This window comes from Cibotium barometz, chromosome 28, assembly GCF_041138505.1.
Source record: "Cibotium barometz isolate CiBa-2024 chromosome 28, ASM4113850v1, whole genome shotgun sequence".
Classification (NCBI taxonomy): domain Eukaryota; kingdom Viridiplantae; phylum Streptophyta; class Polypodiopsida; order Cyatheales; family Cibotiaceae; genus Cibotium; species Cibotium barometz.
Genome location: NC_141073.1, coordinates 54,932,565 through 55,076,743, shown reverse-complemented (window position 1 = coordinate 55,076,743; position 144,179 = coordinate 54,932,565). Strand labels below are relative to the sequence as shown.

Sequence of the window (144,179 nt, the reverse complement as noted above, 5' to 3'; positions counted from 1 at the left end):
TTGCCTCCTTGTAGATTTCCGTGCTTCCTTGCTTCCTCATTCCAGTTGGACAGTTGCACTGCCCTCGCTTGTTTGGCAGCCTGGATCAGACTCCTCATGTGTTTAAGGGTTGCCTCCTTGTAGATTTCCGTGCTTCCTTGCTTCCTCTCTTCCTAGAGCCTTTGCTGTATTTCCTCCTTTTCTGCCTTCTCTCTTTTTCCCACTCCTGGAATTCTTCAATCATTTTTTCTTTGTTCCGCACTTTCGTGGTGTGAGCTTTTTTCATAGCATCCAGCTATTCCTATCTCTTTTTTAGATCGGCATGAGCTATCGCGTCAGAGTGATGTTGAGCTCATTAACCATCACTTTTCCCCCTTTCGCCCTTGTGATCCTGTTTCTACTTGTTCTTGCCTCCTTATTTAGGGCTTTCATTGTCTCCCCATCTTGTCTTTGTTACTCCTTGTATTCTTCCACTAATCCTTTGTACTCTTGAATTTGGACCCCTAGGGCTGCCTCATCGTTGGCCCTTTCTTCGAGCCTTTTGGTTGTTGCCCAAGCATGCTCTCTCGTAGCTCATCAATGATAATGTCCATTAATTTACCTTTGTAGATCATGAGCTCCTCCCCTTTCCCCTTAGAGTGCTCAGCTAGTTTCATATCACTCTCTTTCAAAAGCATGAATCGCTTTTTCCAGCCCTCCTCTACCCTTGTTTCCAGCTGCTTAATCCTTGCTTGCAGCTCTTTTTCTATAGTGGTCTCTCCCGTGTTGTGTCCTATCTCCATGCCCTTCTGGCTTTCTCCAGTAGTCCCCATAGCTCTTGTCAGACGTGTTCTCGATGGTTCTGTAATAGTATCCTAATTTTCAGCTCCCCCATCCAGATTCTTGTCTTAAGTCTAGAGGGGAGCTATTTGCTTGCAAGTATTTGTGGGAGCCTGCATGGCCATTGTCAATTTCCTCAAATATTACTCCCACACCTCCTTTATATCCTCTATCACGTGGTTCTCCCATTTCTCCATTTTATGCACTTCCAACTCATAAATCTCAGGAAAATTTTCAGCGTCCAGCATAGGCTATCGGGTTTTCGCCTTGACCAGCTCCACTTTATCTTTGTCTTCCCTGGCCTGGACTTCTCTTATAATCCTTAAATGTTATTCTCTGATCCTGCTCTAGCTTTGGCTTATAGTATCCCTGTCTACTTCCTCTTGTAGACGCCTATTTGTTTGTTCTTTCCCAAACCAAGGCCCCCTCAGTACAGCCACCTCTTGTTTTGTTTCTTTATCTGCCTTCTAGAGCTTTACTAATTTTATTTTAATTTCCTCCATCTAGGCCGCTTCTGCTCTTCTTCTTCTTAGCTCCTTGTGGAGTAGTGTCTGTTGGCTTCTTAACTCTTGAATGGTGGCCTCCTTTTGCCTTGCTTCAGCTTGTAGCATGGTTATTTCCTTGGCCCCATTTGTCATACACCTCTGTAGATAGTTGAGGCTTCCCTGTACCCAGCCTCCATCAATACTTTTCGTAAAAATGACAGGACAAGGCTCTGTCTGTGCTTGCTTGTTTGAATGCCCTCTTCCTTCCAGACAGCGTTTGACCTGAGCTCCTGTCTTTCCGAGGCTTTGCAGCAGTTTCCTCATCATGCTCCAAGCTCTTTTTGTGGCTTGATCCTTCCTTATTCACCTTTTCCTCCTCTTGCCCCAGCTCATGTCTATGTTTTGAACAATGCAGTTATATAAGGCCCAATATTTGTCTTTGTGTTTGGGTAGCTGACTTTGCCAATCTGATCCTTGATGTTGTTATATAGAACCTCTGCCACGCCACTTTAGTTCTTGCTTTTGCAGCCTTCAGTAGTCCATACGCTTTTGTTGATATGCAGTATGGCTTGCGGCGGCGGGTGAGATTGATCATCTCTACCATCCGACTCTTGACTGGATTCTGACTCTGAGGTATCTTCTCTGGAATCAGATTCCTCTTATCCTTCTTTTTCTTCTTGGAGTCTTTGTTTGATTGCTTCGGGACTCCTTAAGCTCTGGCAGCTCCTGCTACCACTTGTTTGAAGGTTAGGGCTTCCAGGGCTACTGTTGTCTAGAGCTTCTCCCTCATTCCTCTCATAAACCACTGGCTCAGTATGGCTTAAGCAAGACGGTTGGGCTGGTCCAGGCGCATTGGCATTGCTCTGAATTCGGCCGCGTAGTCTTCTGTTGGCCTCTTTTTCTAGGTCATCCTCTTTAGCTTTTATATTACTTCCGTTATGGTCTTGTATTTCCTGAATCTCTTCAGGAAAGCTTTCTTCAGCTCCTCAAATGTCTGGAAGTACTCCAGTCCATACTGGGCGTACCAGTTGGTGGCTTTGCTACCCAATGTTATGCTAAAATACTACATCTTTTGCCCCAACAGAGTTCTATTTGCCTGGAATGTGGTTTTAAAAGCAAAGATATGGGCATCTGGGTCCTCCTCACTCTTGCCTTTGAATTTTAGGTATTTGAGAGACATCCTGCCCCCAACTGCTCGACCAGTTCTTTCCCTCCCTGAGCTTCTCCGCCTATCTGGACGATCTTCTTCCTGATTCCTTTAGTGGTTTCGAAATCAGTATTTCTTACTGTTGTGGCTTCTTATCTGATTCCTGATGATCTTCTTCCCGATTTCTTTATTTTTCTAGACTCATTCTTTCCATGTGTTGTGGAATTCCGTTTGCCAATCTTCTTGGTCGTGGCTCAGAGGATGGTGTAGTGGTGCTCCTTGTTCTATGGCTTCAGCTTGTCTATGGCAGTACCACAATTCCCTGTTTGATATTCCTTCATTATCCATTCCTACTCCATTGTGCTCTTATGCCTCTCTGGTTAGCATTCCTGATCCTAGTTAGTGTGTGCTTTATTTCTAGGCTTCTTTTGGCTAATTTACCCTACATACCATGTAGGAATTAACCTATACTAGCCTCTATCTTTCTACTCCCTACCTACATACCATGTATGTAAGATTCCTCCCTAGCCTCTCAGGATGTCCAGTATCTTCCCCTGTAGTCAAATCCCTCTTCAGAAATATAAAAGATCTTGTTTCTACCAGTTTTGGCCTAGAGAGAGAAAATCTTCTAGAGAGTGGTAATTCAGTTTTTAAATATTTTTGGATAGAAAAATATCTCTTATTATTAAAATAAGTTCCTCTGAAACAGAAGTCCAAAAGATTTTCAGAAGGTGCATTAGAAATTAGGTATAATCTGTTCAAGAGGCATTATCTATCTCTTATTATTAAAATAAGTTCCTCTGAAACAGAAGTCCAAAAGATTTTCAGAAGGTGCATTAGAAATTAGGTATAATCTGTTCAAGAGGCATTATCTGGGGGTCAAGATTTTTTTGAAATTTTAAATTAAGGTTCCTATGGACCAATAAGATTCATCCAAATGCAGGGAGGAGATAAATAGAAGAATAAAAGAAAAATCTCCCAAAAATGAGTAAATACTCACATAAGATGAAGAGTTGACTAAGGACAAGGTTAATAGTTAAAAAAGAGAGATATTTAGATGAAATGATGCATTTTTGACACCTCAGTATGGGGGAATTCCCCTCATGAAGGAGGCACCTATTTCACATGCTTGAATGAGTTTTAAACTCCCAAATAATGAGATATTTTTATCTCTCCTCTCTCCTGTTTCAACTAGATCCACAAGTGAGCAAAACTGACCTAAAAATGGTCAAAAATTGACCAAACTGATCTGGAAAATTCTAGAATCAGTTGGCTTGGTTAGAAGCTCACTTTTTCCTATAAATAGAAGCCTTCCCCTTTTTGAAACTTAATAGTGTTTTGCACTGTTACCCTGCCTCTCCCAAGTGCCAAAAACGGTGAATTTTACTCATAATTCATTAGTTTTTGACCTTCCCTCTTCCAAAAGATTGGTGGCCACTCTTGTTTCCAAACAAGAGTAGAACCCTCAAACCATCAAGCCAAAGCAAAGCTCTCAAATTCCTTAGTAAGTTGGAGATTCTTCTCTTTTCCATTCATTTTATGGTTTTTTATGGTTTTTTTTATGATTTTTGTCTTCTCTAAATTGCAAATGATGTTATGCCTCATTTGAAAAAGGCATTCCCCTCTCTTCTTTATTAAATCCAACCATTCTTATCCTAGATGAATGATTAATGAATAAAATCAAGTTTCTCATAATGTTTCTCTTTGATTGTTTACATTAGAATGATTTAAATACTCTTGGTAAACTTCTAATTAATTTTAGTAAGTTAAAAATTAAAAAATGGTCAGCCATACAAAGGAGGTTATGGTTGAAAAATTATGAAATAAATTTCATCTTTTATTAATAAAAAAGAGTAATCCCCATCGTTAGAGTATTCTAAAAGTGTCATTTGCATTCATGCATAAAAAGATGCATATTGATTAATTTTTTATTTTCAATAGAATTAAATTCTATGAAAGATAGTTATTGATAATTTTTTTATTAGGAAAGTGTTACTTTCTTCATTATGGATTTTTATGCTTAAAATAATGCATAAAAGTATATTTTTTTATTACAAAAGAGTTACTTTCATCATATTGATTTTTATGCATAAAAGAATATTTTTTTAATTATGAAAGTGTTACTTTTATCATTATTGATTTCTATGCATAAAAGTATACGTAAAAGAATATTTTTTAAATTATAAAAGTGTTACTTTTATCATTATTGATTTCTATGCATAAAAGTATGCATAAAAGAATATTTTCTTATTATAAAAGTGTTAATTTTATCATTATTGATTTCTATGCATAAAAGTATACGTAAAAGAATATTTTTTAAAGATAAAAGTGTTACTTTCATCATAAATGATTTGTATGCATAAACATATGCATAAAAGATTTTTTATATATTAAAAGTGTGATTTTCATCATAAATGATTTTATGCATAAAAGAAATTCTTTTATATTAAAAGAGTGGTTTTTATCATAAATGATTTGTATGCATAAACATATGCATAAAAGATATTTTTTTATATTAAAAGTGTGATTTTCATCATAAATGATTTTATGCATAAAAGAAATTCTTTTATATTAAAAGAGTGATTTTCATCATAAATGATTTGTATGCATAAACATATGCATAAAAGATATTTTTAATATTAAAAGTGTGATTTTTATCATAAATGATTTTATGCATAAATTAGATGCATAAAAGAAATTCTTTTATATTGAAAGTGTTATTTTCATCATAAATGATTTTTATGTATAAACATATGCATAAAAGATATTTTTTTATATTAAAAGTGTGATTTTCATCATAAATGATTTGTATGCATAAACATATGCATAAAAGATATTTTTTAATATTAAAAGTGTGATTTTCATCATAAATGATTTTATACATAAATTTGATGCATAAAAGAAATTATTTTATATTGATTTTCATCATAAATGATTTGTATGCATAAACATATGCATAAAAGATTTTTTTTATATGAAAAGTGAGATTTTCATCATAAATGGATTTTATGCATAAATTAGATGCATATGAGAAATTCTTTTATTCTAAAAGTGTAATTCCTACTAAATTGGATTCATGCATGGAAAGATGCATAAAGAATTTATTTTAACCCAAAAGTGTTATTCTCATCAATTTTAATTTTATGCATAGAAATATGCATAAAGAAATCTATTTTTAGTTCAAAAGAGTTATTTTCATCAAATTTGATTTTATGTATGAGAAGATGCATAAAAGATTGAATTTTAATTCAAAAGTGTTATTCTCATTTAAAATGAATTTATGCATAGGAAGATGCATAAAAGATTGATTTTTATTTCAAAAGTGTTATTCTCTTTAAGTGAGATGTGATGGCATGTGAATTGGGATGTAGATAAATGATATGTGATGTGAATGAATCTGATGTGATGAGATGGAAAGTGATGTGATTGGATAAGAATGAGTACACATATGAATGGAATGTGGATTAAGTAATGTGGATTGATGAGGGATAATGTGGAAAGACGAGAGTTCATTATAGAAATTGTATTTGTAAACTATTTGTAAATGACTGTTTTATGTCAAGAATGCTGGGGAAGCATTTTGACCGTCTTGTGATTAAGGTCGTGGAGACCTAGCTGATAAAGTTGCAACTGCTGAGACGGAGAGTCAATGGAGGACGTCTCGCGTAACAAGGTCGGCCGAGGTCTTGACCAGCCTCGGTTCGATTTAAATGGTGAGCTTCCCCAGTACAGTGGATGAGGGACCAAGGAAGCAGCCTATAAGTGAAGCGCTAGGTGACCTCCTACTGCGAAGGATCCTAGAGGGTGCTGACCATACGGTGCTTGGGATCTGGGTCACCGAAGATACCCACACGTGCGTCGTGGAAGATATTGGAACAAGGAGTAAAAGTTGTTTTCTGAAACCGAGTATGGATCTGGTTGATTGACCTTGCTGGTCCTCAACTGATAAGACCATAGCTCTCTTATATGGATATGTTGATTGATCTTGCTGATCTTCAACGAGGATTCCATCTTCACTTTTATAAGTGAATATTTGCCGGGTACTATGAGCTAGGAACTATCGAAAAGGCCCCTGAGTGAGCAGGTGGTGAGTGTTTTGGTTGCCAATGATGCCATAGATACTCCGATAAAGAAATGATTGGAAATTAAGATTCAACTGGATACTTGGAAGTTTATGATCAGTAACACTATGATTTCATTAAATGACTGATTTAAATACATTTGAATCTGGGAAAAAGGCAATTTTATATTGGGTGTGTAAGTGGTGTGACTAGTTTTATGTTTGCATGAACATCCGGCTAGGGGGCTTGGGAACTCTTTTCCCTGGTACCCGGGATAAAACCTAACCAAATTCCTAATTGGATCCTATCACTACAGTGGTTGGGTGGTTGGCTAACCCATGGGACTGGATGGGGTTAGGCTAGACTGATGGATCCATAAAATGAGACGCAATTTCTATTGTGGTACGCTACATGAAGTAAATCCCGGATAGTAATTGTTCTATGGAAAAAGGAATCAACAGCTGTGCCTCTCGATGGGGAAAAAAGCGTTGACCTCTATGATCCAAGTGCAAGTTTCTTCCTTGATCTGACCAAGTGACTTTAGGTTCGGTTGGATCAGTTTGGTCAGAGAGTAAAGTTTTATCCTAGAGGAATCGCCTGTGCTTTCTGGGCAAGGGAAGTTTTTCTAAGTTCAGTTTTGGAAGAACCGAGGAATTAGTCACATGTCCGGATATCCGTTGGTGGGCGAGGCCCTGAGTGTAGGACCCTACCCCGCACAAGATGTGCTACTTCCACTGCTAGCACCCAGAATCCATTGCGCGGTGGAGACGGGGATCTTACAGTTGGTATCAGAGCTAATTGGTTGATGAGGATCAACCGAGAAGCCAAATATGTCAAAAACTTATCAAGAAGCACAAAAAGGTTGTAATTGTGTGATAAAATTCATACAATTTGATATTCAAACTGAAATTCGTAAATTAGTAATTGGGTCTTCAGATGGAAGTACCGCAATTGTATGGAATCCCTGACTTGCTTGAGGCCTAGACATGATGGTATTTACCTTCTTATAGCCAAGAACCATGACTACCCGTATATACCGAGGGTATAACTGTAGCTCTTTACTGGCAGTATATATGAGTAAATCTAGGACTTGGAATTATAAGCATTAATGCTATCCAGATGATGAATTTGAATGTGGTTGATATGATTTTTAAATTCTGGTTGAGAACTGATGAGTTGATTTGGATTCTGATTGAAAAAAATGATGATTCTTGAAATTTGGTTGAAATGTAATAAGCTGAGTGAAACCACAATGAGGATGAATGGGACGAGTCCCTGTGATGATGTTCTTAACATGAATGAGTTCTTGGAACTAAAGCAGGAAAGCCGGACAATTGAAGAGTACCATCAGGCTTTTGCCCTTCTCCTTAAATATTCCCCTCAATTGGATGAAGTGCAGCTGATGAATGAGTTCTTGAAACTAAGATGAATGAGTTCTTGGAACTAAAGCAGGAAAGCCAGACAATTGAAGAGTACCATCAGGCTTTTGTCCTTCTCCTTAAATATTCCCCTCAATTGAATGAAGAGCAGTTGATGGCCATGTTCATTCGGGGAATGAACGAGCCATTGGATACTTTAGTCTCAAGAATGCCAAACCTATTTTCATGGCCGAAGCAGTTCGGATGGCGAAGGATTTCGCCAAAGCCTTTGATGTCAAAGTCCCGCCAAAGCCAGCACCATCACCTTTTAAAAGGTTTTTATTCCCAGAAGATTATTCCAACCTTCCTCCGCCTAAGAGATATCAGGGTCAAACCCAGGATATGGGAAGTTCCAGAATGGAAGAAATGTCCTTTTCCCAAAACTCAATCCCCTGGATTTAAAACTTTAGAAGTTCCACCCTTGAACAAGAGAGTGAAATGATATAACTGTCAAGGATTTGGACATCGCAGTATGGATTTTCCAACTCCTTTTGGATCGAGGTTTTCAGGGCAGGAAAATCAAGGATCAAGATTCCAGACTCCCGCCCCTTCCGTCCAGAGTAATCAGGGTTTTATCTGCCAAAATCAGGGAAATCCCAGAGGTAGACCCTCTATCCAACCTGCAATTTCAATCCAAAGTAATGCAAGACCTCCACCTCAGAATAGGGGAAGTCAAAGAGAGTTGTTCCCAAATCGGTCGTCCACTTCCAAGGCAGTAACGCTGGAGGTGATTGAAGAAGAAGAAGAAGATGAAAGAGATCATACTCCACCTGCGAGATGAGGACATCTCACATTTTTTAAGTGGGGTAGAATGTAAGATTCCTCCCTAGCCTCTCAGGATGTCCAGTATCTTCCCCTGTAGTCAAATCCCTCTTCAGAAATATAAAAGATCTTGTTTCTACCAGTTTTGGCCTAGAGAGAGAAAATCTTCTAGAGAGTGGTAATTCAGTTTTTAAATATTTTTGGATGGAAAAATATCTCTTATTATTAAAATAAGTTCCTCTGAAACAGAAGTCCAAAAAGATTTTCAGAAGGTGCATTAGAAATTAAGTATAATTTGTTCAAGAGGCATTTTCAAGAGGCATTATCTTGGGGGTCAAGATTTTTTCAAAATTTTAAATTAAGGTTCCTATGGACCAATAAGATTCGTCCAAATGTAGGGAGGAGATAAATAGAAGAATAAAAGAAAAATCTCCCAAAAATGAGTAAATACTTACATAAGATGAAGAGTTGACTAAGGACAAGGTTAATAGTTAAAAAAGAGAGATATTTAGATGAAATGATGCATTTTTGACACCTCAGTATGGGGGAATTTCCCTCATGAAGGAGGCGCCTATTTCACATGCTTGAATGAGTTTTAAACTCCCAAATAATGAGATATTTTTATCTCTCCTCTCTCCTGTTTCAACTACATCCAAAAAGTGAGCAAAACTGACCTAAAAATGGTCAAAAATTGACCAAACTGATCTGGAAAATTCTAGAATCAGTTGGCTTGGTTAGAAGCTCACTTTTTCCTATAAATAGAAGCCTTCCCCTTTTTGAAACTTAATAGTGTTTTGGACTGTTACCCTGCCTCTCCCAAGTGCCAAAAACGGTGAATTTTACTCATAATTCATTAGTTTTTGACCTTCCCTCTTCCAAAAGATTGGTGGCCACTCTTGTTTCCAAACAAGAGTAGAACCCTCAAACTATCAAGCCAAAGGAAAGCTCTCAAATTCCTTAGTAAGTTGGAAATTCTTCTCTTTTCCATTCATTTTATGGTTTTTTATGATTTTTGTCTTCTCTAAATTGCAAATGATGTTATGCCTTATTGAAAAAAGGCATTCCCCTCTCTTCTTTATTAAATCCAACCATTCTTATCCTAGATGAATGATTAATGAATAAAATCAAGTTTCTCATAATGTTTCTCTTTGATTATTTACATTAGAATGATTTAAATACTCTTGGTAAACTTCTAATTAATTTTAGTAAGTTAAAAATTGAAAAATGGTCAGCCATACAACGGAGGTTATGGTGAAATTTTTTGAAACATTGTGAAATAAATTTCATCTTTTATTAATAAAAAAGAGTAATCTCCATCGTTAGAGTATTCTAAAAGTGTCATTTTCATTCATGCATAAAAAGATGCATATTTATTAATTTTTTATTTTCAATAAAATTAAACTCTATGAAAGATAGTTATTGATAATTTTCTTATTAGGAAAGTGTTACTTTCTTCATTATGGATTTTTATGCTTAAAATAATGCATAAAAGTATATTTTTTTAAATTACAAAAGAGTTACTTTCATCATATTGATTTTTATGCATAAAAGTATGCATAAAAGAATATTTTTTTAATGATAAAAAGGTTACTTTTATCATTATTGATTTCTATGCATAAAAAAATATTTTTTAAATCATAAAAGTGTTACTTTTATCATTATTGATTTTTATGCATAAAAGTATATATTTTTTAATTATAAAAGTGTTACTTTTATCATTATTGATTTCTATGCATAAAAGTATGCATAAAAGAATATTTTTTTATTATAAAAGTGTTACTTTTATCATTATTGATTTCTGTGCATAAAAGTATACATAAAAGAATATTTTTTTATTATAAAAGTGTTACTTTTATCATAAATGATTTTTTTGCATAAACATATGCATTTTATATTAAAAGTGTGATTTTTATCATAAATAATTTTATGCATAAAAGAAATTCTTTTATATTAAAAGAGTGATTTTCATCATAAATCATTTGTATGCATAAACATATGCATAAAAGATATTTTTTTATATTAAAAGTGTGATTTTTATCATAAATGATTTTATGCATAAATTAGATGCATAAAAGAAATTCTTTTATATTAAAAGTGTGATTTTCATCATAAATAATTTTTATGTATAAACATATGCATAAAAGATATTTTTATATATTAAAAGTGTGATTTTCATCATAAATGATTTGTATGCATAAACATATGCATAAAAGATATTTTTTAATATTAAAAGTGTGATTTTTATCATAAATGATTTTATGCATAAATTAGATGCATAAAAGAAATTTTTTTATATTAAAAGAGTGATTTTCATCATAAATGATTTGTATGCATAAAAGATTTTTTATATTAAAAGTGAGATTTTCATCATAAATAGATTTTATACATAAATTAGATGCATAAGAGAAATTCTTTTATTCTAAAAGTGTAATTCCTACTAAATTGGATTCATGCATGGAAAGATGCATAAAGAATTTATTTTAACCCAAAAGTGTTATTCTCATCAATTTTGATTTTATGCATAGAAAGATGCATAAAGAAATCTATTTTTAGTTCAAAAGAGTTATTTTCATCAAATTTGATTTTATACATGAGAAGATGCATAAAAGATTGAATTTTAATTCAAAAGTGTCATTCTCATTTAAACTGAATTTATGCATAGGAAGATGCATAAAAGATTGATTTTTATTTCGAAAGTGTTATTCTCTTTAAAATGGAATGTATGCATAAATAGATGCGTAAAGAAATCTTATATCAAAAATAAGAATTCTCTTATATTCTATAAATAGATATGAGGATGTGAAATGAATCAGATAGATGAAAATGAACGAAGAATGGATGGAGATGTATGTATGTGAAAGAATGGATGTAGATGTATGTATGTGAAGGATGTATGGGAAAGGAAAGATGTATGTGTATGTGATAAGTATGGATGTGGATGTATGAATGTGGATGTATGGATGTGGATGTGGATGTGGAATGTATGAATGTGAATGTGGAAATGGATGTATGGATGTGGATGTGGATGTGGATGTATGAATGTGGAAGTGGATGTATGGATGTGGATATGGATATGTATGTATGAATGCGGATGTGGATGTGGATGTGGATGTATGAATGTGGAAGTGGATGTATGGATGTGGAAGTACGAATGTGGATGTGTATGTGGAATAATGAATGCGAATGTGTATGTGAAATGATGTGACGTCGATATGAGTGAATGGATGAGATGTGATGGCATGTGAATTGGGATGTGAATAAATGATATGTGATGTGAATAAATGATATGGGATGTGAATAAATGATATGTGATGTGAATGAATCTGATGTGATGAGATGGAAAATGATGTGATTGGATAAGAATGAGTACACATATGAATGGAATGTGGAATAAGTAATGTGGATTGATTAATGTGGAAAGACGAGAGTTCATTATAGAAACTGTATTTGTAAATGACTGTTTTATGTCAAGAATGTTGGGGAAGCATTTTGACCGTCTTGTGATTAAGGTCGTGGAGACCTAGCTGATAAAGTTGCAATTGCTGAGACGGAGAGTCAATAGAGGACGTCTTGCGTAGTAAGGTCAGCTGAGGTCTTGACCAATCTCGGTTCGATTTAAATGGTAAGCTTCTGGTACGGTGGATGAGGGACCAAGGAAGCGGCCTATGAGTGAAGTGCTAGGTGACCTGCGAAGGATCCTAGAGGGTGCTGACCATACGGTGCTCGGGCTCTGGGTTGCCGAAGATACCCACACGTGCATCGTGGAAGATATTGGAACAAGAAGTAAGAGTTGTTTTCTGAAACCGAGTATGGATCTAGTTGATTGACCTTGCTGGTCCTCAACTGATAAGACCATAGCTCTCTTATATGGATATGTTGATTGATCTTGCTGATCTTCAACGAGGATTCCATCTTCACTTTTATAAGTGAATATTTGCCGGGTACTATGAGCTAGGAACTATCGAAAAGGCCCCTGAGTGAGCAGGTGGTGAGCGTTCTGGTTGCCAATGATGCCATAGATACTCTGATAAAGAAATGATTGGAAATTAAGATTCAACTAGATACTTGGAAGTTTATGATCAGTAACACTATGATTTCATTAAATGACTGATACATTTGAATCTGGGAAAAAGACAATGGGTGCGTAAGTGGTGTGACTAGTTTTATGTTTGCATGAACATCCGGCTAGGGGGCTTGGGAACTCTTTTCCCTGGTACGCGGGACAAAACCTAACCAAATTCCTAATTGGATCCTATCACTACAGTGGTTGGGTGGTTGGCTAACCCATGGGACTGGATGGGGTTAGGCTGGACTGATGGATCCGTAAAATGAGACTCAATTTCTATTGTGGTACGCTAGATGAAGTAAATTTTGGATAGTAATTGTTCTATGGAAAAAGGAATCAACGGCTGTGCCTCTCGATGGGAAAAAAAGCGTTGATCTCTATGATCCAAGTGCAAGTTTCTTCCTTGATCTGACCAAGTGACTTTAGGTTCGGTTGGATCAGTTTGGTCAGTAATGACCCTGACTACGTTAGAGTAAAATTTTATCCTGGAGGAATCGCCTGTGCTTTCCGAGCAAGGGAAGTTTTTCTAAGTTTGGTTTTGGAAGAATCGAGGAATTAGTCACCTGTCTGGATATCCGTGGGTGGTGGGCGAGGCCCTGAGTGTAGGACCCTGCCCTACGCAAGATGTGCTACTTCCGCTACTAGCACCTAGAATCCGTTGCGCGGTGGAGACGGGGATCTTCCCCCAGCGCAGAATCGCCAAAAGTGTCAGTGTCCGGTCAAGACTTGGCACTTGCGTGGTTTCGGACCACCTAGTCGGCTTCGGAGGAGACCATTAGGAATTTTTTGGACCCAAAGAGGGCCTCTTGGATTAACTTTTGATTAGGAATGGACCAATAGGAAGAGGGCTGGGTGCACATTTTTGACTTCTTTGACCCTAGGGGACCTAGGCTTTGGTTTGCTAATGGGACCTAATTACTACTCTTGTCCCCCTACCTCTTGGGCCCAAACTTAGAGGTCCCCCCACCACCTAGAATCGCGCATATTAAAAACCCTAAAAATTGAAAATTTTTAATTTTTTCCCAAAAGTGTGTTTTCCCTCTCAAACTTCCCCCCAACATACTCTAGGTTCGGAAAGCTCATTTTGAATCTCTTTCTTCCTCTTCTAAGCTCTCCATTGTTGTAGAAACTCCATACCTCTCAAGCTCTCCCTCCTTGTCAAGCTCCCTTAGTCTCAAGCTCCCTCTCCCTCTTTCTTCCTTTTCTAAGCTCTCCATTGCTGCAGAAACTCCATCCCTCTCAAGCTCTCCCTCCTTGTCAAGCTCCCTTAGTCTCAAGCTCCCTCTCCCTCTTTCTTCCTTTTCTAAGCTCTCCATTGCTGTGCAAAAACTCCATCCCTCTCAAGCTCTCCCTCCTTCTCAAGCTCCCTCCCTCTCAATCTCTCTCTCTCTCTCTCTCTCTCTCTCTCTCTCTCTCTCTCTCTCTCTCTCTCTCTCTCTCTCTCTCTCTCTCTCTCTCTCAAGCTCCCTCCCTCTCCATATTGCTACAGAAACTCTATCCCTCTTTAGTCTACTCTAGGTTTAGGAAGCCTATTGTCAAACTCTAACCCTCTTTTAAGCTTTTCATTGCTGTACTAAAAACCCTGAACTTTCTCTCCTCTCCACTCTTCTGTTGTAAAACAAGATTTTCTTTTCCCTTCTTCTCTTTTCTTACCACCATGGCCTCTTCCAGTAATGTGAGAAGACCTAGGGAGAAGGTGGAAGAGCTTGTGCTTGCATAACACAAGAGATGAGAATGAAGTTTGGGCTCCAACAAGATTCAGGGTTGGGGCTAGGACTGGTTGCCATAGTGCAACATGTGTATACCCTTGGAGACCTGTACATTCAAGGCCAACGACCAAGGTTTTCTTCAAATTGTCAGTGTAACATAAACACAGCTTTAACATGCTAATATTGGATTTTTTGTTTCAAATTTTTTAATGATTCTCCATTTTCTTATCTCTCTGCATATATTTTTCCCTCTAATTATGTTGAGGAGGAACAACCACTCCAAAGCCTCACTGGAGTTTTCTATGCTATGCATGCATCCATTGGAGAGGCAATATTTGTATCTCATATTTTGTAGATAAAAAACCAGGTTTATTTGGCAAGCTAGAAGAGATCCCCAACCCCCCTCTTAACAATCCCGAATGGCCCAAACCTGATGCTTGGACCATCTTATGCTTAAAAGATGGTAAGTGATATCAAGACATCACTCAAGTTTTCAAAGGCATCAAGGTTAATAGGGCTAAATTGGTTGTCCTTTACATATTTTTGTGCACATGTTCAATTCCACGCCAATGCACCAAACAAAAACAATGTATATTTGTAAGGAGGTACGGTTTGACCTCATTCAAGGATTACTAGGAGAGGGTTGGGAGGTTAATAAGGGGTCACATCAAGGTGATGTGTACAAGTGCAATGTAGTAGATTCTACAGTATCTTTCAGGTTCTTGAAGGCACGCTCTATTTTGTACATGCGTCTGCACTACCAAAGATGGATGCAAAAGCACGGGACATGGATCCCACTTCAAGCCTCATAAGAAGAATTATGCCTATTGAGGTAGTTGTGATGATGCAAAATGGATGGATTGAGCAAGTGGCAGTAAGCAAGCATTGGAGCCTAGCAGACCTACGTCAACACTTTAGCATCATGGACTTTGACAATGTGGAAGAGTCAAGTTTCAAGTTGATGAGAAGAAAGGTATATCTGATTCCACATGTCTAGAGTTAAACCTTACACTTTCTGGTTATTGTGCCACTTTTTATATTTTTACAGATTGGGAAGCGTAAGGAGGGGACAACCATGGTCTCAAAATCATGGCAAATGGGGGACCTTGAATTTTCAGCAGCAAGGTGCATAGCCCTACCAACACGTAGTAGGCATGTGGAAGAGCTTGAATTTTCAGCAAAGGTGCATAGCCCTACCAACACATAGTAGGCATGTGGAAGAGCTTGAATTTCCAGCAAAGGTGCATAGCCCTATCAACACATAGTAGGCATGTGGAAGAGCTTGAAGATGAACTAAGTATATGGGAAAATAGCCTCTATTTTGATGTACGTGAGGGGCAAGAGTTTCGGATTTGAGGTGAAGGTAATGACAAGCTTTCAAGTCAACAAGGAGATGGAGATCAACATGAAGTAAATGTCACAAGAGGGGCAAAAAAGAAGACATTATAACAATTTTAGATTAGATGACATGCTTGTAATTTTGTAGCAGGCTCTTTTTTAACCAATTTTTATTTAATTGAAATCTTAATATTTTTGCAAACTATAATTTTTTTGTCTAGCGGTCTAGTGTGAAAAGGCCAAACTTTAAACTTTAACTATAAACAGCCAAAGGTGCCTTCTTTCTCATTCGCACTATTCTGGCATAGCTTCCCCAGCTCTCTAGGAGCAATTCTGATGCATTGGATGACAAATAATGTATTTTTATACATGATTACATGTATTTTTATTTTATAAATTACTGTTTTTATAATTAATGTACTCAACTTCATTATAGATGCATCAGAAATGATCCTGAGTGGCTGGGGGAGCAGTGCCAGAACAGTGCAAATTTTGAGCCTGCACCGCCGCTACATAGCCTAAATTCGCACTGTTCTGGCATAGCTTCCCCAGTCCTTCAGGAGCAATTCTGATGCATTGGATGACAAACAATGTAATTTTACACATGATTAAAGCTATTTTTATCTTATAAACTATTGTTTCTCACAATTAGTGTACTCAACTTTATTATAAATGCATCAAAAATGATCCTGAGTGGCTGGGGGAGCAGTGCCAGAATAGTGCGAATTTTGAGCCTGCACCGCCACTGTAGAGCCTAAATTCGCACTGTTCTGGCATAGCTTCCCCAGTCCTCCAAGAGTAATTCTGATGCATTGGATGATAAACATTCTGATGCATTGCATGACAAACAATGTAATTTTATACATGATTAAAGCTGTTTTTATGTTATAAACTATTATTTCTCACAATTAGTCTACTCAACTTCATTATAAATGCATTAGAAATGATCCTGAGTGGCTGGGGGAGCAGTGCCAGAATAGTGTGAATTTTGAGCCTACACCGCCGTTGTAGAGCCTAAATTCGCACTGTTCTGGTGTAGCTTTCCTAGTCCTCTAGGAGTAATTCTGATGCATTGGATGATAAACACTATATTTTTACACATGATTAAAGGTGTTTTTATCTTATAAACTACTATTTCTCACAATTAGTGTGCTCAACTTCATACATCAGAAATGATCCTGAGTGGCTAGGGGGAGCAGTGCCAGAACAGTGCAAATTTTGAGCCTGCACCACCGCTGTGCAGAGCCTAAATTCGCACTGTTCTAGCATAGCTTCCCCAGTCCTCCAAGAGCAATTCTGATGCATTGGATGATAAACACTATATTTTTACACATGATTAAAGGTGTTTTTATCTTATAAACTACTGTTTTTCACAATTAGTGTGCTCAACTTCATTATAAATGCATCAGAAATGATCCTGAGTGGCTAGGGGAGAAGTGCTCAACTTCATTATAAATGCATCAGAAATGATCCTGAGTGGCTAGGGGAGAAGTGCCAGAACAGTGCGAATTTTGAGCCTACATTGCCGTTTGCAGAGGCCAAATTCGCACTATTCTGGCACAGCTTCCTCAGTCCTCCAGGAGCATTTTTGATGCCTTGGGTGACAAACTGGCACATGATAGACACTCCATGTTAAACAAACATGATGACACCGAGACATTGTAAGAGAAACTTGAAATTTTAATTATCAGAAGGTTACAAATGAAAGCCAGATTTGCTTGTTACAAAGGGGGGTTTGAAACAAAAGAGTTGCTTCAAAAAAAAGGTTAACATTTAAGATCTCTAGATCGTGTCTCGCTCACCTCGAATGCGCCGAGCTAGTTGCATGTCCTTGGCAGATATGGTAATCCTCTTTGCATGTATTGCAAGGAGGTTGGTGTCTTCAATCCCAACAAGGTAAGCCTCGGAGGCTTCTTGCAATGATTCAAGGGCAATCCCCTGCACACGGAACTCTGTTCCATATCGGGCTCTTCTTATCAGCAACTCAGTGTTCCTCTGATAAAACTTGATTTCTTATAGTATAGCCCTATACCCTCGGTGCATCCTTCTCCTTGGAGCTATCTGTGTTGTGTTAGTGTGTTGGCGAGGTTGGGACTTCCTTGAAGAGCTTGAGCTTTCTAGGCTTGCGCGCACTTGCAAGAACCTCCTCTCGGTCTCTCTCATAGTTTGAATCCTCCTCCTCTTGTTGCTGTGGTACCTGTGTATCAAGCTCCTCCCGAGTAGGTAGGGGACCCTGTCCTGGTAGTAGGGTCTTGCCACCTATGGTGCTGCGCAATGTAGGAATGTTTTCACCAACCCAGTCGAACTGCTCATCATCGGCCTCTTTGTCTTGATCTCTGGAGTGGCTGCATTGTGGGGTCTTCTTCACACGCTTGCTCCCACTAGAAGGGCCTGCATGCATGTGCGCTGGTGTTGATGTGGGAGGAGGGTTAGTGGACTCTAGTGATCTCATTGGGTGTGTCCTAGAATCCAAGGGGTCACTCTCTTCCATGGTGTCACCAGTATGTGGTCGTTGGGTGCCTTGCACTGTGTTTTGTGAAGGCATGGTAACACGTGCGGTGTTCTTGGTGCATGCCATATCCATGTACGACTATGCTAATGTGGTGATGTGCTAGTGTCCTTACTATTAAATACTAAGGTCATGTAAAAGGATAGGAGAAGGGTGTGTGTGTGAAGGGACTTAAGGTCCACTAGCTCACCTATTTAAAGGTGAAGCTAGGAGGCATTTTGTATTGAGCAAGGCCTAGTTGTATTCATAAACAACTTAATAAACAAGATATCTTTCTTGTATTTTGTGAGTCCTCCTCTCCACACACTTGATCTAGCATACTTGATCTAGCATGAGCACCACGTTTGCTTAACATGGTATCTTAGAGCTTTGGTTGAGTAGGTCACATTTGTGGTGTAGAATAGGTCAAAATCCTCATCTTCTCTTGTGTGGAGCTCAACCCCCTACTGGTGGAGGACCTCTAGCCATTCGTAGAGGCCATAAATTGAGGTGCTTTCAACTAGGGGGTTGTGGAGGACATCTAGGCATTCGATTTCGTACCATCAATTTGTGGATTCCTCTTCTCTCCGCTGCGGCATTCTGTCTGGTTTAGCCCGGCGCCGTTTTTTCTGCAGCACAGCTGGCCGTACATGTTTTCGCCACCTCTACAAGCCATTAGAGGCAACATTGCCTTAGGGATTTTTGAAGCCCACCCTGTCCCCTATCTACAGCTTGATTTTCAGCTGCAATGGAGGCGTGAATCGGCCGTGGGAAGGAAAAAACCAGGCGGCTACAGTTTTTTCCATGGAAGCTTGCTCAAGCTTTTGTCAAAAGTGTTTATAAACACCAACAAGTGCTGATTAACACTAATCATGCTATTAATCTAGAAAAGGAGAGCCTCTTAAGAGTGTTTTTAAACACTAAGTGTGTTCGTGAATGCTAATGGTGAATCTAATCACCAACACAAGTATCATTAGATACTAATCATGTGCTTTTAAGCACTAATAGTGTTGCTAAACACTAATGGTGATTTTAATCACCAAAGAAAGTGTTCCTTAACACTAATTAAGCTCTCTAAATCAGTATTCATGGTTGGGCACAAACCCTAAATGCTAAACCATATATTTACCATCGGAATCTCCTATTTATGCAACATCCTTGGCTTGATTAAGGGTTGTTGCACTCTCATAAGCCTTTCTCTTTCTAATTAAGCCTAAATATCATAAATTTTTGGTTTTTTCTTCTTCATAAATCAGCCCATTACTCTCTAATAACCTCCTTCAATACTCAATGTCAAAGGAAAACACCCAAATCAAGAAGTTCTCGGGAGAGGGCTTCCACACTTGGCAAGTCCTTGTTGTCAAGTACAAGATGATGTCCAAAGGTTTTTGGCCATTCATCTTCGGCACTAAGGTTATTGATCGAACTAAGGCTGAAGATATTGAAGATGATGAGAGGGCCCAAGCCATCATCATGCTTCATCTTGATGAGGCTCTCATTCACCATGTGGACCAGCTTCCGACTGCAAAGGAGAAATGGGATGAGCTTGATAAGCTCTATGGAGCTCATGGTAAGAATTCCAAGATCTCATTTAAAATTGAATTTTTCAGCTTAGAACTCAAAGAGGGAGACGGCATTGGAGCCTTCATCTCTCACTTGAAGGGCCTTATGGCTCAACTTGCATTAGTGAATGCGAGAATGGATGAAGATGATGCAGTGGCTATTTTGCTAAAAGCAGTCAAGGTGTACCCCACCTTAGTCACCACCCTGAAGAACATACCTAATCCCACCCTCGAAGAAGTCATTCAATCTTGTCTTGATGAAGAAAAGAGGCCAAAGGGAGGAGCTGAATCTTCAAATGCAACCACTTCATCGAATATCGAACAAGCTTTGTCACATCAAGTGGTCAAAGTAAAATGTGCCCATTGCAAAAAGGTGGGTCATTTGGCAAATAATTGTTGGATCAAATATCCCAACAAAATGAAATGTAACAAGTGTAAACAAATGGGACATATCACTTCTAAATGTCCTAACAAAGAGATAAAGGCTAACTTTGTATCAACCTCTAACTCCTCTGAGAACCTGTTTTAAATCTCAATGTAACAACACCTTTATTTCTAAACCTTGTATGCCTAATGTTATAAAGGCAACCTATGTCCAATACCACCTATTCCAATTCTTTCATAGTTGGTATTGATGGAGGGTATTAAAAGACTAAGGTCATGTAAAAGGGTAGGAGAAGGGTGTGTGTGTGAAGGGACTTAAAGTCCACTAGCTCACCTATTTAAAGGTGAAGCTAGGAGGCATTTTGTATTGAGCAAGGCCTAGTTGTATTCATAAACAACTTAATAAATAAGATATCTTTCTTGTATTTTGTGAGTCTCTACTCTCCACACACTTGCTCTAGCATGAGCACCATGTTTTCTTAACACTTACATGGGTGTCTACGTAGATCTTGAGCTCAAGCTCTCTAAAAAAGTGAAATGAAAATGAAGTGAGAGAAGGAACTATTAATAGTTTTTTTAAAGGGAAAAAAAACCTAACTAAACTTATTTTCTTAGCCTTATTACATCTAGATTTATGCTGGTGCGTGCACAACCCAACGCCTCCCTTGTTTAAATCACTCAGTGCAAGTTTATGTTACTTTTTTTGTTGTACGAATCCTTTTCTTCCGTGCTCCACCTTTAAACGCAAGAGATTCTATACCAGCCAATGTCTTTTTGTGTTCACTCACGAGCACCATTTGACGTTGCTTTGAGTCGTTTGATAAGTTCCTCTAGCCTTAGATTCATGCTGGTGCGTGCACAACCCAATGCCTCCCTTGTTTAAATCATTGAGTGCATAATGAAACTAAACTTATTTTCTTAGCCTTATTACATCTAGATTTATGTTGGTGCGTGCACAACCGAACGCCTCCCTTGTTTAAATCACTGAGTGCATAATGAAAGTTTATGTTACTTACTTTGTTGTACGAATCCTTTTCTTTCGTGCTCCACCTTTAAACGCAAGAGATTCTATACCAGCCAATGTCTTTTTGCGTTCCTCACGAGCACCATTTGGCGTTGCACGAGCACCATTTGGCATTGCATGAGCACCATTTGGCGTTGCTTTGAGTCGTTTGATAAGTTCCTCTAGCCTTTGAATCTTTGCATCCTTCTTCACATTCTCTGCGGGATCTCTTTCATTTTATCGATGATGTTTTAAGTCCTTCTTGACATTGTAAAAGGCTGAATTGTGATGCTTGTAATTGAGATTGGAGAATATGGGTTTGCCAAGCTTCACTTGTAGTCAATCTTCTATAGTATCCTAACAAGCCAAGCTCTCCTTCACCAACAAATTTCATAAAAGATGATAAGCTACGAAAAGGAGGGTTTACTCTTAATGGAGGGTCAACTGGATAGAGATGCCCATCAATCCAAAGATCTACATTTTCCTCCTTAGCTATCCTATGAGCTTGGACAGATTGTGCATCAGTAGGATGGGTTTTTTTTAGAGCTGCCATACTCTTCAAGAATACGAATGTGTAAATCAACCTTCCGTTTTCTAGCTTCACAAGGGGCTACACACACAGCTTGCAAAGGCTCCATAGCTAAGCAGAGGAAGAAGCTAAATCAGAGAGATCCTCATAGGAGGAGAGAGAGAGAGAGAGAGAGAGAGAGAGAGAGAGAGGGAGTGAGTGAGAGAGACTGTTAAAACTTTGCTGTTTTGCAGGTTTAACACAAATCCGTTTTTCTAAGTAGAAAATGATATTTTTGATATACAAATATACTAACATGGAGTTTTTCATCAAATTATATTTATGAGAAAAATTAAAAAATAATAATTTTTGGGGTCCCCACAATTTCGGGATCTGACACTTAGTTATGTTTATGGGGTTGTGGGGACCTGACAGTTAGTTATGGATGTACTAGCTCCTGACAAGCTTCTGATGTGACCCTCGAATTACAAGCTTTTTGGAGGAAAAAATTTATTTTCATCATACATATTGGTTGGGTGTATTGGTTGGGTGGCGTTTTTTTCACCTCAAAATGTAAAAAAATAAAAAATAAAAAATTTTCACTTTTTGGGGCCCACCTAAAATACGAGAATGTTTCACTGATGTGGAAGGGAGATATGGTGGGAGTTAATGAGAAAGGAGATTTCAAACTGACAAGGGAGATTCAATTTATAGAGAGTGAAGATAAAAATTTCAAAAAGTAAGAGAGAGGAGATTTCAAACTGACAAGAAAGATTCAATTTATAGAGAGTGAAGATAAAAACTTCAAAAAGTAAGAGAGAAAGTATGAGAAAAGTCAAAAAGTAAGAGAGAGAGAGTATGAGAATATTCCCTTTAAAAAGTGAAACTAGGGGGGTATGGTTGATGTGGCAAGGCAAAAAATAGGGGTCATCATAGCCTTTGTCTCCCTTAAGCCCAGCCTTTTAAGCTCTAATCCCTTAAAATTAGGAATCTTTAAGAGGCCCTTTTGGGTCCAAAAAATTCCTAATGCACAACTAATGCAACTATGCCCAACAAGAAAAGCCAATGCTAGTGTGTTGTGCCACCAATTTGCCTAGGCTAAGGGAGTTAGTTACAATAAGGCTGCAGTTAGTTTCTACATCTAGAGAGATCCTTAGCATGGCTCCTAATCTTGTGTCTGGAAAGGAGTCACTTTTGGACAAGATTGACTGTAGACACAGCCACAAGTAAAAAGACATGTTCAACCCAGAAAGCATTGGCACAACTTAAGAGTAAATTGGAATTGCACAACATAGAGCATGAAGAACTACACCGATAATCACTATATTCCTCAATAAAGCCTAGCCCAAATAATTCCATAGTCCCCTTCACTCTCCACACTCCTTTTCTTTACATTCACTCGGGTACTACCTGTTGGCAAGAAGAGTTACAAGAAGAAAAAGATCCAGAGCTGTTGACCAACGAACATGCTCAGTAGCAGTCCCCCACTGGATGGTCACCAATAGGTATCTTCCTCGGATCCATCCTGAATTATGACCATGGTATCACCCCTGCCCACCTTTTTCACTCTTCTTCTTCTCCTAGTCTTAGAGGTTGTACTACCTTGAGGGTTCTTCCCTTTGTCCACTTGTTTCGCTTATGCATGTGTTAGGACATTCAGTGGCATGATATTTCCAGGCTACACACTTATAGTCCTGATGGTGGCATGGTTAGAAGTAGAAGTAGAGCCATTGGTGTGATATGGGTAGTCCTTGATGAGATGATCAACACCACACTTGATCAGTTGGCATGGTGTTGGTCGGTATTGCTAATCGGTTGAGTTTGGCCAGCATTAGTCACATTTTTTAGAGGACACTCCACTACTCGATGAGGTCCATTACAATGAAAACATTGTATGGGTCCCCTTCACAATCGAGTTTATGTCTTTTCCCTTCCACTGTAACGTGGTTTGAAACATTGGTACTGGCATGTTGTTTTGTAAGACATAGTACTTCAGTGTGATCTCTCTATTGGTTCCTCGTAGTAGTCATTATTAACTTCTACTTCACGCATGACTTCTCCCTCTTCCAAGGGTTCGCCAATCAACACCTAGTTGACCTTGGCCTGTGGTGGTAAAATAGGCAACGAAAATGGCAACATGTCCTGAATTTTGAACATCCCTCTTGGTAAGTAGGACATATTCAGCTACCCTGCAGCCACATTGGTTTGCATCACTAGTGCTGGTAAGGGTAGAGGCACTCTGGGTTGTTCTGGTAATTGTGCTAAGGGCTGGTAAGGGTAGCGGCACTCTGGGTTGTTCTGGTAATTGTGCTAAGGGCTGGATCCTTGAATATCTGCACATGGCAATGTCATGGTTCCCTAGTCTCTGATAGTGAGCACAATAAAGTAACCTCCTTAGCCATAGGTGAGGGTATTCGGTGTTTGTATGATTTTGTCTACAGATTGAGCACCAAATCAATTATCTTCGGGGGTAGATATGGGCATTTCCTGATGCTTCCCTCCCATCCTTAACTTTCAACTTTTCCAAAATTGTAAGATTCATCCCTCCAGAATTGTAAGATTCATCCCTCCAGAATTTGTGATGTAAAGGTGTGAGAACCTCCCCTTCAATTTTCGTTAATCATCCCCTAATTCAGAATACAAGAAAACATTGTTTTCCCTTGTTTTTGGCCTAGAGAGAGAAAAATGTTCTAGAGAGAGATAATACAAATTTGAGATATTTTTGGATACAAAGTTTCTCCTAATATCTAAAATTAATTCCCTTGAAACCGAAGTTCAAAAAGAATTTTCCAATGTGCATTAGAAATTAATTGAATATGTGTATTGGAGACCTTAGCCTAAGGGTCTACATTTTCAAAAAAAATTGATTAAGGTCCAAATAAGGTTCTAAAGGGCCAATAGGATTAATCCAAGTGTTGGGATGAGAAAAATATAAAGAATAAAAGAAAATACCCCAAAAAATGAGTAAATGTTCACATAAGATGAAGAGTTGACCAAGTACTGGGTTTATTAGTAAAAACATGAGCTTTATTAGTAAAAAAATGAAATTTTGACACCTCAGTAAGGAGGGAGGGGGCTCATGAAGGAGGCACCTACATCAAATGATAACTTCACATTTTTAATTCAAAAAAATGAGATATTTTCATCTCTCCTCTCTCCTCCTGCAAACTGGATCAAAAAGTGAGCCAAATTGGTCCAAATCTTGTCCAAATTGGGTCAAACTGGAAGCCTCTAGAACCCCGTTGGACTTGGTTAGTGGCCTCCCTCACCTATAAATAGACCCTCATTCCTTTGTATTTTCATCTTTGTGTTACATGCCAGTATTAACTTCATTTTAGTAATTTTATTATCCCTCTATTTTACCTCTACTTTGGGAAGCTTTGAAGCTTCAAAAATCTCCATCCTCTCTTGGAGATTACCCTCTCCATCTTGGTGGCCAAGTTCTCCCTTGTGGGGTTTACTTCTCTCCAAAGAATCAAGCCATCAAGGGTAAGCCTTAATCCATGGTGTTTTTTCTATCTTTCTTAATGGTTATCTTCTTCCCAACCTCTCTAATGCTTGGAAAGCTTTTTTAATCAATGGTTTTCTCTTGAAATCAAGATTTATAGTGATTCATAATGTTTAATTGGATTAGTGCTAATCTTTATGCTTAATTATAATATTTTTGATTAGTAAATCCCTCTGTTTAAAAGATTAATCATCTTTATGGTTGGATCCTTGTTAGAAGGATGGATCTTAATGCTAATTTCATTATCTTAATAAAAACTCTAGGCTTGACAAGCTAGAGAAAAAGATTAAGTATTTTTATGATTTTAATCTAGTTAAAAATTATGATTAATTCTTTTAAGCTTGTTTATGATTAAGAAAAATCATATTAATTCATTTTAAGTTGAAAGAGAGTTATGCTAACATTTTTGTAAGTATTTTCATATAGAAATGATAAATGGATATTTTTAAGATTAATCAAGAGGTTTAATTATAATTATGCTTATAATTATGCTATGTATGCATAATAAAGTTTTAGTTTAAAAGAGGAATCCCATCACATTTCATAATTATGAGTATTTATTTAAAAGTAGAATTTTGAATATTCTCAAAAATTACAACGAAGCTATGGTAAAAATTTTTTCATTAAAAAAATAAATTTAATTTTATGCATACAAAAAGAGGAATTCCCATCGTATTCGAGGCATAAACATTTTTATGCTAAAAGAATGATTTTTGTTACATTTATGAAAAATACTTTTATAGTATTTATGCATAATTATTTAAATAAAGAAAAGAGAAATTTTTGTTATATTTATCTTTATATATATACATGCATAAATAAATTTTATGCTAAAAGTGGAGTTTTGAGCATTATCAATAGTCAAAAAAATAAAGAAGGTTATGCACAAATTTTATAGAATAATTCAATTTATGAGAATTATAGAAATGATTCATTTAGATAAATGGATTAGTGTTTATACAAAAAAAAGTAAATATGGGTATAATTGATTTTGTAAATTCCATGAATCTTTTATTCAAAAAGAAGAATATTGAGCATATTTTATTTTAAGAAATTTGAGAAAGAATGTGAAAATATTCATATGAATGCATCGAGAAAACATGGATAATTCTTAATCAGAAAAAAGAATTTTGAACACATTTAACTTTTGGAATTTTGAACACATTTAACTTTTGGAATTTTGAAGTATACGTCTACATTCTTGGAAAATAGAATCTTGGACTATATTCTGAAGAACGGGAAAAGGATATCCCCGAAAAAGACCAGAAACACGCTTAGTTGGATAAGTGTGAATACTTATGGCTGACTTATCCCTAGATCCCTGGGAAAGGAATCTGGAAAGTCCTTAAGAGGATCAAGGATCCAAAAAGTGAACGAAAATTTAGATTTAATGGAATCGAGAAAAAGTTGCCTTTAACTAAGCCAAGTAATTAGCAGAGACTTAGAAAGTTCTGTCAGTATGGAAAGTAGAGTGACTGTACTTTTAAACTTGGTTGGATGTGAATGGATGTAGGAATGATGTGAATGGATGTGAATAGATGTAGGAATGATGTGAATGGATGCAGGAATGACGTGAATGATGTGAATGGATGTGAATGGAGGTAGGAATGACGTGAATGGATGCAAGAATGAGTGAGTAGGTGGTGAGCGTTCTGGTTGCTGATGATGCCATAGGTATGCTAAGGAAGGAATGATTAAAATTGGATTTTATGGTTGGAAAGTGGAAAAGTTGGAAATTGGATCTGGAAATGGAATACTGAGGATTAGGATGGAAACACTGTGGTTTTATGTTGCAAATCTGTTTTGAAAATAGTTGAATCAGAGAAAAGAAAATTTCATATTGGGTGTGTAAGTGGTCTAACTATTTAATTTTTGCATGAGAGCCAGCTAGGGGGCTTGGGAACTCTTTTACCTGGTACCCGGGACAAAACATAACCAAATTTTTATAATGGATCCTATCAATACAATGGTTGGGCGGTTGGCTAACCCATGGAAGAATCAACGGATGTGTCTCTTTGACGAGGAAAAAAGCATTGGTCTCTATGATCCAAGTGCAAGTTCCTCCCTTGATCCGGCCATGTAATCTGCGGGTTCGGTTGGAATGCAAAAGGGAAGTTAAGGCTCTTGACTATGTTATAATATTTTTGTGGAGGAATTGCTCGTGCTTCCTTGGTAAGGAAAGTTTTTTCAAGTCTCGGTTTAAGAGGAACCACCGGACTAGTCCCTTGCCCGGACATTCGTGGGTGGGCGAGGCCCCGAGTGGGAAGCTTTGCCCTATGCAAGAGGTTGCTACTTCCGCTGCCAGCACCCTAGAATTCGATGTGCAGAGGGGGCATGGATCTTACAAAAATGGTAGTACTGAGTTCCTCAATTGTCATGTTACCAACTTGCTTGTTCTTGGATCCTTTGTCTTGATGACTTGAGACTTGTGATGCTACTACCACCGAAGCTACCTTGGCTTCATCCAATTGCGGCAACTCAAGCATGTTATCCTCATATTCAATCACCAACTTACAACACGTATCTAGAGTAGTTGCGTTGGGGCTAACAGCAAATAATCATGCATCTTATGATCTTGGAATCCTCTCTGAAAGCAGGGCAATAGCTGATTATCAGTAAGCTTTTCCCTCAATTTGTATCTTGAGTTCAAGTGTTTGAGCCGAGAAACATAATCTCACATGGACTCATTCTCTTTTTGCATGATGTTGTGGATCTATGCACATGATTCCGCCTATCACCACTTCAAGAAAAGCTCGGTATGAACACATTCTTAAGCCAAGTGAAATTGATTTTATCCTCAAGCTTTAGGGTTTAATACCATCGGTGTGCCTTCCCTTCTTCCAGGGTTAGAGAAAAAGCATGTATCATGGTTATATCGCTTACCGGCCCACATGTTTCGTAGGTTGACTCAAAAATCTCTATGTGCTAGATTGGGTCCCCATCTCCTGAGAACTTTTGCACAAGCTTCAAAATGATGTGTGGCTTCATTTGAGATGGTCTAGATTCAAGGGTAATGCCTAGTTCCCTAACCATGTCTCTGCCCATTTCTTCAGCCATATTCAACAGATCCGCCCTTTATGACTGCATTTAGATTTGAATTGGGATCCACCATTGGCCTTCGAGGAGCTACCCCCTACCTAGACCTCGTCCTTTTCTTGCATAGGTTCTTCTATTCAATTCGGGTCTATGGCTAGGTCCTAGCACCTCCTCATCCACTACCTGGCTCATCATTAACGGCCTTAGCCTTCCTTTGTTGAATAGAAATTTCCATGCTCTATAGGAATGTGGGATCATTGATCATTTCATGTATATCCTCTCTCATGTAGAGCCGATCCTCACCTCTTGCAAATGCCCTAGGTAGATTATCCACTTCTTCTTGTGTTTCAAGGACTTTCTTAGCCTTAAGGTCCTCGTTTATGGGTTCTAAGGCTGGTATTCCTCCTTCTATCATTCCCATCCACATGTTATCAGTGGTATTTCTAGATGTTTTTGGTTCTTTGCCACGTGATCAAAACAGATTCAAATTATCAATTTTCCTATGTTCCGCCATCGCTCTTTGCATATCAAGCTCTTGTCTTTTTAAGCCCATCAGTCCTCATAATTGGTGCTCAGCTTCAACCAGTTTCATGTCAATGTCCACATCCTCCGATGTGGGAAAGAACATTTGGCCCGTCTGGGTAGCATTTTCCTTGTCCCTCCTAACCCTAGGAGTCATTCCACTAATCCTCACTGTGTTAGCATTCTAGGGGCCAAAAGTTTGGGTTGGTAAATCTGGTCTTAGACGGTATCTTGCACTTATTGAGACGGGTCCGTACTTGAAAATTGAGCTTCATCTTCTGTGCCATGTTGGAGACCAAAAAACCCCCTGGCCTTATCAAAGATTTTGCTAGACTTGGAGAAGTTAGTTTTTCTTCTCGAAAGCCACAAAATCTTAGCCCTTCTTCCATGGATTCTTCACACTACTAGTTTCTGAAAAGATACAGGGGAGAAGAGAGCGTGAGCTCTTGCAAGCACACACACACTCCCACAAACCCTAGAAGAGAACACACAAGGTGAGAGGCTGAAAATTCGTCTTCTTCTTCACACAACAAAAGAGGTCTACGAAGAAGATAAAGTGACTAACACACATAATAGAGTATATACAAGCAGTCCATAATGTGAACACGCTAATCCAATTGTTTTTGGCTTAATCCTCTCCAAAGTAATTGGTGGCTACTTTTGCTTCAAACAAGAGTAGAACCCTCAATCCCTCAAGTAATTTCAAATCTATGGTTTTGATGAAAAGGCCATCCCCTTCTTTTCCTTACAATTCAGCCTTTCTTTATCCTAGAATGATTAACAAATAAATTGATTAAACTTTTCTTATTGTTTACTCTCTTGAAATTGAAAATTGTGTAGATTAGAGTCCTTTATATCTTATTGGGGTTAATTTAAATAGAAAATAGAATGTTAAAAATTGCGAAATGGTCAGCCATACAAAGGAGGTTATGGTAAAATTTTCTTGAATTCTGTGGAAAAGAAAGTATATTTTTATATTATTCCAAAAGAGTAATTTTCCACCGTTTGTGCATTCTAAAAGAAATATTCTAATTTACTCCATGTATATATTCACCTATGAATATGCATGGATATTACTAATATTAATTATAAAAATTATTTTCTATGCATAGAAAGATGCCTAATGGAAATTTTTATTATAAAAGCATTGTTTTGCACTTTTAGAATAAAAGAATTTCTCTTCTGCATCTAATGTATGCATAAAATCATTTATGATGAAAATCACACTTTTAATATAAAAAAAATCTTTTATGCATGTGTTTATGCATACAAATCATTTATGATGAAAATCACTCTTTTGATATAAAAGAATTTCTTTTATGCATCTAATTTATGCATAAAATCATTTATGATGAAAATCACACTTTTAATATAGAAATTTATCTTTTATGCATATGTTTAGGCATACTAATAATTTATGATGAAAATCACTCTTTTAATATAAAAGAATTTCTTTTATGCATCTAATTTATGCATAAAATCGTTTATGATGAAAATCACACTTTTAATATAAAAAATTATCTTTTATGCATATGTTTATGCATACAATTCATTTATGGATGAAATTCACTCTTTTAATATAAAAGAATTTCTTTTATGCATCTAATTTATGCATAAAATCATTTATGATGAAAATCACTCTTTTGAATTAAAAATAAAATTCTTTATGCATCTTTCTATGCATAAAATAAGAATTGATGAAAATAACACTTTTTGGATTATTTTAAATTCTTTATGCATCTATCCATGCATAAATCCAATTTAGTAGGAATTACACTTTTAGAATAAAAAAGTAAAACTTATTTTTACACAATTTTAGAAAATTTTTCCATAACCTCCTTTGTATGGCTGACCAATTTTCAATTTTTAACTTTCTAAAATTAACTTTCTAAAATTAACTAGAATTTCAGCAAGAGTATTTAATTCATTCTAATGTAAGCAATTTCTACTTATTTAAGAGAAACATTATGAAAAACTTGATTTTATCCATTAATCATTCATCTAGGATAAAGAATGGTTGGATTTACTAAAGAAGAGAGGGGAATGCCTTTTTTTTCAATGAGGCATAACATCATTTTCATTTTAGAGAAGACAAAAATCATAAAAACCATTAAAATTAAGCAGAGGGGTTGAGAAGAGAGAAACATTGAGAAATTATGGAAAAAGATCAAAATTCACACTTTACCTTACAAATTGCTTGATTCTTTGATCACGGTAGAGGCCCCCAACCAATCAATTGGTTTGGTGTGTTAATGGAGCTACCAATGGAGATTGAAGAAGGAGGGAAGCTCCAATTTCTTCAATTTGGAGAGAATTTTAGAGAATAGTAAAAATTATCATTATTTCAGCATAATTCTGGCATAGTATAATTCTCCTATTTTTTTTTACAAAGGACTCAGGTTCTATTTATAGGAGGAGAGGGAGGCTCTAACCAAGACCAACTAATTTCTAGAATTTTCCAGATTCAGTTTGGTTGAATTTGGACTAGATTTGGACCTAGTTTGGTTCCTTTTTTATTCGGTTTTGATTCGGTTTGATCCAAGAGAGAGGAGAGATTAAAATATCACATTATTTTTTAGTTTAAAACTCATTCAAGCATGTGAAGTAGGCGCCTCCTTGAAGGGACTCCCCTTTCTTACATATGTGTCAAAATGGAATAATTATACCCAAAATATCTCATTTTTTAATATTACTAATAATAAACCTTGTACATAGTCAACTCTTCATCTTATGTGAGCATTTACTCATTTTTGGGTATTTTCTTTTACAAATTGGATTTATCTCCTCCCCACACATGGATTGATCTTATTGGCCCATAGGAACCTTAATTTAAAATTTCAAAAAAATCTTGATCCTCAAGATAATGCCTCTTGAACAGATTATACTTGATTTCTAATGCACCTTCTGGAAATCTTTTTGAACTTCTGTTTCAGGGGAACTTATATTAATAAGATGAGAAATTTTTCTATCCAAAAATATTCAAAATTTGAATAACCTCTCTCTAGAATATTTTCTCTCTCTAGGCTAAAAGACAGAAACAAGATCTTTTATATTTCTGAAGAGGGGATTGATTACAGGGGAAGATACTAGACATCCTGAGAGGCTGGGGAGGAATCTTACACTCATTCTTCAATTGAATCTTTCGTGCCTTGGTGTTAGTTTCATACAGCTTCACCAAGGTGTCCCATGCCTCCTTAGGTGACTTGGCATCCTGTATATGTCCAATCATGGCGTCCTGTATACTAATAGAAAGCCAATACATGAAGTCATACAGCTTCACCAAGGTGTCCCATGCCTCCTTAGGTGACTTGGCATCCTGTATATGTCCAATCATGGTGTCCTGCATACTAATAGAAAGCCAATACATGAAAGCTTTCTATTAGTATACATGACACCATGATTGGACATATACAGGATGCCAAGTCACCTAAGGAGGCATGGTGAATCTGTATGACTTCATGTATTGGCTTTCTATTAGTATACAGGACACTATGATTGGACATATATAGGATGCCAAGTCACCTAAGGAGGCATGGGACACCTTGGTGAAGCTGTATGATGAAACTAACACCAAGGCACGAAAGATCCAATTAAAGAATGAGCTTCATACTGTGGAGAAAAAGAATGTCTGCGAATGATTATGCCCCTTGAAGATCAAGGGAATTGTGGGATCCCTTGAACCAATTGGTGTTTCTGCTCTGTTGATGATGATGATAAGGTGGAAGTGTGTTTACATGGTTTGAGGCCACAATATAAGGCATTTAAGACGTCTATTCAGACTCAGGAGAATATTTCCAACTTCACAGATTTGGTGTCAATGCTGATCATTGAAGAGAAGAACTTGGGTGAAGATCAACAGTCTTCACAAAACAAAAATAGTTGAGTGCAGTAGGCCTTCTACACGAGTGCAAGTAGAGGATGAGGTAGAGGTCGTGGACGTAGCCAAGGTGGTGGTCAAATAGGTAATCAAAATTATGGTTAGCAGTAGCAACATTCCCAAGATTCGCAACAACAACACACAGGTGAAAGAGGCCAATTTAGAGGCGGGGGGAGCCAACAAGGTCGTGGTAATTGGCAAAGACAACATAATGATACATGAGGTTGTTTTTATTGTGGGGGTAAGCCTGGGCATGTGCATGCAGATTGCTATAAGAAGCAGAGTGACATGCGAAATGGAAAAGTGCAGCAAAACAACTATGCATCCTCTAGCAGAAATAATGAGGATAATGAGAGGTTGTTTGTTATGTAACATGTGGTTAATGCTGTGTCTAGAAATGATGTAGTAGAATGTAAAGATGATGTATGGTATGTTGATTCAGGTGCTTCGAACCACATGACAAGTCACAATGAGTGGTTCAAGGAAATGAAGAGTCTTGAAAGACCAGGTTTTGTTGAAACAGGGGATGACATTGCTCATCCCCGATTGCCAATGTTGGAGATGTGCCATTGTCTATGCAGGATGGTAAAGTGAAGTACCTTACAGATGTACTTCATGTTTCAAAAATTACAAAGAATCTGGTTTCTGTTGGCCAGATGATTGAGCAGGGTTTGCAGGTTCGGTTTAGAAGACTTCAAAGATAAGTGCAGGTTGGTTGTAAAAGGCAACAGAGTGGGCTGAATGTTTACATTCGGAATGTGAATATGCCTTAAATGTTTGCAAATGGAGTTGTTGCATGAAAGATCCATGCCCCCTCCGTGCAACGAATTTGGGGATGCTAGCAGCAGCGGAAGTAGAACTTCTTTCGTGCATAGGGCAGAGCCTCTCACTCGTGGCCTCGCCCCAGGGATATCCGGACAAGAGAATAATCCCTTAGTTTATTCCAAAACCGAACCCGGAAAAACTTCCCTTGCCTAGAAAGCACGGGCGATTCCTCGAGGATATTTTTATTCTAACGTAATCCAAGAGCCTTAACTAACCAAACTGATCCGACCGAGCCAGTAAGGCACATGGTTAGATCAAGGAAGAGACTTGCACTTGGATCATGGAGACCAACACTTTTTTCCTCGTCACTCTCAAGAGGCACAGCCGTTGATTCTTTTCCATAGAACAACGACTATCCGGGATTTACTTCATCTATCCTAACATAACAAAATTGAGTCTCATTTTAGGGATCTATCAGTCCAGCCTAACCCCATCCACCAATCTCATGGGTTAGCCAACCACCCAACCACTGTAGTGATAGGATCCATTTAGGAATTTGGTTATGTTTTGCCCCAGGTACCAGGGAAAAGAGTTCCCAGGCCCCCTATCCGGTGCTTCAAGCAAAGTTCAAGATAGTCACACCACTTACACACCCAATATGAAATTGCCTTTTTCACAGATTCAGCTATCTTTAAAACAATCTTTTAATGAAACCATAGTATCATTGATCATAATCTCCCAGAATATCCGGTTGAATTCTAATTTCCAATCATTCTTTCATCGGTGTACCTATGGCATCATTGGCAACTAGAACGCTCACCACCTATTCACTCAGGGGCCTTTTCAATAGTTGCTAGCTCATAGTACCCAGAAATATATTCACTCATAAAAATCCAGATGGACTCTCTGTTGAAGATCAGCAAGATCAACCAACAGATCCATATAAAAGAGCCATGGACTCATGTGTTGAGGACCAGCAAGGTCAATCAACCAGATCCATGCCCGAGTTCAGAAAACAACTCTAGCACCTTGTTCCATTTTTTTCCTCGACGCACGCGTGGGTATCTTTGGCGACCCAGAGCCCGAGCACCATATGGTCAGCACCCTCTAGGATCCTTCGCAGGTCACCTAGCGCTTCACTCATAGGCCGCTTCCTTGGTCCCTCATCCACTGTACCAGAAGCTCACCATTTAAGTCGACGAACCGAGGCTGGTGAAGACCTTGGCCGACCTTGCTACGTGAGACATCGTCCGTTGACTCTCCGTCAACTATTGCACTTTATCAATTTGGTCTCCACGACCTCATTCACAAGATGGTCAAAATGCTTTCCCAGCATTCTTGACATAAAATAGTCATTTAAAAATAGGTCATAAATACAATTTCTAACGAACTCTCATCTTTTCACATCGTTCCACATCATTTCTCGTTATTCCACATTTTTCTAAATCAATTCACTTTGCTAATCCACATCCAATCATATGTATTCCCTGTTGAGATTCAAGCTCGATGTCAATGTGAGCCAACTATGCTATGTGCTGGCATGTTAGGTAGGAACATGTGTGAGACATAAATGACCGCGTGTCCAGCTGGTCATAGTGTGTGGACATTAGCTAGGGTTAGTAGAGTGTGGACACAACTCATAGTGTGTTGTGTGGATTATGGATTATGGCTTTGTGCATTGTGAGAAGGGAGATGGCTTCCCTCTATGGTTAGGGTTTGAAATATACATTAGGGTTTGCTCATGTGTGTGTGTCTCCTCCCCCTCTACCATTCTTTCAACATGGTATCAGAGCCTTGTGCTGTTTATTAGGGTTTATGAGTGAGTGAGTGAAGAGAGAGAAGAAGCTGTGAAGAGAAGCTGTGAAGCTTGCCATTGAAGCTGTGAAGCTTGGAGCACACCAACTACTATCAGATCTGAGAGCTTGGCCTACCGGGTAAGGTCTTCTAAACATCCTTGAGCGGATTGCAGGTGATACAGGCAAAGACAAAGCAAATTAGAGCAAATCAAAGCAAAGAAAAATTTCTGGTTTTTGAAAGCTTTCCATCGAAGCTTGGAAACACTGATGTATGGTGAAATAGAAGTGATTCTGGCAAAAGACACATGTATCTAACAATGAGAGATGTATTGGCAACTTCTATGCAAGCCCTACTGTGATTTTGTAGCAATTTGGATGCATTTCAATGTGTGAAAAATTTTGGTTTTTGAGCTCTCACAAAACAGAGAAAGGAGGTGAAGATTTGATGCATTTGGAGCGTGTTTTTGGCAAAAATCCAACCATTGACTGGTTGCACACATACCTAAGTGTGTTGGGCACTTGTTTAGCTCATCAATTAGCAACTTAATCACTCCCAAAGGCCCCTACAACAGGCGGCGCATTCTGCACAGGGAAACAGGGTAGTTTTGTGTTCATTTTGAAGCGAGGAGATCAAATTCTCATTAGTTGCTTGATATATTTCAAGTTTGCTTTAGCAATTGGTTGCTATACACATTGGAGAAGAGGGCTATGTGATTGGTTTGGTCAATTATGCCTAATTGAGCTGATTAAAAACCCTGTCCACCACTGGTTGTTGCAGAGAAACAGAGCAATTTTAATTGAGCAATTATGCCTAATTGAGCTGATAAAAAACCCTGTCCACGACTGGTTGCAGAGAAACAGAGCAATTTTAATTGAGCAATTAATCCTTGGTCTTATACAATTGGACAAATTCCTCTTACATGGAGTTAGTGGACACTATTGCTAAGCTAATGAATGCCTGGTTGCTCAATTTGGACAAATATTGAAGAAATTAGAGCCATTTTACTACTGGTTTTTCTGGTTTTTCCCAAAACAGAGAAAGGGGTTTTCAAAAATTGATATGTACACATGTCAGATGGTGTTGATACTCTACATTGAGGTTGTTTAGGTTTCAATGCAAGTTGCCCATACTTGATTGCACCACTACATTGTGATTTGGAGCCTTGGAAAGCGCATCAAAGTAGGGTATCTCGGACTGCGTGAGCCAGTTCATTTTGGATGCATACAAGTTGATTTTCTACATCAAATTTGAAGATTGTTGGCTACATTGGAGTATCTAGAACACTCATTGGAGTGTGGTTGAGCTGAGGAAGGCTTGGTTATAGATTTGGATGAGTGCGGAAGGTGCACATTAAGCAAACATGTCGGATAATCCAGTACAAATTGTTGGTGAAAAGCTGGATAGGAAGAACTTCCAAGCATGGAAGTACAGGATAAAAAGTTTCTTGAAAGGAAAAGGATTTTGGAATCTCATTACAGGTGCTGAGCCAGAGCCTGAGCTACCCCGACAACCTACACAGCAGCAGGTTATTGCTCATAAGCAATGGTCAGAAAGAGCATTCAAAGTGCTGCATTATCTTTCTATATGTATTTCTGATGCTATGCTCATACACATACAGGATGCTGAGAATCCCAAAGATGCATGGGATACTTTGGTAAAGATGTTTGATACAGACACGAGTGCTCGCAAGTCTCAGTTGCGACAGCAGCAGATACATAATGTGAAGCGGAATAAAAGGAGCATCCATGATTATGTGCAAGAAATCAAGAAGTTTGCAGATGCATTGGCAACAATAAATGCCCCCATGCCTGATGATGATTTGGTGGATATTACCTTGTGTGGTCTTGGCAAGGAATATAAATCTTTTGATACATCTATCTCAGTGAGGAGTACATGTTTACCAGACTTTGATGAGTTGGTTTCACTCTTGTTGGTTAAGGAAATCAAACTCAGTGATTCATTTCTGGATGCATCTACTAGCCATGATGATAATGGCAAAAATCAGGCTTTCTACTCGCAGAGAGGTTTTAGAGGCAGGGGGAGATTTGCATCACGTGGTCGTGGTGGTAATGGTCGTGGATGGCAGGACAGGTCACCACAACAGAATTTTCAGCCTTCATATGGTGCTCGAGGCAGGGGGAGATTTGCATCACGTGGTCGTGGTGGTAATGGTCGTGGATGGCAGGACAGGTCACCACAACAGAATTTTCAGCCTTCATATGGTGCTCGAGGTGGTCGTGGATATGCACCTCAGAGAGGCAGAGGTAACCCCCGTGGTAGAGGACGTTGGCAAGGCCAACAAAATTCTATGCAAGATGTGGAATGCCATTACTGTGGCAAATTTGGACATATGGCGAGAGATTGTTTCCGTAATAAACAGAATGATTTGAGAGGGGGTAGAGCACAACGTGGTGGTCATTATGGTGGAAATTATGCACAACATGGTGGTGGAAACTATGCATCAAGCAGTAATGATGGCACTGCAAATCATTTGTTTGCCATGAAGCATGTTGTGGGATCGATGATGACAAATGCTGAGAATGATGATACATGGTATATGGACTCAGGAGCATCAAACCATATGACCTGTCATGGTGAATGGTTTGAGCATATGAAGCCTATGGATGTGAAAGGCTATGTGGAAACAGGTGATGATACCCAGCATGTCATTACACATGTTGGAAGTGTACCATTGGTTATGCACAATGGTCAAACAAAATCTATGTCAGATGTATTGTATGTGCCTTTTATCACAAAGAGCTTGGCCTCAGTTGGTCAAATGGTGGAACAGGGATTACAGGTTTGTTTCAACGAGCATGGTTGCTTCGTTGAGGACTTCAAACATGGATGTAGAGTAATTGCTAAAGGCAAGAAAGAAGGCAGATTGTTTAAGCTGGATGCTGGAATTCCTGAGCTAAAATCAGCCATGTTCTCTAAAAGCAAGAATGTGGTACAGGACATTGATATGTGGCATAAGAGGATTGGACATGTCAATATACAAAGATTGAAGAACATGCAGACAAGAGGCATTGTCAGTGGATTGCCTAGATTCAAATATGATGGAAATATGCATGTTTGTGAAGCCTGTCAGTTTGGGAAGCAGGCAAGGTTGAGGTTTCCTAGAGAAGGAAATATGAGTAGCAGGCCACTTGAGATTGTACATAGTGATGTATGGGGTCCTGCACAAAACCCATCTATCAAAGGTAGTCTATACTATGTGACATTTATTGATGATTTCAGCAGGATGACATGGGGCTACTGCAGTGTATATACTGAACAAAACACCTATAGCAGCCATTCATGGAAGCACGCCAGAGATGCGGCTTACAGGTTATAGGCTAGACATTGGACACCTCAAAGTTTTTGGATGTTGTTGCGTGACGAGTGGAGATCAATGCAAGGATGCAACAAAAAGATGCAAGCAGGAAAACAAGTGACATTCTTATTTAGGGCTCTTGTAAAGAGTTCCAAGTTGTAGATGAGTGTGGGAGTGGGCTTGACAATAATCCCACATGGGAACTTTTGGGAGTTTTAGAGTATTTGTATAAAAAGTGGCTCATTTGAGAGCTTAGACACACATTGGGCTAAACTCATGTTTGAGCTCTCTTGAGACTAGCTCTCCCTCTTTTTCCATAGAGGTGCAAGCTCTTCTCTCTCCCCATCTACATTATTGTATGAGCAATACTCTTTTTTTTAATTCAATGCAATGAGTTGATGTTTGTCTCTCTTCTCATGTCTATTCTCTAGTGTGCATGTTTCTTTGTTGATAGCTTCAAGGTTTGTGTGCATGCTAGGGAAGTAAGTGCTTGAGAATGAAGTATGCTTTGAGCTTGTGTATGCATTAGCTTAGCTTTCTTCTTGTATTGGATGCATGAATGAGTGGGATGATGAGTGAGTGAGCAATGGCAAGATTGAGCTTGTGTGTGTGTGTTAAGTCTATGTCAATGGTAGTAGTATTCTTAGCATTCTCTCCATTTGTGGATAAGCTTTTGTGCACCGATACGGGTTGAATCCCTAGCTCCGAAAGGGATGCAAATCCCATTGGATTGAGCTACACGTGGATCATGCTACTCTTGCTACAAGTGAGAGAGTTTTCCGTCTCTCCATTGGCGCCGCTGCCGGGGAGAAGACTCAAAACCGGTTGAGAAGCTTGCATTACTACCACTATTTCTTTTTGTTTTTAGGTTTAGGGTTAGCATGAGTGTGGAATCTCGGAGCTAGTGATTAGAAGAGAAAAAAATAGATTAGTACTTACTTGTGCGGTTGAGATCTACTCCCGCTAATGTTTTCTCATTCATGTATATGCTTTCCATTGTTGTTTTCATCGTTGTGTTCATTTTTTATTCATAGATTAGAAACGAAAATCTAAATAATACATTAAACTCAATGAATTATGTGTGAGCTTATTTATTGTGCATTAAACTTGTGCTTAAGGCAATATTCCATAATGCATAATGCTCTACCCGCAGTAGTAGTGGTGTGAAGAAGGCCACGAAAGCAAAGGCCGGCTGAAGGGCCGTTGAAGGCGGAAAGTGGTGTAGCCGGCAAAGAAGCCAAGGCAACTGCTGGAAGGTGAAGGAGGGGACTGGCTGAAGGGCCGCTGAAGGGCTGCGTAGAGGGAAGCGGTGGCTGTGAAGGTGGCCGAAAGAGAAGCAAAGCGAGGGCGGCGATTGCAGTGGAGGCGAGCTTCAGTTGTTGGCCGGTGTGAAGTGGCTGCAAGAAGAGTGTTGACGGCGGCTGCACAGCAGCAGCTGGCGAAGGCTGAAAGCAGAAAAGTCAGGCGAGGAGGGCTGAGGGGCTTGGGCTTCTCAACGGCTGCGTCCGCAGCAGCAGGGGCTGCCACCTCGGCCGCACGGACGTAGAGGCGGTGACGGCAAGGAGGTAGTGGCTGGCAACAGCAGAGGCGAAAGGGAGTTGCAGCTCAGGAGAGGCGAGCGCAGCAGGGAGAGAAGGGAGGTGTGGAAGGAGCGAAGGCTGGCCGGCGTGGAGGCGACTGGCAGGTGGGACGGCATCCACCACAGCAGCAGCGGATAAGGAGGCACCAAGAAGGCGAAGCAGCCACCACCGGTGCACGATCCGGAGCTGATAACGAAGATAAGGTTAGTATCTTTTTATTTTTTTATTTTTTTTTATTTTTTTAAATTTCCTTGTTCTGTGCATTTTTCTTTGAAAAAAAGAATTAAAAAATAAAAAAAGGAAAAAATAAAATAATTTAAAATATAAAAATAATTTAAAAAATAAAAAAAAGGAGAAAAGAAAGAAAATAAAATAAAATAAAAAAATAGTTTTAAAAAAAAGAGAAAAGAAAGGAAAGAAAAGAAAAGAAAATATAAAATTAAAAAAATATTTTTTTTTGTAATTTTAGGAGTCCACATTTTTTTAGGAGTCCATATTTTTTGCATATTCTATAATTTTTTATTTTTTTAAAATTTCTATAAATTTTTGCATAATTAGTGTAACTTGCATTTTTAAAATTTTTATAATTTTGTGCATACTTAGTATTTTTGTGTAATTAGTAAAATAATAATAAAAATAAATAATAATAAAAATAATAAAAATAAAAAAAGAATAGATAGTTACACACATATTTATGTTAGTTGCATCTAGTGGTTAGGTAGGGTTTAAATAAATATATATATATATATATATATATAAACAAACAAACAAAAAAAAACCTTAAAATTTGACCTTATGCACTTGCGGTTGGGACGTTATATAGACACTGCCATAGGGCCTAGGGCACCTTCTAGAGTACCTATGTAGGAAAGTGGGACCCAATCGGTAGGAAATTTGGCAGATATTGCTGAAACCTGTTCCGAATCCCAATCTGATACCCTTTCCTCCAAAACAACTAGCTCATTATCCATGGACAATCTAGGGCCGTCAAATACTCATCCCTTAGCCCCAAATAGGACACCCACAAGATCTTTTAATCCATTTGAAGCCGATACCATGGGGTTACCACTGAATGTGAGACTTCAATATGTCTACACGAACGCTCAAGGAGCTGAGATCTTTAGGGATCCACAACAACGGTATCTTGTTAAGATCGCAGACTTTTTCTCAGAACTTGATAGAGCACCTCTAGTCAATGACCAGGGTAACATGTACATGGGTGGAGATGGTGTTCGCTACGAAGTCACCTATCATCCAGAGAATGTATACAAATTAGGGGAGCTCTCTAAAAGCGAGTTCTTAGACTTATCAAAGCTTTCCAGAGCAAGGGAGTCTAGAGATAATTGGCTCATTGAGCCGGACATGCTTGGACCATCCACAGTCCTCAAAGCCATCCATAGATGATTTACTTCTTGTAGATCTAAATTTGGAAAGGGATAAGAAAGGCAAGAGCAAAATGGATCTGGGGGCTGAGAACCAATGGGAGTTTGTACGAAAAATTCCAGTGACAAAGGTCTTACAGGATGACCCACTTCAAGAGGTCTATAAGGACTCTTTAGAAGGATATTATGCCACAACTAGATTGCCAGAGCTAGATCTTCCTCTAGCACTTGTGGTGGTAGTCGAGAAGCTTGTAGGACACATGAACCGAATCGTTGATAAATGGGCCAATGAATACCGAACCTTAGATTGGAAGGAGATTCGGGAGTTCACGTGGAAAGGACAACCATTATTCATGGAAGTTTTCTCAACAAATACAGCTAAACCAGGAGAGACAGCCTTTCATGGAGAAACTGTTGCTCCTCCCCTACGAGAGTTCACTAGAGAGGGCAACATCAAAGTGGACCACTGCAAGTAGCCCAACTCTAGCACCAAGATATTATCCTACACCAAAAGTGCGACCACAGATCACACCACAACAACGTTTCTCTCACTATGACAATCGGAGGGTAGGGGCGGAGGGTAGGGGAGCCAACTCGGCCTCCCATAAATGCACCTCCTGAAATGCGGGTAACAAGATCTTTGGAGGGGGTTGGTGAGGCAGGTAATAGGGGACACACACCAATTTGGGATGCATGTGGACCATCTTACCAAAGAGAGGAACAATTCCCACTGAGAGTGAGAGGCCGTAGGCCCTATGATGAGTATTCAAGACAAGTAAGGCCATCAACTCTTCAGAAACTGGTAAAGAAGTACGAAGGGTCGGGAGATCCATATGACCATGTAGCAGCATTTAGGCAAGCAGTTCGAGCTGAGCAAGTGACTGACAAGCATACACAAATTGAAGGATTTGGGCTCACTCTTGAGGGAAAAGCCCTTGCTTGGTTTCAGGCACTAGAGGCTTCAGACAAATCTTCTTTACGAGTTCTGGAAGAGAGATTCATTGTTGCTTTTTCCTTGATGGGGATTCAACATGACACGGTAGCAAACATCTACTCTTTCAAGCAAGGCGAGACTGAGAGTGTTAGAGACTGTGTAAATAGAATGAAGCAGTACATTAATCGTTGCCCAGAAGATGAGAAGCCCACCCAGAGTCGATTAATTTCTCTCTTCTTAAAAGGACTCAAAAATTCAACACTGCATACACATCTCTATGCAAAGAAGCATACAAATTTCAATGAATGTTGCCATGATGCTATGGATTTCACCGATAACTTCAAATTCCAAGATGGTACTGGCCCTGAGGTGAAACCTAGAGATCAGTGGGGTGATGACCAAAGTTCAGGGTCTAGTGTGCTAGTAAATCCAGACCAGGTAGCTAACCTAGTACGAAGGAGATTGGGACAAACCTATCGCCCACCCATGCAGCCACAACAACAGCAGCAAAACGAATGAGGAGTGTACTACCTACAGGTCCTCATCTTTGTGGAGCATGTGGCGGTAACCATAAAACCGAAGAATGTAATACCTTTTCTCGAGTCTAGTCACAAACCAACCCACAAAAAAGTGGTGCCAGGCCTGTGCTTGGAACTTTACCCACACCACACAGGAATGTACTCGCATTGCAAGAATGAGACAGGAGCGTGAGCAGCAAAGGGGTGGAGTGACTCCACAAATGCATCAACAGTATACTAATTTTGAACGTAAGCCACCGATGGCACAAGAGCAAGCACGACTTGTTCTTGGAGCTCAACCTCCTGCTCCTGGGACTGCTCCTGTGAGGGTTGTTGACTATGACAATTCAAATATGTGTAGAGACTTGGTAAACCCAGGCTATGTGGAGGAGGAATATGCATCATATTCATCCAAGGAAAATATCTTTGAAAGTCCCGCATATCCAAGCCAAGCACTAGAGGCTCAACCAGGGGAACAAAATTCTTTGATGTTGCTAGGCGGCTACCAACCTAGGACTCCAGGCCCCTCAGGTCAATGGCAGCAAAGGAAAGTAGAAGCCAAACTAATGGGCCCCTGTTGAGTGCGGAGAACCCCATCGGGCTCATGATTGTCCACATCGCTCAAGGCAAGCAGCTCGATCCAATACAACAGTACCACAGTTTCCACCAATTGAAAGATATTGTCTAGGGTGTTGTGTAGAACACTTCCCAAAGGATTGTTTGCTGAAACCACATAAGGAAGGCACCTCTCAACCAAAGGTCTCACTCAACCTTGTAGAGGCAGTTCCATCACCACCTTCATCAGAGAATGAGGATGTCGTGCCACTTAGAGTCATGACTAGATCACAGACACGAAATGCCGAAATGCAGACTGATGAGACGCCTCGAACTAGGGATGCAAAGGCAAATCTACTGGGCAAGACCCTACATTCCAATAGAAAAAGGACCACTAGGAGGAAAAAGAACCGCAACAAGCAAACTAAAAGTGCATCCACTAGTTCTCAAGAAGTCTCTAAACAAAACATGAGGGATCAAGCTTTTACATCCCAAGAAGTGCATGAGGAGCATCAACCTCAACCTGGGCCTAGTGCTAAACAAGATGAGGCTAGTACGACCGAGGATAGTTCTGGGGGTTCTGTTTTTGTGGATAAAGTGAACGAGACTCTAGATGCCATCATTGATGCTCATAGAAGTCACATTGCAGCTTTATCTGAGCTACCCAAGAAGCTTCAAGAATACCCAAACCCTCGTGAGGAGAAGATCAATCTAGCTGTACATCAGCAACTCATTAGGGAAGCTCAATCAATACTTGAGGGACCACCTCCACCTATCCCTCGGGGCCCAACCTCTCTTAAGCCAACATTAGAAACCATACCAGAAGTGTCATCAAGTTGGGAAATAAAAAGTGAGCTCATCTCACAATCTCATAGAGCGAGAAGTCTGCACCAGTTTTGCCACCCCATTGAAAGAAGGTATTCTGCCACCACCTAGTCTTGCCTTCCCATGCAATGATGAAGTTATTGATGCTAACGAGGACATGGCAAATGAGATGTGGGCAGCACTTCATGAGAAAGTTAATGAGAATATGTCCTCTATTATTTCACCTCCATTCTCTGAGGTGGATTTTACCAGGGGCACAGAAAACAACTCTAGATGCCTAAGCATCCAGGAGGAAGTTCAAACAATTGTTTCTCCTAGAAGTAAGCATACAATGAAAACCTTACCATCATATTTGGGAGAATATGAGAACTGTTCTCAAACCGTTAGGATATCCTCCATGCATAAAAGGTTGACAAAGGAGATGGATATGGGTATCGTGCAAGCTATTTTGTCAGCACCAGTGGCTTGTACCTTACCTTTGCTTGATTTGATAAAGCTTCGACCTGAGTTGTGGAATGATATTGCCACATGTTTGTTACAGCAGGTATTGCTACAAAAGGGTCACCATCATTGTACTATACACCCTGAGACAAAGCATGTTATGCCAGTTCCTATCAACAAAGTAGGAAAATTTTATGAGGACGATCAGGGAAATGCTACCCTCCCATTAGAAGTGCGAAAAGTAGCTTCAACTGCAATACTTGATAGTGGTGCAGGAGTGGGCATTGTGACAAGGTCCATTTGGGAAAAGTGGGGCAAACCAGCTATTAGGAGTACCAGGATGCGCTTGTAGCTAGCAGATGGAAGCTTAGAACAACCCCTTGGGCTGCTTGAGAACATATTGGTCACCACATGTGGGATTGAATATGAGCACACCTTTGCAGTAGTGGATTTTGGAAAACATCCAAACTATGAAGTGATATTGGGTAGACCATTCATGCGACAATTTCAAATGATTCAAGATTGGGGATACAATTATTTGTACCTCCGCCGACATGATTCTGTCATCACAAGGGTCAACCTAAAGAATCACTCATATCATGATGTAACAAGGTCTCCAATAGATGAGTTTGATTCTGCTTCATCTGAGGGCTCAAGAGTCACATTGTCAGATGGGCGAGAAGATCTGTGGATGTGTGGAGCCTCATGCAGGGATTTCAACACTGAGAGACTTAAGGGTAATCGAAGTGTATCAGATGAGGCATACATTCCACAACCCTTCCCTGAGCACTTAATTGATCCACTAGAATGGAGTCATGTCCTTGCAACATTATCGACATGTGCTTTACCTAAGCCAATTCAATTTTGTGACTCAGATGGATATAACATTATTCCTATACAAATGGTACAACCACGTGACCTTCTAGATGTTTTGTACTATGGGGATGCATCCACAACAGCACTGCATGTAGAGGAAGTCTCAGTGGAGGATTTAACACTCGAATCTGCTAATGATGCTGATAAGGAAGATGGATGGGACTCTGATTTTGAAAATGATGTGATAATCCCTGAGGAGGAAGAGTTAGGAAAGGCACGCCTACTCTTGAGAGGAAGGGAGGTTCAAGTAGAGATCCCTCGAAGCCGACCTAAACGTAAATGCTGTAAGAGCCATAAGAGAATCCGTAAACAAGATGAGAAGGAACGACGTGAGAGACTACAAAAAGAAAAGGAGGAGTTTAAGAATGAACACTCTCGACCACCACCTCACTTCTCAGGAAAGAATGGATATCTATATTATGTCCAAGCACAAGATAGTATCAAAGACCAAGTAAAACGATCAGATGGATTCCAACCAGGAGAAAAGCTAAAAACTGTTAGCAAAAATCACAAAAAAACGAAGAAACAAAAACCAAAACTCAAGTCTAAAACCGATTCAAAAGAGAATGTCGAAAGTGCAAAGATAACGGTTGAACAAAAAAATCTGATGCAAGATTGCAAAGGAGAGCTCAAAACCGCATGGTCTTCAATGAGTGACGACTCAAGTGGACAAGAACAAGGTCTCAATGTTCCCCCCAACGTCACACAGTACACTCTTCAAGATCGGAAGATTGTTCTTCAATAACCCATGCGACAAAAACCAAGCGTGCCAGGGGTTTCATATGATGGTCCAGAAGATGCAAAAAAAATTGATATCGCTAAGCCAGGAGAAGAGCCTCGCTATGTGTGGATTGCCCCACAGACTTGTTAAAGACCTCAAAGGAGTTGATCCAAGCATATGTCAGCATACAATTCCATTGCGAGAGGATGCAAAGCCTTCCAAGCAACGTCCTTATACTTACAATGAGAATTTTGCACGAAAGATAAAAGAAGAAATAGACAAGCTCTTAGAGGAGGCAGAATTTATCTATGAGATTGAACACACTGAATGGGTCTCCCCTATTGTAGTGGTGCCCAAGAAAAATGGAAAACTTCGAGTATGTGTAAACCTCAAGAAGGTAAATGCAGCTACTGTACGTGATCATTACCCACTTCCAATCACGGATCATGTTCTGGAACGAGTTGCAGGGAAAAAGGCATATAGTTTCTTGGATGGATTCTCCGGTTACAATCAAGTGTCAATTGATCCAAAGGATCAACACAAGACAGCCTTTGCTACTGAAGATGGCATCTTTGCCTATCGTGTTATGCCATTTGGTCTAACAAATGCACCAGCAACCTTTCAGCGGTTAATGAGTCATGTATTCAAGGAGTACCTTAGGCAATTTCTTGAGATCTTCGTGGATGATTTATGTGTTCACTCACAAGAGCGTGATGATCATATAGAACACCTCATACTTGTGTTTCAAAAGTGTCAAGTTTATCGTATATGCTTGAATCCTGACAAGTGCAAATTCATGGTAAGACAAGGAAAAATTTTGGGCCATATTGTTTCTCGCAATGGGATTTCAACAGATATGGATAAAATTGATGTCATTGTCTCATTACCTCGGCCTATCAACCCTAAAGGGGTACAAACATTCATGGGACATTGTGGCTATTATCGTCGATTCATCTACATGTACGCTCTCCTAGCCATACCATTATATGCTCTTCTTGTAAAGTTTAATTGGACTGATGAGTGTGAGGAATCCTTTGAAAAGTTGAAGCAAGAATTAGTGACTGCACCCATCTTACGGGCACCAGATTGGAACCAAATCTTTCATGTCTATATTGATGCTTCAAACTTTGCAATTGGATGTATTTTGGCTCAATCGGGAGAACATAATAAGGAGTTCCCAATCTCATATGCTAGTCGACAGTTGAACAATGCTGAGAAGAATTATACCACAACAGAAAGAGAAGGTTTGTCCATGATATATGTAGTGAAAAAGTTTCGCCATTACCTTTTGGCAAACAAATTCATATTTTTTGTGGACCATCAAGCACTGCTATATTTGGTGAATAAGCCTTGTGCAACTGGAAGGATTGTGAGGTGGTTTATCATCCTTCTTGAGTTTGATTTTGAAGTGGCAGTCCAAAAAGGAACAACTCATCTTAGGGCAGATCATTTGTCTCGAATCACCTCTGGCGAAGCTCCTGTGGGTGTGGATGATGATATGTTAGATTCAACACTTTTTCTTGTAGAGACAGCTCCTAAATGATCTGAATCCATCTTAGAAATTTTGACAAGTGAGCAGATACAACTAGCGGGTCCTAATGTGGACCTATGGCGACCATTCAAGTTAATCTCAGGGAGATTATATCATCAGGGTAATGATGGAGTGTTGCAGCTTATACATAACCCTGACCAATATGAGGAGATATTGGAATGGGCACATGCGGGTATCGATGGAATCCATGCGTCAGCTACTACTTGTGTGCGATGTATATCTCAAGATGGGCAATGGTGGCCTACCATGCATGCGGATGCTGAAAAATTTGTTCGTAACTGTGCTTCGTGTCAAATTCAACAGCCAATTCATAATGTCACATTATTCCAAATTTCAACTACACCAAGTTGGAGTAAGTATATTGTGGACTATCTTCAGCATGGTCATACTGATCAAAAAATTCCTAAATATCGAAAGCATGCTATTGAAGTTGAAGCGGTAAACTATATGCTGATAGAGGGCCAACTCTACAAGAGGGGCAAGGATGGCAACTTATGCATGTGTGTATGTGAAGCTGACTACTTGAAAATCTTTACTCATGCACATGTAGGTGTTGGGGGTGGACACTTTTCGGGCAATACCACAGCTAAGTTGATTAGGTGGTCTGGGCTTTGGTGGCCAACCTTACAAATGGATGCCGAAGAATATGTAAAACGTTGTGACGATTGTCAAAGGACCAAACCTCCCATCACAAAGGACAATATGCCATTGCGGCCTATGTTAAGCACACGTGCTTTTGCAAAATGGGGTATTGATTTTGTCGGTCCCATTAAACCTCCAGCTCGTCACACGCATGCCGAATATATTATAGTCGCAACTGACTATTTGACCAAATGGGTAGAGGCAAAGGCTATAGTTAAAAATGATGCCAGAACCACAACCAAGTTCTTGTATGAATATGTGTACACGCTATGGCTTACCTATTGAGATCGTTAGTGATCAAGGTGTGCACTTTGTGAATGAGGTCATGGAGTTTTTGCTTCAAGAATTTATGGTAATTCACAAGCGTTCTGCACCCTATCATCCCCAGACCAATGGACAAGCTGAGAGTACTAACAAGATTCTCTGCACAGCACTCACAAAAATTGTTGAGGGACATAGGACTAATTGGGAGAAAAAGTTACACTCAATTCTTTGGGCATATAGGACAGCCTATAAAACATCTGTGGGCACAACCCCATTTGAGCTTGCTTTTGGGCTAGATGCAATTCTTCCCATTGAATTTCTTGTACCTACTCTACGAGTTGCTAAACAATTGGACTGGACTGGTCATGAGCTTTCACAATGCATTGATGAATTGGAAAAGCTTGATGAGACCCGCTTATTGGCGGTAATGGGGATGTATGCCGAGAAGAGGAGACAAAAGCAATGGTATGATAGAAATGTAACAACTAGCCGATTCAAAAAAGGGGACCTTGTGCTCTTGTACACACTTAAGAAGCATAAGAGAAAGCTCAAGAAACGTGGCCTAGGACCGTTTGTGATTAATGAGCTTACTCCAAGTGGTGCAGTGCGTTTAGAGACACTAGAAGGTGAGCAAATGCCTAACTTCATTAATGGAAGTCGTCTCAAGAAATACAATGAACCATTAACTGAAGCCATGCTTCAGTTAACTGAAGCACATGACCTACTTAAACGTCAGGCTGAAGAAGAGGCTAAAGCTAGAGTTGCAAAAGCCAAGGAGCGTCGCAAGGCTTCTATGTTGGCCTTACAATTGGCTACTGATGATGAACAATATGTTGATCCTTTCAATATTCAAGTGTGTCTTCATCTTCATGAGACTACCTACTTTGTCTCTGCCTTAATTGACTCTGGTGCAGATTATAATGTTCTCTCGTTTGACACATGGATAGCCTTGGGACAACCAACACTTGTGCACATTCCTATTGACTTACGAAGCTTCTCAGGTGAAGATAACCCTATAGAGGGAAAATGTGTCATTATGATGTCCATTCAGGATCACCAGATGTCAGTTCCCTTTTATGTGGCAAGTAAGTCCAAGGCAGTGGTAGAGGCTGTTCTCGGTCGATCATGGTTAAGTGCTACCAATTGTTCATTAGATTGGAAGAATAGACAATACAAATTGCAAATTGATTCTGATTGCATCTTGGGATCTACTACTCCACGAGCTTTATCATGTCAAAAGGGTGGTGTTTCTACCTTACACAACCCACTTACAAAATCTGCTCTTGAAGCTCCAACACAAATGATGTGGATAATCGATGAGTCCTCAAGTGAGGGCCATGGCTGGCATGTTCCAACTACTTTAGTCACTGCTCAAAGAAGGCCAGGCAAGAAGGAATTATCAATTTGGCTACCCAAAGATGCGTACAAACTTGTACCATCTAGCCTAGTTGCTAAGCCTCCTAAAAAGCACATCTTTTCCAAGCCTAAACCTCAGATTGTTACTCGTTGGGTCCCAAAGCACAAGGCTATTATGAGGGTGCAACAGCAATTTGGCTTCCTAAATGCCATGGTTTACTAGAGGTAAAAGAGTGTATCAATAAGATTCCAAAAGCCACCCTTGGTTTTCCATATCAGTGGGTGCAAAAGAAATCAACACAACCTCTTCAAGATAGGATAGGTGGTTGTGATAGCACCTACAAATCTCCTTGTGTTGACCTTCCCAAAACAAGTATTGAAACACCAGTTGTCCCAAATTCTCCTTGTTACACAATTCCACCATCAACTTGTGTACCTAAGACAAATCCAACTTTACATGAGTCTCCTTTGAGCATAGATTCTAGCACTTCAATGCCTAAATCCTCTTATCTTGCTCAAATTCCTAGACAATTTCTAACCTTCCCACCTCTTAAGAAGGACATACCCAAAACCAAAGATAAGGCATTAACACTACAATTGAAGCTCTTTGGTAGATCAGTGTTTGAATAGTCTCACATTTACTAATGTGGTTCCTTATGCCTTTAGAGGATTGTGTTCTTTTTGAGATGATCTTGTCTACAATGTTTTTGATTGGGATTGTAATGATGGATATGAGTGTATAAAGTTTGAAGTTTCTAAATTTCATTGTTCTACGCCCAGATACCTCCTGATGGATACTTGGCGAGATACATGTCCACCATGCATTGACCCTGATAGTACTCAACCTGAACATCGCGGGGGTTATAGTGCTCCTCCTTTTCAAACTTATTCTAGGTACTTTTATGCTCCCTTAGGTGAAAATTGCTATGGGCATCACTTTGTCACTTCATTCTATCAACAGTATCACCCATTTCCACATTGTCAAGAGTGTGCACGACTCGTATTAGGAGAAGCTTCACACATTTGTTGGATATGCCGCTCTTACTTTAGATGATATGGCACGGGCTTAATGAAACAAATTGTGGAAATTACATCCCAACGCCATAACCTTCTTAATGTGAGAGTACCAGAGAGAGGACCAAATCAACGTAGATTACCTGAGGAGGTTCAAGCACAACAATGGAGGGATACATGCATAAATGACTTGCAACCACCTATCTTGCAAGCCCTCCTTCCCCAAGCCTCAACATGTCAATTTTGGATCACTATGAGTACCTATATTGAGCAGTTCCAAAATCGAAATTGTCTGCTTAACCTTCCCATAGAACCAATGCCATATTTTAGCGAGGAAGCACTCCTTCCTCTACCACCTTCTCCAGATGCCGATTTTTGTACAGGGTTGTCCTTGCATCCTGAAGTGATTGATACCATTTTTCCAGCAGAAGTGGACACGGATCCACCACCAGCTTATCAACTCCACAATAAGATCAACAAGCCAGGGCACTTTTATCCCACTGGGTTTTTCCCCTCGGCTATATTCGGTGATTGGCACCAATAATAAATTTTATTCCTTTCCGATTCTTTTCTTGTTTGTTTTAATAAACATTTTGTAGAGATCTCAGCTAAACAAGAGCATACAATCACGCCCCAATATTCCACCTACCGTGCACACAAATTAGAAAGGGGGGAGACATGCAATGCCTACAAAGAGCAAAGAGAAGCAATCTGCATAACATCAGGCAATGCATCAATGCAAACGCACAACATCAACGAGCACTACAACAGGTGTATTCAAATCATAATCTTTTGTTCTTTATGTGCTTTTAACTTTTGGATATATTGTTTGCATATTCACACACAGTTTGCTGGTTTAAGTTTTAAATTAGTTGTTAAAATGTGGTGAGTGATTTCTAGATTCTTAGAGGACTTAGTAGAAGGTATTTCTATTTGAAGACGGTGTAGGATATATACCAACGGAGTATGCCAATTTCTTATGCTCTCGAAGTATATTAGTTATCCCTAGTGGTAGCTACCTCTTCTCTTAGGTATGGGCTAGGTGCTAGGATTAATAAAAAAAATTTTACATGCCCTAAAAAATATATACAAGTGAATCGAGACATGACGTGTCTACAGCCATGTGGAATGCTTGGTAGGACCTTGGCTTGTCTCGCACCTGAGGGCCGATGCCTTGGTTTCCATGGGGTGAACACTGACGTCTAAAAGATTAAGAAAAAACCTTCAAGGACTCTATCGCCTTGATAGATGCTGGTAGGACTCTGGGGTACATTATGGGCCCTCGAGACCGATGCTCTCATCTTCATGGGATACTCCTTATGTCAAAAAGAAAGAAAAGGGTCTGTCACCCTTGAGATACTTAGCGGCCTTTAGATTCTCTTGGCGGAGGTCTCTTGGCCATTGCTTGGGTCTCATTGGGATGGAACCTTCCTCTTTATCATCTTACACACACGTCAAAAAAAAAAGTTATCCAATCACCATTGCTCATATTTAGGAGTAGGTTTGCCACTTAGGAATAACTTAAATACTTGTAGGATATTGAGATTGCGGTCATAACCTGTGGTGTGCAAGCACACTTGCCTTTGCATAGCACTATCTACCACTTAGTCTCACTTTGACTAGTCTTTACTCACCTCTTTTAGCACTCTTTAAAACTCTAATCAACCTTTTACTTGTATGCTCACATGTGAGATTGTCATTGGTGGTTTTTTTTCAATAAAAGGCTTTACTTGTATCCATTGTTTTTTGCATCTTTTGCTTCTACCGCGCTCGAGGACGTGCGCAAAATAGGAAGGGGGGAGTGTTGCGTGACGAGTGGAGATCAATTCAAGGATGCAACAAAAAGATGCAAGCAGGAAAACAAGTGACATTCTTATTTAGGGCTCTTGTAAAGAGTTCCAAGTTGTAGATGAGTGTGGGCGTGGGCTTGACAATAATCCCACATGGGAACTTTTGGGAGTTTTAGAGTTTTTGTATAAAAAGTGGCTCATTTGAGAGCTTAGACACACATTGGGCTAAACTCATGTTTGAGCTCTCTTGAGACTAGCTCTCCCTCTTTTTCCATAGAGGTGCAAGCTCTTCTCTCTCCCCATCTACATTATTGTATGAGCAATACTCTTTTTTTTAATTTAATGCAATGAGTTGATGTTTGTCTCTCTTCTCATGTCTATTCTCTAGTGTGCATGTTTCTTTGTTGATAGCTTCAAGGTTTGTGTGCATGCTAGGGAAGTAAGTGCTTGAGAATGAAGTATGCTTTGAGCTTGTGTATGCATTAGCTTAGCTTTCTTCTTGTATTGGATGCATGAATGAGTGGGATGATGAGTGAGTGAGCAATGGTAAGATTGAGCTTGTGTGTGTGTTAAGTCTATGTCAATGGTAGTAGTATTCTTAGCATTCTCTCCATTTGTGGATAAGCTTTTGTGCACCGGTACAGGTTGAATCCCTAGCTCCGAAAGGGATGCAAATCCCATTGGATTGAGCTACACGTGGATCATGCTACTCTTGCTACAAGTGAGAGAGTTTTCCGTCTCTCCAAATGCATAGCTTATGTACATGTGCCTGATGAAAGAAGGAGGAAGTTGGATCCTAAGGCAGAAAAATGTGTATTTGTTGGATATGCACAGGATCGAAAGGCATACAAATGTTATAATCCACAAACTAGACAAGTGGTCATCTCACGTGATGTGGTGTTTGATGAGCTTGCTAGTTGGTACAAAGCAAAAGATGAGGGTGTCATTGAGTCACTTGAAGCAGATGTGCCTGTGAACTTGCCACAAGCAAGTTCTAGTTCTACTACTATGTCTGGGCCAGCAGAGCAGAAGCTGAGAGTAGTACTGTACGTCCATGGTCAAGACGTTTGAGGCATGAGAGTGTGAGCACTGGGAGTAGTGCTATGGATAAAGGAAAAGAAGGTCGAAGGAATTGGAATCACAGGTTATGAGTCATCTAGTTCAGAGAGTGATATCCCACTCATGTATGCACATTGAAAAAGGCATTATATGGTTTGAAGCAAGCACCTCGTGCTAGGAGTGATAAGATGAGCAGATATCTTATCTCACTTGGTTTTCAGATTTCTACAGTAGATTCTTCACTCTATGTGAAGAAGACAGAGCATGGGATTGTTTTACTTGTCATCTATGTGGATGACTTGATTATCACAGGTGATCATGGTGCAGATGTGATGCATGTCAAGAAAGCTTTGAGTGGGCAATTTGACATGAAAGACCTTGGTGAGTTGAGATACTTTCTTGGAATTGAAGTGGTCAAAGATCATGCAGGTACATGGTTAGTACAGCGCCAATATGCATTGGATATGTTGGCAAAATATGGCATGACAGGGTGTAAGCCTATGAGTACACCTTTGGAGCAAAATGTGAAGTTGTGGGCTGATTATGGTGAGGAGCTTGATGATCCATCTATGTACAGAAAGATGGTTGTTAGTAGTCTCATTTACATGACTATCACACGCCCGGATTTGAGTTATGCTGTGGGGCTAGTAAGCTAGTTCATGCAGAGCCCCAGAAAACCACATTTGGATGCAGTGAGACGCATCATGCGATATGTTAAGACCACTGCACATTATGGTCTACTTTATGAGAGTGGTAAAAGCTTGGATATACATGGCTACACAGATGCTGATTGGGCAGGTAGCTCATATGACAGGAGGTCTACTAGTGGTTATGCTTTTACACTTGGAAGTGCCGTGGTGAGTTGGAGTAGCAAGAAGCAACCTACAGTTGCTTTATCTAGTACAGAGGCTGAATACAGGGGTGCAGCCATTGCTACTTGTGAAGCTATATGGTTAAAGAGTCTCTTGACAGACTTGGGAGAGCCTACTGATGGCAAAGTTGTCATTCAGTGACAACATGAGCAGTATACAGTTGGCAAAGAATCCAGTGTTTCATGCGAGGACCAAACACATAGAGGTCCATTATCATTTTGTCAGAGAAAAGGTGCTGGATGGTACAGTTGATCTTCAGTATGTGAAGACTGATGAGCAGGTGGCAGACATCTTTACAAAGCCACTTAGCAGGGAGAAGTTTGAGTACTTCCGTACTATGTTGGGAGTACATGGGATGAGCTTGAGGGGGAGTGTTGAGAGCCTTGATATCCCAAGCTCATCTACATCTTCATCGGCAGTACATCATGAGCTTGAGAGGGGCTGTTGAGATTCAAGCTCGATGTCAATGTCAGCCAGCTATGCTATGTGCTGGCATGTTAGGTAGGAACATGTGTGAGACATAAATGACCGCGTGTCCAGCTGGTCATAGTGTGTGGACATTAGCTAGGGTTAGTAGAGTGTGGACACAACTCATAGTCTGTTGTGTAGATTATGGATTATGGCTTTGTGCATTGTGAGAAGGGAGATGGCTTCCCTCTATGGTTAGGGTTTGCAATATACATTAGGGTTTGCTCCTGTGTGTGTGTCTCCTCCCCCTCTACCGTTCTTTCAACATTCCCATCATCCTTCATCCATTCTCATCCAATCACATCATATTACATCTCATCCTTCATCCATTCTCATCCAATCACATCATATTACATCTCATCACATCATATTACATCTCATCCAATCACATCATATTACATCTCATCACATCTATCCTCATCACACTCATCTACCCATATCCACATCACATCCATTCACATCTCATCTCATCCATTCACATCTACCTCGATCCACATCACATCACATCACATCCATTCACATCTCATCTCATCCATTCACATCTACCCCGATCCACATCACATCACATCACATCTCATCTCATCCATTCACATCTACCCCGATCCACATCACATCACATCACATCTCATCTTATCCATTCACATCTACTCCGATCCACATCACATCACATCCATTCACATCTCATCTCATCCATTCATGTAAGATTCCTCCCCCACCCCCTTTTTGATGTCTAGTATCTTTCCCTGTAATCAATCCCTCTTCAGAAATATAAAGACCTTGTTTCTATCTGTTTTAGCCTAGAGAGAGAAAAATATTCTAGAGAGAGAATATTCAGATTTTGAATATTTTTGGATAGAAAAATATCTCTTCTAATTCAGATGAGTTCCCCTGAAACAGAAATTCAAAAAAGAATTTTCCAATGTGCAATTGGAATTAATTGAAAATAGGTATAAAGAACCTTAGCCTAAGGGTCTAGATTTTCAGAAATCTTTAGACTATGGTCCAATTAAGGTTCCTATGGACCAATAGCATCAATCCATGTGTAGGGAGGAGATAAATCCAACTTGTAAAAAGAAAATACCCAAAAATGAGTAAATGCTCACATGAGGTGAAGAGTTGAAAATGTACAAGGTTTATTAGTAAAAAACTATGTGCAATATTAAAAATATGAGATATTTTGGGTATAATGATTTTATTATGACACATATGTAAGGAAGGGGAGTCCCTTAAATGCTCACATAAGATGAAGAGTTGAAAATGTACAAGGTTTATTAGTAAAAAACTATGAGCAATATTAAAATGATTCCATTATGACACATATGTAAGGAAGGGGAGTTCTTTAAAGGAGGTGCATATTTCACATAAGATGAAGAGTTGAAAATGTACAAGGTTTATTAGTAAAAAACTATGAGCAATATTAAAATGATTCCATTATGACACATATGTAAGGAAGGGGAGTTCTTTAAAGGAGGTGCATATTTCACATAAGATGAAGAGTTGAAAATGTACAAGGTTTATTAGTAAAAAAACTATGAGCAATATTAAAATGATTCCATTATGACACATATGTAAGGAAGGGGAGTTCTTTAAAGGAGGTGCATATTTCACATGCTTGAATGAGTTTTAAACTCATAAAAATTGAGATATTTCATCTCTCCTCTCTCCTCATTCAAGTCTAGTTCCAAAAAGTTAGCTTAACTGACCTAAAAATGGTCAATTATTGACCAAACTGATTTAGAAAATTCTAGAATCAGTTTGTTTGGTTAGGAGCTCAATTTTTCCTATAAATAGAAGCCTCCCCCTTGTTAAAAAATATATAGTGTTTATGCATCGTTACTCTACTCCACCTAAGCCAAGAACTGTGAATTCATTTAATAATTCACTAGTTTTTGGAGCTTTCCTCTTTCTTCAATCCCCATTAGTGGCTCCATCAACATACTTAACCAATTGATTGGTTGGGGGCCTCTACCGTGAACAAAGAATCAAGCAAGTTGTAAGGTAATTAGTGAATATTGATCTTTCTATAATTTCTCAATGTTTCTCTCTTCTCAACCCCTCTCAAGCTTGAGAAGTTTAATTGGTATGGTTTTTTTTAAATGCTATTGAAGTTTGAATAGTAGTGAAGAGTTACATAATGCTATTGAAGTTAATTTTCATTTATGTTTAAATTCTAATGATTTTTATGTAAATTCTCTCCCTCACTCAAGAAATGGTCATACTCATGACCCGTTCTCAATCCAAATCAAGCTTTTCATAAAGCTTTTTCTTAACCCAAGATTAAGCTATGCTTGAGGCCAAATTAATGGCTTTTTTCTATGCTTTTAGTTTATGTATATTAATGATTCAATCCATTATGGATTAATAATCCAATTAGAGATTATTTTAATTATTTCCTTAATGATAAGCATTATCCCTTAGAAAATTTGAGATTTATCAGTCATAGCAGCGGAGCTATGGCAAAATTTTTATAAAAATTATGCATAAAATAATCTCATTCAAAGCATAAAAAGAGGACTTCCTACCATATTCTAGGAATTATCATCCTAGATTAATTGAAAGAATTTCATTACAATCATGGAGAAATTGAATTTTAATATCATGCATAAAGGATAAGTTTTTATATCAAAAGTGTTATTTTTACCATTTTTATTTCATGCATAGAAGTATGCATAATGGATAAATTTTTATATCAAAAGTGTTATTTTTACCATTTTTATTTCATGCATAGAAGTATGCATAATGGATAAATTTTTATATCAAAAGTGTTATTTTTATCATTTTTAATTTTCATGCATAGAAGTATGCATAAAGGAAAATTTTTTATATCAAAAGTGTTACTTTTATCATTTTAATTTTCATGCATAGAAGTATGCATAAAGGAAAAAATTTTATATCAAAAGTGTTACTTTTATCATTTTTAATTTTCATGTATAGAAGTATGCATAAAAGAAATTTTTTTATATCAAAAGTGTTACTTTTATCATTTTTAATTTTCATGCATAGAAGTATGCATAAAAGTTGATTGTTTTATTATAAAAGTGTGACTTTTATCATAATTGAATTTCATGCATAGAGGTATGCATAAAAGTTGATTATTTTATTGTAAGAGTGTTACTTTTATCATATTGGATTTCATGCATAGTGGTATGCATAAAAGATATTCTTTTTATACTAAAAGTGTGATTTTCCTCATAAATGGATTTTATGCATAACTTAGATGCATAAGAGAAATTCTTTTATTCTAAAAGTGTAATTCCTACCAAATTGAACTTATGCATAAGAAGATGCATAAAAGATTGATTTTAATTTCGAAACTGTTAGTCTCCTTAAATGGAATTTATGCATAAATAAAAGTGTAGAGAAATCTTATACTAAATATAAGAATTCTCTTAAAAAAGATATGAAATGTGATAAGATGTGATAAGAGGTGTATGAGATGTGATAAGAATTGATAAGATGCGTATGGAAAGTGATAGGAGGTGATAAGAGGTGTATGAGATGTAAAAAGATGTGATAAGATGTGTATGAGATGTGATAGAATGTGTTAAGATGAGTTAGGATGTGTTAAGATGTATATGGGATGTGTTAGAACGAGAATGAATGTAATGTGGTTGTATGAATGTGATGTGGATGTATACATGTAGATGTATATGTATGAATGTGAATGTTGATGTGGATGTGGATGTATGTGAATGTGGATGTAGATGTGGATGTATAGATGTGAATGGGAATGTGGATGTGGATGTATATATGTATATGGATGTGGATGTGGATGTATAGATGTGAATGGGAATGTGGATGTGGATGTATATGAATGTGGATGTATAGATGTGAATGGGAATGCGGATGTGGATGTATGTGAATGTGGATGTGGATGTATGTGAATGTGGATGTAGATGTGGATGTATAGATGTGAATGGGAATGTGGATGTGGATGTTTGTATGTATGTGGATGTAGATGTGGATGTATAGATGTAAATGGGAATGTGGATGTGGATGTATATGAATGTGGATGTATAGATGTGAATGGGAATGTGGATGTGGATGTATGTGAATGTGGATGTAGATGTGGATGTATAGATGTGAATGGGAATGTGGATGTGGATGTATGTGAATGTGGATGTAGATGTGAATGGGAATGTGGATGTAGATGTGGATGTATAGATGTGAATGGGAATGTGGATGTGGATGTATGTATGTATGTGGATGTAGATGTGGATGTATAGATGTGAATGGAAATGTGGATGTGGATGTATATGAATATGGATGTAGATGTGGATGTATAGATGTGAATGGGAATGTGGATGTGGATGTATGTGAATGTGGATGTAGATATGGATATGGAATGTGAATGTGGATGTATGTATGTATGTGGATGTAGATGTGGATGTATAGATATGAATGGGAATGTGGATGTGGATGTATGTGTGTGGATGTGGATGTATGTGTGTGGATGCGCATGTATGAATGAGGACATGATAGTGGAGGTATACATGTGGATGTGGATGTATGGATGTGAAAATGGATGTGTATGTATGAATGTGGATATGAGATGTGGATGTATAAATGAGGATGTGAAAATGGAGGTAAACATGTAGATGTAGATGTATGGATGTGGATGTGGATGTGGATGTGGAGATGGATGTGGATATGGATGTGTATGTATGAATGTGGATATGGGATGTGGATGTATAAATGAGGATGTAAAAATGGATGTATGCATGTAGATGTGGATGTAAGGGTGTGAATGTGAATGTGTCTGTGAATTAATGTGTCGCCGATATGAGGAAATGGATGAGAATGAGTACACATTAAATGGAATGTGGAATAAGTAATGTGGACTAAGGAGGGATAATGTGGAAAGACGAGAGTTTGATTTAGAAACTGTATTTTGTGACTGTTTGTAAATGACTGTTTTATGTCATGAATGCTGGGGAAGCATTTTGACCGTCTTGTGGATTAAGGTCATGAAGACCTAACTGTTAAAGTTGCAACTGCTGACGGAGAGTCAATGGAGGACGTCTCGCGTAGTAAGGTCGACCGAGGTCTTGACCAGCCTCGGTTCGATTTAAATGGTGAGCTTCCGGTACAGTGGATGAGGGACCAAGGAAGCGGCCTATGAGTGAAGCGCTAGGTCACCTGCGAAGGATCCTAGAGGGTGCTGACCATACGGTGCTCGGGCTCTGGGTCGCCGAAGATACCCACACGTGCGTCGTGGAAGATATTGGAACAAGGAGTAAGAGTTGTTTTGTGAAACCGGGCATGGATCTGGTTGATTGACCTTGCTGGTCTTCAATGGATGAGTCCATGGCTCTTTATATGGATCTGTTGGTTGATCTTGCTGATCTTCAACGAGAGTCCATCTTGATTTTTATAAGTGATTATATTGCCGAGTATTATGGGCTAGGAACTATTGAAAAGGCCCCTGTGTGGACAGGTGGTGAGCGTTCTAGTTGCCAATGATGCCATAGATACTCTGATAAAGGAATGATGGGAAATTATGAATCAACCGGATAAATTGGAAGATTATGATCAGTGGTACTATGGTTTCATTAAAGGATTGTTTTAAAGTTAGTTGATGCTAAGAAAAAGGCAATTTCATATTGGGTGTGTAAGTGGTGTGGCTAGTTTTATGTTGCATGAACTTCCGGCTAGGGGGCCTTGGAACTCTTTTCCTTGGTACCCGGGACAAAACCTAACCAAATTCCAAATTGGATCCCATCACTACAGTGGTTGGGCGGTTGGCTAACCCATGGGATCGGATGGGGTTAGGCTGGACTGATGGATCCGTAAATCGAGACTCAATTTCCGTTATTACGATAGATGAAATAAGTCCCAGATAGTAATTGTTCTATGGATAGGAATCAACGGCTGTGCCTCTTGATGGGGAAAAAAGCGTTGATCCCAATGATCCAAGTGCAAGTTTCTTCCTTGATCTGACCAAGTATCTTTATAGGTGCAGTCGGATCAGTTTGATCATCATTATTAATGGTTTTGACTACGTTAGAGTAAAAGTTTTCCTGGTGGAATCACCTGTGCTTTCCGGTAAAGGAAGTTTTTCCAGGTTCGGTTTTGGAACAACCGACGGATTAGTCTCTTATCCGGATATCCGTGGGTGAGGCCCCGAATGTGGGACCCCTGTCCCGCGCGAGAAGTGCTACTTCCGCTGCTAGTACCCCGAATCCGTTGCGCGGTGGAGATCGGGATCTCACAGTTGGTATCAGAGCCAATTGGTTAATAAAGATCAACTGAGAAGCCAAATATGTCAAAAATTTATCAAGAAGCACAAAAAGGTTGTAATTGTGTGATATAATTCATACAATTTGATATTCAAACTGAAATTCGTAATTAGTAATTGGGTCTTCAGATGCAAGTACCGTAATTATATAGAATCCCTGACTTGTTTGAGGCCTAGACATGATGGTATTTACCTTATAATTCCAAGGGCCGTGACTACCCGTATATACCGAGAGTATACTGCAGCTCTTTACTGACAGTATATACGAGTAAATCTAAGACTTGAAATTTTAAGCATTAATGCTATCCAGATGATGAATTCGAATGTGGTTGATATGATTTTTAATTCTGTTTGAGAACTGATGAAATTGATTTGGATTCTGATTGAAAAATGATGATTTTCGAAATTTAGTTGAAATGTAATAAGCTGAGCGAAACCACAAGAGGATGAATGGGACGAGTCCCTGTGATGATATTCATAACTGGAATGATGATAATGATTTCAGCAAATCACTATGAGATTAGTGGATTGTGCTGTCAAAGTGCTACTGTTAACACTTGACTCGGTATATCAAGTTAAGGGATGACAAATTGAAAACTTGCTTGACTGAAATTCCCGTGGGGAGGAATGTTCAGAAAGAAAAAAAATTTCGATCTGATGGACCATTATCGTGTTAAAGATATGAATGATATGATCTAAAATGAATTGTTATTTAATGATGAGTTCTATATAAGGGATATTTATCCCCGTATTCTGTTGGATTGACCAGAATATAAGGAACCCTAGAATAAATTAGATCTTAAGAAAAAGAGTTGTCCTCTACTTGGCGAGATGAGGACATCTCGCACTTTTTTAAGTGGGGTAGAATGTAAGATTCCTCCCCAGCCTTCGAGGTATACAGGAGTAAGAATCTCCCTTTCTGATCTTATAATTATTCCCTCTCTAAAATAAAAGAAAGTTTTGTTTAACAAAGGAAGACCCTTTTTCTAGAATACTTCTCAAGAGTCCCACCTGTTTTAAGGATTCAGAACAATGAGTTCAGAAGTGAGAATCGATGTTTTGGATATCAAGGTTTTGGTCTTCATTCGAGTACGGCCCAAAAGAAGTTCTTTATCTCTTGGGGAGTATATGAAGTTATCCCCCAGATATTGTGAGCCTTATATCTGAATTCAATGAAAGTAGGTGACTTAGCCTACAAGCTTCTTTTATCTCTTCACCTCAAAATTCTTAATGCCTTCTATAGAAAAATGTGTCAAACCCAAATCATGGAAAGACAGTAAAACTTCAGTGGCAAGTTATCGTTGGCTTCTAAGTTACGCTAGCTCCTTCCTTTATATAAGTCGTAACTTTTACTTGTCGCTCACAGTAATCTTACTTCCATCGATCTCCTTTCTTTCTTAATCTCCTTCATGGCTTGGCAACAAGAACTAGTTTTATCCATAATGATTCCTCACCTTCAAGACGCAAGTGAATCTGTGAAGAAGGATTTTATAGAGCAGTATGAGCGCTCACTTTTCCCTCACTTGGGAACTTCTGTAGCGCAAACCAAATGGCGGACCTATCAAAACATATCTAGGGTAACACCCTGGGGTCAGCAGCACTTTCGTAACAATGTCCGCTTGGCCATGGTTATTGAAGCTTTGGGTTTGGGTCCCCGATATTACTGTGTCATGAGATCAAGGCATCTTGGGTTTTCTGAGCGGGTCTTCTTACTGGCATGTTTTCTTCCTCATGAGAAGATATGCCTTTATCCCGTTTTTGGCTTGCCTCTCAGAGGTCCTTTTGTTAGATCACCTCATACCTCTGAGATAGGTGCAGCAATAACCAACAGAATTATTCCCATAGATGAGTTACCTTATACTTGTCACATTAGGAAAATTCTGGACTCAAAAGAGGGCTGTTTCAACAATAATATAATAATAGACACATAGATTGAGTGACATGTAATCTACGAACGAGATTCACCGGTGGTGGGACCTCTGTACAAACCCACCCAAAACGTGGAGAAACTCTTATCTTCATGAAATATTAAAAAAAACCATCACCTTGTCTTAAAATATTTAAAACCGTTTTTTTGTCAGAAACTAACACAATAAAAGAATGTTTTCCACATTCCTGTGTTAGACGTGGAGCACTAAAAAATTCTTTCCACCACCCCTAGAACTAATGAAGCTTGAATGCTTGGAATAGATAGATACACATTCTCCCGGTTATTCCCTCAACTTGGTTCCACTTTTGAATCTTGAAACATCTTTGGCGCCCAAAAAGAACACACCGTCCCTCATTTCATCCTCCCTCCTTGATCCACAAAAGCGGTTAGCCCAGTCATCCACTTTCTGCTACTTCTTCTTTCTCATACGTCTGTTATTCTATCATGGCACCCGAAAGTGGACTGAAACGAGCAAGGAGCAGTATCTCATCTGTTGTGTTGTATAACATAAAAGACGAGAACGAAGAATGGATTCCCCAAGTATACAGGAAGTACTCTTGGGTCACTATGCAGCCAGGAAAACAAGGCCACTACCGAGTGAAGGGAAAGGCATCTGAAGACTTGGCCAAACATTGGAAAGGAAGGATCCTTGACTTTAAGATGGCACCAGGAGGGAAAACTGTCAAAGAAGTGTTGATCCAGCATGTATTCATGCAAAAAGAGATTAACGTGGGACCATTGGAAGGACTTCCAAGACACAGACCACATTGTAAGTGCTTGTGTTTTGTATTTCAACGTTGCAAATAAGGTGATTGATATACATTTTTCTGCCTTGCACAGATTTGTACCCATCCAACCTTCAGGAGTGGGAGCCTGCACAATGCTTGACGGGGTTCTTGAATGTCGTACATGGTGAGGTGGGGGAACTTCAATATGAAGGTCGTGCACCAAGTGATCTCGCAAGAAGTAGAACATATTTCTATGACTCATTTTATACCTTGCCCACTCAATCGAGTCGACATGGAAAGTTGGAACGTATTCCGTTGCCCGCACTTGATAGTCCGGAGTGGCCATTGCTTGACACAGAAGTGATAGAGTCATACAGGACCAAAATGTTTAATGATATTAAATGTGCTATGAAGCCTAGCATTGGTGCAAGAAATGTGCACTTAAGTTTGTTTGTTCCAATTGCATGCTTTGTTCATTTATTTTCTGATTGTAAACAATTGAGAAAAACTAGAACAACTTTTGTGTGCAAAGATGTAGATGAAGTCTGGCTTGATCATTTGTTTGACAAAGGTTGGAGAGTGAAATCATCAAAGGGAGATGATTTGATCGAATGTCGATTGAACACCTCCGACATTGCATTTCGGTGAGTGTTAAAACATTAAAATGTATTTTTGTGAAACAGTTACAACGCTTATTTGATTATTCTCGGAAAATTATCCTAATGATATTTTGGAATCAGATACTATATTGCCAGGCAACATCTGTGCATGTCATTTACTTATAGAAGGTGGCGATGGATCAACAACAACTGGGAAAGCATGGACCAAGATACAAGAGATGGCAGCCACTCTTGCTTGATAGATATAGTTATGATTCGACAGGGTCACCCATCTTTGACATTGGAAGTGGAAGAGAATTGGACTCTCGAATATGTTAGGAAGGAATTAGAAGTAGCTATTCAGAATCCTCCAGATCAATTTTGCTTCAAGCTCGATGGTCGGAAGCTAAGTAAAAGAAGAGAGCATCAGATCATTTGTAAAGATGTTGCAGCCCCACATGAATTGGAGGCACTAGAAGATATATGATGTGACCATGTATACGGTGACAATGTATTTTCCATATGCAATAAACTTATCTATTCAGAACATTGCTTTTGTAATGCTTTATTGTTTAAAACAATGTAATGAAGGCAAGAATTCCCCAATTGAATTTTTATGTACACAAAAAAAGGCTTAAAGTAAGAAAGCAAGTAGTGAAGGAACACAGTAGCAAATTTGATCCTCTGATTTTCAAATGATAAGTGTATTTACATTTGATGTTCTCCCTCCAATACATGTATAGCTGCATATTTACGAACGTACATTTGTTGGAAGAAGGAAAAAACTATTTATGGCTGGAACCCATAGGTATCGGCTTCAGGATGGAGCCAGGGCTCTTCTCCTAAGTATGGAGCCCATGAAAGAGGCTCAGACGGGCCTATCCCCCCTCGTGGATTGGGCGGGATGAAGTCCACTGGCCCGTCTGGAGGCATAACTTCAGCGACCTCGATCAATTTCGCAATCGTTTCCTCCCTAAACGTTTGGACGTCTAGGTCCACGTAGCGAGACATTGATGGAAACTGCCATCACAATTTATCAAGGCATAAATAAGATCAACATGACAATATATAAGAAGATAAACAAGCGCACAAATGCGTATGGGAGCTGAAAATGCTTACATCCTCTGAAGGGAGCTGAAAAATGCTTCGTAGCAGCAACATTGCATTAAGTGCAACCCTCCACCCACAGCTGTAGCCATCTTCTTGTTTGGGGACACTAACCCTACGGATGGTCGATCGATCCAGGGTGTCGATGTCCATGCTGAGGCTCTCGTAAGCTGCCATTAGTTTCCTGACTCCACTGTAAACAGAGACCAATCATTATCCTGATCAATCTGGACTTCTAACTCAAACAATAATATGTATCTTAATGATTTTTACTTACAGCAAAACATTTCCATGGACACCAGATGTCGAATTTGCAAGGTAAATGACATTTTCTTGCACGTCGACTAGTAGAAGACTCCAATGGGAACTGCACAATAGAATTCTATTAGTTTCAATCCAAAGGAAGCACTACATAACTCGTGTACGGTGATTCCTATAAACATCATGCGAGAGAGAGAGAGAGAGAGAGAGAGAGAGAGAGAGAGAGAGAGAGAGAGAGAGAGAGAGAGACAAACTCACTTTTCATGATATGCCAAAAAAAATACTCGGGCATCGTCCAGCTGGACCTCCCGAAACCAGTTCAGCACATCGAGGTACGGAACTGCCTCTACTACCAACAGTGTTGAGACCAGTGAATCAATCTGGAACACTCGTTGCTGTACATCCTCGGGCAATAGCGAAATAACAAAACTTCACAAGGAAACATATCAAGAGTGAGGCATCAACTTTAAGAGCCAAGAATGAAAAATTGTGGGAGGACAAAGAAAAGCGTATACCTTAAAACACATCTGAGCACTTTGTCGTTGACTTCAGTTTTGGGATCAAACAAAATGTTGATTTCTTCAGCATGAATCGGGAAATAACATCTATGCCCTCTAATATTAAAGGGTACATAGAACTCCGGCAACAAAAATTGCAGCGCCTCCCGATTCATGGCGTGGAGTGCTCGAACATTTTCCCTTTTTGTTTGCAATGCAAGCATTGCAGCTTGATGTTCCCTTTGAGCGCTTGTCATTAAATTTGCCCGAGTCTGATGCTCATGATCTGGACCTCCCTCGGTCACCTCTTCAATTCTCACTTTTTGTACAGGCCGGACATCCAAAATTTGTAACATTCGTTCATCAGTAAACGTAACTGGTCTAAGTGACTTATCGTATCTGAAACGAAGGGCTATTAGGCTGAAAAAATCTTTGTCCATTACTGTCACCCTGTGTGCGTGGGCAGCAAGAACGTAACTATCCAAAAAAAATTCGATCATCCAATCTTCTGTGGCCTCTTGCAAGCAAAACAAGGCCGATGCCTTCCACCTAAACAAAATTCCATTCTGCTCACAAATTCTCCTGGCAAGCCTCTGGAAAGGCAATCTGGGAATAGCAGCTGTCGGGTGCTTCATAAACTTTTTGATTTCTCGCAGGGCTGCCGAATGCTCTGCGAAACGCCTGAGTCTAGGCTGCGTTTTGGACAATCGGGAAGGACTGCTTGATTTTCTTGATCTTGAGGCTTTCAGAACGCCCATCTTCTTCCCAGTAGATGAGGGAGCTGCATTATCAATGGGTCTAGCTGTATGCCTTACACGAGCCATCTGAAAACGCAAGAAAAAGCAAAAAACTTTGCTATTCAGTAGTACACGATTAACAATTCACCATAAAGCGAGAGAGGGGGGCCAAGAAAGCAATATGCACTTCCTCGCGTTATGGTGAATCCATTCACCATAACGAGAGATGAAGGTCCACAGAAACACAATAAATTTTTCTCGCATTATGGTGAATTCATTGACAACAATAAGAGGCGGATTATCGTGCATTCTTTGAGCTTCGATCTTGCGTTAAAGTGATTTGATTCACTATAACGCGAGACTAAGAGCCAGTCAAAACAAAACAATCCTCCTCGCGTTATAGTGAATCGATCTACTACAACGGGAGGAGGGTTCTCCCGAATCTCTTACCTTTCCGTCTAGCAGTTTGGTGAGTCGATTCACCATAACACATAGAGCAGTATTGAGATTCTAATGACTCGTCGTCTGCTTTACGCTGAATCGAATCACCATGACGGAGGGCAAACAGTCGAAGAGAAAACAACGGCAGGGGCAAACAGTCGAAGGAAAAACGAAACAATCAAGTATTATACAAGAAACACAAAACAATCAAGTAATACACTTTCATCACATTCTATGAGTGGGAATGGATGGAGACTGTCGTGTAGGAGGTGATTTAATTGACACCAATAAGAGGTGGATTATCGTGAATCCTTTGCCCTTTGGTCATGCGTTATGGTGAATTCACCATAACGCGAGTCTAAGGGCCAGTCAAAGCAAAACAATCCTCCTCGCGTTATAGTGAATCGATTTTCGCGAATCTCTTACGTTTGCCTTCTCCCTTGGTGATTCGATCCACCATAAGACATGGAGCTTATTGAGATTCTAATGGCCCGTCGTGTGCTTTAAGGTGAATCGAGTCACCACGGCAGAAGGCAAACAGTCGAAGAATAAACAATGGCACAGGGCAAACAGTCGAAGAAAAAACAAAACAAACAAGCAATATACAAGAAACTTACAAAACAATCAAGTATTATACAAAAACTTACATTTCTTGCTTGTGAATGGATGGAGACTGTCGTGCAGGTGTTGGAAAGTCGGTTCAGTACTGTGGCGGTAGTCGGAAGTCAGCTGGAGGCAAGCAGGAGGACGGACAAGGCAAAATCGATAAGAGGACGAAAAGGTGGCGTGATTAACGGCTTTGATTAGTCTTTAGAGCGAACACACGTGCTGGCGGGCTGCCAGGGCGACTAGGCGGCGCTAACGTGTCGTATAGCATTAAAAAGGGCTTTGATTAAACTTTATACCTTGTACACGTGCTAGGTACACGGCGGGATGCCACGTGGCATTCATGGAATGGCGGGTGAAAACGCGGCGCTGACGTGTCGCGTAGCATTAAAAGCGGATTTTGTAGGATACTCATCTCATTTATTGCCTCTTTTGCTAGGTACACGGCGGGATGCCACGTGGCAGTCATGGAATGGCGGGTGAAAACGCGGCGCTGACGTGTTGCGTAGCATTAAAGACGGATTTTCTAGGATACTCATCTCATTTATTGCCTCTCATTTATCCCACCAACGGCCTTTATCTCCATCAACGACTGACTATCTCCTCCAACCCTCCTTCATCAATCATCCTCCTGTATCCAACGTCAAAGACAAACCTCCAACCTCCTTCATCTCCATCTCCTGCGACGATTGTATACAATTCGTTTTCCTGGTATTTTTATCTCCTTTGTGCTTTTTTCTTCTTTTGTTATTTCGTTGTTTTGGTTTCAGTCGTGGAGAACTTCTTGCTTTGTCTTTTCATCGCGTTAAGGTGAATTGAAAACCTATGACTCCTCGCGTTATGGTGAATTGACTGCGAAGTAGAGTATTTTAATTCGTTCGACACCTCCTCTCTCAGTATGGGTACTGGAGAACTATCTTTATTTTTAATTCAACATAACGTTAGAGGCGTTGCCAAAGGATGATAAAGTCGTCATATTGCGGTGAATCAATTCACCACAAAGCGAGCGAAGGTCCCATAGGAAGCACAATACTCCTCCTCGCATTATGGTGAATCGATTCACCATAACGCGAGAAGAGGTCCTTGACTTAGCTGCAATTTTATTTGCGTTAGGGAAAATAGATTCACTACAACGCGAGGAGGAATACCTGAATTCCTCTGGCATCTCCTCTCGCGTTATGTTGAATCCATTTACATTTTCTTCTTTTGTTATTTCGTTGTTTTGGTTTCAGTCGAGGAGAACTACTTGCTTTGTCTTTTCATCGCGTTAAGGTGAATTGAAAACCTATGACTCCTCGCCTTATGGTGAATTGACTGCGAAGAAGAGTATTTTAATTCGTTTGACACCTCCTCTCTCAGTATGGGTACTGGAGAACTATCTTTATTTTTAATTCACCATAACGTTAGAGGCGTTGCCAAAGGATGATAAAGTCGTCATATTGCGGTGAATCAATTCACCACAACGCGAGCGAAGGTCCCATAGGAAGCACAATACTCCTCCTCGCATTATGGTGAATCGATTCACCATAATGCGAGAAGAGGTCCTTGACTTAGCTGTAATTTTATTTGCGTTAGGGAAAATAGATTCACTACAATGCGAGGAGGAATACCTGCATTCCTCTGGCATCTCCTCTCGCGTTATGTTGAATCCATTTACACCACAGAGATTTGTTGTTTAAGATCGACTGTCTCTTGATTCATTGCCTGCACTAATATTTTCCATGTCTTTTCTACAGACTTGAATTCAGCCATGTCGCAAGTTCAAGTCGAATTTGATGTGGACGAAGAGATCAAAGAAACTCCTGCAACTCTATTATATGACTTCCTGTACAAATGTCGACATCATGATTTGCACCCTGCAATTTCGTTGATGTTCAATAGCGATTTTTCTCTGGAGGAAACATTGTCTAGCCATCATGGATACTTCGAAGAGGCAAAGAAAGAGTTTGACGAGCTCACAAATGAAGAACCAATGATGATTGATGGGAAAAGTCACATTCATTTTAATCTCAAGGTTTCGCCGGATAAGAAGCAGAGGTTAAACAGGGATTGGCACAAGGTGCCATGTGACAAGAAGAGAGCCTTGCTTTGCCCTTTTCACAAAAGAAAGTGCCGCTTGATGGAATACTCCTACGCCTTCTTATGCTTCTTGCACATGAACGTGCAATTAACAGATGAAGAAGGTACAGAGCCGCTTGCAAAAATTGAAAGTGAAGACACGATTTCTCGTCAGGCAAGTCCCACCGCTGAGGATGCTGCTGAAGAGGAGGACACTCCTCATGTCATTGAGGAGTTCAATGTTGAAGAAGAGAGGAAGCTTAGTTTGGTGGTTGATATTGAGGCAGTTAGAGAACAAAACAGTGATGTAGGTCAGCTTGTGATTGAATCAGATGACTCCTCCCCCATTCCAACGCCATTACTCCCCTCCTACCAAGTAGGAGATTCAGAGTATATATTGCTGACAGACATACAACGTGTATTTAACTTAAGGGAAGATCAGTGCATAGCTTTCATAGCCCAGAATCTGGAGGTCGATGACAATTTTGTAGATGATGATGGGATAGACAAGTACCTACTAGTGGATAGCCATGTAAAAGACACTGAGTTCCTTTCTGCTGCAGCAACACTAAATATGATCTATGCTGATGCCCTTAGATATGAAGGAAAAGATGCCACAGAGGAAGAGCTACAAGAAGCAAGGGACAGATTGAATATCACCAACATGGGAGGGTGTAGGGATGTGCCAAACAAGTCAGCGGAAAACGTTCCTAGTTCGAGCACTAATTTATGGCAAGACGCCTTGCTTGAAGCAGATGAGAACCAAGAGGTTAGTTTTTTTTTGTTCTGGATTTGGCTTTATCAACTTTGTCCTGAAATGTTTGGTGATGTTGTTTCTGGCTAATGCTCCTTTATTTTTTCAGTTGGAAATATATGAAGACACATTCCTCAAACGTGCTTCAGGCAAGCGTATGGCGGGATTGGGCCACGATTCGACACTAGGAACATATATACACCGCCTAAAATTCCCTCAAATTGTGATATTCCACGCTAGCTACTCGAAGGACAACGCCAGTTTTCCTCTGATGGCGATAAAGACTTTATCCAGGTATTTAGGTGGCTACCACGTAAGGCTGAATGCAAACAAGGCAATACTTCTGGAGCGGCAAGCAGCTGTTCGAATTTTTGGAGAGGGACCTGGAGTATATTCGTTAAGATGTAAATATTATTTAACATATGCTGCTTACGGGTTGGCATGTGGAATCACAGATCCCAATCTGTTGAGTGATTGCGGGAAGAAGCATCTTCTTAGAACAGCAAGACCAATGGTCCCTCTTGTGCCATTAATAGAGGATGAAGAAGATGATGCAGAAACGTCAACAAAAAAGGCTCGGCTGGGGGAAGTCTCTGTTCAAGATTAACAAATTTAGATTGTTCCAGTTTCTCAGAAGTTTCGTCATATTTCTCAATACTCTTCTTGTTTACCATTGCAAACTATGAAATGTATATATATTGGAAACATTTATATGGGACATAGATGAAAGCTCTTGTTCTTTTAAAATCTTTCTCAGTTACATCATTGTTTTACAATATATATTTCAATGATCAATTTTCTTCCACACTCTGCCCTGTCTTTGTCGTTGTCTTAGCCATTCAGCATGATTCTGCTTTCCCTGTGAGGAGACATATATTGAACGTCTCCGTTCAGCCTGAACCTTTCTTATTGCACATGACACAGCTGATTCAGCATGTTTGATCTTCACACGAGCCCTCACTTGAATCCGCCTATACCACCACTGACATAGTTGCTTCATGGGATTACTTTTCTTTATTCCTCCTCCATGTTGAGTGGCCCTTTGATAGGCACAACGTGCTTGCCAATGAGATCTTTCCATGCCTTGGGTAGACCAAATCCCAAGGCTTCCAAACTCTTCCGCAAAGAAGGTTCCATGTGCATGCAAAATGTGCTACAAATGCTCAACAACAACAAGACATTTAGTATCGTACAATATTTTTTGAACGACAAAAAATACTCAAAGCTGTAGGTTTTCAAGTAATAACCATGTATTGTGTCAAGTTTGTCGCACCCCATGCCTTTTCATAGCTAGTGTAGAACTCTGTCACAACTGCCTCAAATTTCTCAACATCCCCATCTTCAAACCTTGCTTTTTGCAACAAAGGTGCTAGGCGATCAAGCGCCAACCACGCTTTGGCCTTTGCCACCCTTGCTTGTCCTGAAGAGCCTCGGTCAGGTACAGCTGCATGAAGCTTCCTCCACACCTCAAAATCTGTACCCAGATGACCTCTCTGGGTATGATTAGATAAGAACTTTCTGGCTTTTGCACCTCCAAAACATGGTTTGCTAGGAACATTTCCGGTCTTCCCTGATCTTCTCAAGTCCTTCTCAATCTTCACTTGACCACAATGTAAACCTGCATCTGAAAGCACTTGCTCTATTTTTTTAATAGTTCTTTCACTCTCTACTGCTGGTTTCATATTCCATGAAAATTCGATGTACATGTAGACTAGTTTCTCAATTATTCTAACCAGCGCATGCAAAACACAAATATGAACTCTGATCAAAGGGATAGGAAGAATTGGATCCCAAGTAGGATCCACTCCTGGAGCATCACGATTTGGGGGTTCACGCCTATTACTGATTGCATTTGGGCATTTCCATTCTCTCTCTTTTCCTCCTTTGGAGACACCTCGTTCGGTCATACAATACAGGCAAGGATACTTGGCCATTGCTCCTTGGGAAATACCAAACATGCATTTCAAGGTTTTAAGATCTGCAGCCAGGTGCCATTCAACCTCATATTCACCATATCCTTCTACATAAAGCTTTTCGCCATTCGACTGCTGCTGGATAGTGGAAGGAAGCTCAGTCTGGTTGAAGTACCACTTCAGAATTTCATGGGTCTCTGTTGGAACCTGTTAACAACAACTATTAGATTGTCTACAACATCATAACAAGAGGATAGCAACATAATATTCTTTATTTAAAAATGGATAGCACGTCACCTCAAATGCAGCCAGCCACCAAATCTCATTTTCGGATTGTACACTAAAGTGCTTCTCATCAGCATTACTGATACTTGCATCCAAAGCTCTATTCATTAAAGTAATGCTAACCCTTTCCAGCTTCTGTCCTTTGATCACCTCACTCTCATCAAGTTTCAAAACAAATTTCAGCCTTCCATTGCACTCATGTACACTGATGTCATAAAATTTCACCATAGCCATTTGTAATTTACGAACATCCATGATGAAATTGTTGAACTCTGTAAGCTCTATAATTTTCTGTTCCCCGCTCTTTTTAGTCACTGTCAATGTGCTAGACACGTGACAAGGCTCTCCAACAAGTTCGACCATTCCCAAGTTGAGAATATTTCGAGCTTTGTTTACGTGAAATGGTTTTGGAATGGGAATTACTGTCTTTTTTCCAAGCTTGCAATTGAAACCCTCTTTTACTTTATTAAACAACATCCTGTAAGACTTTGTGCTTATACCAGCCATGTCACATATACCTTGTGCATCTGCAGGCGTGAATGCTTCACTCACCTCTTGCAAGGATTGCTTTGCTATGTCTGATCGAAGTCTTGCAAACTTAGGATGCTGTATTGCTGACTCCATGATGTCTCTTGTCAGAACTTTGCCAAATATATCAGAACCTTGCTCTTTTGGACCCACAACATCTGTTACCATCCTGAAGCAACAACGATAGCTATTTCAGTCCACCATTCATCTAACTATACCACCCCCACACCCAATCCCCCATCTCCAAGAAAGGAACTAAAGATGAAAATGAAAGTGAGTGCTCAAAGAAATTTAAGCTCAAAGAAATTATAGATCCCAATACCCGCAAGCTTTTACACGACGCTTCCATTGGCCACCTCCAACATTGAGTTCTTCCAATGGTTTGATCTTTCTCTTGCGTAATCGAGCACCTAATGGCGTGTCTTTCAAATATTGCAATTTTCTGTTGAACTTTTCAAGTTGTTTTCGAAGGTGTGCATTCTCACTCTCCAATGTGAAATTGTTGATTTCTCGAACTGCCAAAATTTCATTCTTCTCCTTTATAGTGTCCTGCATCTTACAAATAGTCTGCTGCAAATGATCAAACTCTTTTTGTAACCCAGCACAAACTTTTGCCTTGTCCTCGTTTGAAGCTTGCAAAGCTGTTGTGATCGATGCCAAGTAAAAATTCGCACCTTCAAGCATTTTTATCCTGGCATCTCTATCACTCAAATGTCTTTCAAAGATACTTTGACATTGGCCAAACAGTCTTTTGCAATACCCAAGCAATCCATTTTCACCCTCACACACAAACTTGAAGAAACTTGTCAACCCAAAGAATGATGGAGATTGAGAGGAGGTTGGATCTGGTGGGTAAATACTACCATCCAATCAAAGGTCCATGTTTTTCTTTCCTTCATTTCGAAGCTCAGTAATGCGGGCTTTGCATGCTGGCCTAGACCAATTTCTCTTACAGCAGGGAGCATAATCGGGTTCTACTTGGAAGTGGATGTCCACCTTTTTCCTCTTTTGCTGCACAGGTTCCATTGCATTGTTCTGTGCTTTAACAACACCAAAAAGCATAATGAACTCACACTTTAACCAAAAAAAACCTTAGATATTACACTTATCTCCCGTGAAGAAGATTGCTTCATTAAAACCAAAAGACAACATCACTAAATAATACCTCCTTGTCCATCAAACAAACTTGTTGGTATCCTGGATGAACCCAAATGTACAGAGTACTTGTAAGCACAACCCTCACTTGAAAAAGGTAAGAAATGGGATTGTTATTCATGCACAAGCAGGTATGGCGCATGAAGAACAAATACTTTTCCATCCTTTTTCAAAACTTGCCGCCTTGAGAAGAAGAGAAAATCAAAAACCTCCCGCTCAAAAAAACTCGGATTTGGAGTGGTAGTGGTTGTGCAATCGGGAAGACAATGAGGGAGACAATGCAAGATGATGGGTTGCAGGGACTAAGTTCGGTTAGCAGAGTTGGCTTCGTTACATTCAAAAGTGTAATGAAGAAAGAGAGTGGTGTCTTTTTTCAATAAAATAAGGCACCATAGTGGGAATAAAAAACTATACTCAAGATGCATTGTTTTGAATTAAAAAACACCCTACATGTCAGTTAATGGAATAAAGAACTCAAAAACGACGCACGTGCCCTCCAATATTATATGTGGATTTATTGGCTTGCTTTGTCCACATCACCATCCCAAGGGATCTCTTACAAGGCCCCTTTTTGAGTCCAAATTTTCCCTAATGGCAGCTTGTGAGGACTGCTTTTGTGATCATATGATGGACGGGCTTATGGAAGTGTAAAGAGTTCTTCTATCTTTACTGTATAAGTTCCAAGAATGAATAAAGTCTAAATCTTGTTCTTATTTTGAACCTTGCTCTCTTTAAGACGTTTCTTGGTGGTTAATCTTGATTAAAATTTTTCTTTAAGTCTCATATTCGTGCATCTTGCGAAATTATCCCAGTTTGCGAGATGAGGACATCTCGCATTTTTTAAGTGGGGTAGAATGTAAGATTCCTCCCCCACCCCCTTTTTGATGTCTAGTATCTTTCCCTGTAATCAATCCCTCTTCAGAAATATAAAGACCTTGTTTCTATCTGTTTTAGCCTAGAGAGAGAAAAATATTCTAGAGAGAGAATATTCAGATTTTGAATATTTTTGGATAGAAAAATATCTCTTCTAATTCAGATGAGTTCCCCTGAAACAGAAATTCAAAAAAGAATTTTTCAATGTGCAATTGGAATTAATTGAAAATAGGTATAAAGAACCTTAGCCTAAGGGTCTAGATTTTCAGAAATCTTTAGACTATGGTCCAATTAAGGTTCCTATGGACCAATAGCATCAATCCATGTGTAGGGAGGAGATAAATCCAACTTGTAAAAAGAAAATACCCAAAAATGAGTAAATGCTCACATGAGGTGAAGAGTTGAAAATGTACAAGGTTTATTAGTAAAAAACTATGTGCAATATTAAAAATATGAGATATTTTGGGTATAATGATTTTATTATGACACATATGTAAGGAAGGGGAGTCCCTTAAATGCTCACATAAGATGAAGAGTTGAAAATGTACAAGGTTTATTAGTAAAAAACTATGAGCAATATTAAAATGATTCCATTATGACACATATGTAAGGAAGGGGAGTTCTTTAAAGGAGGTGCATATTTCACATAAGATGAAGAGTTGAAAATGTACAAGGTTTATTAGTAAAAAACTATGAGCAATATTAAAATGATTCCATTATGACACATATGTAAGGAAGGGGAGTTCTTTAAAGGAGGTGCATATTTCACATAAGATGAAGAGTTGAAAATGTACAAGGTTTATTAGTAAAAAAACTATGAGCAATATTAAAATGATTCCATTATGACACATATGTAAGGAAGGGGAGTTCTTTAAAGGAGGTGCATATTTCACATGCTTGAATGAGTTTTAAACTCATAAAAATTGAGATATTTCATCTCTCCTCTCTCCTCATTCAAGTCTAGTTCCAAAAAGTTAGCTTAACTGACCTAAAAATGGTCAATTATTGACCAAACTGATTTAGAAAATTCTAGAATCAGTTTGTTTGGTTAGGAGCTCAATTTTTCCTATAAATAGAAGCCTCCCCCTTGTTAAAAAATATATAGTGTTTATGCATCGTTACTCTACTCCACCTAAGCCAAGAACTGTGAATTCATTTAATAATTCACTAGTTTTTGGAGCTTTCCTCTTTCTTCAATCCCCATTAGTGGCTCCATCAACATACTTAACCAATTGATTGGTTGGGGGCCTCTACCATGAACAAAGAATCAAGCAAGTTGTAAGGTAATTAGTGAATATTGATCTTTCTATAATTTCTCAATGTTTCTCTCTTCTCAACCCCTCTCAAGCTTGAGAAGTTTAATTGGTATGGTTTTTTTTAAATGCTATTGAAGTTTGAATAGTAGTGAAGAGTTACATAATGCTATTGAAGTTAATTTTCATTTATGTTTAAATTCTAATGATTTTTATGTAAATTCTCTCCCTCACTCAAGAAATGGTCATACTCATGACCCGTTCTCAATCCAAATCAAGCTTTTCATAAAGCTTTTTCTTAACCCAAGATTAAGCTATGCTTGAGGCCAAATTAATGGCTTTTTTCTATGCTTTTAGTTTATGTATATTAATGATTCAATCCATTATGGATTAATAATCCAATTAGAGATTATTTTAATTATTTTCTTAATGATAAGCATTATCCCTTAGAAAATTTGAGATTTATCAGTCATAGCAGCGGAGCTATGGCAAAATTTTTATAAAAATTATGCATAAAATAATCTCATTCAAAGCATAAAAAGAGGACTTCCTACCATATTCTAGGAATTATCATCCTAGATTAATTGAAAGAATTTCATTACAATCATGGAGAAATTGAATTTTAATATCATGCATAAAGGATAAGTTTTTATATCAAAAGTGTTATTTTTACCATTTTTATTTCATGCATAGAAGTATGCATAATGGATAAATTTTTATATCAAAAGTGTTATTTTTACCATTTTTATTTCATGCATAGAAGTATGCATAATGGATAAATTTTTATATCAAAAGTGTTATTTTTATCATTTTTAATTTTCATGCATAGAAGTATGCATAAAGGAAAATTTTTTATATCAAAAGTGTTACTTTTATCATTTTAATTTTCATGCATAGAAGTATGCATAAAGGAAAAAATTTTATATCAAAAGTGTTACTTTTATCATTTTTAATTTTCATGTATAGAAGTATGCATAAAAGAAATTTTTTTATATCAAAAGTGTTACTTTTATCATTTTTAATTTTCATGCATAGAAGTATGCATAAAAGTTGATTGTTTTATTATAAAAGTGTGACTTTTATCATAATTGAATTTCATGCATAGAGGTATGCATAAAAGTTGATTATTTTATTGTAAGAGTGTTACTTTTATCATATTGGATTTCATGCATAGTGGTATGCATAAAAGATATTCTTTTTATACTAAAAGTGTGATTTTCCTCATAAATGGATTTTATGCATAACTTAGATGCATAAGAGAAATTCTTTTATTCTAAAAGTGTAATTCCTACCAAATTGAACTTATGCATAAGAAGATGCATAAAAGATTGATTTTAATTTCGAAACTGTTAGTCTCCTTAAATGGAATTTATGCATAAATAAAAGTGTAGAGAAATCTTATACTAAATATAAGAATTCTCTTAAAAAAGATATGAAATGTGATAAGATGTGATAAGAGGTGTATGAGATGTGATAAGAATTGATAAGATGCGTATGGAAAGTGATAGGAGGTGATAAGAGGTGTATGAGATGTAAAAAGATGTGATAAGATGTGTATGAGATGTGATAGAATGTGTTAAGATGAGTTAGGATGTGTTAAGATGTATATGGGATGTGTTAGAACGAGAATGAATGTAATGTGGTTGTATGAATGTGATGTGGATGTATACATGTAGATGTATATGTATGAATGTGAATGTTGATGTGGATGTGGATGTATGTGAATGTGGATGTAGATGTGGATGTATAGATGTGAATGGGAATGTGGATGTGGATGTATATATGTATATGGATGTGGATGTGGATGTATAGATGTGAATGGGAATGTGGATGTATAGATGTGAATAGGAATGTGGATGTGGATGTATATGAATGTGGATGTATAGATGTGAATGGGAATGTGGATGTGGATGTATGTGAATGTGGATGTAGATGTGGATGTATAGATGTGAATGGGAATGTGGATGTGGATGTTTGTATGTATGTGGATGTAGATGTGGATGTATAGATGTGAATGGAAATGTGGATGTGGATGTATATGAATGTGGATGTATAGATGTGAATGGGAATGTGGATGTGGATGTATGTGAATGTGGATGTAGATGTGGATGTATAGATGTGAATGGGAATGTGGATGTGGATGTATGTGAATGTGGATGTAGATGTGAATGGGAATGTGGATGTATAGATGTGAATGGGAATGTGGATGTGGATGTATGTATGTATGTGGATGTAGATGTGGATGTATAGATGTGAATGGAAATGTGGATGTGGATGTATATGAATATGGATGTAGATGTGGATGTATAGATGTGAATGGGAATGTGGATGTGGATGTATGTGAATGTGGATGTAGTATAGATATGAATGGGAATGTGGATGTGGATGTATGTGTGTGGATGAGGATGTATGAATGAGGACGTGATAGTGGAGGTATACATGTGGATGTGGATGTATGGATGTGAAAATGGATGTGTATGTATGAATGTGGATATGAGATGTGGATGTATAAATGAGGATGTGAAAATGGAGGTAAACATGTAGATGTAGATGTATGGATGTGGATGTGGATGTGGATATGGATGTGTATGTATGAATGTGGATATGGGATGTGGATGTATAAATGAGGATGTAAAAATGGATGTATGCATGTAGATGTGGATGTAAGGGTGTGAATGTGAATGTGTCTGTGAATTAATGTGTCGCCGATATGAGGAAATGGATGAGAATGAGTACACATTAAATGGAATGTGGAATAAGTAATGTGGACTAAGGAGGGATAATGTGGAAAGACGAGAGTTTGATTTAGAAACTGTATTTTGTGACTGTTTGTAAATGACTGTTTTATGTCATGAATGCTGGGGAAGCATTTTGACCGTCTTGTGGATTAAGGTCATGAAGACCTAACTGTTAAAGTTGCAACTGCTGACGGAGAGTCAATGGAGGATGTCTCGCGTAGCAAGGTCGACCGAGGTCTTGACCAGCCTCGGTTCGATTTAAATGGTGAGCTTCCGGTACGGTGGATGAGGGACCAAGGAAGCGGCCTATGAGTGAAGCGCTAGGTCACCTGCGAAGGATCCTAGAGGGTGCTGACCATACGGTGCTCGGGCTCTGGGTCGCCGAAGATACCCACACGTGCGTCGTGGAAGATATTGGAACAAGGAGTAAGAGTTGTTTTGTGAAACCGGGCATGGATCTGGTTGATTGACCTTGCTGGTCTTCAATGGATGAGTCCATGGCTCTTTATATGGATCTGTTGGTTGATCTTGCTGATCTTCAACGAGAGTCCATCTTGATTTAAATAAATGATTATATTGCCGAGTATTATGGGCTAGGAACTATTGAAAAGGCCCCTGTGTGGACAGGTGGTGAGCGTTCTAGTTGCCAATGATGCCATAGATACTCTGATAAAGGAATGATGGGAAATTATGAATCAACCGGATAAATTGGAAGATTATGATCAGTGGTACTATGGTTTCATTAAAGGATTGTTTTAAAGTTAGTTGATGCTAAGAAAAAGGCAATTTCATATTGGGTGTGTAAGTGGTGTGGCTAGTTTTATGTTGCATGAACTTCCGGCTAGGGGGCCTTGGAACTCTTTTCCTTGGTACCCGGGACAAAACCTAACCAAATTCCAAATTGGATCCCATCACTACAGTGGTTGGGCGGTTGGCTAACCCATGGGATCGGATGGGGTTAGGCTGGACTGATGGATCCGTAAATCGAGACTCAATTTCCGTTATTACGATAGATGAAATAAGTCCCGGATAGTAATTGTTCTATGGATAGGAATCAACGGCTGTGCCTCTTGATGGGGAAAAAAGCGTTGATCCCAATGATCCAAGTGCAAGTTTCTTCCTTGATCTGACCAAGTATCTTTATAGGTGCAGTCGGATCAGTTTGATCATCACTATTAATGGTTTTGACTACGTTAGAGTAAAAGTTTTCCTGGTGGAATCACCTGTGCTTTCCGGTAAAGGAAGTTTTTCCAGGTTCGGTTTTGGAACAACCGACGGATTAGTCTCTTATCCGGATATCCGTGGGTGAGGCCCCGAATGTGGAACCCCTGTCCCGCGCGAGAAGTGCTACTTCCGCTGCTAGTACCCCGAATCCGTTGCGCGGTGGAGATCGGGATCTCACAATTCACATCTACCCTAATCCACATCACATCCATTCACATCACATCTCATCCATTTACATCTATCCCGATTCACATCACATCCATTCACATCACATCTCATCCATTCACATCTATCCCGATTCACATCACATCACATCCATTCACATCACATCTATCCCGATTCACATCACATCACATCTCATCCATTCACATCCATCACATTCATCCATCACATTCATTGTATCCCCATCCCTTCACATACATTCTATCCACATTAAATCACCAAATATGTCAAGAATTCCACTTTTACAATTTAAATGATTGAATTCCAAATGTCATGGGAATTCCTCTTTTATCATTTAAATTTTCTCATACATAAAATAAATTTATCTAAAATTCCTCTTTAAATAAAAACATTCATTATTTAAATATACCAAAATTTCTTTTTCCATTTAATTACATGGATCTATCATGGGAATTCCTCTTTTTGCATAAAAATAAAATTACCCAAAAATTTCTCTTTTCTTTAATTAATTATTTATGCATAAACACTAAAAATTAGTTTTCCATGAATGTGATGAAAATCATTCTTTTAGCATAGGATGACCAATCCTAGAATATGGTAGGAAGTCCTCTTTTCACATTGTGCATAAAAATGAGTTATGTATTAATTTCTAAAAATTTTACCATAGCTTCGCTGCTATTATTGATAATTTTTAATATTTCTAGAAAGAATAAGACTTTGTAATACAATTAGGATAGAAGAACTATCCTTAATCTTAAATCCAAATTATGGAATAAAAAGCCATTTTCTTAACCTCTAGCTTAACAAGCTTAGAGATTGATTTTGAATTAAGAATTTATCAATGAGAAGCATTCATTTGCTAAAGAATTAGTCATAGGAATGGCTATTCTTTTGGGAGAGAGAGAGATATACATAAAAAGCATTCTAATTAAGCATAAATATTAATTTTTTTATGATTAATCAGTAAAACTCTTAGAGAAAGCTTGATTTGCATTAAAAACAACTAAATAGAAACTTCTCAAGCTTGAGAGGGGTCGAGAAGTGAAATCATTGAGAATATAATTAAAAAAACCATGAATTTCTTTTTACCCCCCCCCCTTAGGTTTGGCTTGCTTCTTTATCTTAGAAGGAAGACCCCAACCAATCAATTGGTTTTGTATGTTGATAAGAAAGCTCCAAGGATTGTTGAAGAGAGAGAGAAACTCCAATCTCTCCAAAAGTAGAGGATTTTTAAGGGATAATAGAAAATATCATTATTTTAATGTAATACTGGCATGGTATAGTTCATTTTTTACAAAAGACTAAGGATCTATTTATAGGTGAGGGGGGCCACTAACCAAGTCCAACTAGGTTCTAAAATTTTCCAGGTTTAGTTTGACTCAATTTGGACAAGATTTGGATCAGTTTGGCTCCCTTTTTGATTTGGTTTAATCCAGGAGAGAGGAGAGATAAAAATATCACAATTATTTTGAATTGAAAACTCATCCACATGTGTGAATTAGGTGCCTACCTCAAGAGTCTCCCCCTCCTTTACCAAGGTCTAAAAAATTCATCATTTCTCCAAAATATCTTATTTTTTAGTAATATCTCTTAATTTTTAACTAATAAACCTTGTACTCAGTCAACTCTTCATCTTATGTGAGCATTTACTCATTTTTGGGTACTTTCTTTTATTCTTTGGATTTATCTGATCCCAACACTTGGATTAATCCTTTTGGCCCATAGGAACCTTAATTTGGACCATAATCTAATTTTTTTTGAAAATCTAGATCCTTAGGCTAAGGTCCCTTATATCATTTTTAATTGATTCCTAATGCACATTGGAAAGTTCATTTTGAACTTCTGTTTCAGGGGAAACCATTTTAGACACTAGGAGGATTTTTATATCCAAAGATACCTCAATTTTGGATTACCTCTCCCTAGGCCAAAACAGGGTAAAACAAGATCTTTCTTCTATTTCAGAGAAGGGAATAATTACAAGAATAGAAGGGGAGGTTCTTACACCTTTACACCTCAAAAGCTCAAGGGAGGAATCATACATTGCAGATATAGACATTTGGCATAATAGAATTGGGCATGTAAATGTGCAAATAATGAAGTCTATGCAAACTAAACAAATTGTGACAGGGCTGCTTAAGTTTAAAGTTGAAGGCATGTTAATTTGGAAATCAAACAAAACATATATTTCCACATGACAAAAATGTGAGCACGAATGTACTAGATGTTATGCATTCAGATGTATGGGATCCTGCAAAAGACTATGTCTATGGGTCGCTGCAGGTACTACGTAACATTCATTGATGTGACCACACGAGGAAAGTCTAGGTGTACTTCATGAAGGAGAAGAGTGAAGTCTTCACTCATTTTTAAAATTTCAAAGTTATGGGACTGAAAAACAGACAAGAAATCATGTGAAGTGCCTAAGGTCAGATGGAGGGGGAGAATACTTCTTCAATGATTTCTCTGAATTCTTGCAAAAGAATGGCATTCAGAGATAATTTACATGTAGATACACTCCATAGCAAAATGGAGTTGTTGAGCAAAAAAGCAAACACAACTTTGCAAAGATATCACGAGCATTGATGGCAGAGAACAATATGCCACATAGCTATTGGGCTGAGGCTGTGTCTACAACAGTGTATATCATGAACAAGACTCCTACCGCTGCAGCCATACATGATGTGATGCTAGAGGAGAAGTTTAGTGGCAAGAAACCTAATTTGTCTCACTTGAAAGTTTTTGGATGTATTGCATGTGCATGTGCCAAATGAGTTACGTACCAAGCTGGATCCAAAAGCAAAAAAATATGTGTTTATTGGGTATTCCCTTGAGTAAAAGGAATATAGTTGTTATAATCCTGCTACACCTGAATTGAGGGTAAGCAGGGATGTTGTATTTGATGAGATGAGTAGCTGGTATGCTGGTGAAAAAGATGTTGTTGGGGCTGATGTAAGTGGAAATGTGGTTGCACAGAATGCAAGTCAGCAATTACAGTCATTGAGTGGACTAGGAGAGACCTCATCCACTGGTTCTGTTGATAGACCATTGTTGATAGACCATGGAGTGGCAGGCTGCATCATAATACTAGACCTGAAAATGTAGTTGGTACATCACATAAAGGCAAAGAGAAAGTGGTTGAGCCCCTTGGTATGCCTAATTTTCGTAGGGCATTCTCTTGTTGATGGAGATTCTAGTGGCTCGGAGATGAGCCTTGATGAGGAACTTGGGAATCCAACAACAATGAGAGGACACCCGCCGGTGTGAAGAAGGCTATGTAAGCCATGAATGCAAAGCTATAAAGATCTGCAAGAGTTAAAACCCCTGTGCAGAGGTTGACTTATGATGGTTATGTGGCACATCACTATGCTTATATGGAAAAAGTTGTCCAGGTTGTAGAACCCACATGTTTTGATGAGGCTATTAGAAATGTGTGTCTGGAGAAAGCTATGGATGAGGAGATGGATGCATTGTATGGAAATGAGACTTGGGATTTGGTGCCATTACCTGAAGGTAAGAAAGCTATTGGCTGTAAGTAGGTGTATAAGAGGTGAAACATAATAGTGATGGTATCATAAGAAGGTACAAGGCTAGATTGGTAGCCAAAGGATATGCACAGACACATGGGATTGATTATGAGGAGACATTTTGCCTCAGTTGCAAAGATGGCAACTGTGAGAGTTTTGATTGTGCGGTGGTTGCAGCTAAAGGCTAGTTTTTACATCAGATGGATGTAAAAAATGTGTTCTTGCATGGTGACTTGCAAGAAGAGGTGTATATAGATCAGCCACCAGGTTTTGAGGATACAGGTTACCCAGAGTATGTATGTAAGCTTCGTAAGGCCTTGTATGGGCTGAAGCAAGCTCCACGAACACGGCAGGACAAGATTGCTGAGTATCTTGTCACTATTGGTTTTTGTATGGCAGATGCAGATCACTCTTTGTATGTGCGCAAGAGTGATAAGGGTATTGTGATCATCACCATTTATGTAGATAATCTTATTGTTGGGGGTGACAACTTGGATGGGATTGTGCATGTGAAAAGTCTTCTCAAAAGGAAGTTTGAGATAAACGACTTGGGAGATCTGTGCTACTTTTTGGGAATTGAGGTCATTTGTGCACCTAAGGGTATTTGGCTGTCCTCACAGAGATAGTATGTATTCGACATGTTGTCTAAGTATGGGATGGCTGATTGTTGTAAGCCAATCTCGGTGCCATTAGATCAAAATGACAAGCTTAGTGTGGATGCAGGTTATGTGTTGGAGGATCCCACTATGTATAGAAAGATTGTGGGGAGTTTGATCTATATCACGATCAGTAGGCTAGATTTGAGTTACACTATTGGATTAGAGGGCCAGTTTATGCAGGTTCCATGCAAACCACATCTTGACAGTGTGCGACGCACACTTCGGTACTTGAGGGCCACTGTTGATTATGCATTGTTTTATGCAATAGGTTTACCATTGGAGCTATATGGGTACACAGATGCAGATTGGGTAGGTAGCATCTTAGACAGGAGATCTACCAGTGGATTTATGTTTTCATTGGGGAATGTTGTTGTGACATGGAGCAACAAGAAGCAGTCCATAGTTTCCTTGTCATGTATAGAGGCAGAGTACAGAGGAGCTATGTCACATGGAAATACATGCTTTGTTTGCTTTCCAAATTGGCATGCTTCACATATTTTCTGCATACCTTCAACTTTAAACTTTGGCATCCCTGTCACAATTCCTTTAGTCTACACATAGACTTCATTCTTTGCACATTCACATGTCTAATTCTTTTATGCCAAATGTCTGTGTTTGCCAGAATTCTTTAACCATTTGCAAACATTGCAGCACTCACTTCACGCATGTTTACATTCAATGTAAACATTCTGCCCACTCTGTTACCTTTTGCAACAACCAAGGAATGTCTAGGCAAGGGACTAGTCTGGCAGTTCTTCCGAAACCGAGACCGAAAAACTTTCCTCGCCCAAAAAGCACATGCGATTCCTCCAGGAAAATCTTCTAACAGAAATTTATCTAATGGGGTTAGGAGCCTTAAATATCCTTTGTATTTTGACCAAACCTGCAGGTCACATGGCCGAATCAAGGAGGGACTTGCACTTGGTTCATAGAGATCATCGCTCTTTCCCCCTGAAAAGAGGCACATCCATTGATTCTTTCCCATAGAGATCATCGCTCTTTCCCCCTGAAAAGAGGCACATCCATTGATTCTTTCCCATAGAATAATAATTTCCATGTGACTTACTTTAACTATCGTAACTTGAACATTTATTGTAGGAATCCACCAATCCAACCACCCTAACCCCAACCAGCCCATGGGTTCGCCAACCACCCAATCACTGTATTGGTGGGATCCCTCTTTATAAAAATTTGGTTGTGTTTTGTCCTGACGGGTGGGTACTAGGGAAAAGAGTTCCCAGGCCCCCTAGCCGACACTCATGCAAAAATATTAAATAGACACACCACTTACGCACTGGTTTGTACACCCACTTACATCCAATGGCTTTCTTGCCTTCAGGCAATTGCACTAAATCCCAAGTCTCATTTCCATATAGTGCATCCATCTCCTCATCCATAGCTTTCTCCCAACACACATTTCCAACAGCCTCATCAATGCATGTGGGCTCTACAACCTGCACAACTTTTGCCATGTATGCATAGTGATGTGCCACGTAACCATCATAGGTAAACCTCTGCACAGGATTCTTCACTCTCCCAGATCTTCGCAGCTTTGCATTCATGGCTTCCATAGCCTTCTTTACACCAGGTGTTCTCATAGCTGGTATCCCAAGATCCTCATCAAGGCTCATCTCTAAGCCACTAGACTCTCCATCAATATGAGAATGCCCTACAAAAATGTCAGGCATACTAAGGGGCTCAACCACTTTCTCTTTACCTTTATGTGATGTACTAATCACATTTACAGGACTGGTATTATGACGCAGCCTGCCACTCCATGGTCTATCAATTGAACCACTAGATGAGGACTCTCTTGGTCCACTCAAAGACTGTGATTGCTGACTTGCATTCTGTGCAACCACATTTCCACTCACATCAGCCCCAACAGCTTCTTTTTCACAGTAGCATACCAGCTGCTCATCTCATCAAAAACAACATCCCTACGCTTACCCTCAACTCACGTGTAGTAGGGTTATAACACCTGTATCCCTTTTGCTCAAGGGAATACCCAATAAACATTTTCAGCTTTTGGATCCAGCTTAGTTCTTAGCTCATCTGGCACATGCACATATGCAATGCATCCAAAGACTTTCAGATGAGACAAATCAAGTTTTCTATCAGTAAACCTCTCCTCTGGAGTTACATCATGTACGGCTGCTCTGCAGTTGGAGTCCTCTCCATGATGTAAACTGCTGTAGAAACAGCCTCAGCCCAATAGCTATGCGGCATGTTCTTCTCTCCCATCAATGCTCTTCTCTTCCATCAATGCTCGTGCAATCTCAGCAATGTGCCTGTTTTTTCGCTCAGCAATGTGCCTGGTTGGTTGCAAAAGGCAACAGAGTGGGCATAATGTTTACATTGAATGTAAACATGCCTGAAGTGAGTGCTGCGATGTTTGCAAATGGTTCAGGAATTGTTGCAGACACAGACATTTGGCATAAAAGAATTGGACATGTGAATGTGCAGAGAATGAAGTCTATGCAGACTAAAGGAATTGTGACAGGGCTGCCAAAGTTTAAAGTTGAAGGTATGCAGAAAATATGTGAAGCATGCCAATTTGGAAAGCAAACAAAGCATGTATTTCCACGTAGCAAAAATGTGAGCAGAAATGCACTAGATGTTGTGCATTCAGATGTATGGGGTCCTACGAAGACCATGTCTATGGGAGGCTACAAGTATTATGTGACATTTATTGATGACCACACAAGGAAAGTGTGGGTATACTTCATGAAGGAGAAGGGTGAGGTGTTCACTCATTTTCAGAATTTTAGAGTTATGGTTGAAAAGCAAACAGGGAAATATGTAAAGTGCCTAAGGTCAGATGGAGGGGGAGAGAACTTCTCCAATGTTCTTTGAATTTTTGAAGAAGAATGGTATTCGAAGGGAGACAGTTTACATGTAGATACACTCCACAGCAAAATGGAGTTGCTGAGCATATGCCACAAACTTGTCCACTTGAAAAAATGAAAGAAAATTGAATGTTCTGGGTTATCCAGCCCATTCAGAATCGTCTCTCTCTCTCTCTCTCTCTCTCTCTCTCTCCAACTTCCACCACAGCTCATCCATCCTACTCTTACTATTCTCTTCTTAACTCTATATTCTCTTCTACATAACTAATCACTTAATAAGAGATTGGTAAAGACTCACAACATTCTCCCACTAACAACACTTATAAAGGTTCAACTAAACTAGCCAAATTTCCTCATTCACAATTAACTTGGTCATTGTTAACACCCAGTGTAGTCCAATAAAGTACTCCAATCACACTATATCTCTCTCCTCTCTTTCTTAATTTTCCTCCCAAATTTCTAATTTATCCCCCAAATCATTAGTCATACTCAGATATCCTAACATAAAAACAAACTCCAAACTCCAATGTCATTTCCATCACTATAGACACATAACCTTCAATTCCATCTATAGTTAAGCCTCAAATGACAAAGAGAATATATCTTATCTAAGACTTATCACGCTAAATCTTCTTACACCACCCCTAAATTCTTTCTAGATCTTCACTTAAATGTTCCCAAAAAATCATTTAAATCATTTTACAAAAGAAACTATACTCAAATGAAGTCAACTAGGTATGAAAATCTATAAGCATATTCTTGGCTGAAAGAATTCATTTTTTCTTTTTATATCCCTTTCAAATTATTCACTGATTAAAAGATATTATTTTTTTAAGAAAACAACCAAAGGAATATATTAGATAAGACTTAATATAAAAAATTAGATAAATAGGTTTCTTATAATTTCCACATCCTAACTGCTCTAAAAGACTTAATATAAAAAATTAGATAAATAGGTTTCTTATAATTTCCACATCTTAACTGCTCTAAAAAACTATCCCTAAATTTTAGAGAAATTAATTAACATGTTTCCCTAATTTTCTTTAAATATTCTTAATATTCCCTAAAATGCTTATAAAACCTTAATTTCTGTAATGTCCCTCCCAAGCCATGTATGGATTTGTCTCTTTTAATATAGATTTCAATAAGGAAAGAGAGTGTACTTAGAGAAGAGTGAGACAATAAGGCTAGAAACATTAGGAAAGTGTTAGGAAAAAAATATTAACTCCAAAAATCCTAAAAGAAATAAGAACATAAGAATAGTTCTATTAAGAGATAAGTATTCTCAAAAAAAGAATTTCGAGTTTAGGTGATAAGAGGTCATATTTAGAGTACTTTTACACATTTAGAGTCCATGCATACTAAAAATATGGAAAAACAATGCGTTTCTAAATATGGTGCGTTTGTCGCTATATACAGACGTTTTTGCCTATTCTGCTCACGTTAGCTTGTAGACCAGATGCCTTCCCGTTCTTTTGACTGGTTATATAACCATATTCTGAGTTTTTATCAGAGAGTTATGGCCGAAACAATTTGCTGTTTCTGTCAGGGTCTCTACACAGGGAAAACTGTAAGAAGGCAGCAAGTAGCCTCAAGGTAATCCTAGAGTTTGAGATGTATATATCCCTTCATTCTTATCTAATATCTTAGAAAATAAGCTTAGATTGCTATAGTCTTTCGGAGGAAGAGACCAAAACTCCATAGCTTTTCTTTTAGAAAAAGAATAGTATGCTGTAGTCCTGTAAGAGAAGGCTATTTTGCCATAGATCTTAGAAAGAGAGAAGAGTCACAGTATGAGTAAGAGGAGATAAAGCTTGGAGATGATTGGATGATTTCAATCATAAGAGAAGGTATTAGAAGATTCTATTTTCTAAAGCTCTTGTTAATAACGAGCAAAGGCAACGATAAACGACAAATTTCTATGAGGTATATACATATTTTGTTTTTCAATTATATATCATTCTTAGGGGTTGAGGTATGGCCCCGGCTTCTATATTAATTGTTAATAATGATCTATTTGATTGTTAATAATGATCTATTTGATTGTTAATAGTGATCTATTTAAAGTTTGTATTCTTTTAAACAACAGCATATGCCTTAATAAAGAATGTCTTATCTCACAATCTCGAGTTGAAATACTAAAATCTTTGTGAAAAGGATTATTTTCTTAAGAAGGTAACATGGATTCTAGTCCTATGATTTAGTGAGTAAATGGATTGTTATGTTGGTTAAATTAAGGTACAGGTATAACTCTCCCTGCCTTGACGACGCTGCCCCGTTCTTGTGCTTAAATAGCCGGACGGCGAAGACGTTAGTAAGGCCCGGAGCTGGCCCATGGTATCCCTCATACCATTGGGGGAATGAGGTTCGCCAATTGAGGCGAGTGATTGTGATGCTGCCTAGTTCTGAGGGCCCAGGCTAGTGCGGTGAATTAGCCCACCCTAGTGCGCAAACATCCCTCTAAGGGGCGGGAGGATCAAGCGATGGAGCGTGAGAGGGTGACAGGCCGGCTTGAGTCCTCGCCACCAGCGGCCGCGACGATGAGGTGTATGGTCCCGTAGGGTTTTGCCCAGCATGTAGAGGCTGGAAGGCCGAATTCTAGATCATCGGCGATATAAAGGGGAAGAATAAGAGAGCCAATTTGGCTGTATGGAATTGATTCATGTATAAACTTTATATATATCTTGTCTTTGGCATGATTGTATTGTGTAAAAGGGCTGTCTTAACAAACCTTGTGAAAAGGGTTTTAATTAAGGAACATGTTTATTTATGTCAAACAGTGTGGTAGGATTAATTAGTAAACAAATTGACGCGTGAGTAGGGTGGAAAGTGGGAGGATGGAATGCCCTGACGGCACCATCCTATGGACGGGTGGACCCGATTAGTCGGGTAGCTTTCCAACAGATTAAGTGAAAGCCCTACGCTAGATAAATAGGTTCTTTGTAGGTAACTCTATTCTAGAAGACTAGGCCAGCGGGGCGGCTGTGCCTTGCATGGATGAGGAAAAAAGCATTGCCTCTAGAAATCAAGTCTTGTAGTTGCCCAATTTATGTGATCAATTACCCTATGGGTGATTTGATTTTAGAAGACCACGCTCCCCCTGCGGGATAGAACTAGGTCTTACCTATGAATCATATCCTTGAATCTCTGTATGGTCAAGGTGTCGATGAGTAGGAAATTTTCTCTAAGATAAGACTTAGCGGACTATCGAAAGTGTTTCCCCTATTTTTGGAAGAGGGGGAACCTTACAAGTGGTATCAGAGCCGATCTTAGTTCCTAGGATTTGTTTTTCAAAGGTTAATTGTCAAGGGATTAAAACAAGTGATTGTTTATCATATGAGGACGAATCAATCATCTCTACTGGCCAAAGAAGTGATTTGAATATCCTCACATGTTGAGACAATCATCTTGAAATTGTGCTTGTATCTTGGGGATGCACACGCAAGATATTTGTACAATAAATTTGAGAAATGAGATTGGGGAGAAAACCTTTTGTGAGGAAAAACATAGGGTGATCAAATTAAGAAACTAGTGAGAGACTGAATGACTAGAAGGATAGACCGAAACTTGTTTAGAGAAATTTTCAGGATATCTCATTAATTTATATATTATAAATTATTAAGATTATAACTCCATTAAGATTTGAATAGTTGACGTGTGAATGCCATCCATTGGATGCTTTACACTAGGACGATCATCCCCCCAAGATCTAGAACCCATATGAGACAACATCAATCTCGGATGTGTAATTCCCAAAGGATCATGCTCTTAGATGTGTTAATCCCTAGATACTAGGTGCGTAATTTTCAGAAAACTAATCATCTCAGATATGTCAATCTTGATAATCTTTGGATATATCAATCCCAAGGCACCAGATGTGTAATTCTCAAAAAAATGAAGATCTTAGATGTATTAATCCTGACTGCCTTCAAATGTGGTGCTATGAGGATTTACTTAGATACTACCCTAGCTCGCGAGATGAGGACATCTCGAATCTTTTAAGTGGGGGAGATTGTAATGTCCCTCCCAAGCCATGTATGTATGTGTCTCTTTTAATATAGATTTCAATAAGGAAAGAGAGTGTACTTAGAGAAGAGTGAGACAATAAGGCTAGAAACATTAGGAAAGTGTTAGAATAAAAATATTAACTCCAAAAATCCTAAAAGAAATAAGAACATAAGAATAGTTCTATTAAGAGATAAGTATCCCCGAAAATAGAATTTCGAGTTTAGGTGATAAGAGGTCATATTTAGAGTACTTTTACACATTTAGAGTCCATGCATACTAAAAATGTGGAAAAACAACGCGTTTTTAAATATGGTGCGTTTGTGGCTATATACAGACGTTTTTGCCTATTCTGCCCGCGTTGGCTTGTAGACCAGATGCCTTCCCATTCTTTTGACTGGCTATATGACCATATTCTGAGTTTTTATCAGAGAGTTATGGCCGAAACAATTTGCTGTTTCTGTCAGGGTCTCTACAGAGGGAAAACTGTAAGAAGGCAGCAAGTAGCCTCAAGGTAATCCTAGAGTTTGAGATGTATATATCCCTTCATTCTTATCTAATACCTTAGAAAAGAAGCTTAGATTGCTATAGTCTTTCGGAGGAAGAGACCAAAACTCCATAGCTTTTCTTTTAGAAAAAGAATAGTATGCTGTAGTCCTGTAAGAGAAGGCTATTTTGCCATAGATCTTAGAAAGAGAGAAGAGTCACAGTATGAGTAAGAGGAGATAAAGCTTGGAGATGATTGGATGATTTCAATCATAAGAGAAGGTATTAGAAGACTTTATTTTCTAAAGCTCTTGTTAATAACGAGCAAAGGCAACGATAAACGACAAATTTCTATGAGGTATATACATATTTTGTTTTCAATTATATATCATTCTTAGGGGTTGAGGTATGGCCCCGGCTTCTCTATTAATTGTTAATAATGATCTATTTGATTGTTAATAGTGATCTATTTAAAGTTTGTATTCTTTTAAACAACAGCATATGCCTTAATAAAGAATGTCTTATCTCACAATCTCGAGTTGAAATACTAAAATCTTTGTGAAAAGGATTGTTTTCTTAAGAAGGTAACATGGATTCTAGTCCTATGATTTAGTGAGTAAATGGATTGTTATCTTGGTTAAATTAAGGTACAGGTACAACTCTCCCTGTCTTGACGACACTGCCCCGTTCTTGTGCTTATATAGCCGGACGGCGGAGACGTTAGTAAGGCCCGGAGCTGGCCCATGGTATCCCTCATACCATTGGGGGAATGAGGTTCACCAATTGAGGCGAGTGATTGTGATGCTGCCTAGTTCTGAGGGCCCAGGCTAGTGCGGTGAATTAGCCCACCCTAGTGCGCAAACATCCCTCTGAGGGGTGGGAGGATCAAGCGATGGAGCCTGAGAGGGCGACAGGCCGGCTTGAGTCCTCGCCAGCCGGCCGATGATGAGGTGTATGGTCCCGTAGGGTTTTGCCCAGCATGTAGAGGCTGGAAGGCCGAATTCTAGATCATCGGCGGTATAAAGGGGAAGAATAAGAGAGCCAATTTGGCTGTATGGAATTGATTCATGTATAAACTTTATATATATCTTGTCTTTGGCATGATTGTATTATATAAAAGGGCTGTCTTAACAAACCTTGTGAAAAGGGCTTTAATTAAGGAACATGTTTATTTATGTCAAACAGTGTGGTAGGATTAATTAGTAAACAAATTGACGCGTGAGTAGGGTGGAAAGTGGGAGGATGGAATGCCCCGACGGCACCATCCTATGGACGGGTGGACCCGATTAGTCGGGTAGCTTTCCAACAGATTAAGTGAAAGCCCTACGCTAGATAAATAGGTTCTTGGTGGGTAACTCTATTCTAGAAGACTAGGCCAGCGGCTGTGCCTTGCATGGATGAGGAAAAAAGCGTTGCCTCTAGAAATCAAGTCTTGTAGTTGCCCAATTTATGTGATCAATTACCCTATGGGTGATTTGATTTTAGAAGACCACGCTCCCCCTACGGGATAGAACTAGGTCTTACCTATGAATCGTATCCTTGAATCTCTGTATGGTCAAGGTGTCGATGAGTAGGAAATTTTCTCTAAGATAAGACTTAGCGGACTATCGAAAGTGTTTCCCCTATTTTTGGAAGAGGGGAAACCTTACAAGTGGTATCAGAGCCGATCTTAGTTCTTAGGATTTGTTTTTCAAAGGTTAACTGTCAAGAGATTAAAACAAGTGATTGTTTATCATATGAGGACGAATCAATCATCTCTACTGGCCATAGAAGTGATTTGAATATCCTCACATGTTGAGACAATCATCTTGAAATTGTGCTTGTATCTTGGGGATGCACACGCAAGATATTTGTACAATAAATTTGAGAAATGAGATTGGGGAGAAAACCTTTTGTGAGGAAAAACATAGGGTGATCAAATTAAGAAACTAGTGAGAGACTGAATGACTAGAAGGATAGACCGAAACTTGTTTAGAGAAATTTTCAGGATATCTCATTAATTTATATATTATAAATTATTAAGATTATAACTCCATTAAGATTTGAATAGTTGACGTGTGAATGCCATCCATTGGATGCTTTACACTAGGACGATCATCCCCCCAAGATCTAGAACCCATATGAGACAACATCAATCTCGGATGTGTAATTCCCAAAGGATCATGCTCTTAGATGTGTTAATCCCTAGATACTAGGTGTGTAATTTTCAGAAAACTAATCATCTCAGATATGTCAATCTTGATAATCTTTGGATATATCAATCCCAAGGCACCAGATGTGTAATTCTCAAAAAAATGAAGATCTTAGATGTATTAATCCTGACTGCCTTCAAATGTGGTGCTATGAGGATTTACTTAGATACTACCCTAGCTCGCGAGATGAGGACATCTCGAATCTTTTAAGTAGAGGAGATTGTAATGTCCCTCCCAAGCCATGTATGTATGTGTCTCTTTTAATATAGATTTCAATAAGGAAAGAGAGTGTACTTAGAGAAGAGTGAGACAATAAGGCTAGAAACATTAGGAAAGTGTTAGAATAAAAATATTAACTCCAAAAATCCTAAAAGAAATAAGAACATAAGAATAGTTCTATTAAGAGATAAGTATCCCCGAAAATAGAATTTCGAGTTTAGGTGATAAGAGGTCATATTTAGAGTACTTTTACACATTTAGAGTCCATGCATACTAAAAATGTGGAAAAACAACGCGTTTCTAAATATGGTGCGTTTGTGGCTATATACAGACGTTTTTGCCTATTCTGCCCGCGCTGGCTTGTAGACCAGATGCCTTCCCATTCTTTTGACTGGCTATATGACCATATTCTGAGTTTTTATCAGAGAGTTATGGCCGAAACAATTTGCTGTTTCTGTCAGGGTCTCTACAGAGGGAAAACTGTAAGAAGGCAGCAAGTAGCCTCAAGGTAATCCTAGAGTTTGAGATGTATATATCCCTTCATTCTTATCTAATATCTTAGAAAAGAAGCTTAGATTGCTATAGTCTTTCGGAGGAAGAGAACAAAACTCCATAGCTTTTCTTTTAGAAAAAGAATAGTATGCTGTAGTCCTGTAAGAGAAGGCTATTTTGCCATAGATCTTAGAAAGAGAGAAGAGTCACAGTATGAGTAAGAGGAGATAAAGCTTGGAGATGATTGGATGATTTCAATCATAAGAGAAGGTATTAGAAGACTCTATTTTCTAAAGCTCTTGTTAATAACGAGCAAAGGCAACGATAAATGACAAATTTCTATGAGGTATATACATATTTTGTTTTTCAATTATATATCATTCTTAGGGGTTGAGGTATGGCCCCGGATTCTCTATTAATTGTTAATAATGATCTATTTGATTGTTAATAGTGATCTATTTAAAGTTTGTATTCTTTTAAACAACAGCATATGCCTTAATAAAGAATGTCTTATCTCACAATCTCGAGTTGAAATACTAAAATCTTTGTGAAAAGGATTGTTTTCTTAAGAAGGTAACATGGATTCTAGTCCTATGATTTAGTGAGTAAATGGATTGTTATCTTGGTTAAATTAAGGTACAGGTATAACTCTCCCTGCCTTGACGACGCTGCCCCGTTCTTGTGCTTATATAGCCGGACGGCGGAGACGTTAGTAAGGCCCGGAGTTGGCCTATGGTATCCCTCATACCATTGGGAGAATGAGGTTCGCCAATTGAGGCGAGTGATTGTGATGCTGCCTAGTTCTGAGGGCCCAGGCTAGTGCGGTGAATTAGCCCACCCTAGTGCGCAGACATCCCTCTGAGGGGCGGGAGGATCAAGCGATGGAGCCTGAGAGGGCGACAGGCCGGCTTGAGTCCTCGCCACCAGCGGCCGACGATGAGGTGTATGGTCCCGTAGGGTTTTGCCCAGCATGTAGAGGCTGGAAGGCCGAATTCTAGATCATCGGCGGTATAAAGGGGAAGAATAAGAGAGCCAATTTGGCTGTATGGAATTGATTCATGTATAAACTTTATATATATCTTGTCTTTGGCATGATTGTATTGTGTAAAAGGACTGTCTTAACAAACCTTGTGAAAAGGGCTTTAATTAAGGAACATGTTTATTTATGTCAAACAGTATGGTAGGATTAATTAGTAAACAAATTGATGCGTGAGTAGGGTGGAAAGTGGGAGGATGGAATGCCCCGACGGCACCATCCTATGGACGGGTGGACCCGATTAGTCGGGTAGCTTTCCAACAGATTAAGTGAAAGCCCTACGCTAGATAAATAGGTTCTTGGTGGGTAACTCTATTCTAGAAGACTAGGCCAGCGGCTGTGCCTTGCATGGATGAGGAAAAAAGCGTTGCCTCTAGAAATCAAGTCTTGTAGTTGCCCAATTTATGTGATCAATTACCCTATGGGTGATTTGATTTAGAAGACCACGCTCCCCCTGCGGCGGTGGGATAGAACTAGGTCTTACCTATGAATCGTATCCTTGAATCTCTGTATGGTCAAGGTGTCGATGAGTAGGAAATTTTCTCTAAGATAAGACTTAGCGGACTATCGAAAGTGTTTCCCCTATTTTTGGAAGAGGGGGAACCTTACAATTTCACATAGATATTTTCCATATTAATATCTCCAATTTTTTAAATAAATAGAACACACTTTCTCCCATGTTTAATAAGAAGGAATTTACTAATTATTATATTTAGTGCATTTTTCTAAATATAACTCTAAAAATTACATAATTCTAAAAATAATTAATAATTTTTAAAACACCTCAAATAATTATAAAAAATTAAACTTAAGCTTCTAGAATTTCATCTATATTTACTCTTTTAGGATCACATTATACAAAACATAATAAACCAATTCCTTTATTAAAACCTTAATTCTATCCTAATTACAAAAAGTGTATAATTAAGAATGGAATCATATTTAATTACCAATATTAAGCGTACATTCAGACATTCATGATATGAGATAGTTCTAATAATTATCATGTAATTAATTGAACATAAAACCTAATTTTAATTTTCATTCAATTCTGTATATTCTATTAATTAAGAAACCATATTCCATCTATACCTCTTCTACAACTTTCTATTTTTCCTAGAATTTTCCTAGAACTTAATTAATATCTCACTTGATTCCTTATAGAAATTGCATTGGACCTTTTCCCAAACTTCATATTTTCTATTAAAAAAATAGATTTCCACATTTCTTTTCAACATTACCACTTCAAAATTTTACTATGATGTGTTTCCTTAAGTCCTTATTAATTAACTCATTGATTTACTAATTATTACAACCAAAATACATCATTTTTTGTGTGCAAAATAGGTTTTAATTTTTAAAAATTAGCAAACAGAATCTAAGCAAACTGAGGTATTTTTCATAGGTTTCTAACATCATGATACAACAAAAAAATTATAACATCAAGGTTTAGATAAATTCACTAATTAACGAAGGCAATTTCAAGCATTTTTATGAGAAAAAATTAACAAAATTATATATATATTTTTTGCAATTTTCATCAACCTGTGCACAAGAAAGTAATGTTTTTGGCTCAATCTCTCTCCTCCCTCCTTGGTATTCCATCTCCACAATTTCACTCCATTAGCCCTGCATTCCATTAGAAATTGAAAAAGAGGATGTGTAGCAAGATTCGTAAGGGGATTATATGCACCAGATGGCTAGAGGTGCAAATTGTTCTCCTTCTCTATTTTTTTCTTCCCGTGACCTTTAGTTATGAGATTTTTTATTATTTTAATATTTTTAATGCTTAAACTTGCCTAAGGTCACTTCCCATAAGGTTTTACACCTCCTACACTTGCCAAAAACTTACAAACTTTCAAATCACCACCAAATACCACCCACACCTACAAATGGGCTTCCTCAAAAATAGTTTCACACCCAAAATATTTTTTAACCCAAAAAAAACATTAAATCACCATTATGATCCCAAATTTGCCAAAAAATGACCGCTATACAAAATACCGGGTTATCATTTCCCCCACACTTAAATTGCGAAGTGTTCTTGTGCGAGCACTTCTTATCATGAACCACCAACTCTCCATTGTCTCTTCTCTGTAACATTTCCATCCTTCATAGCGTACAATTCCTTCCACTTCCTTGCTATCGTATCATCTCTGCATCGTCTTAAGATCTACCAAATGAAAAGATGCAGGGGGGAAGAGAGCTTGAGCTCTTGCAAAGCACACACACACTCACAAAACCCTAAATGAAAAGATGCAGGGGGGAAGAGAGCTTGAGCTCTTGCAAAGCACACACTCAAAAAACCCTAATAGAGCACACACACACTCAAAAAACCCTAATAGAGAACACACAAGGTGAGAGACTGAATATCTTCTTCTTCTTCACTCAACACTCAACACTCCATATACAAGAATAAGAGTACCCACAATATGAAAGGTACTCAACCAAATACATACACGGGTTCTCTATAGTGTGAACCCGACTAAATGAGCTAGCGCTATAACTATGCTAGTCTCTAGAATGGCTATGACACAGCCTGTCATCCCACTGGCCGCATATCTCCCATGATCTCACCAACCATGCCAGTGGTGTAAGTGTGGGGTCTATCCCCCCCAGGCGGGTCATCAGTGTCCACCACCTCACTGGATGAGCTCGATATCTCAACACTCCCCCTCGAGCTCAACTCCATCTCATGTACACCAAGCGAAGCCCTGAATCTGCAAAGCTTCTCTGTACCCAATGCTTTGGTGAAGATGTCAGCTACCCGATCCTCTGTGCTGACATAAACAAGGTCAAGATCTCCTGCCAAGACCTTCTCTCTGGCGAAGTGGTAGTGGACCTCTATGTGCTTCGTACGAGCATGAAATACTGGGTTCCTGGCCAACTGTATACTGCTAATGTTGTCACAAAAATGACAACTTGTCTATCCACTGATAGACCCAAATCTGCAAGTAGCTTTCTCAACCAAACTACCTCTGTACTCGGCCTCTGTACTCAATAGAGCAACCGTAGGCTGCTTCTTGCTGCTCCAAGTCACAGCAGCACTCCCCAAGGAAAACATGAACCCACTGGTAGATCTTCTATCTGAGATACTACCAGCCCAATGAATTCCATGTACACATATCTCTATCCCAGTCTCATAGAATAGTCCACAATGCAAAGTAGACCTCACATACCTCAGTATGCGTCTCACTGCATCCAAATGCGATTTCCGTGGAACCTGCATAAACTGACTCACCAACCCAACAGCATAGCTCAAATCTAGTCTGGTGATCGTCATGTAGATCAAACTTCCTACTATGCGCCTATACATAGTAGGATCCTCCAAGATCTCTCCTGAATCTGCGCTCAACTTGCCATTCTGATCCAATGGCACTGAGATAGGCTTACAGCCTGTCATACCATACTTGGACAACATGTCCAAGCCATACTGTCTCTGCAGTAATCCAATACCATGTGGTGACCTAATCACCTCAATGCCCAAGAAATATCTGAGCTCCCCCAGATCCTTCATCTCAAACTTCTGCTTAAGCAAGATCTTTACATCAAAGATCTCTGCATCATGGTCCCCCGTAATGATCAAGTCATCTACATAGATGACAACAAGCACAACCCCTCTATCACCATGTCTCACATACAGCGAGAAATCTACATTGGCTACATGAAAGCCAATAGTGACAAGATATTCAAAAATCTTGTCAGACCATGCTCTTGGTGCTTGTTTTAAGCCATACAAGGCTTTCTTCAACCTGCAAACATGCTCGGGGTGACCCACATCCTCATAACCAGGTGGCTGCAACATATACACCTCTTCTTGCAAATCCCCATGCAAGAATGCATTCTTTACATCCATCTGATGTAAAGACTATTGCTTTGACGCAGCCACTGCTATCACAACTCTCACTGTTGCCATCTTGGCAACTGGGCTGAAAGTTTTCTCATAATCAATGCCATATGTCTGCGCATATCCTTTGGCTACCAATCTAGCCTTGTACCTGTTTATGCTTCCATCACTGTTATGTTTTACTTTGTACACCCACTTGCATCCAATGGCTTTCTTGCCTTCAGGCAATTGCACTAAATCCCAAGTCTCATTTCCATATAGTGCATCCATCTCCTCATCCATAGCTTTCTCCCAACACACATTTCCAATAGCCTCATCAATGCATGTGGGCTCAACAACCTGCACAACCTTTGCCATATATGCATAGTGATGTGCCACATAACCATCATAAGTAAACCTCTGCACAGGGTTCTTCACTCTCCCAGATCTTCGCAGCTTTTCATTCATGGCTTCCATAGCCTTCTTTACACCAGGTGTTCTCATAGCTGGGATCCCAAGCTCCTCATCAAGGCTCATATCTGAGCCACTAGACTCTCCATCAACATGAGAATGCCCTGCAGAAATGTCAGGCATACCAAGGGCTCAACCACTTTCTCTTTTCCTTTACATGATGTAGTAATCACATTTGCAGGGCTGGTATTATGACGCTGCCTGCCACTCCATGGTCTATCAACAGACCCACTAGATGAGGACTCTCCTGGTCCACTCAAAGACTGTGATTGCTGACCTGCATTCTGTGCAACCACACTTCCACTCACATCAGCCCTAACAACTTCTTTTTCAGCAACATACTAGCTGCTCATCTCATCAAAAACAACATCCCTGCTTACCCTTAACTCACGTGTAGCAGGGTTATAACACCTCTATCCCTTTTGCTCAAGGGAGTATCCAATAAACACACATTTTTCAGCTTTCGGATCCAGCTTAGTTCTCAGCTCATTTGGCACATGCACATATGCAATGCATCCAAAGACTTTCAAATGAGACAAATCTGGTTTTCTGCCAGTAAACCTCTCCTCTGGAGTTACATCATGTATGGCTGCAGTTGGAGTCCTGTTCATGATGTATACTGCTGTAGAAACAGCCTCAGCCCAATAGCTATGCAGCATATTTTTCTCTTCCATCAATGCTCGCGCAATCTCAGCAATGTGCCTGTTTTTTCGCTCAGCAACTCCATTTTGCTACGGAGTGTATCTGCATGTAAACTGTCTCCGAATACCATTCTTCTTCAAAAATTCAGAGAACTCATTGGAGAAGTACTCTCCCCCTCCATCTGACCTTAGGCACTTTACATATTTCCCTGTTTGCTTTTCAACCAAAACTCTGAAATTCTAAAAGTGAGTAAACACCTCACTCTTCTCCTTCATGAAATATACCCACACTTTCCTTGTGTGGTCATCAATAAAAGTCACATAGTACCTACAGCCTCCCATAGATATGGTCTTCGTAGGACCCCATACATCTAAATGCACAACATCTAGTGCATTTCTGCTCACATATCTGTTACGTGGAAACACATGCTTTGTTTGCTTCCCAAATTGGCATGCTTCACATATTTTCTGCATACCTTCCACTTTAAATTTTGGCAGCCCTGTCACAATTCCCTTAGTCTGCATAGACTTCAATCTCTGCACATTCACATGTCCAATCCTTTTATGCCAAATGTCTGTGTCTGCAACAATTCCTGAACCATTTGCAAACATCGCAGCACTCATTTCCGGCATGTCTACATTCAACGTAAACATTCTGCCCACTCTGTTGCCTTTTGCAACCAACCTGCACTTGTCTTTGAAGTCTTCGACATAACAACCATCAGGGTTAAACCGAACCTGCAAACCCTGCTCAATCATCTGGCCAACTGAAACCAGATTCTTTGTTATGTTCGGAACGTGAAGTACATCTGCAAGGTACTTCACTTTGCCATCCTGCATAGACAATGGCACATCTCCAACATGGGCAATTGGATGAGCAGTGTCATCCCCTGTTTCCACAAAACCTGGTCTTTCCGGGTTTTTCATCTCCTTGAACCACTCCCCATGACTTGTCATGTGGTTTGAAGCACCTGAATCCACATACCACACATCATCTTTTTGTGCTGCTTCAACATTTTCAGACATGGCATTCACGACATGCTGCATAACAAACAACCTTTCATTATCCTCATTATTTCTGCTTGAGGATGCATAGTTGTTTTGCTGCACTTTCCCATTTTGCATGTCAGCCTGCTTTTTATAACATTCTACCTGCACATGTCCAGGATTACCATAGTAATAGCATTCACGTGCATCATTATACTGCCTTTGCCAATTTCCACGGCCTCTTTGACTCCCCCTGCCTCTGAATCTGCCTCTTCCACCTATGTGTTGTTGTTGTTGTTGTTGTGTATTCTGGGACTGTTGTTGTTGCTCTGCTGGACATAATTCTGATTACCTGTTCGGCCACCTCCTTGACCGCGTCCATGGCCTCCTCTACCTCGTCCTCTTCCTGAACCTGTGTAGAAGGCATGTTGCTCTGAACTGTTTTTGGTTTGTGAAGACTATTGGTCTTCACCCAAGCTCTTCTCTTCTATAATCAGCATAGACACCAAATCTGTAAAGTTGGGAATGTTTTCCCGAGTCTGAATAGACGTCTTGAACGCCTTGTATTGTGGCCCGAGACCACGTAGACAGACCTCCACCTTATCATCATCATCTACTGACACACCAATAGATGCAAGGGATTCCACAATACCCTTGATCTTCAACGCATAGTCATTCACAGACATGCTCTTTTTCTCCACAATATGAAGTTCATTCTTCAACTGTATCTTACGTGCCTTGGTATTTGTTTCATAGAGCTTTACCAAGGTGTCCCACGCCTCCTTGGGGGACTTGGCATCCTGAATGTGCCCAATCATGGTGTCCTGTATACTAATGGAAAGCCAATACATAACTTTCCTGGCTCCTTGGTTCCAGTCTTTAAACTCTTTCACATCTGCAGCAGCAGTCGTCTGGTATCTCCGGTGCCTCTTCATGCTCACCTTCTATGTAGTCCCAATAGCCTTTTCCCATCAAGAAATTCATCAACCTGAACCTCCAAGCATGGAAGTTATTCTTATCAAGCTTCTCAGCCACAATCTGAGTTATCCCATCATTTGACATCTTGCCAAACACACAATTTTACCAGAAACTGCACTCTGGTTTTTCTGCACAAACTGCTGTATTTTCTGTACAGCGGTACTGTAGTACTCTCAAATGTCACAACCAGTGACTTCAATGTGCATACATACACCCAATGGAAATTGTTGACCTCTTGCAGCACCCACAGTGTCTGCACAGTCAATCTGTCTTCCTGCAGTTCTTAAAACAGAGTTCTGCAGAGAATTGATGACTTACCCGCAGTGCTCGAAATCGCCTACTTTCTGAAAAACGGAGGTCCAGACGCGCCCGGAACGCGTTTTCGGCCCAAAAAATTCTGTCATATAGCTTTGCTCCCGCGAAGAAAGCTCCTCAATCAGAGATCATTGCCGGTGCCTCCCGTAGAGCTCCCGACAAGGGTGTAGTCACCAAGACAAATAGGGAAGAGTAGTTGAAGCTCTTACCCTCGTACCGCTTCCTGTGGTTCTCTTGCTTGCAGCTCAGCCCTTAGCACGAACCAGGCTCTAATACCATGAAAAGATGCAGGGGGGAAGAGAGCTTGAGCTCTTGCAAGCACACACACACACTCACAAAACCCTAATAGAGAACACACAAGGTGAGAGGCTGAATATCTTCTTCTTCTTCACTCAACACTCAACACTCCATATACAAGAATAAGAGTACCCACAATATGAAAGGTACTCAACCAAATACATACACGGGTTCTCTATAGTGTGCACCCGACTAAATGAGCTGGCGCTATAACTATGCCAGTCTCTAGAATGGCTGTCACACAGCCTGTCATCCCTCTGGCCGCATATCTCCCATGATCTCACCAACCATGCCAGTGGTGTAAGTGTGGGGCCTATCCCCCAGGCGGGTCATCAGTGTCCACCGCCTCACTGGATGAGCTCGATATCTCAACACCAAACATAACTTCCACTAGTAATTGATCCTAAAGAAAAACTAACAGTTATCATAAAATACTATGTCATTCATTAATTTCTTCCACTAGTAATCGATTCTAAGGAAAAACTAACAATTATCATAAAATACTGTCATTCATTATCACTTGTTGTTACCTCTCACTTGATAATCATAACTCATCACATTTCACATAAGAATGTTGTAAAGATAAACAATAAAGCTCACCTAATCAAAGACTAACACTAATCCACCCATACCTAAGGAATACTCCACAGCGATCGAGTGTCTGTGGTTATGAACTTAAGTCTCTAGCACAACCTTCTCAGTAAACCAACTCCAAAGTGTATAATCTAATCCCATAACTAAGAATTGCTTAGTAATCACTTCTTCTTCTTTTTAGAACTAAATCTCCACTTCTTTTGACAAACTTCTCCACACCTTTCTCACTTTTAATCACAATTTCTCTTTTCTTTTTCCTTGTTTTCACACAAGGTCCTACCCCATGGAAGCCAAAGCATTGGCCCAAGGTCCCATTATGAAAACCAAGGAACCTACTAGGATCTTGCATGGTGATAGTTATCTTCTTATGAATTTTTCTTTATTTCCACCTCTCATAGGGTCCCACCCCATGAAAACTAAGGCATCAGCCCAAAGGAAAAAACTCTCCAAGAACCTACCAAGTATCCTCATGGCAATGGTTATCTTTCTACAATGCTCATTTTTTCCCTTTTTCTTCTTCTTTCCTTTTTCTGTTTTCTCTCTTTTCCCTCATTTTTTTTCTGTTAACGTAGTGTTTACTTCAAAACCTAGTTCTGACATTAGACCACAAGCTATGAACCATTCACCAAAAAGATAGCATGAGTATCTCGGAATACTCCCTTGACTCGGTCTAAGTATAGCTAGGACTAAATCAATCTCTAAGAACGGTCTAGCTTTAACAACCATCTAACTAGAAAACTCTCATAGAATGTATATCAAACTACGTATATTCTTTCCCTCTCATATATATTCATTAACCACTCATATTAATAACATTTAAAAATAACACATTAAGTCTTAAGTCAAAACTAACAATAAGAAATAGAAGTTTTGGATACAATCGATATTTCACATTGTCATAAAGCTTCACTTTTTCTTGTCTGCATCTATAGTTCCTCTTATACCACCACATTTTTCACACTTCCAACTTGGAACCTATTTTTAAGCATCACAACTACACCAAACAGCGCAATCCTAAACTTTTTTTTTAGTTTTTAAATTACATTTTAATTATTTTTAAATAATTAATAATTAATTATTTTAATTATTACATTTTAATTTATTTTTAGTTTTTAAATTACATTTTAATTATTTTTAAATAACCAAAACAAACAAATACACACCAAAACTCGTAAACTCTCATGGTGTCTACCTTATCTTAACATCTCATACCTTTTTTTTAGTTTTTAAATTATATTTTAATTATTTTTAAATAACCAAAACAAATAAATACACACCGAAACTCGTAAACTCTCATGGTGTCTACCTTACTTAACATCTCATACTTAGTAACCTTTAGAGGGTAGCTACCCACCTCATCGGGATCAGCATCCACTAAAAACAAATCTCTCCAAGTCTAAGCTTCCACTTTCTGCCATGCCTTTACATCTAAAGGATACACTCTATCTCGTAAGGTAAATGCATAGTTGTTTTGCTGCAATTTTCCATTTTGCATGTCAACCTGCTTCTTATAACAATCTGCTTGCACATGTCCAGGTTTACCACAATAAAAGCATCATTATACTGCCATTGCCAACTTCCACAACCTCTTTGACTCCCCCTACCTCTGAATTGGCCTCTTCCACCTGCGTGTTGTTGTTTTGTGAATTCTGGGACTGTTGTTGTTGCTGCTGCTGGCCATAATTCTGATTACCTGTTCAGCCACCTCCTTGGCCACATCCACGGCCTCCTCTACCTCGTCCTCTTCCTGAACTTGTGTAGAAGGCCTATTGCTCTGAGAACTGTTTTTGTTTTGTGAAGGCTATTGGTCTTCACCCAAGCTCTTCTCTTCTATAATCAACATAGACACCAAATCTGTGAAATTGGAAATGTTTTTCCGAGTCTGAATAGACGTCGTAAACGCCTTGTATTGTGGCATGAGACCACGTAGACAGACTTCCACCTTATCATCATCATCTACTAAAACGCCAATAGATGCAAGGGATTCCACAATACCCTTGATCTTCAATGCATAGTCATTCACAAACATACTCTTTTTCTCCACATCTTTTTCTCCAAAGTATAAAGTTCATTCTTCAACTGTATCTTTCGTGCCTTGGTATTCGTTTCATAGAGCTTTACCAAGGTGTCCCATGCCTCCTTGGGGGACTTGGCATCCTGTATGTGCCCAATCATCGTGTCCTGTATACTAATAGAGAGCCAATACCTAACTTTTCTGGCTCCTTGGTTCCAATCCTTGGACTCTTTCACATCTGCATCAGTCGGATTGATCTCCGGTATCTCTGGTGTCTCTTCATGCTCACCTTCTATGTAGTCCCAGTAACCCTTTCCCATCAGGAAATTTGTCAACCTAAACCTCCAAGCATGGAAGTTGTTCTTATCAAGCTTCTCTACAACAATCTGGTTTATGCCATCATTTGACATCTTGCCAGACACATGAATTTACCAGAAACAGCACTCTGGTTTGTCCTGCACAAATTGCTGTATTTTCTGCAACGGTACTGTACTACACTCAAATGTCACAACCAGTGACCTCAATGTGCATACATACACCCAATGGCAAACTGTTTTACCTCCTTATGGCACACACAATGTCTGCATAACCAATCTGTCTTCCTGCAGTTCTTAAAACAAAGTTTTGCAGAGAATCGATGAGTTACCTGTAGTGCTCGAAATCGCCTGCTTTCTAAAAAACGGAGGTCGTAACGCGCCTGAAATCCGTTTTCGCCCCGAAAAATTCTATCCACCAATAGGACTCTGTCCAATAGGACAGTATAGTTGTCCTATAGCTTTACTCCCGCGAAGAAAGCTCCTCAATCAGAGATCGTTTGCCGGTGCCTCCCATAGAGCTCCCGACAAGGGTGTAGTCGCCAACACAAATAGGGAAGAGTAGATGAAGCTCTTACCCTCGTACCGCTTCTTGTGCTTCTCTTGCTTGCAGCTCAGCCCTTAGCATGAACCAGGCTCTGATACCATGAAAAGATGCAAGGGAGAAGAGAGCTTGAGCTCTTGCAAGCACACACACATTTACAAAACCCTAAAAGAGAACACACAAGGTGAGAGGCTGAAAATCTTCTTCTTCTTCACACAACACTCAACACACCATATACAAAGATAAGAGTACACACTATATGAAAAGGTACTTAACCAAATACATACTAGGGTTCTCTATAGTGTGAATCCAACTAAATCAGCTGGCGCTATAACTATGCCGGTCTCTAGAATGGCTGTCACACAGCCTGTCATCCCACTGGCCGCATATCACCCATGATCTCACCAACCATGCCGCATATCCCACTGGCCACATATCACCCATGATCTCAGTAACCATGCCAGTGGTGTAAGTGTGGGGCCTATCCCCCAGGCCGGTCATCAGTGTCCACCGCCTCACTAGATGTGCTCGCTATCTCAACATGACCCACTCCTCTTAGCATGTTCACATTATGGACCGCTTGTATATACTCTATTATGTGTGTTAGTCACTTTATCTTCTTTGTAGACCTCTTTTGTTGTGTGAAGAAGAAGAATTTTCAGCCTCTCACCTTGTGTGTTCTCTTCTAGGGTTTGTGTGAGTGTGTGTGTGCTTGCAAGAGCTCAAGCTCTCTTCTCCCCTACATCTTCTCATTTGTTGAGCCACAATTTCCTAATTTTCTCTTCTCACAAATAATTAATTTATTTCCTAGAGAACATCATATTAGAGAATTTGGGAATCTCCCAATTCCCATTTTTGAATACTAAAAAAGGGGGACATGGATAACATGTTTGTAAGTTTCTCAAAGCCCTATCATGTGACCTATCATTGGAAAGCGCTTGAAAAATGGGATCTAAAGAGCCATAAACCACTCATTTTGGATTAATGGTGTTCAAGTTATGGAAAATCCAAAGTTTTGACCACATGTCCCAAACTTGTGGGGAATTCCCATATTCCCCAATATGGTGTTAGAGTCACAAATCTAAGTCCTCAATCAGTTTTTGCTAATGAGATATGCATCCCAACATCAAGCTCACACTACCATACAATCACATTTACATCATCACAGCTTTCATGGTAAGCTTCAGAATTATGATTTTTCCTTGCATGGGGAAACCACCTCTCTTGACTCCAATCTTTTTCAAATCACTTGCAATCCACAAAGGAGAGATAGTACCACTCACCAATAAGGCCAAGCTCTCAAATCTTATTGATTTATTGTGCTCCACAACATCCAGCTTCTCTCCACAGGACTTCTTTTTCCTTTGCAGCTCCTTCTTCCCTCTTTCTCACAAACCCTAATAAGAGCAACCTAGGCTTTGATACCATGAAAAGAGAGTATAGGGGAACATAGGAGGCACACTTAATCATTCATATCTCTCATTCCATCAACACACACCAAGTAGAGAATCTCCATAGCTTTTCTTCATTCTAGTCCACAAAACACAGCACACTACTTAATGATAAGTTCACACTAAAATAACCTAATGCTAATGCCCACACATAGCCAATTGGTCACAATAATTTTTGTCCACACACACACACACATGCACTGCGTGCTAATGGGCTAGTGTCCACACACTAAGCTTGCATTCTCAACAACGAGGGGGATATAGAGGAGTCAGGAAATGCATGAGCTTATGAGCTTAGTCCTTTCTTCTATGAGATTCTTCCACCTTGGGTGTGTATGTTTTGGGGGAGTGTAATAGACTTTATAGATAGTAGAGGAGAAGGTGAAGTTTTAACTAATTTGCCTATAGTTAGCATGCCTTTTCATAGTTTAGTAGTGTCATTGTCTCTTACCTTACACGATAGAGTGTATCCTTTAGATGTAGAGTGTGGGTTGACCAGAATATAAGGAACCCCAGAATAAATTGGATCTTAAGAAAAAGAGTTGTCCTCTACCTTGCGAGATGAGGACATCTTGCACTTTTTAAGTGGGGTAGAATGTAAGATTCCTCCCCCAGCCTTCGAGGTATACAGGAGTAAGAACCTCCCTTTCTGATCTTATAATTATTCCCTCTCTAAAATAAAAGAAAGATTCTGTTTAAAAAAAAGGAAGACCCTTTTCCCACAATACTTTCTCAGAAGCCCCACCTGTTTTAAGGATTCAAAACGATGAGTTCAGAAGTGAGAACCGGTGTTTTAGATGCCAAGGTTTTGGTCATCAGTTAAAAGACTACCCGACTCTTGCCATGACTAGGGCACAGGGAAGTCTAGAACCCAAATTCAGAGACCAATTCCTTCATACCAATCTAATCAGGGTCCGTCTCTCGGACTATTGTGGAAAGTCTCTTCCTTGTGGTCAACTCATTTGGTGGAGAATGACACGGCTATATATTGGATGAGGGTACTGATGAGGGTACTCTGAGCTACACCTATGGTTTGAAGTAATTAGTTAGGGAAAGCTAGTACATCACATGGCGGCCATGTGGCCATTTGTAAAGTAATTTTTGGTAATATATCTTCTATTACGAAAAGAGAGAGAGAGAGAGAGAGAGAGAGAGAGAGAGAGAGAGAGAGAGAGAGAGGAATGTTGGGAAAGATGTAACAAGAGACACATTGAAAATTTGGAAGAGTTAAACAAACTAGTGAAATTCCCTATGAAATGTCTAAAATATGTCAGTCTCCCAATAAGTCTTCTAAGTTCCAATTTAGTGATTGGCCTATCCATTAAAGAAAAAGTACTTCAAAGATGAGAAGCACGTTCGTCAAGTCGTCTAGTTCTTTTTTAGTATCTGGATAAAACTCAAATTTTATGCCACTACAAAGGCTGAAATATTTCATAAGATCCTTGTAATGCACTTTATATGAATGGATGTTGTTGGTCTCTCCCCTCTCCAATACCCACTCTGCAGATGGAGAAGTGAATTGTTTCCAACTCGATCTTATCCACTAAAACCGAATGCATGGCTAACTAAATGGCTAAATAACTAGGGTGCATGTCCTCAGCATACTCTAAGTTGTAAATGTTTATGCATAGAACTAAACCCTTCTTCTTGGTTTTCTCTTTAATAGTTTCTCCCTCTTCACTAGTTTCTTGACTAGTCTCCCACTGGGATTCTCATCTATGGGCCTGTTTATGTCTTCAAGACACACACTATATGTATCCCCAATTAAACTCTTCACTATTGCTAGCTTTGCATTATCTGGAAGGTCATCTACTCACTCTAGGTTATCTACATTGTCACTCATATTATTCTACCCCTTTAAAAATGTTTCTAGGCTTCACAATTAATATGCTCTTAAATAGCTCTCCTTTATGAGTTACTAATAACTAGCCAAATATTAGACTGTTACGCTAGAAAAAGGGTGATTAATTAGTAACTTGGTCACAGTTAACACCCAATGTAGTCAAATAGTAGTCTAATCACAATATATATTTCTCCTCTTTTTCTTAATTTGCCTCTCAAATTCCTAATTTAGTCCCCAAATCATCAGTCAAATAAAGTAGTCCAATCACACTACATATTTCTCCTCTTTTTCTTAATTTTCCTTCCAAATTCCTAAGTTAGTCCCCAAATCAGCAGTCATACTCAAATATACTATTATAAAAACAAACTCCAATGTCATTTCCATCTCTACAAACTCATAACCTTCTATAGTCAAGCCTCAAATAACAAAGAGAATATATTCTAAGACTTATAAAGTTGATTCTACTCAAAAAAATAACACCACACCTGAATTCTTTCTAGATCTTTGCTTAAATGTTTTTTTTGGTCATTTAAACCAATTCACAAAGGAGCTATCCTCAAATCAAGTCATCTAGGTATGAAATTTTATATGCATATTCTTGAATAAAATATTTAAAAAAAATATCCCTTCAATTTTTTACTGATTAAAAGATATTAATTTTCTAAGAAAATAGCCAAAAATAAATAAAAGATAATTAATTTTCTAAGAAAACAACCAGAAATTAAATAAACTAGATAATAAGTAATAAGGAGTTAGATAAATAGGTTTCTTATCATTTCCACATTTTGACCACTCTGTGAAAACTACCCCTAATTTTTAGAAATTAATTAACATGTTTTTCTAATTTTATTTAAATATTTGTGATATTCCCTATCCCTAAAAATACCTATAAAATCTTCATTTCACATAGATATTTTCCATATTAATATCTCTAATGTTTTCTATAAATAGAACACACTTTCTCCCATGTTTGGTAAGAAGGAATTTACTAATTATTATATTTAACCCATTTTCTTAAAAATAACTCTAAAAACTTTAAAATTTTAAAAATAAATTATAATCAATAAGACACCTCAACTATCAAAAATCAAACTTAAGCTTCTTTACATCTCTTTTTACTCTGTTTATGGTTTTGTTATACAAAACATAATTGAACCAACCACTTCCATTATTAAACTTGATTCCTAATCTAATTACGGGTACTTAATCATATTGATTAGAGATATTGTGTTTACATTCAAACATTCATGATTCTACTCTAATCACAAAAAGTCTATAATTAAATACTTAATCATATTGAACTAGAAATATTAATCTTACATTCAGACATTCATGATATGAGATAGCTCTAATAGTTATCATGTAATGCACGGGTGTGATTCTTGGAAGAATTGTGAGGATAATATTGCATATATATTAAGAGAAGATGACCTTAGTAGTTTGACATACATAATGAGAAAATGCCAAATTATCATGCATTTGTGCATTTAGAAGAAGATTTGTTAGTGTGATTTTAAGAAAAATAACGGTAATAAGAAGTAATGCAACACAACAAATGATTGTAGAATATGTATGTGGAGTGCAATTTGAAAGCAATTGGCATTTTGAATGTGGAGTGCAATTTGAAAGCAATTGTAGATTTGCAGGGTCGAAAGGCCAGATGGGCTGAGATCCTTCAGGAGTATGATTGCAAGCTACGCTATCGCAAAGGACGTTACAATATTGTAGCTGATGCTTTGAGTCGTATGCCAGAGATTAATTCGCTGTTATTCACAGAGTTGAAAAGCGAATTGTTAGAATCTTTACGAGGCAAATGCAAGCAGGATTCAACATACTCAAAGGTGTGGAATCATGTTCAAATGAGGGGTCCCTCTCACTCAAACGGTAGTGTTCCCAGTTCTTCCACACATGGTTCTTCTTTATCACAAGATGAACTACAGCGATGGAAAAACTTTTCCATCGATGATGGATACTTACTCCACAAGGGGAGAGTTTGTGTTCCATTGGACTTAGACACTAGGCGCCAAATTCTTTTTGAGTGTCATGATAGTCCAAGTGCAGGTCATGCGGGCATTTGCAAAACGTATGCTCTCGTAAGAAAGCATTTCTATTGGCCTGGACTTCACAAGGATGTTACTGACTATGTTCTGCAGTGTCAGAAGTGTCAAGTGAACAAAGCAGAACGTCTTAAAGCTGGCGGGTTACTGCATCCATTAGAGATTCCCGACGGAAAGTGGGAAAGTATCTCTATGGATTTTATAACAGGCTTGCCCACAACGAATCGTGGACATGATGCCATTTGGGTAATCGTGGATCGATTAACCAAGCTTTGTCGGTTTGTGCCTACTAAGAAAACAGTTACAACTCCAGAATTGGGACGCCTTTTCGTGGAGAATGTTTACCGACTTTATGGCTTACCGTCCAATATTGTCAGTGATCGCGATCGCAAGTTTAACAGCCATTTTTGGCAAGCAGTATTCAGTAAGCTGGGTACTATGTTGAACCTTAGTGTACAGCTGATCATCCGCAGACAGATGGTCAGACTGAACGGGTTAATCAAGTGCTGGAAGATATGCTTAGGGCATATGTCAGCAAAAAACAATCTAATTGGGAGTCTTATTTGCCTATTCTTGAGTTTGCTTACAATAGTGCAAAGCATGTCTCGACAGGCTTTAGCCCTTTCATGTTGATGTATGGTTTTCAGCCACGTTCATCAGTGTCGGTGGGACTGGCGAATGAGAAAATCAGTCAGGTTAAGGATTTTATCCAAGACCATATGGATATGTTGCGCCTTGCACGATTAAATGTTCGTCAAGTGCAAGATCGTTACAAGAAGTTTGCGGACCAGAAACGTAGGCCACTTCACTTTCAAGAAGGTGATTGGGTGTTTCTGAAGGTACCAGAAAATTCCACCAGTTTAAAAACGGGTCCTGTACCAAAATTGTCGCCCCGATTTTGTGGACCGTTTAAGATACTCAAGAAGGTGGGCCCAGTAGCCTATAAACTTGAGTTACCAGCACATTCCAAGGTTCATCCCATCTTTCACATAAGCCGTTTGAGGAAACGCCTTATGGGTCATGAAAGCCCGGTGGATGATTCTTTCTTGGTAGAATATGTGGAACCTTAAATACTGCCTCATGAACCAGAAAGAGTATTGGATTACCACATGTTACGTACTCGCCACCAAGTTCGGATACAAGCTCTTATCAAGTGGAAGGACCGTCCCGAGGAAGGCTCCACTTGGGAAAACATTAGTGTGATGAGGAAACGTTTCCCCACTTTTGTTTTCGAGGACGAAAACTCTTTTCGAAGGGGGGAGTAATGTCAGGACTATGGTCCTACGGAAGTCGAACCCTAGCATAAGTTAATAGCTTTCGGAGTCTCGAGAGTATTATTAGTGCTAGCGGGGTTCAGGGGTTAATGGGCGTTAGGGTTTGGTCGATGTGTGTACACATCTAAGTTAGCACGGCTCTTAAGTAAGATGGGCGGCCGGGCTAGGAGGTGTGGACAGAGGCCAGGGTTTTGGTATAAAACCCAACGAGAAACCCTAACTCGTCATTATATGGTTGGGAGGTGAACCGACTTCCACCCTCTCTTCTTCTCCACGCCTAGGCTATGGCGGCTTGAGGAAGACGCAGCCGTAGTAGCGGAGGCGTTACATACATATTCACATCCATTCACATCCCATATCATTCATTTACATCCCGATTCCCATGACATCACATCTCATTCATTCACATCCCGTTTCACATCACATTACATCTCATCCATTCATTCACATCTATCTGATTCACATCACATCTCATCCATTCATTCATATCTATCTGATTCACATCACATCTCATCACATCTATTCACATCACATCTCATTTCTATGCAAGTATTTGATTTTCTTTTGAATACAATGAGTATTTCTTGAATCGATATCCCCCAAAACTTCTTGATCGAAATTTCAAATTTCATACCAGAATTCCTCGAACTCTATAACCTTGATCCACAGATCAATTTGAAGGGTCTCAAACTTAGTTTCAGATTTGGCGGGAGTTTTGAGTGTATTTTTCTAAACTGGTCACAGCTTCTTTCCTCAAAACTGACGAAAGAGTTTGGTCTTGATCATAGTCTGATTCAAGGTTCGAGTTGGATAAGATTTTTCCTGATCTATTTTTCTCGAAAAGGTTTGATAATTCAGTTACTATTTTACTAAATTTCTTTCTTTGAATATTCACTTAACTGATTTCTAAATTAGTTACAAATTCCAATGAGGAATAGATTAATCATTTATCTGAATATTTCGATCTCGAATAGATTTCCTGAATTCTCTTTTTACAATCCGTGTGAATATAAAACGATAGAAATTTCTCTCTTAGAGTATTTAATTATTCATTTATCAAATACTCATAGAATTTAAACATAGAATTTAAGAGAATTCTAATTTTGATATAAAAATTCTTTATGCATCTATTTATGCATAAATATCAACTTTAGTGGGAATAACACTTTTATATAAAAAAATCCTTTTATGCATCTATTTATGCATAAAATTAGATTTAATAGGAATAACACTTTTAAAATAAAAAGAATTTATTTATGCATCTATTTATGCATAAAAATCAATTTTTATAAGAATAATGCTTTTATAATTAAAAAAATTCCTTATGCATCTTTCTATGCATTAAAATCAAATTTAATAAGAATAACACTTTTGTAATAAAAAAAATTCCTTTATGCATCTTTTCATGCATAAAAATCAAATTTAATAAGAATAACTTTTTTTTAATAAAAAATTCCTTTATGCATCTTTCTATGCATAAAAATCAAATTTAATAAGAATAACATTTTATAATTAAAAAAATTCCATTATGCATCTTTCTATGCATAGAAATCAAATTTAATAATTAATATCAGTGATATCCATGCATATTCATAGGTGAATATGTACATGGAGTAATTAGAATATTTCTTTTAGATGCAAAAATGGTGGAAATTACTCTTTTGGAATAACATAAAAACAAACTTTCTTTTCCACAAAATTCTGGAAAATTTTGCCATAACCTCCTTTGTATGGCTGACCATTTCGCATTTTTATCATTCTTTATTTAACTTAAATTAACCCAAATTAGATTTATAGAACTCTAATCTACACAATTTTCTAAATTCAAGAGAGTAAACAATAAGAAGAGTTTAATTAATCCCTTAGTTAATCTTTCTAGGATTGAGAAAGGTTGGAATGTAAAGAAGAGAAGGGGGTGGCCTTTTTATCAAAGACATAGCATTTGAATTTAATTCAACATTTGCAAAACATAAAAATTAAAAAAACCATAGATTTTTCATTAAACAAGTAAGAAAATTAGCTTACATTGAGCTTGTAAGCTCTCCTTTGGCTTGAGGGATTGAGGGTTCTACTCTTGTTTGAAGCAAGAGTGGCCACCAATTCTAACAGTGCATAAACACCATTAAGCTTTTACAAAGGGGGAGGCTTCTATTTATAGGAAAAAGTGAGTCTCTAACCAAGCAAACTGATTCTAGAATTTTCCACATCAGTTTGGTCAAATTTTGACCATTTTTGGGTCAGTCGGCTTACTTTTTGGGGATCTAGTTTTGAAATGGGAGAGAGGAAAGATGAAAATATCTCATTTTATTGATTAAAAATTGGGAGTAATGATGAGAAAAAGGCGCCTACTTCATGAGGGGAGATCCCCACACTAAGGTGTCAAAATTCAGTTTTTTAATTGTTTTCTTTGGTCCTTAGTCCACTCTTCATCTTATGTGAGCATTTACTCATTTTTGGAGGGTTTTTCTTTTATTCTTCAATTTATCTCCTCCCTAGATTTGGATTAATCTTATTGGTCCATAGGAACCTTAATTGGACTATAATCCAAAAGTTTTCTGAAAATCTGGACCCTTATTCAACGAAAACAAGCAGTGATTAGCCTTAATGTTACTCACAATAATACTTCGGGAAGAATTTGGGCATCTTTAGGCCAATCCACGCCCACTCCTAGACAAATGAATGTGCTTGATTTTAAGGGCCAAGACCTCAAAGTTTGGGGTTATTTCTCATACACACTTCTAACTGAGGATGATAACATTGAGTGTGAATTTCAAGTTACCCCTGAAGAGTTAGAATAGATTGTCCTTGGTGGTGATTGGTTGGTGAATACTTGGTACTCCATTGATGTAAGAAAGTAAACTATCTTCTTGGAAACCCCTAAAACATCCTTCACATTTCTCTTACAAAACTAGAGGATCCCTTACCTACTGAAAGTAAGATTATAGAGTCTAAACACCTCTTGTTGCCAATGTCAAAACAACTGAAAGCTCAACAATTTGAGCCTTTAGAACTTAAGACTCTAGAACCTAAACCTTTCCAATGGATTCCTAGAATAGAAATTGTCTTTGAAATGATCTTGGGAGTTGAAAGCATCCAATCTCAAATCTATCCTTATAGGCAAAACAATCACATGACATATGAGCGCTATGGCGTTATATAGGTGAGCCAAGCTTACAGGCTCATGAATGGATTTTGTGAACTAACACTCAAATCATGTCTAGGATCCTTTGAATGCATAATTTATGTGGAATCTAGCCCCTTGAAATGTCAAATTTGTGTGTTAGATTATAAACTGGAAGTATATTTTTTCTGTGAGATCCCTGTCCCCACCGCGCAACAAACTCAAGGGTGCTAGTAGCGGAAGTAGCACTTCTTGTGCGGGGCAGGGTCCCTCACTGGGGGCCTCGCCCAACGGATAGCCGGACAAGAGACTAATCCATAGGTTCTTCCAAAATCGAGAACCCGAAAAAACTTCCCTTGCCCGAAAAGCACGGGCGATTGCACTAGGATAATTTTTCTCTAACGTAGTCAAAAGACTTAACTAACTGAACTGATCTGACCAAACTCGTAAGTCCCATAGTCAGATCAGGGGAAAGATTACACTTGGATCATAGAGACCAACGCTTTTTTTCTCATTGAGAGGCACAGCCGTTGATTCTTTTCCATAGAATAATTTTTGTTTGGGATTTACTTCATCTATCGTACCATAACAGAATTGAGTCTAAATTTAGGGATCCATCAGTCCAGCCTAACCCCATCCAGTCCTGTGGGTTAGCCAGCCACCCAACCACTGTAGTGATGGGATTCAATTCAGAATTTGGTTAGGTTTTGTCCCGACGAGTACCAGGGAAAAGAGTTCCCAGGTTCCCTAGTCGGGTATTCATGCAAACTTAAAAATAGTCACACCACTTACACACCCAATATGAAATTGCCTTTTTCACAGAATCAGCTATCTTTAAAACAATCATTTAATGAAATCATAGAGTCACTGATCATAATCCTCAAAATCTCCGGTTGAATCCTTAATTCCAATCATTTCTTCATCGGTGTACATATGGCATCATTGGCAACCAAAACACTCACCACCTGTCCACTCAGGGGGCCTTTTCGATAGTTCCTAGCTCATAGTAGTAACTGGCAATAAATTCACATATCAAAATGGAATCTCTGTTGAAGATCAGCAAGTTCAAACAACGGATCCATATAAAAGCCATGGACTCATCCGTTGAGGACCAGCAAGGTCAATCAACCAGATCCATGCCCGAATTCAGAAAACAACTCTTACTCCCTGTTCCAATATCTTCCTCGACGCACGCGTGGGTATCGTCAGTGACCCAGACCCCGAGCACCGTATGGTCAGCACCCTCTAGGATCCTTCGCAGAGCAGGTGACCTAGCACTTCACTCATAGGCCGCTTCCTTGGTCCCTCATCCACCGTACTAGAAGCTCACCATTTTAATCGAACCGAGGCTGGTCAAAGACCTCGGCCGACCTTGCTAAGCGAGATGTCCTCCATTGACTCTCCGTTAGCTGTTGCAACTTTATCAGACTAGGTCTCCACAACCTCATTCACAAGACAGTCAAAATGCATCCCCAGTATTCTTGACATAAAATAGCCATTTAAAAACAGGTCATAAATACAGTTTCTATAACAAACTCTCATCTTTCCACATTGTTCCACATCAATTCTCATTATTTCATGTGTATTCCCATTCTCATCACATCATTTTTCATTTCATCACATCTTTTCTCATTTATTCCCATCAGATCTCATCCACTCGCATCTACCCATATCCACATCTACCCATATCCACATCTCATCATATCACATTCATTCACATCTCATCATATCACATTCATTCACATCTCATCCATTCAGACCACATCACATTCACTCACATCACATCTCATTCATTTTACCTCACATCTCATTCATTCACATCTATCCCGACTCACATCCCATCACATCACATTCATTCAGATCCATCATATTCACATTCATTCATATCTATCACATTCTTATTCATTCATATTCATCACATTCACATTCTTATTCATTCATATCCATCACATTCTTATTCATTCATTCATATTCATCACATTCACATTCATTCATTCATCACATTCATTCATATTCATTCATTCATTCATTCATTCATTCATATTCATCACATTCACATTCATTCATATTCATCACATTCACATTCATTCATATCCATCACATTCACATCCACATATATTTATGACACATCACATCTCTTTCCATCACATTACATTCTTTCACATACACATCTATATTCATTCTTTCACATACTCATTCACATCAATTCTTTCACATATACATTCACATCAATTCTTCACTTATACATTTTCATCACATATCATCCACTCATATCCTATATCATTCATCCTGATTCACATGACATCACCTCTCATCCATTCATTCACATACTCATTCACATCAATTCTTTCACATATACATTCACATCCATTCTTCACTTATACATTTTCATCACATATCATCCACTCATATCCTATATCATTCATTTACATCGTGATTCACATGACATCACGTCTCATCCATTCATTCACATCTATATGATTCACATCACATCTTATCACATTTACTCACCTCACATCTCATCATCACTTCCATTCATATCACAACCACCCATCTATTCATTCACAGTTATCCGATTCTCATCACATCTCGTTACATCTATTCACCTCACATCTCATCACCTCTATTCACATCACATCCATCCATCCATTCACATCTATCTGATTCACATCACATTACATCTATTCACCTCACATCTCATAATAACGACTTGTCGTTTCTTCCAACCTGGCATCATACGCCCCTCACGGGCTTCCAGAACGAACTTTGCTCTGATACCAAGTGTCATGGGCCCGGCAAAAACGAACCCACAACGCCTTTGCCGCACGCGGCTTTCCACGATCCATGCTTCATGATGCGGCTCCATTGGCCCGTCGAGCGCGTCTCGCGTGTTTTCCTTGCGGGTCTCACCGGTCACTTGCATTCATGCCCCGGCTTGGCTCCCTCGGCCTCGTCTCGGGTCTTGCCTTCCATCCATGATCCGCCGGCCCGGCCCGTCGGCACGGCACGGCTCGTCGGTCCGCCGGTCGGCCGTTTTTCCACCGTTTTCAGTCCCGTCTCGACGGTTTCGGTCCCAACTCCATTAAGGTGGGGAGGGCATCCCCCGGGGCACTCGGCACCCACGCAACCCCGCCCGCACCCAGGAAAGGCCACATCTATCTGATTCACATTTCGTTACATCTATTCACCTCAAATCTCATCACATCTATTCACATCACATCCATCCATCCATTCACATCTATCTGATTCACATCACATCTATTCACTTCACATCTCATCACCTCTATTCACATCACATCCATCCATCCATTCACATCTATCTGATTCACATCACATCTCATCACATCCATTCACCTCTATTCACATCACATCTATTCACCTCTATTCACATCACATCCATCCATCCATTCACATCTATCTGTTTACATCACATCTCATCACCTCTATTCACATCACATCCATCCATCCATTCACATCTATCTGATTCACATCACATCTCATCACATCTATTCACCTCTATTCACATCACATCCATCCATCCATTCACATCTATCTGTTCACATCACATCTCATCTCATCTATTCACGTCACATCTCATCACCTCTATTCACATCACATCCATCGATCCATTCACATCTATCTGATTCACATCACATCTCATCTATCTGATTCACATCTCATCATATCTATTCACCTCGCATCTCATCACCTCTATTCACATCACATCCATCCATCCATTCTTCACATCTATCTGATTCACATCACATCTCATCACATCTATTCACCTCGCATCTCATCTCACCTCTATTCACATCACATCCATCCATCCCTTCATTTACATCACATCACATCTCATCTCATCTATTCACCTCACATATCATAACCTCTAATCACATCACATCCATCCATCCATTCACATCTATCTGATTCACATCACATCACATCTCATCTATTCACCTCACATCTCATAACCTCTAATCACATCACATCCATCCATCCATTCACATCTATCTGATTCACATCACATCTATTCACCTCGCATCTCATCACCTCTATTCACATCACATCCATCCATCCTTTCATTCACATCTATCTGATTCACATCACACATCTTCTCACATCTATTTACCTCACATCTCATCACCTTATTTCACATCACATCCATCCATCCACTCATGCACATCTATCAGATTCACATATATTTCAAAGAATTTAAACATAGAATTTAAGAGAATTCTAATTTTGATATAAAGATTCTTTACGCATCTATTTATGCATAAAAATCAACTTCAGTAGGAATAACACTTTTATAAAAATCCTTTTATGCATCTACTTATGCATAAATTCAAATTTAAGGAAAATAAAGATTCTTTACGCATCTATTTATGCATAAAAATCAACTTCAGTAGGAATAACACTTTTATAAAAATCCTTTTATGCATCTACTTATGCATCTACTTTTATAAAAATCCTTTTATGCATCTACTTATGCATTAATTCAAATTTAAGGAAAATAACACTTTTGAAATAAAAATAAATCCTTTATGCATCTTTCTATGCATAAAATCAATTTTAATGAAAATAACACTTTTGAAATAAAAATAAATCCTTTATGCATCCTTCTATGCATAAAACCAGTTTTAATGAAAATAACACTTTTGAAATAAAAATAAATCCTTTATGCATCTTTCTATGTATAAAATCAATTTTAACGAGAATAACACTTTTGAAATAAAAATAGTTCCTTTATGCATCTTTCTGTGCATAAAATCAATTTTATCAAAAATAACACTTTTGAAATAAAAATAAATCCTTTATGCATCTTTCTATGCATAAAATCAAATTTAATGAGAATAACACTTTTGAAATAAAAATAAATCCTTTATGCATCTTTCTGTGCATAAAATCAATTTTAATGAGAATAACACTTTTGAAATAAAAACAAATCCTTTATGCATCTTTCTCTGCATAAAATCAATTTTAATGAAAATAACACTTTTGAAATAAAAAAAATCCCTTATGCATCCTTCTATGCATAAAATCAATTTTAATAAAAATAACACTTCTTAAATAAAAATAAATCGTTTATGCATCTTTCTATGCATAGAAATTAAATTCAATGAAAACAACACTTTTATAATAAAAATTTTCATTATGCATCTTTCCATGCATAGAATTTAAATTCAATGAAAACAACACTTTCATAATAAAAAGATTTTCAATATGCATCTTTCTATGCATAGAAATTAATTTCAATGGAAACAACACTTTTATAATAAAAAAATTTTCAATATGCATATTTCTGTGCATAGAATTTATATTCAATGAAAACAACACTTTTATAACAAAAAGATTTCCAATATGCATCTTTCTATGCATAGAAATTAATTTCAATAATTAATATCAATGATATCCATGGGTGAATATGTACATGGAGTAAATAAAAATATTTCTTTTAGAATGCACAAACGGTGGGAATTACTCTTTTAGAATAACATAAAAATAAACTTTATTTTCCACAAAATTCAAGAGAATTTTGCCATAACTTCCTTTGTATGGCTGACCATTTCTCAATTTTTACATTCTATTTTCAATTTAAAATTAACCCCAATTTGAAGTACAATACTCTAATCTACTCAATTTTTACTTTCTAGAGAGTAAACAATAAGAAAAATTTCATCAATTTATTTTTTACTCATTTTAGGATAACGAAAGGCCGAATTCTTAAGGAAGAGAAGGGGGTAGCCTTTTCATCAAGGCATAACATCAGGATTCACTTTAATCAACTACAAAAGAAACAAGGAAATCAGAAAACCATAGATTTGAATTTAAAAAGTAGAATTTTTAGGTTACATGGAGTTTTGTGAGCTTTCCTTTGGCTTGAGGGATTGAGGGTTCTACTCTTGTTTGGATCAAGAGGGCCACCAATTTCTTTGGAGAGGATTTAGTAAAAAACAATTGAATTATCAACTGAATTCAATGTAATTGGTGCTCTAGGTAGGAGTACAGTAACAGTGCATAAACAATATTAACCTTTTACAAAGGGGGAGGCTTCTATTTATAGGAAAAAATGAGCCTCTAACCAAGCAAAGTGAATCTAGAATTTTCCAGATCAGTTTGGTCAATTTTTGACCATTTTTGGGTCAGTTTAGCTTACTTTTTGGATCTAGTTGAAACAGGAGACAGGAGAGATGAAAATATCTCATTATTTATGAGTTTAAAACTCCTCCACACATGTGAAATAGGCGCCTCCTTCATGAGGAGAGATCCCAACACTGAGGTGTCAAAAATGCATCATTTCCTCTAAATATCTCCTCTTTTTTAACTAATAAACCTTGTCCTTAGTCAACTCTTCATCTTATGTGAGCATTTACTCATTTTTGGGGGATTTTCTTTTATTCCTCAATTTATCTCCTCCCTACATTTGGATTAATCTTATAAGTCCATAGGAACCTTAATTGGAGCATAATTCAAAAAATTTTAAAAATCTGGACCCTTAGGCTAAGGTCCTTTATACCTATTTTCAATTAATTCCAATTGCACATTAGAAAGTTCTTTTGGAATTTCTGTTTTAGGGGAAACCATTTTAGACACTAGGAGGATTTTTATATCCAAAAATATCTCAATTTTGAATTTCCTCTCTCTAGACATTTTCTCTCTCTAGGCCAAAACAGGGTAAAACAGGATTCTTTCTTTTATTTCAGAGAGGGAAATAATTATAAGATCAGAAGGGGAGGTTCTTACACCTGCACACCTCAAAAGCTGGAGGGAGGAATCTTACATCCTACCCCACTGAAAAAATTCGAGATGTCTTCATCTCGCAAAATTAGAGGAGAACTCTTTCCCTTAAGATCCAACTAATTCTGGGGTTCCTTATAGTCTGGTGAACCCAACAGAATCCTGGGATAAAGATCCCTTATATAAAACTCATCATTAGATAACAATTCACTCAGATCATATCATTCAAATCCTTATCACAATAATGGTCCATTAGACCAAAATTTAATAGTCCTCCATGGGAATTTGCAATTATATAGATTTTTAATTTAACATCCGTTAACTTGATCCACTGGGTCAAGTGTTAACAGCAGCAATCTGTCAACACAATCCACTAATCTCATAGTGATTTGCTGAAGTCATTAACGTCATTCCAGTTATGAACATCATCACAGGGACTCGTCCCATTCATCTTCATTGTGGTTTTGCTCAGTTATTACATTTCAACCAAAATTCAGGTATCATCATTTTTCAATCAGAAGCAAAATCAATTCATCAGTTCTCAACCAGAATTTAAAAATCATATCAACCACATTCGAATTCATCATCTCGATAGCATTTATGCTTATAATTTCAAGTCTTAGATTTACTTGTATATACTCCCAGTAAAGAGCAGCAGTTATACCCTCGGTATATATGGGTAGTCACGGTCCTTGGAACTATAAGGTAAATACCATCATGTCTAGGTCTCAAGCAAGTCAGGGATTCCATGCAATTGCGGTACTTCCATCTGAAGACCCAATTACCAATTTATGAATTTCAGTCTGAATAACAATTTGTATGAATTTTATCGCACAATTATAACCTTTTACTGCTACTTCATAAATTTTTGACATTTTTGGCTTCTCGGTTGATCCACATTAGCCAATTTGCTCTGATACCAGCTGTGAGATCCTTGTCCCCACCGCACAACGAATTTAGGGGTGCTAGCAGTGGAACTAGCACTTCTTTGCGGGGCAGGGTCCCTCACTCGGGGCCTCGCCCATGGATATCCTGACAAGAGACTAATCCATCGGTTCTTCCAAATCCGAACCTGAAAATACTTCCCTTGCCCGGAAAGCATGGGCGATTCCACCAAGATAATTTTTCTCTAACGTAGTCAAAAGCCTTAACTAACTGAATTGATATGGAGCTCGTAAGTCCCAGAGTCAGATCAGGGAAACGATTACACTTGGATCATAGAGACCAATGCTTTTTTTCTCATTGAGAGGCACAACCGTTGATTCTTTTCCATAGAATAATTTTTGTCTGGGATTTACTTCATCTATCGTACCATAACAGAATTGAGTCTCAATTTAGGGATCCATCAGTCCAACCTAACCCCATCCAGTCCCGTGGGTTAGCCAACCACCCAACCACTGTAGTGATAGGATCCAATTAAGAATTTGGTTAGGTTTTGTCTCGGGTACCAGGGAAAAGAGTTCCCAGGCCCCCTATCTGGATATTTGGTTAGGTTTTGTCTCGGGTACCAGGGAAAAGAGTTCCCAGGCCCCCTATCCGGATATTCATGCAAACTTAAAATTAGTCACACCACTTACACACCCAATATGAAATTGCCTTTTTCACAGAATCAGCTGTCTTTAAAACAATGGTTTAATGAAATCATAGAGTCACTGATCATAATCCTCAAAATCTCCGATTGAATCCTTAATTCCAATCATTTCTTCATCGGTGTACCTATGGCATCATTGGCAACTAGAACGCTCACCACCTGTCCACTCACAGGGGGCCTTTTTGATAGTTCCTAGCTCATAGTAAGTGGCAATATATTCACATATCAAAATGGAATCTCCATTGAAGATTAGCAAGGTCAACCAACGGATCTATATAAAAGAGCCATGGACTCATCCGTTGAGGACCAACAAGGTCAATCAACCAGATCCATGCCCAAATTCAGAAAACAACTCTTACTCCTTGTTCCAATATCTTCCTTGACGCACGCGTGGGTATTGTCGGTGACCCAGACCCCGAGCACCGTATGGTCAGCACCCTCTAGGATCCTTCGTAGGTGACCTAGCGCTTCACTCATAGGCCGCTTCCTTGGTTCCTCATCCACCGTACCGGAAGCTCACCACTTTAATCGGACCGAGGTTGGTTATGACCTCGGCCGACCTTGCTACGCGAGACGTCCTCCATTGACTCTCCATCAGCTATTGCAACTTTATCAGACTAGGTCTCCACAACCTCATTCACACAAGATGGTCAAAATGCTTCCCCAGCATTCTTGACATAAAACAACCATTTAAAAACAGGTCATAAATACAGTTTCTATAACGAACTCTCGTCTTTCCACATTGTTCCACATAAATTCTCATTTATTTCATGTGTATTCTCATTCTCATCACATCATTTTCCATTTCATCACATCTTTTTTCATTTAACCGCATCAGATCTCATCCACTTGCATCTACCCATATCCACATCTCATCACATCACATTCATTCACATCACATCACATTCATTCACATCTCATCCATTCAGAGCACATCACATTCACTCACATCACATCTTATTCATTTTACCTTACATCTCATTCATTCACATCTATCCCGATTCACATCCCATCACATCACATTCATTCATATCCATTATATTTACATTCATTCATATCCATCACATTCACATTCATTCATATTCATCACATTCACATTCATTCATATCCATCATCACACCCACATTCATTCATATCCATCACATTCACATCCACATATATTTATGACACATCACATCTCTTTCCATCACATTCACATCCACATATAATTATGACACATCTCATCACATCACATTCATTCACATCACATTCACTCACATCACATCTCATTCGTTTTACCTCACATCTCATTCATTCACATATATCCCGATTCACATCCCATCACATCACATTCATTCATATCACATTCACATTCATTTATATTCATCACATTCACATTCATTCATATCCATCATCACATCCACATTCATTCATATCCATCACATTCACATCCACATATATTTATGACACATCACATCTCTTTCCATCACATTCACATCCACATATAATTATGACACATCACATCTCTTTCCATCACATAACATTCTTTCACATACACATCTATATCCATTCTTTCACATACTCATTCACATCAATTCTTTCACATATACATTCACATCCATTCTTCACTTATACATTTACATCCATTTTCATCACATATCATCCACTTATATCCCATATCATTCATTTACATCCTGATTCACATGACATCACGTCTCATCCATTCATTCACATCACATCTTATCAGTGACACATTTACTCACCTCACATCTCATCACCTCCATTCATATCACAACCACCCATCCATTCATTCACACATCTGATTCTCATCCCATCTCATTACATCTATTCACCTCACATCTCATCACCTTTATTCACATCACATTCATCCATCCATTCACATCTATCTAATTCACATCTCATCACCTCTATTCACATCACATCCATCCATCCATTCACAACTATCTGATTCACATCACATCTCATCACATCTATTCACCTCGCATCTCATCACCTCTATTCACATCACATCCATCCATCCATTCACATCTATCTATTCACATCACATCTCATCTCATCTATTCACCTCACATCTCATCACCTCTATTCACATCACATCCATCCATCCATTCACATCTATTTGATTCACATCCATCCATCCATTCACATCTATTTGATTCACATCACATCTCATCACATCTATTCACCTCACATCTCATCACCTCTATTCACATCACATCCATCCATCCATTCACATCTATCTGATTCACATCACGTCTCATCACATCTATTCACATCTCATCACCTCTATTCACATCACATCTCATGACATCTATCTATTCACCTCGCATCTCATCACCTCTATTCACATCACATCCATCCATCCCTTCATTTACATCTATCTGCTGATTCACATCACATCTCATCTCATCTATTCACCTCACATCTCATCACACCCTCTATTCACATCACATCTCATCACCTCTATTCACATCACATCCATCCATCCAATCTCATCTATCTGATTCACCTCACATCTCATCACATCTATTCACCTCACATCTCATCACCTCTATTCACATCACATCCATCCATCCATTCACATCTATCTAATTCACATCACATCTCATCACATCTATTCACCTCGCATCTCATCACCTCTATTCACATCACATCCATCCATCCCTTCATTCACATCTATGTGATTCACATCACACATCTCCTCAAATCTATTTACCTCACATCTCATCACCCTAATTCACATCACACATCTCCTCAAATCTATTTACCTCACATCTCATCACCCTAATTCACATCACATCCATCCATCCATTCATGCACATCTATCTGATTCACATCTATTTTATAGAATTTAAACATAGAATTCAAGAGAATTCTAATAATGATATATAGATTCTTTACGCATCTATTTATGTATAAAAATCAACTTCAGTGGGAATAACACTTTTATAAAAATCCTTTTATGCATCTATTTATGCATAAATTCAAATTTATGGAAAATAACACTTTTGAAATAAAATTAAATCCTTTATGCATCTTTCTATGCATAAAATCAATTTTAATGAAAATAACACTTTTGAAATAAAAATAAATCCTTTATGCATCTTTCTATGCATAAAACCAATTTTAATGCAAATAACACTTTTAAATAAAAATAAATCCTTTATGCATCTTTCTATGCATAAAATCAATTTTAACGAGAATAACACTTTTGAAATAAAAACAAATCCTTTATGTATCTTTCTATTCATAAAATCAATTTTAATGAGAATAATACTTTTGAAATAAAAATAAATCCTTTATGCATCTTTCTGTGCATAAAATCAATTTTAATGAGAATAACACTTTTGAATTAAAAATAAATCCTTTATGCATCTTTCTGTGCATAAAATCAATTTTAATGAGAATAACACTTTTGAAATAAAAACAAATCCTTTATGCATCTTTCTCTGCATAAAATCAATTTTAATGAAAATAACACTTTTGAAATAAAAATAAATCCGTTATGCATCCTTCCATGCATAAAATCACTTTTAATGAAAATAACACTTTTTAAATAAAAATAAATCTTTTATGCATCTTTCTATGCGTAGAAATTAAATTCAATGAAAACAACACTTTTATAATACAAATTTCCATTATGCATCTTTCCATGCATAGAATTTAAATTCAATGAAAACAACACTTTTATAATAAAAAGATTTCCAATATGCATCTTTCTATGCATAGAAATTTAATTCAATGAAAACAACACTTTTATAATAAAAAAATTTCCAATATGCATCTTTCTATGCATAGAATTTAAATTCAATGAAAACAACACTTTTATAATAAAAAGATTTCCAATATGCATCTTTCTATACATAGAAATTAATTTCAATAATTAATATCAATGATATCCATGCATATTCATAAGTGAATATGTACATGGAGTAAATAAAAATATTTCTTTTAGAATGCACAAACGGTGGGAATTACTCTTTTAGAATAACATAAAAATAAACTTTATTTTCCACAAAATTCAAGACAATTTTACCATAACTTCCTTTGTATGGCTGACCATTTCTCAATTTTTACATTCTATTTTCCATTTAAAATTAATCCCAATTTGAAGTAAAGTACTCTAATCTACTCAATTTTTACTTTTTGGAGAGTAACCAATAAGAAAAATTTCATCAATTTATTTTTTACTCATTTTAGGATAAAGAAAGGCCGAATTCTTAAGGAAGAGAATGGGGTAGCCTTTTCATTAATAAAAGAAACAAGGAAATGAAAACCATAGATTTGAATTTAAAAAGTATAATTTTTAGGTTACATGGAGTTTTGCGAGCTTTCCTTTGGCTTGAGGGATTGAGGGTTCTACTCTTGTTTGGATCAAGAGGCCACCAATTTGTTTGGAGAGAGGATTTAGTCAAAAACAATTGAATTATCAAGTGAATTCAATGTTATTGGTGCTCTGGGTAGGAGTACAGTGCATAAACCTTTTTAACCTTTTACAAAGGGGGAGGCTTCTATTTATAGGAAAAATTGAGCCTCTAACAAAGCAAACTGATTCTAGAATTTTCCGGATCAGTTTGGTCAATTTTTGACCATTTTTGGGTCAGTTTAGCTTACTTTTTGGATCTAGTTGAAATAGGAGAGAGGAGAGATGAAAACATCTCATTATTTATGAGTTTAAAACTCCTCCACACATGTGAAATAGGCACCTCCTTCATGAGGGGAGATCCCAACACTGAGGTGTCAAAAATGCATCATTTCCTCTAAATATCTCCTCTTTTTTAACTAATAAACCTTGTCCTTAGTCAACTCTTCATCTTATGTGAGCATTTACTCATTTTTGGGAGATTTTCTTTTATTCTTCAATTTATCTCCTCCCTACATTTGGATTAATCTTATTGGTCCATAGGAACCTTAATCGGAGCATAATTCAAATTTTTTTGAAAATATGGACCCTTAGGCTAAGGTCCTTTATACCTATTTTCAATTAATTCCAATTGCACATTGTTCTTTTTGAATTTCTGTTTTAGGGGAAACTATTTTAGACACTAGGAGGATTTTTATTTCCAAAAATATCTCAATTTTGAATTTCCTCTCTCTAGATATTTTCTCTCTCTAGGCCAAAACAAGGTAAAACCGGATCTTTCTTTTATTTCAGAGAGGGGAATAATTATAAGATCAGAAGGGGAGGTTCTTACACCTGCACACCTCAAAAGCTGGAGGGAGGTTCTTACACCTGCACACCTCAAAAGCTGGAGGGAGGAATCTTACATCCTACCCCACTTAAAAAACGCGAGATGTCTTCATCTCGCAAAATTAGAGGAGAACTCTTTCCCTTAAGATCCAACTGATTCTGGGGTTCCTTATAGTCTGGTGAACCCAACAGAATCCTGGGATAAAGATCCCTTATATAAAACTCATCATTAGATAACAATTCACTCAGATCATATCATTCAAATCCTTATCACAATAATGGTCCATTAGACCGAAATTTCTATCTGAACAGTCCTCCATGGGAATTTGCAATTATACAGATTTTTAATTTGACATCCCTTAACTTGATCCATTGGGTCAAGTGTTAACAGCAGCAATCTGTCAACACAATCCACTAATCTCATAGTGATTTGCTGAAGTCATTAACATCATTCCAGTTATGAACATCATCACAGGGACTCGGCCCATTCATCTTCATTGTGGTTTTGCTCAGCTTATTACATTTCAACCAAAATTCAAGAATCATCATTTTTCAATCAGAATCCAAATCAATTCATCAGTTCTCAACCAGAATTTAAAAATCATATCAACCACATTCGAATTCATCATCTCGATAGCATTTATGCTTATAATTTCAAGTCTTAGATTTACTTGTATATACTCCCAGTAAAGAGCTGCAGTTATACCCTCGGTATATATGGGTAGTCACGGTCCTTGGAACTATAAGGTAAATACCATCATGTCTAGGTCTCAAGCAAGTCAGGGATTCCATGCAATTGCGGTACTTCCATCTGAAGACCCAATTACCAATTTATGAATTTCAGTCTGAATAACAATTTGTATGAATTTTATCACACAATTATAACCTTTTACTGCTACTTCATAAATTTTTGACATTTTTGGCTTCTCGGTTGATCCACATTAGCCAATTTGCTCTGATACCAGCTGTGAGATCCTTGTCCCCACCGCGCAACGAATTTAGGGGTGCTAGCAGCGGAACTAGCACTTCTTGTGTGGGGCAGGGTCCCTCACTTTGGGGCCTCGCCCATGGATATCCGAACAAGAGACTAATCCATTGGTTCTTCCAAAACCGAACCTGAAAAAACTTCCCTTGCCCGGAAAGCACGGGCGATTCCACCAGGATAATTTTTCTCTAACGTAGTCAAAAGCCTTAACTAACTGAATTGATCTGACCGAGCTCGTAAGTCCCAGAGTTAGATCAGGGAAAAGATTACACTTGGATCATAGAGACCAACGCTTTTTTCCTCATTGAGAGGCACAACCGTTGATTCTTTTTCATAAAACAATTTTTGACCGGGATTTACTTCATCTATCGTACCATAACAGAATTGAGTCAATTTAGGGATCCATCAGTCCAGCCTAACCCCATCCAGTCCCATGGGTTAGCCAACCACTGTAGTGATGGGATCCAATTAAGAATTTGGTTAGGTTTTGTCCCGGGTGCCAGGGAAAAGAGTTTCCAGGTCCCCTAGCCGGGTATTCATACAAACTTAGAATTATTCACACCACTTACACACCCAATATGAAATTGCCTTTTTCACAGAATCAGCTGTCTTTAAAACAATCGTTTAATGAAATCATAGAGTCACTGATCATAATCCTGAAAATCTCCGGTTGAATCCTTAATTCCAATCATTCCTTCATCGGTGTACCTATGGCATCATTGGCAACTAGAACGCTCACCACTTGTCCACTCAGGGGGCCTTTTCGATAGTTCCTAGCTCATAGTAACTGGCAATATATTCACATATCAAAATGGAATCTTTGTTGAAGATTAGCAAGGTCAACCAACGGATCCATATAAAAGAGCCATGGACTCATCCGTTGAGGACCAACAAGGTCAATCAACGAGATCCATGCCCGAATTCAGAAAATAACTCTTACTCCTTGTTCTAATATCTTCCTTGACGCACGCGTGGGTATCGTCGATGACCCAGACCCCGAGCACCGTATAGTCAGCACCTTCTAGGATCCTTCATAGGTGACCTAGCGCTTCACTCATAGGCCACTTCCTTGGTCCCTCATCCACCGTACCAGAAGCTCACCACTTTAATCGAACTGAGGCTCGTTAAGACCTCGGCCGACCTTGCTACGTGAGATGTCCTCCATTGACTCTCCGCATTGACTCTCCCTTAGCTGTTGCAACTTTATCAGACTAGGTCTCCACAACCTTATTCACACAAGATGGTCAAAATGCTTCCCCAGCATTCTTGACATAAAATAGCCATTTAAAAACAGGTCATAAATACAGTTTCTATAACGAACTCTCGTCTTTCCACATTGTTCCACATCTATACTCATTTATTTCATGTGTATTCTCATTTATTTCATGTGTATTCTCATTTATTTCATGCGTATTCTCATTCTCATCACATCATTTTCCATTTCAACACATCTTTTCTCATTTATCCGCATCAGATCTCATCCACTTACATCTATCCATATCCACATCTCATCACATCACATTCATTCACATCACATCACATTCATTCACATCTCATCCATTCAGAGCACATCACATTCACTCACATCACATCTCATTCATTTTACCTCACATCTCATTCATTCACATCTATCTCGATTCACATCCCATCACATCACATTCATTCATATCCATCATATTCACATGCATTCATATCCATCACATTCATATTCATTCATATTCATCATCACATCCACATTCATTCATATCCATCACATTCACATCCACATATATTTATGACACATCACATCTCTTTCCATCACATTCACATCCACATATAATTATGATACATCACATCTCTTTCCATCACATAACATTCTTTCACATACACATCTATATCCATTCTTTCACATTCATTCATATCCATCACATTCACATCCACATATATTTATGACACATCACATCTCTTTCCATCACATTCACATCCACATATAATTATGATACATCACATCTCTTTCCATCACATAACATTCTTTCACATACACATCTATATCCATTCTTTCACATACTCATTCACATCAGTTCTTTCACATATACATTCACATCCATTCTTCACTTATACATTTACCTCCATTTTCATCACATATCATCCACTCATATCCCATATCATTCATTTACATCCTGATTCACATGACATCGCGTCTCATCCATTCATTCACATCTATGTGATTCACATCACATCTTATCACATCTACTCACCTCACATCTCATCACCTCCATTCATATCACAACCACCCATCCATTCATTCTCACTTATCTGATTCTCATCACATCTCGTTACATCTATTCACCTCACATCTCATCACCTTTAATCACATCACATTCATCCATCCATTCACATCTATCCGCCGATTCACATCACATCTATTCACTTCACATCTCATCACCTCTCTTCACATCACATCCATCCATCCATTCACATCTATCTGATTCACATCACATCTCATCACATCTATTCACCTCACAGCTTATCACCTCTATTCACATCACATCCATCCATCCATTCACATCTATCTATTCTTATCATATCTCATCTCATCTATTCACCTCACATCTCATCACCTCTATTCACATCACATCCATCCATCCATTCACATCTATCTGATTCACATCACATCTCATCACATCTATTCACCTCGCATCTCATCACCTTTATTCACATCACATCCATCCATCCATTCACATCTATCTGATTCACATCACATCTCATCACATCACATCTATCTATTCACCTCATCACATCTCATCACCTCTATTCACATCACATCCATCCATCCATTCACATCTATCTAATTCACATCACATCTCATCACATCTATCTATTCACCTCGCATCTCATCACCTCTATTCACATCACATCCATCCATCCCTTCATTTACATCTATCTGATTCACATCACATCTCATCTCATCTATTCACCTCACATCTCATCACCTCTATTCACATCACATCCATCCATCCATTCTCATCTATCTGATTCACCTCACATCTCATCATATCCTATTCACCTCACATCTCATCACCTCTATTCACATCACATCCCTCCATCCATTCACATCTATCGGATTCACATCACATCTCATCACATTTATTCACCTCGCATCTCATCACCTCTATTCACATCACATCCATCCATCCCTTCATTCACATCTATCAGATTCACATCACACATCTCCTCAAATCTATTTACCTCACATCTCATCACCCTATTTCACATCACATCCATATATAGATTCTTTACGCATCTATTTATGTATAAAAATCAACTTCAGTGGGAATAACACTTTTATAAAAATCCTTTTATGCATCTATTTATGCATAAATTCAAATTTATGAAAAATAACACTTTTGAAATAAAATTAAGCCCTTTATGCATCTTTCTATGCATAAAATCAATTTTAATAAAAATAACACTTTTGAAATAAAAATAAATCCTTTATGCATCCTTCTATGTATAAAATCAATTTTAATGAAAATAACACTTTTGAAATAAAAATAAATCGTTTATGCATCTTTCTATGCATAAAACTAATTTTAATGAAAATAACACTTTTGAAATAAAAATAAATCCTTTATGCATCTTTCTATACATAAAATCAATTTTAACGAGAATAACACTTTTGAAATAAAAACAAATTCTTTATGCATCTTTCTGTGCATAAAATCAATTTTAATGAGAATAACACTTTTGAAATAAAAATAAATCCTTTATGCATAATTTTGTGCATAAAATCAATTTTAATGAGAATAACACTTTTGAAATAAAAATAAATCCTTTATGCATCTTTCTGTGCATAAAATTAATTTTAATGAAAATAACACTTTTGAAATAAAAATAAATCCTTTATGCATCCTTATATGTCTAAAATCAATTTTAATAAAAATAACACTTTTGAAATAAAAATAAATCCTTTATGCATCTTTCTATGCATAGAAATTAAATTCAATGAAAACAACACTTTAATAATACAAATTTCCATTATGCATCTTTCCATGCATAGAATAAAAATTTAATGAAAACAACACTTTTATAATAAAAAGATTTTCAATATGCATCTTTCTATGCATAGAAATTTAATTCAATGAAAATAACACTTTTATATTAAAAAATTTCCAATATGCATCTTTCTATGAATAGAATTTAAATTCAATGAAAACAACACTTTTATAATAAAAAGATTTCCAATATGCATCTTTCTATGCATAGAAATTTAATTCAATGAAAACAACACTTTTATAATAAGAAAATTTCCAATATGCATCTTTCTATGCATAGAATTTATATTCAATGAAAACAACACTTTTATAATAAAAAGATTTCCAATATGCATCTTTCTATGCATAGAAATTTATTTTAGTAATTAATATGAATGATATCCATGCATATTCATAGGTGAATATGTACATGGAGTAAATAAAAATATTTCTTTTAGAATGCACAAACGGTGGAAATTACTCTTTTAGAATAACATAAAAATAAACTTTATTTTCCACAAAATTTAAGAAAATTTTGCCATAACCTCCTTTGTATGGCTGACCATTTCTCAATTTTTACATTCTATTTTCAATTTAAAATTAACCCCAATTTGAAGTAAAGTACTCTAATCTACTCAATTTTCACTTTCTAGAGAGTAAACAATAAGAAAAATTTAATCAATTTATTTGTTACTCATTTTAGAATAAAGAAAGGTTGAATTCTTAAGGAAGAGAAGGGGGTAGCCTTTTCATCAAGGCATAACAATAGGATTCACTTTGATCAACTATAAAAGAAACAAGGAAATCAGAAAACCATAGATTTGAATTTAAAAAGTAGAATTTTTAGCTTTCATGGAGTTTTGTGAGCTTTCCTTTGGCTTGAGGGATTGAGGGTTCTACTTTTGTTTGGATCAAGAGGGCCACCAATTTCTTTGGAGAGGATTTAGTCAAAAATAATTAAATTATCAAGTGAATTCAATGTAATTGGCTCTGGGTAGGAGTACAACAACAGTGCATAAACAGTATTAACCTTTTACAAAGGGGGGAGGCTTCTATTTATAGGAAAAAATGAGCCTCTAACCAAGAAAACTGATTCTAAAATGTTCCAGATCAGTTTGGTCAATGCTTGACCATTTTTTGTCAGTTTAGCTTACTTTTTGAATCTAGTTGAAACAGGAGAGATGAAAATATCTCATTATTTATGAGTTTAAAACTCCTCCACACATGTGAAATAGGTGCCTCCTTCATGAGGGGAGATCCCCACACTTAGGTGTCAAAAATGCATCATTTCCTTTAAATATCTCTTCTTTTTGTTAACTAATAAACCTTGTCCTTAGTCAACTCTTCATCTTATGTGAGCATTTACTCATTTTTGGGGGATTTTCTTTTATCCTTTAATTTATCTCCTACCTACATTTGGATTAATCTTATTGGTCCATAGGAACCTTAATTGGAGCATAATTCAAAAATTTCTAAAAATCTGGACCCTTAGGCTAAGGTCCTTTATACCTATTTTCATTTAATTTCAATTGCACATTAGAAAGTTCTTTTTGAATTTTTGTTTCAAGGGAAACCATTTTAGACACTAGGAGGATTTTTACATCAAAAAATATCTCAATTTTGAATTACCTCTCTCTAGATATTTTCTCTCTCTAGGCCAAAACAGGGTAAAATAGGATCTTTCTTTTATTTCAGAGAGGGGAATAATTATAAGATCAGAAGGGGAGGTTTTTACACATGCACACCTCAAAAGCCGGAGGGAGGAATCTTACATTTTCCTAGGAAGGGATTGGGCTACCTTGGTGTCAGCTATACTGAACTTCATTAGCTAGATGTTTTCCATGGAGATTTCTAACAAAGAAGTGGTGGTGCCATTCTGTGACAAAGATGAAATAACACTCAGCTATACTGAACTTCATTAGCTAGATGTTTTCCATGGAGATTTCTAACAAAGAAGTGGTGGTGCTAATGAAGTTCAGCTATATTGAACTTCATTAGCTAGATGTTTTCCATGGAGATTTCTAACAAAGAAGTGGTGGTGCCATTCTGTGACAAAGATGAAATAACACTCAATGCTCTTTATGACCTTGTCCAAAAGTGGCAATTAGCCTCAACATCAAAAACCACTCTTGATGAAGGTCCACCCTCTCCATCAAATATCCTTTGTGATGGATGCTCTAAAGTAGCTATATCCCCAAAGAAGGAACTAGTCCCAAATCTACATATTGAGAGTCCTCATAATGCAGATTAGCTCATTCCATTTGTTCAAAACTCAAAGTAAAGGCCACATATTTTAAAAGAAATGCTACCTAGGATACAACCACTATGTCTAAAGAGCCTCTTCTATAAGTGTAACCAAGGAAGCAACAAGATATCAACCGCAAAATCTCATCTACAATAGCCACTCCTAGAAAGGATTCCCAATAATCAATAGTGGCACCAATGGTCAAAACCATGTCTAACAAAGAATTTGGTGATTAAGTTTCTACAATAAAGGAAAAGTCTCGAGAAACATCATCGAAAAAAAAGAAAAGACTCATACCAAGGGATCCTCATCATTATCAATAGCCCCTATATTGCCAACTCCACAACCCTTGACCATAACAACTAAGGTTATCACTACACAACTCACAAAGGAAAAGCTATCATCAGAGCTCGTCCATAAAAAACAACCACTATTGCTAAAATCCCTAAGTTTGTAATAGAAAACGAGATTCAGTCCACAATTGGATCTAGTAAAATTCAAGACATAGCCTCAACGTCGTCAGCCCCCCCTCTTTTGAAGACCCCAACCTCGTCAATGCTGCCAAAACCCATACCTAAAGCCTCACCAAATCATATCAAAATAAAAGCTTCAATTCCAATAAGGAAAGCTTGTTCTCTGCCACAAAGAAGACCATCAAGAAATTTCCAAAGCGTCAAGAGATGGGTGGAAAAGCGACTACTTTAAGCACAACGATTCTATGAGGATAGAAATCCTCGTTGGCTACCTAGTCAAACTAAGCTTCATTCCCATAGAGAAATTTAAATTCCTGACAAAAAGAAGAAATAAGACAGCCTTAACAATGGCATTCAATGAAATTATACAAGAAAATGCGAGTAAAGGAAATACGGATTCCAAGCGTATAATTGCTAAGCCTAAGGCTACATGTCGATGCAGCCCAAGTTTGGATCCCAAAAAGGCAAACCATGCTCCCAAAGAAGAAAATGTTTGCACCCAAGAAGAATTTTGCACAAAAAAGGAAAACCTATCAATCAAGATATAATGCTCGATACCCAAGAAGAAGTTTGCACCAAAAAGGAAAACCTATCAATCAAGGTATAATGCTCGATATACCCAAGAATTCATCAATGATGGGTATCCACAAACCTACTTTAGGCTCAGTGATATCATGAAGGAAATACCATCATATGGGTGCCTAAAGATATCAAGAGTAATCAGGTTGGATCTACAGCAAGGATCCCTAAATAATTCTATGGTGTGGAGACTACAACAAAAAAAAACTCCACTTACCTACTCCAAAATGACTTTCCCATCACTTCATCCAATGAAGGGATGCAATTGGAGATATCCCCACAAATCATCTACATGAAACCACTCTTTAAACTAGCAACAAAGCTTGTAGAAGCTTAGTGATGGTAGACACAAGTACCTATTCTCCCAAAAAAGGTGGTAGACACAAGAATCCACTAGAGTGCAAAATCAAAATTGGGGAGCCACAAGAAACATTGCTTGAAAAGGAAAAATGCCACAAGAACCTCCCACAAACAACAATGTAAGATTCCTCCCTAGCCTCTCAGGATGTCCAGTATCTTCCCCTATAATCAAATCCCTCTTCAGAAATATGAAAGATCTTGTTTCTACCAGTTTTGGCATAGAGAGGAAAATCTTCTAGAGAGTGGTAATTCAGTTTTTAAATATTTTTGGATGGAAAAATATCTCTTCTTATTAAAATAAGCTCCCCCAAAATAGAAGTTCAAAAAGATTTTCAGAAGGTGCATTAGAAATCAAGTATAATATGTTCAAGAGGCCTTATCCTAGGGGTCAAGATTTTTTCAAAATTTTAAATTAAGGTTCCTATGGACCAATAAGATTCATCCAAATGTAGGGAGAAGGTAAATGAAAGAATAAAAGGAAAATCCCCCAAAAATGAGTAAATACTTACATAAGATGAAGAGTTGACTAAGGACAAGGTTAATAGTTAAAAAAGAGAGATATTTAGAAGAAATGATGCATTTTTGACACCTCGGTATGGGGGAATTCCCCTCATAAAGGAGGCACCTACTATTTCACATGTGTGGGAGAGTTTTAAACTCCCAAATAATGAGATATTTTTATCTCTCCTCTCTCCTGTTTCAACTAGATCCAAAAAGTGTTTCAACTAGATCCAAAAAGTGGACTAAACTGACCCAAAAATGGTCAAAAATTGACCAAACTGATCTGAAAAATTCTAGAATCAGTTTGCTTGGTTAGAGGCTCACTTTTTCCTATAAATAGAAGCCTCTCCCTTTGTTGAAGCTTAATAGTGTTTTTTTGCATTGTTACCCTGCTTCTCCCAAGAGCCAAAAAACTGTGAATTTACTCATAATTCATTAGTTTTTGACCTTTCCCTCTTCTAAAGATTAGTGACCACTCTTGTTCCAAACAAGAGTAGATCCCTCAAACCATCAAGCCGCCAAAGGAAAGCTCTCAAATTCTCCTTGTAAGTTGGAGATTCTTCTCTTTTCTATTTCATTTTATGGTTTTTATGATTTTTGTCTTCTCTAAAATGAACATGATGTTATGCCTCATTGAAAAAAGGCATTCCCCTCTCTTCTTTAGTAAATCCAACCATTCTTTATCCTAGATGAATGATTAATGGATAAAATCAAGTTTTTCATAATGTTTCTCTTAAATAAGTAGAAAATGTTTACATTAGAATGATTTAAATACTCTTGGTGAAATTCTTATTAATTTTAGAGAGTTAAAAATTGAAAAATGGTAAGCCATACAAAGGAGGTATTGGCAAAATTTTCTAAAATTGTGTAAAATAAGATTTACTTTTTTTTTAAATTCAAAAAGAGTAATTCCCATCGTATATGTATTCTTAAAGTGTTATTTTTCATCCTAAGTATAGAAAAATACATACTAAAAATATTTTATTAAAAAAGTGTTACTTTCTTTAGAATTAAATTCTATGCATAGAAGGAAGCATATTGAAATTGTTAATTTGATTATAAAAGTGTTATATTCATCATAAATGATTTTTATGCATAAATGGATGCATAAAAGATATTCTTTATATTAAAAGAGTGATTTTCATCATAAATGATTTGTATGCATAAACATATGCATAAAAGATAATTTTTATATTAAAAGTGTGATTTTCATCATAAATGAATTGTATGCATAAACTTTTGCATAAAAGATTTTTTTATATTAAAAGTGTGATTTTCATCATAAATGGATTTTATGCTATGCATAAGAGAAATCCTTTTATTCTAAAAGTGTAATTCCTACTAAATTGGATTTATGCAAGGATACATGCATAAAGAATTTATTTTAATCCAAAAGTGTTATTCTCATGAATTTTGATTTTATGCATAGAAAGATGCATAAATAAATCTATTTTTATTGCAAAAGAGTTATTTTCATCAATTTTGATTTTATGCATAGAAAGATGCATAAAAAATCTATTTTTATTTCAAAAGAGTTATTTTCATCAATTTTATTTTTATGCATGAATAAATGCATAAAGAATTTTATTTTTAATTCAAAAGAGTTATTTTCATCAATTTTGATTTTATGCATAGAAAGATGCATAAAGAAATCTATTTTTATTTCAAAAGAGTTATTTTCATCAATTTTGATTTTATGCATAGAAAGATGCATATTTTATTTTTAATTCAAAATAGTTATTTTCATCAATTTTGACTTTATGCTTAAATAGATGCATAAAGAATTTTATTTTTAATTCAAAAGAGTTATTTTCATCACTTTTGATTTTAAGCATAGAAAGATGCATAAAAGATTTATTTTTATTTCGAAAGTATTTTTTTCATTGAAATTGAATTTATGCATAGATAGATGCATAAAAGATTTATTTTTATTTTGAAAGTGTTATTCTCATTAAAAATAGAATTTATGCATAGTAAAATGCATAAAAGATTTATTTTAATTTTGAAAGTGTTATTCTCATTAAAATGGAATTTATGCATAGTAAAATACATAAAAGGTTTATTTTTAATTCAAAAGTGTTATTTTCCTTAAAATTGAATTTATGCCTAAATAGATGCATAAAAGGATTTTTATAAAAGTGTTATTCCTACTAAAGTTGTCTTTATGCCTAATTAGATGCGTAAAGAATCTTTATATCAAAAAATTAGAATTCTCTTACATTCTATAAATAGATGTGATGAGATGTGATAGAAATCAGATAGATGTAAATGGATGGATGGAAGTGAGATGAATCAGATAAATGAAAATGGATGAATGGATGTGATGTCCTGTGAATTAGGATGTGAATGACGGCATGTGAATGAATGACTGCATGTGAATCGGATGTGAATGGATGATATGGTTTGATGTGTGAATGATGTAGGTTAATGTAGATTGATGTATAGATGATGTGGTTTGATGTGTGAATGATGTGGGTTGATGTAGATGGATGAATGTGGATGTATGAATGTGAATGGGGATGTGGATATATGAATGTGGATGTGGATATGGATGTATGAATGTGGATGTGGATGTGGAAGTGGATGTATGGATGTGGATGTGGATGTGGATGTATGAATGTGAATGGGGATGTGTGGATGTATGAATGTAGATGTGGATGTGGATGTGAATGTGGATGTGGATGTATGAATGTCAATGGGAATGTGGATGTGGGTATGGATGTATGAATGTGGATGTGAAAATGGATGTATAGATGTGGATGTGGATGTGAAAATGGATGTATGGATGTGGATATGGATGTGTAATTTAGTTCGATAGATGAAGTAAATTCCAGACAAAAATTGTTCTATGGAAAATAATCAACGGCTGTGCCTCTCAATGAGGAAAAAAGCGTTGGTCTCTATGATCCAAGTACAGTCTTTTTCCCTGATCTGACTATGGGACTTATGCGTTCGGTCAGATGAGATCAGTTAGTTAAGGCTTTTGACTACGTTTAGGGAAAAGTTATCCTGGTGGAATCGCATGTGCTTTCCGGGCAAAGGAAGTATTTTCGGGTTCAGTTTTGGAAAAACCGGTGGATTAGTCTCTTGTCCGGATATCCATGGGTGAGGCCCCGCGAGTGTGGGACCCTGCCCCGCGCAAGAAGTGCTACTTCCGCTGCTAGCACCCCTAAATTTGTTGCGCGGTGGGGACATGGATCTTACAGTTGGTATCAGAGCCATTTGGCTAATGAGGATCAACCGAGAAGCCAAATATGTCAAAAATTTATCAAGAAGCACTAAAAGGTTGTAATTGTGTGATAAAATTCATACAATTTGATATTCAAACGGAAATTCGTAAATTGGTAATCGGGTCTTCAGATGGAAGTACCGCAATTGTATGGATTCCCTGACTTGCTTGAGGCCTAGACATGATGGTATTCGCCTCTTATAGTTCCAAGAACCATCACTACCCGTATATACCGAGGGTATAACTACAGCTCTTTATTGGCAATATATACGAGTAAATCTAAGACTTGAAATTATAAACATTAATGCTATCTAGATGATGAATTCGAATGTGGTTGATATGATTTTTAAATTCTGGTTGAGAACTGATGAGTTGATTTGGATTCTGATTGAAAAATGATGATCCCTGAAATTTGGTTGAAATGTAATAAGCTGAGCGAACCGGCAATGAGGATGAATGGGACGAGTCCCTGTGATGATGTTCTTAACTGGAATGACATTAATGACTTCAGCCAATCACTATGAGATTAGTGGATTATGCTGGCAGATTGCTACTGTTAACTTTTGTCCAGTGGATCA

General features: G+C 38.1%; 1 protein-coding gene across 1 annotated transcript; it reads right to left on the bottom strand.

Annotated features, from left to right (window-relative positions):
* Positions 1–65,587: 65,587 nt before the first annotated feature.
* LOC147622959 (uncharacterized) lies at positions 65,588–120,619 on the bottom strand. Its single transcript, XM_086822638.1, has 6 exons — positions 120,386–120,619; positions 66,778–67,583; positions 66,521–66,691; positions 66,279–66,368; positions 66,014–66,194; positions 65,588–65,914 (listed from the first exon to the last, which is right to left on the bottom strand). The coding sequence occupies exons 1-6, from the start codon at positions 120,617–120,619 to the stop codon at positions 65,684–65,686; spliced, it is 1,713 nt and encodes a 570-aa protein (XP_086678764.1). The 3' UTR covers positions 65,588–65,683.
* Positions 120,620–144,179: the final 23,560 nt, after the last annotated feature.

Bases quoted from the DNA above. Each gene is read 5' to 3' on its own strand.
- LOC147622959 (XM_086822638.1), bottom strand. From the start codon at position 120,619: ATGCAAGTGACCGGTGAGACCCGCAAGGAAAACACGCGAGACGCGCTC. The intron at 67,584-120,385 runs GTGAATAGATGT...TTGCGTTTTCAG, and splicing joins TCGTTATTATGAGATGTGAG to ATGGCTCGTGTAAGGCATAC. The intron at 66,692-66,777 runs GTATACGCTTTT...TTCCTTGTGAAG, and splicing joins GTGCTCAGATGTGTTTTAAG to TTTTGTTATTTCGCTATTGC.